General features: G+C 55.2%; 1 long non-coding RNA gene across 3 annotated transcripts; it reads left to right on the top strand.

The window, feature by feature from the left end:
- Positions 1–35150: 35150 nt before the first annotated feature.
- On the top strand, positions 35151–129979 carry LOC114484799 (uncharacterized). 3 transcript variants are annotated; one of them, XR_008616500.1, is made up of 5 exons: positions 35151–35444; positions 51351–51695; positions 68272–68427; positions 117711–117762; positions 129936–129979. It is a non-coding gene; the product is annotated as an uncharacterized lncRNA (long non-coding RNA). The 3 variants fall into 3 exon arrangements; XR_008616501.1 differs by lacking the exon at positions 35151–35444 and adding an exon at positions 37007–37069; XR_003678123.2 differs by lacking the exon at positions 51351–51695 and having other exon boundaries at positions 35172–35444.
- Positions 129980–140289: the final 10310 nt, after the last annotated feature.

Here is a 140289-nt window from a genome sequence, read left to right as displayed (position 1 = left end):
CAGAGAGAGCCCAGGAATCAGGTAGACCTGAGTTCAAATCCTGACTCTTTCACTTATTAGATGTGTAACCTTGGTGAGTCCCTAAACTCTTCAAGCCTCAGCTGCTTCCCCGTGACCCTGCCTGCAGGTACGATGCTCCTTCCCGGCTCCCCGGGCACTAAGGACAGTGCCCACACCCAGCGCTGACCCTGTGCCCAGGCTGCGAGGAGGACCTTGCATGCAGTTTCATCGAATCCTCCCCCGAACCCCATGAGGCCCGTTCCCATTCTATAGGTGGGGGAACTGAGGCATGGGGAGGCCGTATGATTGTCTGGGGTCACACATTAGTAAGTGGCAGAGCGTAGGTTTGAGCTCAGGTGTCTGTGACTCCAGGGTCCATGAGTTCCACCTCCAGCAGCCTGTCACCCCTTGTCTGCCTGCATCTCCCCTCCTGGTCCAGGGAAGAGCCCCACAGTCTTCCTGACACCCCTCCAAGGAGACTGCTTGAAGAGCATCACCCAAGGAAATGAGGCAGTCACACTGGAGTTTAGGAGTGGGCGGGCCACCTTTTCCAGCTTCTCCTTGATCCCCATCTGCATCACCGCCAGGTGCAGCGCCGTTTGCCTCCAGGCCTGCAGGCATACTCACACACTTGTGAGAGCTTCCTTGTCCCGAGGGCCCTCCTGTGTGTGCCAGCGTCCACACCCAGAACGCCCCTTCAGAAGAGTCTTCCCACTTGATCTCTCAGGCTGTCCCTTCCCGGCCTTGGATGGAGGGAGTACCTTCCACCCCTGGGGCAGTTGGTATTTTATATCCATTACAGCCCCAGTCCCATTGCACAGATGCAATCACTGAGGTCAGGGATGGGCAGAGGCTTTTCCGAAAACCTTCTCTGAGCCTTGGTTTCCACTTCTGTAACATCAGGGGTTTGAACTTTCCCCCCTCCCTTCTCAGAGCCTCCTGTCTTCACCCCCATAGGCATCTGGTGCCTCAAAGCCAAGTTCAGAGTGACAAGGAAGTTTTCCCAAAGCACAGGGGCACTAAACTCTCCCCCAGACCCTGCAAAGATGGGCCGAGCATGACCCGGTTGTGGGGCATTTGCTCCTTCCCTGACCTCACCATCCTAGTCTCCACCTGTCTGGTATCACATGGGCGGAGCACTGGAGCAGAAGTCCCAGCCAGGATGGCGTCCCGACTGTACCATGTCTCACCTCTGACCTGGAACAGGAGAGCTTGGCACCCAGCACACAAGGCGTGACTTATTTCCTCAGTGTTCAGTGTTCAAGCCTCAGTGTTCTCATGCTTAAAATGAGGATAATGATGCTACCTTTCAGCAGCTCAGAGGCTACGGGGTAGACAAATAAACTGGCACAGAAGTGTGATAAGTGCCATCGTCAGCTCTGCTCTTAGTGCATCCTTTGTGAGCCCAGACTGCAGGCCTGGCCCTGTTCTGAGCCCTTCACCTGCCCCCTCGTCCAGCCCCAGAAAAATCCTACAGGGCAGGTACTCTTAGCATCCATTTGTTGTTCCCTCTGCCTGGAATGCTTTTCCCCCACATCTGCCTGGCTGATAACCTCTTTGGGGGATTGACCTCTTGTCTCAAGTTGTAACCCCCTTGCCTACTTCCTCTACTTCCCTCCATATCCCACTAAGTATTTAATTCTTTTATCTTGATTGTTGTCTGTCTCTTACACTAGGATGTGAGCTTCAAGGTGCAGGGATTTGCATCTCTTTTGCTCACTGCTGCTTTTCTGGCGCGCTCAGCACATAGCAAGTGCTCAGTAAATATTTAGCAAGTAGACACCCATTTTACAGATGAGGAAACTGAGGCCCAGAGAGGTTCTGTGAGCTGTTCCAATGGCTGGCAGGGCCAGAGTGCAGCCTTCTCAGGGCTCCCCAGCCCTGTGAGAAGCCCACCAGTTCAGTCCTGGCCTGGGGACTGTTTCCCCTCCGCCCTGTTCTAGGTGACAGTGGTGGTGGGCAGAGAGTCCCCTCCACTCCCCACCCTGTCCCTCCCACCCTCCTTCAGGGACCAGAGGCTGGGAGGGGCCATGGGGGGGCGGGGAGGACCCTGATCCTTCCCCTTCCCCCTCCAGGGCTGCCTGCTCCCCCAACCCCAGCCTGGAAATCTGACACCCGAGGCCCATCTGCTGCCCTCCCGTCCTTCTGCCCCTGGAGGCCGCTGGGCCAGCGGCTGTGGAGCAGTGATTGTTCGGGGCTGAATGGCCAGGCCTGGTGCCCATGCCAGGTGCACCATTGTGAAGGCCCTGACACCTGCCTGGCGGGGCGCAGGCCCTGCCTGGATGAGAGGAGCCGTCCCCCACCGCCACCTCCCAGGATGGGGCTGGGGGCCAGGATCCTGCCGCTCCCCCCAAGGTAGAGCACCCACGACACCCGAGTCGCCACCCTGCTTGTGTCTGTCTTCCAGCTCCTCCAGCCCCTCCACCTCTCTACTCCTCTCTTTGCCTCTCAGCCCCGTGGGAGCACATCCTGGGGTGGGGTGGGGGGAGTCAGTGAGGCGACTTCTTACTGTCTGTAACGGGCAAGAGCCACAAGTCCTCTGAGCCTCAGTTTCTCTCATCTGTAGAATGGGGATAGTTAGAACCCACCACATAGGAGCGTGAGGAAGATCATAGACTGTAGTCCATGGGCCATCCTTAACATATTGTGGGTGACAGAGAAAAGCAAGTGTTATTGCTAAGACCTAGCAGTGTGCAGACGGGAACCCAGGGGAGCCAGTCTCAGCCCCCAGCAGGCCCAGCTCAGGGAGCCCCCAGCCCACCCCGCTGCATGCCTCCCCTTGCCTGGCCTCCCGCCTGCTCTATGAAAATTTAATGCCGGGTAATGACAGTCTGGGCTAATGAAAGAGGCTTCTCTTCTGGCAAAAAGAGAAAAACAAACAAAAATCAACAACCTGCAAGGGGGCATTAACTTTTCATGAGATGCTCTCCCCACTGACACCCCACCCCGCTGCCCTGGCTCACCCGGGCAGCGTCAAGCCCCCTCCTTCCTTCCTTCCCTCTGGGCTGGGCAGCCTGGGCTGGGGGTGGGGCAAGCTCGAGGGGGTCTGGCTCTTTGGGGGACATCTTCCCCGGGGCTCCTCCACGAGGCATCTGCCAGCCCTGGGGATGGGAGGGGAGCCCCCGAGGAGCCCGTGGAGGGCTCTGGGATGGGGCCCCAGCCCAGAGAATCTTCTCTGGGCCGTGGGCGGGGTGTGAGGTTGAAGGGGTACAAACCCAGAATGGATAGGAGAGAAGAGGAAGGACTCAGGGCCCCCCTCCCACCTGCCAACAGCCTCCTGTGCAGACACTTCCCCAGCTCGGCTGTCTCTGCTGCCAGCTGGACTGGAAGTGTTAGAGAAAAGGGCATGAAGCATCTCTCGCTCTCTTTCCCTCTCTTTGTGGTATCCTGGAGAGCCATTGGCTGCTGCCTGTGATATCCTGAGAGATGCGACAATTAATTTTCTTTTAATCAAGGTCGGATGAAGTAAACTGGTGCGGTTCTGCAGCCCTTCATTTTCTGTTTTTGCAGTGATGCAAAACAAATATGATCAAATTATGCTCCTCTCACCTTATTGAATTAGGAAGCATGACCGATCAGAGGGAGTGGAGATGTTCTATACCATGTAGCCCCCACCTTGCTCCCTCCCCGCCCTGGCCTTAGTCTCCCTGGTTTCACCTCCCCAAGGGACCCCAGGGCTTTGGAGGATGAACCCAGCATGGTCTGTGCTTAGCAAATGAGTGATTGAATGAACGAATGAATGAATGAGTGAGTGAGTGACAGATAGATATCATTAGATAGAGCCAGGTCAAGCTAAGAGAAGACTCACTTTGGTGAAGACCAGAATCACATCTGCTCAGGGTGTCTACCGAACATCACCTTGTTTGCTTCTTCATAGGATTGTCACCATCTGAAATTATCTTGTTCACGTGTCTGTCAACACATATATTATTTCTCTCCCCGTCTCGGATTTGTGCTCCATAAGCTCGGGACCTCATTTTTCTCATTTACCATGAGTCCTGGCACATAGTAGGTGTTCATTAAATATTGGTTGACTAGGCGAATGATTCTAATACATCCCAACTGAGTGGCTGGACTTCTGGTTCAGCAAGGGTGACAGGTATCGACAATCCTAAGATCACATCATTGGTGCCACACAGAGATCTGAATGCAGGGCCACCAGAACTAATTCTGCATGGTGGGGTTAAGGAGGTGACATTAAATCTGTGTCTGAAAAGATAAGTAGGAGTTGGACCCAAGGACAAACAGAGTGAGGACTTCTGGGCAGGAGAACTTTGTATGTAGAGGCTGGTGGTCAGCAATGGCAGGGCTGACTAGCTTACCTGGCAGTAGAGGCTGCCACAAATGGGACAGTGTGGCTCGTTGGTTAGGGCTGTGCCCTAGGGCACTAGCTAACCCGGGCTCAAGTCCCAGCTCCTTTCTGGGACATTTCAGATTTTCTCTGTTGCCCTCTTTACAGTGAGGATGACAATCGACACCCCATCTCAGAGTCATCCAAGGAATGAATGAAGTGACAACCATGTCAAGTGTCCTCAGGCAGTAGGCACTGGATGAATGTCAATTACCATCTCACCATTGGTTTTGTTTTTTTGTTTGTGTTTGTTTTTATTTTTGAACCATAGCTTTTATTTCTATTATGAAAGGCAAGTTGGAGCTAGATTGGGAAAGGCCTTGACTGCCACAGCAAAGAGGGAGAGAGAGCAGACAGGTATGTGGGCTTCTCAGGCTGCCGGTGGACCCAGCCCGTGATGCTGAGAGCAGGGCAGGCAGGTTGGATCTCTGTGGACAAATCTATTTTTTAGGTACCAGGAAAGCCGGCTGTTTGAGGGATCCTGCTGAGCATGCTTTTCAAAAGCAAAGACTTTCTGTAAAGTAAATGACCCACCTTGGGCATCGGGTTAGTAAGTCAAAAGAGTTACTTTTGTTTACAGCGAGGCTGCCCTGACCTGTGCTGGAACACTCTGACCCGCCTCCCACACTACCTAGGGCCCTGTTCTAGGCAGTGGGGGTGGGAACGGAGGGCAGTGATGATGTGGTTCCCGCCTTGGGCAGCTAGGAGCCTAGCTGGGGGAGGAGACAAGCACACACGTGATAAATGCCATGAAGTAACAAACAAGGGGATACACACATATAGATGCACTCCAAAGAGAAAGAAAAAACAGACTGGAGAAGTTACCCAGCCCCCCAGAGCCAGGCATGCTGATTCCAGGGCCCCGGGGCAGAGGGCCAGATGGCACAGGGAGACACAGGGGGCAGCGGGTCTGCCTGGAGGAGGCCACAGAGCTTTAAATAGGGATGCAGGTGAGGCGTTCCCAGTGGAAGGAGAGGTGATCGGGGAGGCTCAGGGACAAGGCGAGGCCCTAAGGGCACGTGGGCCCTAAGGGCACGTGGGCAAGTGGGAGTGTCCATTTCTCACTCCTGGGGGCAAGGTCTGCCGTGAAAATGTCCCACAGATCTGGTCCTCAGGAGACTCAGGGAAGCCCCCCAAGCACCCAGGCCCACCGAACCCCTCCTCATGAGCATTCCTCAGCTCTGGGGCTTTAGGACTAAAAGGCTTGAGCCTCACAGTAGCACCATCTCCAGCCAGACTCTGGGCAGCCTGCCGTCAGGGGCCAACTTTAGGCTTCCTGGCTCTATCATGTCTGAGCTGTGTAACCCTGGGCAAGTGACCTGACCTCTCTGGGTTTGGATGCGATGAACCTCACAGGACTTGCCGTGTGGGCCCAGCAAATTCCCTGATCTCCTTGGGCCTGCCCTGCCTTGGGGGAGTCACTTAGCTGGCTCTGGGTCCTCATCCTGGGCTGCGTTGTAAAGAGGCCAGGGGGTGCCTGAGCCCTTGGGCTAATGGGTGACTCTGGGCATCGCTCCACGGGATTTCCCAGTGTGTGCCTGCTGTGCCCGTGGGCCTGGGCCACGGCCTGTGGGACCAGTCTCTGGGTGGGGACTTTTCACCAGCTGAATCATGACTCCTGGGGTGCAGCTGATGACCCAGATCATCTCCAGTGCCTCCCCTGTCCCTTCTTCTTCCTGTTCTCCTCCCCTTGTCTAGTCATTGGGTGAACCAGGCTGACACTGGGGCCACTCAGCCCCAAATCTCTCCTATGCTAGACAAGGTCTATGGTCCTCCTAGGCCTACTGTCTCTTCTTCTCTAAGTTCAACGACAATAGTAATAGCTGACCAGTAGCAGTTATGAAGTACTTTGCATATATTAAATCTAATCCCTCCATTTGCCAGGTGAAGTTATTACTATCATCCCCATTTTACAGATGATGAAAAGGAGGCTCAGAGAAGTGAGTGGCTTGCCCAAGGCCACAGAGCTAGAAATGGCCAGGCTGGGATTTTAACTGAGTGTCTCTGGTGCCGGAGCTCACGATCTTTCCATGATGCTTTGTGTGGTTTGTCTTTATTGCATCTCTTCTAACTCTCTAGTGGTCCTCCCTCTTCTCAGAGCCCCAGGAGCCTCCAACTGGTTCCCATGAAACTGACTTGTCCCAATCCCAGTCCACCAGGGCTCTGTTCTCCCAGCGGCTGCTCCAGTCACTTCAGCCAGCCAGTTTCACAGGTCGCCTCTCCAGGAACTTGCTAACTCTATCAGAGGAGCCTTCTAGAGATGCTGCCTAAGTGCAAAGGAACGAGACCAGTGTCAGGGGTGTCTCTAGCAGGCTCCTCAACCTGCTCTAGGGCAGTGGATGGGGCAGGGGACACCTAGGGCCTTGTCCCTGGACAGGGCCTGGGATGCAGGCGGGAGGTGATGAGAGGGAAGGGGAGGAGCCGGGTGGGGGGGGGACACCCAGCTGGTGAGCGGTGATCCTTCTTATCCCGGCATCAGTGCGTCGCTGCTTTTCCAGGCTGAAGTTTCAGATCTCGTTTTCACTTTGGCCTTTGATCACACCCAGAGGGGGTGGTGGGTGGGCCAGGGAGGGGTGGGGGTAGGGGCCTTGAGGAGTGGAGAGGAGAGTGGATTCCAAGGCAACACCCCCTCCCTGGACATGTACCAGTATCTGCTGTCAGAAGTGATGCTCTGAGGATACATGACAAGCGGCCTGAAGCTGGCGCTCCGACAGCAAGGTTCCAACCTGGGCGTTGCTTCTGGCCCGCTCTTGGAGCTGCTCCTTTTTTGTTTCCTAAATGAAAATAGCTTTGCTGTCTTTCCCCACCCCCCTCACTATTAAAGGCACATATGTTTGCTCTATAAGGCTCAGACAATATGGAAGAGAAGTCCCCAAATCGTCCCTCCCCATTGCAGACACTGGGGAGAAACTCAGCTGTTTCTGTGCATGTATCCACACAAAGATCTTTCTCCACTAGGAAAAACAGGATGCTACGCCTCAAACTGTTTTGGAAACTGCCTTGTTTACTTCCAATGTCTTTTGAACATTTCTCCATGTCAGTACATACTGAAAGCTACATTCACTGACTCCAAAAAATTCCTTACTCTATGCTGTATTTAACCAATTCCTATAGATACCAAGGGGGGAAGGGGGGGATGAATTGGGAGAATGGGACTGACATATATACACTACTATGTGTAAAATAGATTACTAATGAGAACCTACTGTATAGCACGGGGAACTCTACTCAGTGCTCTGTGGTGACCTAAATGGGAAGGAAATTAAAAAAAAAAAAAGGAAAAAGGGGAGAGGGGATATATGTATATGTATAGCTGATTCACTTTGCTGTACAGCAGAAACTAACATAACATTGTAAAGCAACTATACTCCAATAAAGATTAATTTAAAAAATCACACACACACACACTCACGCTCATTGTGGAGAGATCAGACAACACATAAAGATTCTAAGAAGCAAATGTAATTCCCGGGCCATTCGACCCCTGTGAGAACATTTTCTGGTCATGGATTTGAAAGGCAGGGCCTTCCGTCCCGCAAGGGTCCTCCACTACAGATCCAGGAGGCTGGACTTGGTCCACAGTAAGGAGAATTTAGGGTAGATTCAGGAGGGACTGTCCCAGCTGAGAGGGTCAGGATGCCTGAGCCAGGTGATGGAGGGGAGCAGAGGGGAACTGGGTGCTCCAGGGCCAGATGCTGGGGGAGTCCCTGGCTGGGGTCCTCGGAGGTGGCATTCTTGGGGTCACTGAAACTTGAGAGGGGAAGAGAACAGCCGCGGAGTGGGGCAGCAGCATTTGGGAGGAGAGACTTACAGAGGGGAGGACCAGGGAGGAGAGAAGAAAGAGGGCAGGGAGGGACCGTTTGCAGCCAGAAGCCTGTGTCTGTGAGCGGGGCCGGTGGAATGAAAGATGGTGGTGGGCTCTGAAAATGTGTGTGTCAGCAGTGGGCAGACCCCACCAACGCTTAGAGCTGCCAGGCAGGGAGGCGCTTTCAGGGCGAGTGGAAAAAGGGCCAAATAGCCGGGCTGAGCGATAAATCTCTGTAGAACCTACTCACGCCCCGAGAGCCCCGTCTCCTCCAGCCACCCCCAGGGGGCCGGGGATCTGGGGGCCCCCTCCGTCCGTCATTCTTCATCATCCCCTTGCCGTCACCGTCTCCCCAGGAACGTCCTTCATCCGGCCCGCAGGATTCATGTCACCCCATGGAGCGCGGGCTCCGTGCCACTGTACACTTTGGAGAATCATTAGCAGAAATCATTAGCTAGAATACAGCCTCCCCCATAAATCTCCCCTGCACCTGGATCGTTTGTCCGTGCCTAATTTCCATCTCCCGAACTTTATGATTTGTCCCTCGTTTGATGAGCGCTTCTCCCATCAATTGTGCCGTAAGTGCTTGCAGAGAAAGACCCCCTGCACTGACCCCATCTCAGACGGACGGGCTTGGGCTCCCTGCCCTGCGTGCTGGGTGGAGCCCCCCCTCCCCAGCCCCCTCCTTGGCTCGTCCCTCAAAGGGCAGCTTAAAGATGCTGTGCCCGCAGCCTCCCTCAGAGATGCGAGGCAGAGCTGGGCCCAGAGTGTGACTGGGACGATGAGAGGAGGAAAGAGGTGGGAAGGGCCTGTGGCTGGCTGGTGTCGAGCGGGAAGAGTCCTGGGATAGGAGTCAAGAGGCTTGTATCTTCATCTCTGCCCTCAACTCGCTGTGTGACCTCAAGCATGTTGCGTTCCCTCTCTGAGCCTCAGTTTCTTCATCTGACACATGAGGATAATGCCTCCCATCTTTCATGGTTATGGGGAGGGTGGAGGTCATTCATTCATTCATTCATTTGCTGATTATTCTCTCACTTGTGCTTTCACACATTCAAAAATCACTCAGAAAGTTCATCCACTGTGGAAGCACTCATTGGACACCTGCTATGTACCAGGCCGCTCTGAGCGTGGACAGAATCGGCAAAAGCCTCACAAGCTGGCAGAGCTGGAGGAATCTTGATGGCTGAGAACCAGAGCCTTTGTGTCCAGGAGATGTGGGTTTTGAATCCTGGCTCTAACGCTGACTAGCTGTGTGACCTTAGGCAAGTCACTGGACCTCTCTGAGTCTCAATTCCCTCATCTGTAAAAAGGGGGTGAAATGAGTGACCGCATGGAGAGCACCTAACACACAGCACATGCTTGACACACGACGTCTGTTGCCATTGTTGTTGTGTCACTATGAGGACACAGAGAGAGACAGTGGCTTTCCTAAGGCACGGAGGGAATTGGGAAATGCGAATGAGAGGATTTAGAGAAAAGTGAAGAGGGGAGGGAAGCACGGGGCCAAGGGCTTTGGCCTGGGGAGGGAGCATTTCCTGCCTTACCTCATTGCCCAATTGACGCATTTAGAAATGTCAAATGAACCCCAGGAAAGGGGCTGAGAGGAGGTTAGACTGGAACTCAAATTTTTGCACCGTACAGAGGAAGTCTGACCTCAGGAAGCCTTGGGGTCCCAAGGAGCTGCCTGCTGCCCAGGCTGCGGCGAAGATGTGGTCTGGGAAATTGAGAAACCCAGCCGGCGGTGCCTTCCCAAGGCAGATCTACAGATCTGGAAGGCTTCCTGGCTGTGACGAGTGTACCTTTCAGTTTGGGGACACAGAGTTCAATCCCATCCGCCCATGGGAGGGTGCTGGGAGTTCCATCAGGACCCATGGCGGGGGTGGGCCCTCTGGAGACAAAGCCGGTGAGGGGAGCACCTAGGACTGGCCCCCACCTGGAGGGCGGGGGAAGGCCCAGTCAGCACAGTGGTCACTGTGCCTGGCGTTTGCAGGGATGTCCTTAACTCCCACTGTGGGTGGCCAGGGAGCCTGATGGTTGGGTTGATAAGTCATGTGGCCTCAGGAGAGTGGCTTAAACTCTCTGAGCCTCAGTTTCCGCCTTAAAAAAAAGGGATAATAATCTCACAGACTTCATAAGGTGGTTAGAAGATTATAAACCTCTTAGTTGGGCACCTGGCGCATAGTAGGCGGTCAACAAGTGATGGTTATTTTCATCGTCCCACGCTGTGACCCTGTCTTTTGCTTTATCACCTTCTTGCAGAATTACAAAGGGCAGGATTTTTATGCCCATTTTAAAGGTAGAGAAACTGAGGCCCAAAGTGGCTCAGAACGTACATGATTTCAAGCAGCTGGTCGGTGGCAACATTGGGCCTAGAACCCAGGCTTGCAGGGCACACGGTGTCCGCCCCAATGTGTGAGTTCCCAGGAGCTGAAAGCAAAGAGCAGGGATTCAGACTCAACAACACACTCCCACAGGGGCGACTCACCTGGGAGAGGAGAGCTGGGACCTGCCCCAGCACACCTCTGCCCCCTGGCCCGGCAGCAGCAGCCCTGCTGACCCGAGGGCCCGGGAAACGGGGGCTCAGAGGAGGAGGGGGAGGACGGGGCCACACCCCACTTCCACCCACCTCGGCAGACCAGACCGTAGGGGCTTGGGCCGGCTGCTTCCTTCAGCCCAAGGGTCCCTGATGCTCTGAGGGCCTGAACCGCAAGGGACACCCAGGGCAGTGCCCTCGGCCCAAGGGCAGGAGAGTGGAGCTGGGGGTGGGAGTGGGGCGTGGGTCCCAGGCGCCACAGGCTGGGAAGCAGCTTGCAGATTTTACAGGTCACATTATCTTTTATGGGAATCCTAAAAAGAATGTCAGGCACTAGAGGGTTTTTTTCCCCCTCCTCTCTCTCTCCCTCTCTCTCTTTGGCTCTGATCACTGCAATCACCACTGCAGGATTTTTATTGCCGGCCTGGCCCCAAGGAGCTGGGCAGCCCACTAGTACCAGCTGAGCTCCGGCTCCGGGACAAAGTTGGTTATCTCTTTTTTTTTTTTTTTTTTTTTTTTTTTTTGCTGTACGCGGGCCTCTCACTGTCGCGGCCTCTCCCGTTGCGGAGCACAGGCTCCGGACGCGCAGGCTCAGCGGCCATGGCTCACGGGCCCAGCCGCTCCGCGGGCATGTGGGATCCTCCCGGACCGGGGCACGAACCCGTGTCCCCTGCATCGACAGGTGGACCCTCAACCACTGCACCACCAGGGAAGCCCCCTAAGTTGGTTATCTCTTCCTGGAGCGGGTGGCTGACTTCCTGGGCATACGGTGGCATGGTTGGTGGTAACAGCACGCTCCCTCCCCCTTCAGACTGGAAAGGGCCCGTGCTTCCCCCGCCTAGCTAGGGCATCAACTAGACTTCCAAGTAGTCTTTCCCCGACTTCCCTCCACTTGTTTCTGCCCACAGGAGAATTCAGCTTTCAGCATCAGCTCTCTGGCTCTGCTTATCCCAGATTCGGGGGTGGGGGGCAGGGGCTTGGGTCCCCATGCAGACCCTTCCTCTCCTCACCCTCTCCCAGATGGCTCAGTTTCTCCTTGGCCCCATCATTAGTTGACCTTGATCCCAGAAAGAGGCCCAGCCCTTGAGGTCCCCAGAAACCAGCTATTGGGCCCAGAAGTCCTGCCGGGGCAGCCTCACCTCCCGCACCTTTAAAATGGGTTGGATCCTTCAGCGCTCACTACCCCAAGGGCATTGTGTTTGGGGCTTTGGTTCCTTGCACTCGAGGGAAAAACACCATTCTGGAAGTGACAGGGAGAGGTCTAGAAGACAAGGGGGTGTGTGTGGTGGGGCATGCATTTAGCAAGGAGAAGGGCATTCATAGGCTCTTTGAGTCCATATGGAATGGTGTTTAGAAGCATTGATTTTGGGATCCCAGTACCACAACCTGCCATCTCTGAGCCACGATTTCCTCATCTATAAAATGGTGGTGATAACAATTGTCCATACCTCATAAGGTGGTTGTGGGGGGAAGTTCCTGGGTTCACAGGGCCTGGCACATAGTAAGTGCTCGATAAATGCTAACGGTCATAATTAGTGAGATTATTAATCAAGTCTGGGTACATCTGAGCTGCTGCTCTCTGTCCCTGGGGACTCCAGGAAAAGGGGACATGGGCTGACTCGGCAGCAAGAGGCACCGAGGTGACACAGCAGGAAGAACTCCAGGTCATGATACCAGCAGCAAGGGGGACGGGGCGTGACGGCTGTTTCCTCCAAAATGGTTAAGAAAGAGAGACTGGCCAAGACAGCAAGTGCCACCCAGGAAAATTAGGCAGCAGGCCTAATGAAAACCAGGCAGCGGGCCAAGTAAGAAATGTGACCTTCCTCCTCTTCCTCCTGCCTCCCCTTTCTCTTCCCTCTGAGCCTGGGGGTAAGGTGGGGCAGGGTCTTTGCCTTCAGCTGGGTCTCAGGCGGAGGCACCACTAGGACAGACGCTGAGGGTGGGGATGGAGACTGGGTCGGGGTGGGGTGGGGTGGGGAGACTGGGAAGCTGGGATGGGACCAGATGAAGCTGGTCAACCATATCTGGCCTTAGAGTCTGACAGGTTTTTTGGGGCTCCTGGGACCCTAGAGAAGCTCTAACACAAGCCCATCATTTGCCCCACAAAGAAACGAAGCCCCAGATTGGGGAGGAGGCTTGCCCAGCAGGCAGGATCAGAGCCTGCCTTGAACCTGGCCTCCCTGGCTCTGGGCTTGGCCAGAGGAACTTAGCCCCAGTCCTTTGGACACCTGGCTTTCTCAGGCTGGGATAGCTCCATCGTGGGACACAAAGTCTCAAACCTTCTCCCCCAAAGTGCTGCTAAGGGGAGCCCCTCACCAGGGTGGCCCGGTGGTGAATCCTGAGGGCCCCCCTCAGTTTACAGCAGTGTGATGTGCTATCCCATAATGGATCTGTGTTGCTTAAATAAAAGATGATTCTCTCCCCACCCCCCTCCCGCCAAATTTAAGAAAGAAATTGACATATTGAGATGACGCGCTAGGTTTATCCTGCGGCTTCACTTCCCCCAACACGGGGCAACGTCTCCCCCAGCTAGAGAAACTCGGGGTTCACTGATCCACTCTGGCCGCCAGCCCCTTGAGGACAGAGGATTTTGTCACTTCTGTTCACTGCTGTGTCTCCAGCACCCACGACAGTGCTCGGCACATAGTAGGTCCTCAATAAATAGGTGTTGCCTGAATGAATACGCGAGGATGTCTGGGGAGGCCTGCCGGAGGCAGTTACGTTCCAGCTGAAATCTGAAGAGGTGGAGAGAAAAGAGACAAGCCCTCGGGTCAGCGTGTGTGAAGGTCTTGAGCGAAGAGCCCAGAGTTTTTGAAGAGCAGAGATGATGCAAATGTGGCTGGAGTGTGCTGAGCGGGACGCAGTGAGGTGGAGGCTGTTCAACCCAGTCCCTCTCCTTTCTAGCTGTGACCTTGCACAAGCTGTGGGTCCTCTCTGAGCCTCAGTTCCCTGACCTGTCAAATGGGATAATAAAAGGAGCTACTTCATCGGGACTTGGGAGGACCCAGGGATCTACACACAGGGCCAGCCCATGGCCAGGCCTGAATCCTCAGTGGCTCTAATAATAAAAATTTAAAATTAAATTAATAATTAATAATAATAATAATTCCAACTACCAGCAAGAAGCTCTGTTTTTCATTTTACACCATGCCTCATGCCCCATCTCAAACCCAGGCCAAGCTACAGCCTGGTGGGGTGCCCCCTTCTCACCCCTGCCCCGCCTGAAGGTCGGGCCTCCCCAAGGTTATCTCTGTTTTTCTCTGGATTCTGTGAAGTCCCACAGGTCACACTCTGGGGCTGAAAAGTGTTGCTTTTTATAGCCTTCGCTGATGGCAAGGAATGCCAGTGGGGCCCGTCCTGGGGAGTCCTGGTTCCTGGGCCGAGCTACCTCCGGGGGGCTGGGGGCCCCGCAGCCATGCCGGCCTGACACCCCAGTGCTCTGAAGCCCTTCTAGGCCAAGCCCCCACCCCTGCCAGGTCACAGGGCCAGGGATGCTGGCCAAGAAGGTGGAAGTGGCCTGAACAGAGAGCCAGGACTCCCCGATTCCAACTCTGGTCTTGGGCAGGCCACTATCTGGCTCTAAAATTCACTTTCCCCATCTGTAAAATGGGACTATCGGGCCTTGTGTGCCTCCCATGGTGGTGAAGGGTGGCGAAGCTCTGGGGAGAAAGGGGCAGAGGGTCAGCAGGTCCCAGGGCCAGGGCCCTGTGAGGGCAGGAGGGAGACGCAAAGGAACCAGGGGAAAGGGAGGCGAAACGGTTACCGTATCAAAGGAGCTGGCGGGAGGATGAAGGAGTGATTCGGTGTGGCAGGCGCTCCACCTCCTTCACCTCATGGAATCCCCCTTGGAGGGGGCACAGCGATCAATATTACACATGGGAAAAGCGAGGCTGGCACGGCTGAAGTTGTTGGCCCAAGGTCACCTGGCTTATAAGTGGCAGAGGTGGATCCGCACTCACACCTGTCCCTCCCTTTGGTCACTTCAGCAGGCCACCCCTGGGGACAGCTGGCAGCAGAGAGGACCAGATGCAGGACCATGTCCCCGTGTGAGAGCCTCCAGCTTGCAGAGTTCCTGCCCCCTTGCTCCACCAGGTAGCTCCTCTCCAGTCTCTGCATCCCCGCCTCTCCCAGGGCTCCCCCCCGAGGAGGGGGCTTGGCTGCGGGGTCCTGACCAGGGCCCCAAGAGCAGCTGAGGGCTTGCTCAGCAAGACCAACGCTGCCCTTTGCTTCTCCCCCACCCCCTCACCCCCACCTCTGCCTCCCCCTCCCTCCTTTTAATCTGGTTCTTATCAAGGATGATAACATTCAGCAATAATAAAACCCGGGTCCACTTTCTAACAGCTGATTGCCCCCACTCCCTGATTCAGCGATAGGAAGCCTGTGTCTTGTGCTGTGGCCCGAGGAGACGTCCATGAAGCAACCACCCTGCCCCTAACCCATGGGACGTCTACAGGGCGCTTTGATCACTCCTGCCCCTGGCCGACTCCCTGGGGATCTTCTGGAGAGAGGATGCGGCCTCCCATCTCTCCAAGAATCTCAAAGCTGCTTCCTTTTCACCAGGACCTGCAGAGTGGGCTCAAGACCAAGATCTGTCCATCCCCCTTTCCAAAGCACAGCATGTAACAGCTACCCTTATTGAGCACCTACTTTGTGCTAGGTTCTGTGGTAGTGTTTTCAGGCATTTTCTCAAGGAATCGTGAATAATAGGTATTATCCTTAACCCTGTTTTACTCAGCTGTGAGCAAACTCAGAGAGGCTCAGAGAGGTCAAGTCGCTTGCCCCAGGTCACACAGCGGGTTAGGGGCTGAGTCCAGATTTGAACTCAAGACTGCTGGACTCCAGGCTCCACACTATCAAGTGCCTTGCCTCCTGCCTCCTGTCTGTGCCCTGCCAGGTGGAGAGCACCTGCCAAGCAGCATCCTGTCCTCACACAACTTGGGGGGCCCTGCCCCAAGGGAAACAGACCCAGGACCCTGCTCCTTTCCTCTCTGCCCTGAGGTCTGAGCTGGCAGGGCTGAGAGTAGGGGTTCCTGCTGTAGTCCAAGCCTGGGCCAGCTGCCAGGGCTGAGCTGGGGTGCCTGCACCCCATGAGGACCTTTGTCCCTTTAATAGGTCCTCCTTGGTACAGGACGTCCCAGGGTGGAGGGTGCAGTCTGAGTGCCAGGCTTGGGCAAGCCCTGCCCAGGGCACTCCCCATGTTCTGGGGCTGGGGGCAGGGCACCCACGTCTTTGACTACAGGCATTGGCTTCCCTGTGCACAAGAACCGGGACTCCCAGTCACCCCCCGCCAGAGCAGGACTTAGGGAGTCCCAGGAATGGTGGTCACCAGATGGGCAGCCTGGATCTTTCCGAAATGAAATTCGTAGACAGGACCCTCACCCCCCAGGTTTGTGTGGATGCCCCATCTGCCCCCACCTTGTTTTCAGCTCCACACCCCGTTCCTCCCACATCTATCCTAGCCCCCAACATGCCTGGAAAGTATCCCCCCTCCTCCCTGCCAACTTTTGAGCCTCCACAGTCTTCAAGGCCCTGCCCCTGACACCTCCCCCAGGAAGTCCTCTCTGACTGCTGCAGCTCACAGTAATCTCCCTTTCCCACCTGGAATTCACAAAGCCCTTATGTAGGACACGCACCAGCCTTCAGTTCTCTTCAGTCCACACTGACTGAGCCCCTACTGTGCACCAAGCCCTGTGCTATACTTGACTGGGTGCAGGGAGCGAAAAAATTGTTAACACACAGTGCTGGCCTCGTGGGTGCGCTCAGGCCTGTGGCGGGGGGATCACATCATACATTCCTGTAGCACTTTGCTAAATAGCATGATCCCCCTACCAGTGCCCCCCAGGTCCCCAGTTCTCTAGTCCGCAGGGGTGCAGGCTCCCCAAGCTCAGCCCTGGCAGCAGCCCAGAGTAGTTGCCCAATAAATACTGGTTGGATAAGGAATGAATTGAATGAATGAATGGATGAATGAGCCAGTACCTGTGGGCTGACCTCATTTCCTCCCCTGGATGCTAAGCTGCTTGAGGGCAGGGACCAGGTGGTCTCACACTCAGGAAAAGCAAGGGTTTCTGGGAGCTCAGAGGAGGGACGTGTGACCAAGACTATGGCAGGCGGTCAGGAAAAGGCCGTCTCATTTGAGACCTGACAACAGAGGGGTAGGGGCAGGGACCAGGCAAGAAGAGCATTCCCGAAAATGCCATGCGACGAGCAAAGGCCAGGGCCAAGACCACATGGCACTTTCGAGGGAAAGCAGAAGGCCAGTGTGTTGAGGCAGGGGGATCCGAAGAGGAGAGAGCAGAGGGTGGCAGGGTCACACCAGGAGGGACCATGTGAGTCATATGAAGGAGTCTGGACCCCCGATGGCCTCAAATCCACTGCTACGTGGACAGCAGGTGGGCAGGACCAGCCTGGGGCCAGTGCCCTTTTAGGAGGCGGTTGCAGAATTCCAGGGGAACCTGAGGGTGCCCAGATTTACCGTTCCTCCTCCCTCAGCTCAGGGAGTCTGGGGCTCCCAGATCTTAGCCTCTGGGGACCCTTGGGGTTCATTCGGTCTTATCTTCAGTTGGGAACACCGAGGCCCAGAGCTGGGGAGAGCCTTGCCTGAGTTTGAGAACAAGCTGGGGTGAGAATCCAGGGCCCGGGTCTCAAGCCAGGGAGGCCCCTCCCCACCATGGAGCAGGGAAGGGTGAGGCACCTAAGAAGGCAGGGGTCCACTGGGAGATACCTGCTCAGGTCACAGGCAGACAGTCTTGAGTGGTCCTGGCAAGACCAGGGCATTTAGAATGGTCCAGAACTAGGGGCTGAGGATGAAAAGAATCCTTCCAAGCGGCAGGGGTTAGGCAGCAGCTGGAGGACCAGGTTCTAGTATGATACAGGATCCTGAGCCTACAGAGCCCCCAGTCCTGGGGGGACCCCTGCCTGAGTCATAAAGTAAGAAGGTTATTACTCTAACTGCAGGTGGTGACAGCAACGGCCACCCTCTGTCAAACAGCTCCTATGTGCCCGGCATTATTTCATTGAGCCCTCACGATAACCCTGTGAGGAAGTTGTGTTATTGCCCCATCTTACAGATGAAGAAACAGAGGCACAGACCAGTGATGTCACTCATGTGACAGCTGTGAGTCAGAGATTGAGGATTTGAATCCAAGAGGCCTGACCCCAGAACCATCTCTTAATGCTGGAGGGCCAGCCCTGGTTATGTCCAGTTGAGAGTCAGGACTGGGTTCAAGACTGCCATTACGTGACCCTGAGCCACTGAACCTGCCTCTCTGAATCTCAGTTTCCTTTCCTCACTTCCCAGGACCTGAGGATGAGGACGAGAGGACCTCAAGTGGTTGCCGTGAGGACACGGGAGGTGTCGCATTTAAAGTGCCTGAAACACAGAGTGGGCTCGGGGAGCAGCAGCCCTGGCCCTGCCTGGCCTCTGTTGGTCGCCTGCACCCCTCCCTAGGCACAGTCAGTCTCTGCCCCGCGCCCAACTGCGTGCCAAGCTGCCAGCCTTGGCAGGTGAGCCAGGCCTGCCTCCTGCCCTCCTCCTCCTGCGCGTTGTGGGGAAAGAGCTGGGCGCCTCCTGTGGGGCTGCCCTGGTGGGGGCTGGCCTCCTCCTGGATGGGGTTGGGGGAAAGGAGGTACCCCCACAAAAGGCAGTCACACTCTCTGAGGGCCCAAGAGTTCTGGAGAAAGGGGCAAAGCCCCCCTGCCCTCATTTCTCCAGCCCACTTCCGCAGCCCTTGATAAAGGTGTTTAATGAGCAAACACATGTTTGAAGAGAAGGCCCATTTCTGGGAAGAATCTGGCTCCCCCGAGATGCCAAATAGAAATTCTCTCTCTCACCTCCTCTGATTGGCCTTGGTTTTGATGTTGGTTCAGGTGACTGCTCTGAACCTCAACTTCCCCATCTGTAAAATGGGGATGAGACTTCCTTCCTGGAGAGTTGGGAGGCTTCAATAAAAGCACCGTAAGGTGATAGCTATTTTAACCTAACCAAATATTCTCCTGTCTCATTCAGCTCCCAGTCCGAAGTCTCCCCTTTTGAGCACCTGTAGAAACTGAAGACTTACCTCCCAACTTCCTGGGGGGTGGAAATGGGGAACAGAAGCCAGGTGTCCCAACGCTTGCTTCTGCCTGTCCTTGAGGTGGTAGTGCCGAGATACCATCTCCCCTCCCAAGGGCCCAGAGGAATTTGGAAGGCAAAGAAAAAACAACAAGTCCCGGGCCAATGTTTTTCATTTTTGTCCTGAACAATGCCTTTCTGGGCTGATTGTTAAGCAAATATTGCAGGAGGCGGGCCCCAGAACTGACGCAGGCTGGGATATTATCAGAGCTACAGCCCCAGGGCCCAGGGCCCTGACACCCACAGATTCTGCCTAGGACTCCACGTGCCACTTTGGGCCCTTCCCGAGCCTAGCCACCTCTGAGGAGGGGGCTTCAGGGTCTGGGGTCTGAGGGAGTCCTGACTAGAGAGAAGGCTTTATTGGAGAGCAGTTCTGTCCAGCACTGCCAGTTCTCCCCTCGCCCTCTCCAACCTCTTTAGGGCACAGGGGGTTTGACTGACTGTCCCAGTTTGCTCTGGACTGTGGGTTTTCTCATGACCAGGGACTTTCAGGGCTAAAACTGAGACAGTCTCGAGTGAACCAGGATGATCGGTCACACTACAGGGTCAACGAATTGAGAGCCAAGTGGGCAGATTCCTTAAACGACACTGATGCTAACGATATCTGCTAGGACTACTCCCACCATTTACTGAGTGATTACTCTGTGCCGGACACCCCACACAAGGTGCTTGACGTGTGTCACCTCCCGTACCTCCACAAACAGACCTGTGGAGAACTGGGAGTCCCATTGTACAGCTGAGCAAACTGAGGCTCAGAAACTGAGTTGCAGGAGGTCATGCAGCCGGGACGTGGCAGAATAGAGAGTCAAACCCAGCCTGATTGCAAAGCCCTAGCTTTCAGTTACCCTCTGCCCCATGAGGTAGATTGACCTTGGCCAGCCACAGATGGTAAGACCAAGGTCAAGAGAGGTGGGGAGAGCCCAACCTCGAGCTGGTGTTCCCTCAGTGAAGGCAGCTTTAGGGAGCCTCTCCCCATCAGTATCGGAAGGCCCGATTGCCCCTTGGCCTAGCCCGGGAAAACACATTCCAGCGGGCTTGTGGGGAAGAAGATGCCCCCATCTTGTCTCGAGGGCCCCGGAAACTGCCCCCAACATAGGAGGTCAGCGCCGCCCCTGGAACTTGACCTTGTCTTGAGAGTCTGTTGCTGCATCGGACAAACCCAGGCTTGCTCACCGTGGGACAGTGTCTTCCAGAGCCCCGGCTGAGTCAGGGCCCCAGAACTCCAGGCCCCGCAGGTTTCTGAGGACTGGAAGTCAGGGGTCAGAGCTGCACTGGACCTCATTCTCACCAGAGGCTGGGCCTGAGACTTCCTGGGCAGCCCCCTCCCCTCTGTCCCCCTGTGCTCGGCTGGTGCCCTGGCCTCCGTGGCAGGGAGGGCGCCGGCGCTCTGGGGGTCTGTTTGAGGTTTCCTCCAGCGGCCGGTGGCAGCGGGTACAGCTCACTAATTAATTAGCGCTTAAGTACTTAGCATCCTCCTGCATCGTGTCAAACGAGGATTTGAGTCTTAATTCCCTGTGTAGGTAACGGTGGGAATGCGTCAGGGAGAGCAGTCAGGACTTAGAGGAAACGCTTCCCCTGGCTTGGATGCTGGCTGGGAGCACTAGTGATACAGAGGAAAAGGACACCCATGGGGGCAGAGCTCCAGGACCCCCATACCTTCATCCACCCCCTTACCTTATCCACCGCGGCATAGAGGGGTAACAAACACAGACCCTGCAGCCACGCTGCTTGGGTTCAACTCCCAGCCCCCCTGCCTGCTACGTGTGCGCCCCTGAGGGAGTGACTTAATCCCCTTGAGCCTTGGTTTGCGTGTATAAAGGTGATGAAGGTGGTGACTACCCATCGGATTGCTGCAGACAGTACACAAGCTAACTGAAATTCTGAAGAACCTGGCTGGCAGGTGGTAGGCCCCCCCCCCCCCATTAATAGGAGCTATTTTCTTTCAGTTATTCACTCTCTTGGTCACGTTTGTGTTTATCCCACAAACATTTATCAAGTGTCTACTATGTACCTTTCGGGCACAGGCCCAGGTGCTGGGGGGCACAGAGCTGTCTTTCCACCTCTCTGACCACCTATGACATGGGGATGATGGGAGACTCTGTCTATGAGGCTTAAATGAGATGCTGAAGGTCAAAGGCTGAGCCCCACCGACCTCTGACTATTAGTGGGAGGAGGTGCAGCAGCGGCCCCAGCAGAACCGGACCGGGGACAGCAGAGCACACAGGATGGCCCCCCCCCTCGGCTCATGGCCCAGCATCGCTCACAGGACCCACCTGGAAATGTGGCTCCACCCCTGGGCTGCCCAGGTCGTACCTGACATTCAGTGCTAGGACTCAGGGACCCCAGGTGAGGGTCCGAATGGGTCCTTGATGGGGGAGCCACAGGGCAGGTAAGAGCAAATCTGACCCTTCTTTTTCTAACACTTTTAGCCTGTTCACACTCCCTCAGCATCACCTGGAAAAGCTGGGCCCCAGAAATGGGCGGTTTCCACTGTTGCTGTCACAGAAGTGGCATTGGCGGGGTCTCCAGCGTAAGGCCCCTCTAATGATGGGCCTGCGTGGGGCATCTCAGCCCCGCAGAGTGCCAGTTGACCATTCAAGGGTGCTGGAGGAGGCCCCAGGCCACACCTGTGTAAGTAAAAGTTATTTCAAGGGGTGGGGAGGAGGGAGCGGGGGGTAAGGCAGAGTAGAGGAATGGTAGAGGAAAGTGCTAGAAATTGAGTCTGAGGTTTTTAGACTGGCCACAGTCTAAAATGTGTTCTGCTCTGTGACCTGAAGAAAGCCACACAACCTCTCTGAGTTTTGATTTTTCTCATGTGAAATGAGGATAACAATCCTGCAGGAGACAGCATCTCCAGCTGAGTGCTCTGTGAATTGCCATCATGTCATGAAACTTCGGGGATTGTGTTATTTAGGTACCAGAATTGGCTAATGGTTCTACAGAGACCTTCCTCCATGGCAGAAACCTTTACAGGCAGAGCCTCAAATTCAGCCGCACCATCATCTATGGTCCTCATACCGAGTTTTGCCTGCAATAAAAATACGTGCCATTTATGCAGGGCCTACTGTGTGCCAGGCTCTGTGCTAAGTGCGGGCACTCCTTAAGCCTCATCAACTCCTCACGATAGACCCACAAGCTGGGCACTCTTACCCCTTCTTACAGAGGAGGGATCTGAGGATCAGCTTGGTTAAGTCACTTGCCTAAGATCTCCCAGCTAGTAAGTGGTAAAGCCAAGATTCAGACCCACGTCAGCTGCACTTGACAGTCAGCAAACATTTGCTGAGTCAACCAGTGAACAAATGCATGCATGTTTACAGGAAAATAGTTGGTTAGGGGAGAATGAGTAGGACCTTCCTTTTTAGTGAAGCTATAAAGGCAGGGGCGGTGAGGAAAGAGTCCCCCATGGCTTTTGTCTGTCTTGAGCTATTACCTGTTATTGCACAGAGCCCCGGAAGTATAAAAGAGATGGGGAAAAAAATCCCAGCCCAGAAGGAAGAGCGCAGTTCTAAGGACAATTTGAGCATTCACTGGTCTCTGTGGAGCGGCAGCTACATGCCAGGGACTTGGATAGGAGCTAGGGAGGCAACCCTGGAGGGACCAGACCTTGTCCTGCCCTCATGGTTCTTATGGCAACTGGCAATGGAGCCAGACTTGAGGGCCGTGTGGAAGATAACACAACTGGGACAGCAGATGGGGGGCTTGGGGCCAAACTAGGTCTCACCGCCTTTCTAAGCCTATTCTCCTCTGCGAAACGAAGAGCTTGAGAACTAGGGTGTTGTCTAATCACCTCGCCTTGCTTACATATTGAGACCCAGAGCCTGAAAGAAATGAGATGGAGACAATAAAAAGCAGGAGGTTGGAAGAATGAAAGTCACACTAGAGTCTACAGTCTGCTCCTGGACCAAAATGATAGCTCACGTCCAGTGAGTACCCACCAGGAGCTGGGAACCGTGCTGAGACCTTCAACTATGTTATCTCACTTGATCCTCGCAACAACACTCAATAATTGAAAAGCTGAGGCTCAGAGAGGTTACCTTCCCCAAGGTCAAACTTGCTAGTAAGTGGCAGAGTTAGGATTCAGACCCCAGGGTGTGTGACTGCAGAGGATAAATGGCCAGTGTGAGCTCTGCTTCCCCAGGTGAGCCTATTCCTTGGGTTGCAAAAGCTCCCTGCATTCTGACTTCATACAGAGTGGTGGCATGGGACAAGTAGGGAGACGGCAGGGGAAAGTTCCCAGCCTGGTAGCTGGCGTTCTATCTGCAAGGCTGCCTTAGCACGGGTGGCCCCATCCTCGAGGCAACTGGAAGGAAGGAGAGCGGCTGAAATAGAAGAGCTTGGGAAACTCACTGCTCCAAGTTAACGACGGCTTGGAAAACCTCTCTGAAGGTTCCTGGCAATGTCCCTGTGGGAGCCAGCTCATGTATTTTAAGAAAAAAAAAAATCATTAAAGAAGTTAGGACTGTGGAGAGGCCATAAATGAAAAATATTGGTGGTTCGACAGTGTATCCCTAACAGCTGCAAGCAGAGTTCCTCTTGACGAGCCAGAACCCTGTCCAAGAAGTAAATCATTCTGTTTTTCCCAGATGGCTCTCCCTGAATCCACCTAGGATGTCCACTCCAAAGTTTTAAGTTGCCCACCTAGCTTGGGACCGACCAAGACTGTGGCCGCACCTAGCCAGGAAAGGACAAAGTATTGGCAGAGTTATGGAGGGAGCTGGGTCCCAGCTGGCAGCCGGAAAGGGTGCCCAAGAGATCCACCCGCAAGTCTTCCCTTACTTTGCTTGGCAGCAGTCATAACCATACACCGAAAGCACCTCACTTACTAGACATTCTGGTGGTAAATCTGTTACTTTGGCACCTACCTGGCACTCAGTGGGTGCTTATTGGTGGCGGGAACAAGTAAATGGTTTGGGCCATAGGCATGGCACCTGCTTGTCCCTTTGTCCGATGGGTGTTTGGTTCGTTTCCCTTTGCCCTGGTTCCCCACAGCAAAGAAGGTGCCATCACCCAGCCAAACTTTTATTCCGCTTCCGTCTTCCTTTGGTGAGCCAAAGAGAGGATCACGAGTGAGGGGGTTTAAAAGTGTTGGGGACCACCCCTGCCTGCCCACCAGCCCAGGCCTGGACCCGGCCCAGACAGAGGGTCTGAGGCTGGAGGGAGGGTTACCAAGGTCCTAGCATAGCCCCCGGCCCCACATCCAGGGTGACTTCCAACAAAGCACCTGACCCCTCGCCACCTCCCCCTTCCCAGCTGGGAGACAGGGAGGGTGACATTGAACGCGGGCTCTGGGGCGTCCTAAGGGTTAACTAATTAATGGTCGGAAAGTGCTTTGAAAAAATAAAGTGCTGGATAATGGGAAGGGCAATTATGTTGGGAGAAACTCCTAATTTGGCTGGAATTGATGTTAATGATAAAGTATCTGAAACATGTAGCAAGCAAGCGTGATTGTATTTTATATGACAGAGAGAGACACTCACACGCAGGGGACATGGAGAGCAGTTAATTTGGTTAAATAAAGTGAAAGATAAAAGGAACGCAGACGCCACGGAACTTGCTGTTTATCTGGACTTGGTGTAACACTTTGGAATTGGATCGGGCCCTTTGGCTCCTACTTATTTGTTTGTGATTGAAATAAATGGGGAAGTGCAGGGTTTATGGCTCAAAAAGAGCCCATGGAAAGCAGGCTCTGATTAGGAGGCCCCGAGCAGGCACAGGCTGCGTTCCCGGAAAGGAGCCAAGGTCTCCAAGAGAGTCAAGGTGGGAGAGGATTGTCCTCACTGCACCCCGTCCTGCAGGCAGAAGTCTCGCCCACGGGAGCCTGGGGGAACTTAGAGGGCAGCTAGCGTAGCTCTCTCACCTTCCAGGGGGAGAAATTGAGACCCGGAAGAGGGAGAAGGGAGTATTCACCGATACAGGAGTCAACATTTATGGAGCACTTCTGTTTGCTGGGCCCCGTGATAAGATGTTATGATGCCATTTGATCCTCAAGGTAACCCTATGAGGTGGTACCATTTTCATCCCCGTCTTACAGAGGAAGAAACGGACGCTCAGAGAAATGAAGCAGAGGGCCCAAGGTCACACAGCCAGGAAGTGGTAGAGCAGCGAGTCGCAGGCAGCCTCACTCTGGGAGTGAAACTCTGCGATTGTGACTTTTGGGCTAATCAAGCGCTCTCCACGTTCATGGCTCTGCTCTCCTTGACTCCATCTGCTGAAGCAGGGAGCCAGGACGAGGAAGTGGGCAGACTTCTACCTCCATCCAGCAAGGACTGAGGGATGGGGCCTTCTGGCCTAGGACCCTCTTGGGAGGGTTTGAGCCATAGTTTGGGGCCTGAGAAGACAGCATGAGGTTGCCAGAGGGAAGAGCAGGAGCCTTGGTTTCTGGAAGGTCTGTGAGGTCCCCACAGGTCCAGATTAGTATTCAGTATTTATGATATTTCCATAATGGTGAAACAAAAGAAAACAAGCAGAGAGAATGCATTTTTAATCACCAATCATTTCTCTTTGTTTGTTGTGAATGAACAGCGAGGTGAAATAGCATTCCATAATCACCCCATTCAAATTTTCCTCCCCACAAAGCACCGAGAAACCTCTAAATAAAATAAATAAACAAGCTAAGCCCTTAAAATAAATTCCAGAGGGCAGAGTGCTACATGTGGGTTATCACAGCTTCGGGAGACAAGAGCTCAGAGGCGGGGAAGGGACGACAAAGGGACAGGGGCCTTGTCAGTTACCTGGAATCAGAGATCCAGGTCTAGGGGACCCACAGCAGGTTAAGGAAAGCAGATCAGGGGCTTCCCTGGTGGCGCAGTGGTTAAGAATCCGCCTGCCAATGCAGGGGACACTGGTTCGAGCCCTGGTCCGGGAAGATCCCACATGCCGCGGAGCAACTCAGCCCGTGTGCCACAACTACTGAGCCTGCGCTCTAGAGCCTGTGAGCCACAAGTACAGAGCCCGCGTACCACAACTACTGAAGCCTGTGCACCTAGAGCCCGTGCTCCGCAACAAGAGAAGCCACCGCAATGAGAAGCCCGCGCACCGCAACGAAGAGTAGCCCCCGCTCACCGCAACTAGAGAAAGCCCGCACGCAGCAACCAAGACCCAACGCAGTCAAAAAAATTAAAAAAAAAAAAAAAAAAAAAAAAAGCAGATCAGTGGTTTGAAGATCCACACAGTGGAGAGGAGCTGGGACAGACTCCCCATCCTTCATCTCTTTGTCCTTATTCTTCCTGAATCTTCTGGGCCTCATCCTCTCGCTGTAAACCACGGGAACTCCTGTCCCCTGCCCCCCCCTGGAACTTTACAACCTTACATTCAAAAGGCTACCTATCCAGGGAATCTTCTCTGTACAGGGTCCACCTGCCCTCTGAGCTAGTCCGACCCTCTCAATTGATAGAGGAAGAAACCATAGCGAAGAGAGAATAGAAGGGACATACCCAAGGCCTGCCAGTAAGCTAGTGACAGAGCTGGACCTGGAACTCCAGGAGCTTGACTCCCTGTCAGGTCACCCTCATCTACCTGCACTTATCTCTAGGTGTCTTTGAGAAGTCTCCTATGTCACGAAAATTCTCTTCGTGGGCTGTTCCCAATATTTTGTTTCGCGCATCTCAGCATCTCCAGACCGTCAGGTTCTAGCAAGGTGCCTGGCACATGGGGCACTCATTCAGATGTTTGCTGGATATATGGATGGATGAGTGGATGGATGGATGGATGGATGAGTGGATGGATGGATGGTAGGATGGATGGATGGATGAGTGGATGGATGGATGGTAAGATGGATGGATGGATGAGTGGATGGATGGATGACTGGATGGATGGATGAGTGGATGGATGGATGACTGGATGGATGAGTGGATGGTTGGATGACTGGATGGATGGATGGATGAGTGCATGGATGGATGACTGGATGGATGGCTGGTTGGATGGATGGATGGAAGTTTGGATGGTTGGGCAAAAATTTGGAGGGATAGATGATTGGATGGATGCATGGATGGATAGATGAACAAATAAGAGGCTAAAGCTGGTTTGGTCCCCTCACTGGCCATTAGCTCTCACTAGATAGATAGTGCTTATCATAGTGTAGTCTAGTTAATATCTGGGGTCCTGGTGCCTTGAAATTATGTCTCCAACAATCCCCTGAAGGACCCGGGAAAAAAATCACCTTCTAACAAGTCAGAGCCCTTTCAGGTAGAAATTTGAGACAAAGCTCTAGGGCCAGGCAGACCCCCATTTTCAAGTGAGTCATGTGGTGGTAAAGAGCATTGGCCTGGGGTCAGGGGACCCAGGCTCTGCTCCCACTCTGCCACTAATCTGCTGCATGGTCATGGGTGAGTAAGTGACTTTCTCTCTCTGGGCCTCAATTTCCCACTCTGAAATGTTCTCTGTTAAATGTTCTGGGCTCTGAGTCCGGCCCCTTCTATGTGAACAACTCAGCCAGAGCCTGGAAGAGCTCTACCTCTGGAGATCCTGTTTTGTAGTCTGGGCAGCCCCTCTCCCTCTGTCCCTAAGCAATTCCATGTTTAGGAGCACTGCTCAGCCCTCTCCGGCCTTTTCCCTGGTGGGGCAGTTGAAATGGGGGTAGTTCAGAGCATCGGGATATTCTCAAAGCCTGGCTGGTTGTTCTGGCCATGGCCAAGGCTTACACTCCCTCTAATCCTATTGAAAAAATAATAAAAAGGTAATAACTTTGTCATTACTGAACATTGGTTTGTCTTTTCTTTTTTTTTTTTAAGCCATGACCATAAATAACCAGTGCATTACCCTTCGGAGTGGACACAGGTCCTGCCTCCCTGTATAGGCTGGGTCTCCCCCGGTACATACCACACGTCCACACACACGTGCACATCACACACATAGATACTGCTCGTTCACTTGACATTTTCTAAGCATTCCGCTAGATGCTGGGGCTAATAATAACAATGGTTATTATGTGCGAATCCAGGCTAAGTGCTTTGCGTAAATGATCTCAATTAATTCTTCACTGTGAGGTAGATACTTATCTTGTTGCCATTTTAGAGACAGGGACACTGAGGCTGAGGGAGGTCAAGAACTTGCCCAAGGTCATACAGCTAGTAAGTACCAGAGCTGGGACTTGAACCCATGTGACCCAATTAGAAATCCAGGCTCCAATATGCCAATTATTTAAACATAGATTTAAAAACCACACACACACACGTAGTCTACTAAGATACATATAAAACAGTGTGATTAGTGCTGTGACAGAGGAAACAAGGGGGCTGTGGGAACCCACATGGAAGCATCTAACCCAGTTTGGGACAGAAGGACTTCAGGGAAGGCTCCCTGGAGGAGGTGATACTTGCTTTGGTCTTAATGGGTGCGTGGGAGGAGGACAAGTAAAGAAGGGGAAGAAAGGCCTTCGGGGAACAGCCTGGATGAAGGCCTGGAGGGGAGACCCAGCAGGGTATGTTTGGAGCTCTTAGCAGCTCCGTGTGGCTGGGGCAGAGGGTGTGTAAAGGTGTGACAGAGGGAGCATTGAGAGGTGAGAGAGCTGGGCAGGGCTGTCGCTCACATCCGGGCCAGGTTGGCACAGCGGGACAGCCCTCCCCCACCCACAGTCAGCTACCTGGCACGCCTGTCCGTGTGACACGAGGGCCCCTCATCAGCAAAACAGCTCTTTCCTGCCTCCCCGGCCTGCCCCGCCCTCTGTGAGACACGGTGCCATGGGCGGCGGCCAGCACCTGCACAGGTGCCAGTCGGGAGCCAGCATGGCCACTTCCGGAGTCTCACGGCGGGTTGCTTCTGCCCGTGGCCTGGCCACGCCAACCTCAGGCGGGACTGCATCCTGGGACAGAGCAGCACAGCCGTGACTAGTCCATTTTGCGTCTGCCCTCAGAGGTCTGTGCTGATGTCAGATCTGGGAGAGGTGGGAGCAATGAGGAAGGGGCTGGGGCTGAGATATGGCCCCACGTGGTACGTGGCAGGAACCACCAGGCCCCGGAGAGTGGCTTGTGCTCTGAGGACAGGTGGTCCCTTTGACTTCTCCATTACTTGGTTTCCCTTGTTCCACAGGGTTCTGGTGCCAGGCCTGCCCCTCCCTGACAGGCATGGGAGGGGGTAGGTATCGCCCATGGATCTTTTTTTTTAAGAGATGATGTCAGCAGTCAGCCCTGCCCCTCACCTGGCTGTACTTCTCTGTATTCAGGTGTCTGCTGACAGCATGGGCATAATCTTCCAGTGTGCAAATAGAGCGCAGCTATACCTGCATAGACCCAAACCCTCCTTTAAAGGGATACGTGTCCCACAAATGTGTGCGCCCGTGCACGCGCGCGCGCGCGCACACACACACACACACACACACACACACACACACACACTCCCATACAGATAAAATCAGACACATACCTCACCACTTGCCATGAAAGACACTCCTATCCAAACGCATCCTTAAATCTCCCAGGCGGGCTCAAAAAGATGTGCCTGGTGGATTTCACTTACATTCATTCTTTTAATTTTTCAAGTCCAACTCAGACCCAAATACAGCACTCTCAGAATGTGGGTGTTTTGAAATTTTCTGCATTATATTTATATTTGTATGTTTCTGTGTTTCCTGAACTGTTAGCATTGAATGCGAATTACCCATCCCCTCCCCCCCAGAAATTTAAAGCTATTTAAGAAATAGAGATGTTCAGAGGATATTAAAGCTGAACGGGATAGAGAGGTCAGAGACTCTGGGATTAGGGAACATTCCCTAAAAGGAAAAAATTAGTCACCTGCAATTCTTTCTCGTTACCAGGTAGGGGTAAACATAAATACCAAAAAAGTGAATTAATTAGAACCAACTGGAAAAAGGACGAGGTTGAACCAGAGAGCAAAACAGCCTGTCCCTTGACTGGAGCTGGGTGAGAGCTCAGACAGGGAAATGAAAGGAGGTGCAAAGTGTGGTTCCTGAACTCGGAAAACAGGTAGTATTTATGGCATAGAAATCCCTAAGGCTCCTCTGTCCAGAGAGGTTTCTGGAAGGTTTGGGCGGAGGGGTAGGAGATGAAGATAGACCCCACCCCTCTGCCCCCAAGAGCTGAGCAGATGCCCTAGAAGCCTGGGCTCAGGTAGACGGTCTAGAAGACCCCCAGAATCTGTAACAGGGCTCTGCTCTCCACTCCAGCTCCCAGGCATCTGTCCTTCCCATCTCTGCCCGAGGTGGTAGGTCTGAACAAGGCCGCTCAGACCTTGAAACAGCCCCTGCTTGTGGCCAGCACGGTTCTAATAAGGATTCATTACTGGAATCACAGACTCTTTCACCCATTAAATTAACAGGGGTTTAAAAAAAAAGAGTGAGAATGCCGAAGACTGGAGAGGTGGGGCGGACTCGCACACAGCTGGTCGGAGGGCAAAGTTCATACACCTTCTGGGGAGGGGGCGCTCTGGCAACAGGAGCCAAAGCTCTGAAGTGCACGCTCGCTCTTTTTTTTTTTTTTTTTTTTTTTTTTTGTTGTACGCGGGCCTCTCACTGCTGTGGCCTCTCCCGTTGCGGAGCACAGGCTCCGGACGCGCAGGCCCAGCGGCCATGGCTCACGGGCCCAGCCGCTCCGCGGCATGTGGGATCCTCCCAGACCGGGGCGCGAACCCGGTTCCCCTGCATTGGCAGGCGGACGCGCAACCACTGCGCCACCAGGGAAGCCCACGCTCGCTCTTTGACTCACAGTTCCACTTTAAGGAATGTGCATGATTATTTAGGGACAAGGATATTCATTAGCGTTCTTTATCATAATGCAATGAATTGGAAGTGAGTTCGATGTTCAAAATGTCCAATCGTGGGGGACTGGTTAAGTAAATTGTGATCAAGCTCTACCATGGGTCCACAAGACATCACGTTGTAGAAGAGTGTTGAATGACGTGAGAAAACCATGCTACGTACACATAGCCAGCCGGCTTAAAAAAACCCCAGAATGTTCAGTGTGCTGACTTTATAAAACAAAACAAAAAACAAACAAAGACCCTAGACTGGCAGGAAATCCAACAAAATATCAACAGTGATTATTCATGGGTGGTGGGATTACAGACGATTAAAATTTTTTCTTCCTGTTTATCTGTATTTTCTGAATTTTTTTTACAATAAACACGTGTTATATATATTGTCAGAAACAAATAATCATGTACTTTGCAAAAAGAATGAGGGAATTTGGGGGTGGAAGGGCTTGTCAAATTTGTCAACTTAGATGGGATTTGGGAAAAAGCCCCTCTCCCATACTCCCTTCCCAGGACTCCCAAGGGAGACATTCCTAAAAAAAAAAAAAAAAATGCACTCAGCTTTTTTTATTTTTAATTACAACTTGCCCAGTAATCACCATAATCACTTATCCTGGGCATTTGTTTAATTATTCAGTCACTAAGTGTCTATTGAGCACCCACTGTGATGCCAGAACCATGAGAGGCCCAGTGAACTCGAAAAACACAGACCTCACCCAAGGAGGACCTCAAACCCAGGAGCAGCTTAGGAAAAAGGGAAACAAGTACATAGTCTGTAATTTTTAAATTTAAAAGTAGAGATTGTTTGCCAACACTGATTGTGTGCTTCATGTGTATAAAGTCTGGTGCTCGGTTCTGTGATTTCTTTGATTCCTTTTGTCTTTTATTAGATTGAAATAAGATTTATGGTTATAAAGCAGATTTGTTCTACTTCCTTCCTCCTCCTCTCCCAATGCACTCACATTCAAGTTTCATCTCAGAGTAAAGGTAAAAATGCTTGTTGCACTCGGGAAGTTGGGAAGTGAGGCTTTGGTCACCTCCCCATCCCTGCAGCTGGTCCTGGGGGTAAAAAGCATCAGCTCTGGAGTCAGACAGCGTAGTTCAGCCTTGGGAAAGTTATTCTCTGTGCCTTGGTTTCCTCATCCGTATAATGGGTATATTCATAACAGTAAACACCTGGTACAGTTGTTGTGACGATCTAATGAGATAATTACGTACAAGTGTTTAGCGTGCTGCCTGGCACATAATAACCACTTGGTAAATAACAGCTATTGACGTACGATTAGGTGTTGCTTGCCATCACTGTAGAGGACCAGAAACCAAAAAACTGTGACCGGGAAGCCGAGCTGTGATTACTTTCAAGGCTGTCCCAATCACACAGACTGAGACAGACTTAAATTTATTTGTTCAACAATCAATCATTGAGAGGCTCCTGGGTGCCAGGCACTGTGCTTGGCTCCCCGGCTCCTGCGACAAAGGCACAGACCCTAAGGCTCACAGTCCAGTGCCGAGGGACTTCCCTGGAGTCTTAGAAATGGGAGAGGCTCTTAATCACACGCAGCCCACCCGCAGGTAAGGGGCTAGAAGGATGGCCTCCATAGGGTCCTTAGTTGACCCCACATCCCCTCCTGCCTGTGCAGCCTCCTCTGCTGAGGCACAAGTCAACAGAGCCATCTACTTCCCCACTGTCAACCCCTGGCCAAAAGCCAGGGAGTGGAAAACTCGGCAAAGCCACCATTTCAACTTGGCAATTCCTGGCGACTCCCAGGTTGTACCAGCTCCTCCTCCCTCCCCCAAACTTTGTCCTAGGCACTTTCTACTCATTCTCCTACAGCTTACGTCCCTCAAGGGCAGGGACCGCAGAGACTTATCTTGATTCACCCCAGAGAGCGAGGGCTTACTAGCTGCCAGGCTGAGGTGCGGAGGACACGAGGGGACACAGAACAAAGTCCCTGTCTCCAAGGAGCTCCCATTCTAGCAGGGGCAGCTGAACAGGAAATACGGAAACAAATGAATAAGCAAAATCTTTGTAGACACTCAAACAGGGTAAAGTGAGAGAGAAAGGCTGGGGAGCTACTTTAGGGAGAAAGCCTCCCTGAGGAGGTGACATGCGAGCAGAGGCCTGAATGATGCAAGGAAGCAGCTGAAAGAAGGGCATTCTGGGCAGTGGGGACAAGTGCAAAGGCCCTGAGGTAGGGACAGGCTTGGTGATTTCCAGGGCAGCAAGAAGCTAGTGTGTCGGGACAATGTGACCGAGGGGAGGGTGGAGGGAGGTGAGGTCCAAGGGCAGCCAGTGGTCAGATCTTGCTGACCATGGGAAACAGTTTGTATTTTATTTTAGGGAAAGCTCAGGAAATGCTAAAATGAAGCAAATGAGGAAAAGACCATCTGATTTCAGTCCCTGCAAAGCGAGTTGGGTGTGGGGAACAAGGCACTAGAGGCTTTTGAGGCCTGGGCTACTTTTTGGGTGTGGTGCTTTCTCCCAGCCTTTTGCTTTGTTTTAGTTTTTTTTTTTTGAGTGGGGGGTGGTGGTTGGGAAAGGAAGAGGAGGCCTCCCTTCTCACCTCACGCCAATGTCCTCCTCCCACTCCCAGGCTTGCCACTGTTTCCAGCTTCCCCCACCCCAGATGCGTTTCCTTCACAGGAGGTAGAAAGGCTCCTTGGCTGGTGGGGAAGGATTGTGAAGCATCTGAGAAAAAATGGAGGGAAGAATAAATGTTTTAATAAAAGTGTGATGGGTGAGATGCAGCTGTTGGGGTGTGTGTGTGGGGGGTAGAGCCTTATAGTGGGAAAGGGGGGAGGGGAGAGACCAGCAAACTCCTCAACCAGCTTCTCAGAGGCAAGGCCTGTTGGTTCTTTTTTTTTTTTTTTAAGATTTAATTTTATTTATTTTTGGCTGCATTGGGTCTTCGTTGCTGCGTGCCGACTTTCTCTAGTTGCAGTGAGCGGGGGCTGCTCTTCCTTGTGGTGCACGGGCTTCTCACTGCTTCTCACTGCAGTGGCTTCTCTTGTTGCAGAGCACGGGCTCTAGAGCGCAGGCCCAGTAGTTGTGGTGCACGGGCTTAGTTGCTCTGCGGCATGTGGGATCTTCCCGGACCAGGGCTCGAACCCATGTCCGCTTCGTTGGCAGGCGGATTCTTAACCACTGCGCCACCAGGGAAGTCCCTGTTCGTTCATGTTTGTCTCCCCAGCCCCGGTGAGGATGTGCTCTTCCCTGGGGCTCGGCAAATGCCTGGGGAATGAATGAATGAGTACAGGACTGTTGCTCGAGAGAAAACGGACAGAAGAGGAGAAGGAAGGGAGAGAGGGCAGGAAGAAATGAGGAGAGGGAACACTGGATGTCCCAAGGAGCGACGACAATTACTGGCATTTATCGATCACTGTCTTGGCCCAGGCACTTTTCCTGCATTAACTCATTTTAGCCTCTCAACACACCCGGGCAGTAGTACAATTATTATCCCCATTTACTGTTGAGGCAACCGATGCACAGAGGGGTCAAATGCCTTACTCAAGGTTACCCAGCTGGTAAGTGGCTGGGGTCTGACCCCAAAGCCCAAGCTGTTAGCCACGTCTTTACACTGTCCCAGGATTGGAATGAGCCCAGAATCAAAAGTTAGAACACCACTTCTCAGGTCATTGCCCCTCACTAGTCCTGAGAGGCTTTGCTGAAACCTAGCACATTAGGCCCCAAAGTCTACCAGCCTGCAACAGTGCTTACCAGCCTGTGGCATTTCCTCCTAGTTTAATGCATTCTGTTGAACACTTCTCAAAGCTGCTGGTCATACTTTCAATTTTTATTCATTTATTCAACGAGTCATTTAGCTATTTGTTTAATTACTATTGTGGTCAATTTCTCCTTATCATCAGAGTGTTCCCTCCTTTCTTTCAAGTCAATTTCCATTCTGTCCTCGTTCAGAAGGGAAAACAGGTACAGTGATTGGTCAGTCCTGGGATGGGCACTGGCCAGGCTGAGAAAGCCAGGACCAGAGCCTTCGCGGCTGACCTCCAGGCTCAGCCTGGCGTGGCCACCTCAAACCTCCAGGGTGGGCAAAGGGAGAAAAGGGAGGTTGATCTCCAATGGAGTATGAAGGTCCCCCTCAAAGAGGCCTTCTTTATCACCCGGGCAGGGGAAATGAGCTCTCCCAAGATACCCTTTATCCTATTGCCTTGTTTTATTTTCTTCATGATCCTTTCACTCTCTGAAATCATATTATTCTTTTGTTTTGATGTTCATTATCTGTACCCCCCCCACCCCCCCCCCGCCCCACGGCCCGGCCCCAGGTTCATTCTTCACGGCTTATCTTGTTCACTTAAGGATTTATTTCTTGCACAATGGACTCAATGAAAAACTCCCTTGCAAAGAATAAGTGCAAAGCGGATATCAAAACAGTGAGGACATCACGTTCCTTTGGGTTCGACAGTTCTAACATTCTAACTTGCAGGAAAGAGCTAGTTCTTCAGAGGAAAAGTGGGAAGCAGACTGGCTCCCGGGGTTCAGAACAGGTGAAGAGTAACCCACTCCCGTCTCTCCTCTCTTGTCCCCCCCGCCTTTGCTCCACTCAGTCCGGGGTGGAGAAAGCTTCTCCAGCTGCAAAAGGGAGCCGCGCGCTCAGATCTGCTCCGCAGGCCGCGTCTCGCCGCGCGCGCCCGCCGAGCTCCGCGGGGCGGTGGGTGGGAAGAAACCGAGAGGGGAAGGTCTGGGGGTGTGAGGGTGGAGCGGAGCCCGGCCCCGCGATCCGGCCCGGGTTTTGCTTGCCACCCACTCGCCCGCTCGGCCGCGGAGAATTCCTTAATCACAGCGGGCGAGAGCAGAGACTGGGAGCGAAAAATCCGGGATCCGGCAACTTTGGGCAGCGCATGCGCGCCCGCGGCGCTCCATCCCAAACACACACACATTTTTCCCCCGGACTTGGAAAGTCACCCAAAGCCGCCCCAAGTGCAGGTAAGAGACTCGGCGCTCCCTCCGCCGCGGCCCCCCCCACGCCCCTCAGCTCCGCGGGCCTCCCGGGGTGCTTCCCCCCCTCGCCCCCTGTCCGGGTGCAGCCCCCCACCCCCGGGGCTGCCGCTTGCAGCCGGGAGCGGGCGAGCGAGCGAGCGAGAGAGCCAGCCAGCCAGCCAGCCAGCCTGCGAGCGGCGGCTGCCACCCAACTCCGGCCGTGCGGGAGGCAGGGGGCACGGAGGGCTGGCACCCGGGAGCGGGGTGGCGCGTCGCCCGCCGCGGCCAGGGAATGCCCAGCGCGAGGCTCCGGGGAAGGGGAGGGCTGCTGCTCCTGGGGGTCACTTACTCCAACTGAGGGGGCGGCGGGGTAAGGGAGAAGAGGGGGAGGTGCCAGGCGCGAGTGCAGGACTTTGCAAATAGGGTGGGGGCGCCCCCCGCGCTGCGGGCTCCGGGGTGGGGGGGCAGGTGCTCGCCAATACCCGGTAATCACTCCTTCCCCCTACGCTCCCCCCCTCAACCTCCCGAGCTGCAAGGGTTCGTGCGCTCTCCAGGGCAGAGAAGGAGGCAGGGGTGAGGGGCGCCTGGGGTGACTTTGCAAGACTTTGCTCAAGGGAAGGGGGTGGGTGGGGAACCCCCTCCAGCCGACTCTTGTGCCCCAGTACCAGGGTGTAGGTGCTACCGGCAGAGGTAGGCAGTGTTCACTTAGGCGCGGGGTGCCAGGGGGTGCCTCCTGGTGGGAAAACGAAGGCAAGAGGTTGCTTGGCTGGGGGGAGCGGCGCCCCCTTTTTCATTTGTGCCTGGGAAGTTTGTCTCAAGTGCGCTGGTCCGGGCGCGGCAAGTGGAGCTCCTCACTGCCCCCCCCACCCCCACCCCAGCCTCTCCGGGTGCAGGGCTGGCAGTGCTGGGCACAGGGAGCCGGGATGCCGGCTCAGGGCCGTGTGACTGTCGGCCGGAGCCCGCCTGGGTCCCGGGAAAAGTTCGGGGGAGTTGCCGCGGTTGTCGTGTGCTCTGGGAGAGAAGTTGCGCCCGGGGACGTGGGATGCCCGGCTGGCGGGCCGGTGGGCGGGTGGAGCCGTGCACTCTCAGAGGGCTCGGCCGAGGTGGGCGAGGGTCTGGTGGGGTCTGTGCCCCCAAGGGTGGGCTGAGGGTGACCCCGGGGCTCAACAGTTGGGGAAAGGGAGCTCTGAATCCAGGGGCGCACGGCTAAAATAAGCACCAGGCGGAGGACAGAGAATGGTAGCTTGTGGGAACACGGAGGGGCACCGAAGGGGAGAGGGCCGGGCTGCCCGGTCACTTGGGGTCGAGTTTCAGGGCAAAGGAGCGCGTGGTGGCTGGTGGAGGAGTGTCGGGGAGCGGGGCTCCAGGGGGCGCACGGGAATGGGGGATCGGCCGGACCGACAGTCCCGGGGCAGGGGGCCGAGTCGTGCGCCCGGGGTGAGCCGGCCGGGCGGAGCGGCGGCCGGTTTATTTTTACTCGGTGGCATTTGCAGAATGTGCAGCTGATGGCCGTCGGCCGCCAGGAAGTTTTGCTTTCTGTTCTTTCTCTCTTTCCGAAGCCAGCGCGGCCGGCAGCGGACGGGCTGGGGAGCCGGGCCTGGGAGGGGAGGGGGCGGCCCTGGGTTGGCAAGGTACGGGCAGGGGCGCACTGGGGCGGCGGGCGGGGGCTGGCCGGGCGAGGGCGGCGGGCGGGCTCTGGGCCGCTGCAGAGCTTTTGGGCGAATGTCTGTCCCCAGCGTTGGGAGCTCCTCGGCGAGGGGAACAGGTGTATGCGCCGTCAATCACGGCGGGAGGGACACTTTGGGGGCGTAGATTAAGATAATAATAATAGATTTTTCTCTAGGGGGTGGGCGCAGATTCTTCCTACAAGTCATCCCCGACCCGGGTCCGGAGTTGGGGGAGGAATGGAGTGCCGAGGGAGGCAGGGGGACGCTTCACTCTTCCACACAAGTTTCTTTCTCCTGACCCGGCTTCAGCTTGGGAAGCGGGCCCTGGGTGCGGCGAGGACCTCCTTCCAGGCGCGCTGGGGAGGGGGCGGGCGCGTGTGCGGTGTGTATGATTTGTCCACCAGCAAAGCAGCAAAAACACCCCGCCAACGTGCCTGGAGCTCCCCCAAACCCGGCTGGATCCAGGGGCAACCCGGGGTTATGCGTCGCTGCCCGGGCGGAGCCTGGGGCCACGACCCTCAGAGCGTGTGATTGTCCCGCCAACACCCCGTACACTCAAAGAGATGCGGGCGGCGAGGGGGAAAAAGCCAGGATAATCGCCGGGCAAAGTTGGTAAATTTAGGGCGCCTCTAAGCTGGTACAGACGCGCGATGAGAGCGCGCGAGGAGACTGGAAAACAGATCGCCGGGTAAATTGGTGCGTCTGCCCGCCTACCCACCCCACGGCGAGCGCGCGCGCACACAGACACACACAGACACACACGCACGCCACACACACAGACACACACGCACGCCACACACACACGTCGCCGTCCTACACACACACACACACACACACACACACACACACACACACACACACGTCGCCGTCCTAAAGGGAGCTGTCCGGGCTGAGCAGGAGCAGCTGCGCCGGGCGTGGTGAGGGGGGTAGTTGGTCCCCGGGGGCTGCGCCCGGGCTGCGCTCCACGTGCCCAGAGGGGGCGCTGGGCCGTTCGGCGCCCGAGCGCAGAGCTCCGGGTTTGCGCCCTGGTGGCGGCGAGGCGGTGTGTCCCGGGCGGGCGTCGCGTCCCGCGCCATCTCCGGCGACTCGCACTGCCTCTGCTGACGCCCAGCTGCTTTCCCACTTCCCAAACTTCGGCATTATGGTTTTCACCTCACTCGAGCTCTGAGACCCTCTCCAGGGCAGGGTGGGGAACTTTTCCCTTCCCGGCAGCGGCCACGGCCTCTGCCCGGAATCCGGCGAATTGGAGAGACTGACTTTCCCCCCCCCTCTCCATCTTGTTAGCCACCTTAGAGGCGGTTAACGAGAGTTTATGGGGAATATTGTTGAACTTCAGTAATCAGGTTTCCAGCGATCTTATGCCTCCTGTTTAATTTATTAGACTAGTTATTTATTCTGTTGATGATAATCTGTTGCTGGTTTCTATGGAGATGTTAAACTGATCTCTTTCAGAAATCAAACTCCATATGCACTAAAACGTTTAAAGGGGCAGTATCTCTCTCCCTTTTCTTTTTCCCTGACTTTTGCTTTGTTTTGTTTTCTAGACTTTGCACCTTGCAGACACTTTGCGTCTTTCTCTGAGTCTCGGTGCATTTTATTTCCTTCTTACGAAGGAGAGAAGCCCGGAGACTCACGCTTTGTGGCAAGTACAGCTTATTATGGCTAGTAGAAAGCCAAGGCTTTGATCCCTAAGTTGCATCATCATTTAAAACAGATCATTTCACCACCACCCCCTTCTCCCCCATAATATAAGAGCAAAATTCTTTCAAGATCAAAGGGTTCAATCTAAAAAAAAAAAAAAACAACAAACTGTTGTGAAAAAAAAGGAAGTCAGTCAAATGTGAACCTCTCCTATATATCTGCTCCCCTTGTGTTTAAAGAATTTTTTGCATAAGAAAAACAAAACTTGTAGCTCAGCTAATTTTTCATACTTATTAATAGTTTATCTTGCCCCCCCCCACACTTTTTTTAATTTAAAAAGAAGTTCAAAGTTAGATTTCTCTGCCTGCGGGGGTTGAGGTATATTTGCTTCTCTTTTAGATCCTGACCATCTGTTTTTGGAAAATTAGCCTCTGGGAAGAGGGGAAAAGGAGTTTTTACTCAAACCTAATGGAGTGCTTTAAATTTTTAAAAAATATTCTCACCCAAATATTTTAAAGTCTCAATTTTTCTACTTTATAGGGGAATATCAGTAACCTCTGGTGTATGAGAGCATATCAACTTTTCCTCCTTTTCCCTCTTCTCCTCTCCTCAGGTATTTTTCTGTAGACTTGTGACTTTGAGGGGGTGGGTACAGTGAATTAAGAAAGTAAGGCAAAAAAAAATTATCTTGGTTTGTGACACTCTGAAAAATTGCAAACCCACTCTGAACTCAGATATTTATCACGCTGACAGATATGATACAAAGCGATTGCATTTCCTAATGATCCTCTGGGACTGAGTTGTAGGTAAAACCATTTAATGCATTTTTAATATTAAAGTAAGGCCTGGGTTCCATTTTCTTGGAGGTGGGGGAGTGGATGTTCCTCTCTGGAGCTGATGCTTTCTGAGTGTGCTGTTTTGCTTTTTCAACTAGAGCCCACCACCTCCCACCCCTTCACATTTCCACTTACTTTGGGGAGGGATGAGCCGCACACAGGGCATTTGGCTTTTAGAAATAAATTTGTATCTGTCCAGAAGATCCAACGCTAAATAAGAGCACACTTAAACAAAAAAAAAGAAAAGAAAAAAGCAAACCTCAGACTCCACCCCTGCTATAGGAAATAAAACAGAGGCAATACTTGACTTTTTTTTCTCCTTCTGCCATCATGGTTCTCTTTTATATTATTTTATTTTGGAAGAGGGTGGAGTGGTTGTTACTTCTCAGCTCAGAGGAGAGAGGACCCATTCCTGTTATTTCCCTGTCTGCTATATTTTAAAAATGTGTTTGATTTGGATTGCAAACAGAACAGGCTTACCGGTAGAAAAGAGCACTGTGGCTTTAAACTCACGAGTTTGCATATTCTCCTTGTATCTTTCCCCTTTGCTAATTATTGTGTTGTTTTCAGAGCAAATATGTCATATCCATGGCGACCGGGCAGGTTTATTGTCTTTCTGAAGCAATAGCTCACATAAGTAATTAATGACTTTCTTTTTTTTCCTCTGGCTTAGGTTAAACAGATCATTCAAGGAAAGTCATATCTCTCTTCTCTCTTCTCTCTCTCTCTCTCTCTCTCTTTTAGCCCAGTGACATAAGAACATGAGTTAGAACAAGAAAATACTTTAACCAAGAAGTCAACAGCTTATTTTCCCCCATTTCTTTTAAAAGCTAAAGTGTCAGCTTTCAGACATATGAGTCTGTCATTCTTGCAGCCGAGAGCAGTGCAGTCCACGCGTGGGTTGGAAATCCATTTGAAGGTTGTACAGCAAGGGAAGTGCTGGCATGGGGGGAGTAACCTGCAGGAATTTGTTTTTGAGGTGGGGGGGAGGCACTCCAAAATGAGTATTTCTCCTGTATTTAGCGGAATTTAATTAAATTGTGTACATGAAGGAATTAATGAGTCGGTAGTAATGTCGTTGTCCCCCCCCCACCCCCCGCCCCCTTTTCCCAGTCTGGTTAATTGGAAAGATAAAGTTTTTCTTTTCAATTCACCTTGAACTTCAGCTTTCTCCAGCCTTTGTTTCAAGTGCTTTTTCCTAGAAAAGTACCTTTTGGAATCCCTTCTGGTTAGTATTTCCAGCATTATAGCGGGGGTTTGTTTTTGTTTTTTCCCCTTAGACCTACAACTCAGAGCTGGTTTCTGCTTCTCAGGAATCAACAGCTATGATGATTGATTATGACTTGGATTTTTAAACTTTTTTCTTTTTTTGGGGGGGGGCAGCTTTTGAGGATGTAAAATGATATAGATGGCCCATCTCTCTTCCGTATCGGGGAGGGTAGAAGCAATGTTTTCCTTTAAAAAAAAAAAAATCACCATTTATGTTCCACCCTTTTCAAATGGACCTTTTGCTAATAAGCCTTATGACGTCACCCGGTAACTTTAGAAATATCCTATGTGTCCAACTGATATTCTCCAGCAGCCCTGCAACAGACATGCATTAATTAGGCACATTTATATGCTGTTGCCCCTCTTTTTGAAATTTCAGGTGTAGCCAAGGGTTTGTGTGTGTCCTTAAGAAAGGGGAATGAAATAAAGAGAAAAGCATTTATATTATATTTATACCTGGACACAATGAAAAAGGATAGTTCCCCCATCTGAAGTAAGTTAAAAAAGGCTGTGAGTCCACTGAATGAATCTTTAGGCTTTTGGCATTAAAAATAAAAATATAAAGCAGAAGAGAGATTTATTTGGTATCTGGTTTCTGAAGAGGAGAAGAGAAGGCCAGGCAAGTCTGATGCTGAGACTCCAGCGGACTTGTAATTGAGCCCGTAACCTCTTGATGTCTATATCAGAAAAACAGACACGAGCAGAGGAGGAGAGGCAAACAAGCCTTGTAGAGGAGGGAGCTCAGGGGGAGATTCACAGAGAGAGAGAGAGAGATTTAATTTATAGACATTTTAAAAACCGTAATTTCATTAGGATCTGTTCTTCCCCTTCTCTGAAGGGCAGCCCGGCAGACCGATAAGGCCGGTCCCTCTGCTGCTGGGATGCGTGGTGTGTGGGTGGGCGTGAACGTGGGCATCCTTTTCAGTTCCGAGGGAGCGTTTGTTTTCCTTCTGCCTACTTTCTGCTGGCTTCCTCATTTTGGAATTTAAAAATCCCAAATCGCCAAAAGTTAGCCGTGGCTTCTGGCTGCCTGGTGGTCTGCCCGGTGGGTGCCACGCCGCTCCATGAGTGGGTCTGTCTGCTGCCTGGCCTTTGGCATCAGTGCGTCTTCCTTCTGTTGCCAGGTGGCCCGTGGTTCCAGCCACGTGAGACCACTGGAGAGGGTGGGCACCCCCATCTCTGCCCCCTTCAACTTCACCAAGTTAAGTTGCTGTGGTTCGGAGACCACAGTGTCGGGGGAGCCGGGGGGAAGCTAAAGCCTGTCGTAAATTCTGCAAAAATTAATCAAGCGTTTAAGAGCTGCACGTTAACAAGGGTGTAGAGGCAGGCCGGGCCTTCTCCTGTTCCCCTGTTCAAAGTCCAGCAGAGCCAGGGTGGCCGGGACGGTGGGAGGGGAAGGGGGAGTTTGGTTTTTGTTTTTGTTTTTTTATCTGAATAATTGAGAACAACTGGAGAGAGGGAAGAAGAGAGAGGGATTTGTTGAATATAAATCCTCAAGTGCCCTTGTTCCATATTGTTGGAATTTTTTTTTTTTCCTTTTGGTCTGGATTTGTCCTGTGTGTCTTTGGTGGAAAAGATACGTAGAGAAAGAGAGCAAAGGAGGGGGATGGGGGGGGAGAGAGAGAGAGAAAGAGAGGGAAGGATGGAGAAGAGAGAGAGAGAGAGGGAGACGTGTGGCTCCTTCGGAACTCATTATCATTCTTAATAAGTCTTAAGGAATAAAGGAGAGCATTGAGTGTAAATGCTGGGTAATCCTAACACTTCTCAAGGTGAGAGGAGTCTTGAGGATACAGAGAAAAGAGAGAGCAGAGGAGGGGGTGGGAGGGGGCCCAAGCAGCCCTGGGGGAGTGGCAGGCCCAGGGTCTGGGGGGCTCTGCATGGGGACACCCAGAGGAGCCCCAGTGAGATGGTGTCAGAGATGACACTGGGATCTCCAGGAGAGGGTGACTTTCTGGGACAAGGAGCAGGGGTGATGGGAACCTCTACCCTGGGCCCGCCCTGCTTTGGGGTGGGGTGGAGGCCAGGGGCCACAGGGCCTTTGCTCCCTCCTGGGCACGGTCTCCCCAGCCAGCTCAGCCCCTGCCCCCTGGCCTCGGGTTCCTGGAGAAGGCCCCGGGGTCTTGTCCTGCTCCTTCTGGCTCCCTTGCATTGTCTGCTCTGGGAAGCTGGTTGGGGGGGAGGGGGACACACAGAGCAGCGGCCAGAGCTCAGCTCCGGACACTAGGTGGCTTAGAGGATCTTCGAGGTTTTCCAAGACGAGCAGCCACCGGCTTCCTCTCTCCTCCCCGCTGGTGGGCTCCGCTGTGCCCGTCCTCTGCCGGGTCCGGGCAGCCCTGGCTGACCGGCAGGGGAGCGAGTGGGCACGGGCCCAGGGGCCATGGCCTGACTCCTGCGGCCGGCGCTCCCAATGAGCAGCTTCCAGGCAAGGCGAGGAGGAGGCCAGGGGCAGCTTCCGTGGGGGAAAGGCAGCCGGTCAGGGCCACTTACAGGAGGGCCAATTGGAGCTCAGCCCTGTGTTCTCTGCCGCTTGGGCATGAGGCACTGCTGAGCCCAGGGTGGCAGGGAGGGCAGTCTCTGCTTCTTCCCCTTTTGAGTTCATGTGCCCCCTTGGAGAATCCTCTTAATAAAAAAATCTCATAAGCATAAATACTGCTCATACTTGGAGGGGTTTCACAGATCTTATAAACCCAACCAAGGACCCTCTAGGGTCCCTTGCTCTGGTGGACTTCTTTCCAATTCTCCAGGACTATAGGGGGGAGGGGGGCAGTGATGAGGCAAAATCAGTTCTCACCGCCCCTCCCACCCCTGCCTGCCTCTGTACCTGCAGAGCGGAGCCATGTCAAACTGTGACACCCACTGGGCCCCCGCAGGTGGATCAGACCTAACGCTCAGGCGCCCATCTGAAGCACCACACCTGAAAGATAGTTGCCCTTCTCTGGGCCAAAGGCCACCTCCCCCTCATCCGGCTGGCATTGTCTCGGGTTCCTGGGGTGTTTGAAGGGTCTTAGCCAAGGTCATGTCAGAACCACTGATTGTTTTCTCTAGGGACAGAGGTGGGCAGGGAGACACAATTCAGGTTTGACTTAGTGTAGTCAGGTTTTTGTGTGTGTGTGTGTTTTTAAACTCTTTCTTTTGGAGAGTAACTTCTGGGGAGCATGCAAAAGGGGGTGCGTGGGAGTTAGAGATGAAGGCTGATGACTGAGCTGGTGAAGCCCGGAGGGCGAGCAGGACGGGTTAATGGCGGGTGGATTCTGCTTTTCTGCTGTTTAAAAGCAGTAATGACCAAATTGCGTGCCCTGCGTGTGCCTTGCTGACGAGATTTACCGAAAGGAAGCTGCGCTGCCTCTCTGCTGCTGGTCTCGGGGTGGGTAAGCCTGTGTGTGTGTGTGTGTGTGTGTGTGTGTGTGTGTGTGTGTGTGTGTGTGTAAGTGTGTGTAAATGAGAAGACGGGGTGGGGGAATTAGCTCTGCCAGGCTGGCACCCTTCCCCAGCACTAATTGCTGGCAGAGTACCCACGGGGGCTGTGCCAGCGTCTCCAGCTCTGCCTGCCCCCCTCGCCCCCGGGGAGCTCAGCTGTGCAGCTCGCTATGTGAGGGCCATTTCCGGGCCCACTAGTCCTGGAGGCTTCTTTGGGAATTTCAGGGAAATCTGATCCTTGGCGGGTGGGGTGACCATGGGCCAAGCCCCAGCATCCCTGGTCTGGCATGAGGGGACAGGGTAAGACTTAGGTGGTCCAGAGCTCCCCTGAGGTCTAGTTGTAAGCATCAGGAGACCCCATTCCAGTTCTGATTCTGCAGTAAATCATCGTGTGGCCTTGGGCAAGTCATTCGACCTCTCTGAGCCTCAGTTTCTTCTCTTATCAAATGGCCTCTGACACTATTGCCCTCACAGGGTTGCCCTGACCGTCGGCTGAGCTTGTAGCTGTGAAAGTCCTTTGAAATAATTAAGCGTGATGAAGAATTTATCATGGTCGCGTTGTCAAGTACAGGGTGCCCCCAATGTCAGATGAGCCCGTTTTATATAATATGGTATTAGTCTCAAAGGGGACGCCTATGAATTCCATTCCAGAAAGCTTTGAGCCTGGATGTTGTGTGGTGCTGGGGTTGCATTTTTGTACCAGGTTGTGCATTGGTTCTTTTTTTGGGGGGGAGGGTGGTAAATAAGTTGTGTAATTCAATCTTTAGAAAATGAACAGTTAAATGTATCAACCTGGATGAATCTCAGAAACACAATATTAAGCCCCCAAACAAGTCACAGAAATCGCTGGGAGCTTGGGGCTGAGTTGGGGGTGGGTGTTGCTTTTCAGGCAATATGGGGGAGCCCATTCAGGATGTGCGGTGTGCTTAGCTGTTTTGAGCCATGGATTCAGTGAGGAGCTGTGTATATTGTAGATTATGCATTCTGGAGCCAGCTAGCTGGGGGGTCAAAGTCGTGCCCTTAACATCGGTTACTTAACTAGCCTGTGCCTCAGTTTTCTCACCTGTAAAATGGGGATAACAGGACCTACCTCGTGGGGTTGGTGTGAGGATTAGGTACGGTACGACGTGTAAAGTGTCTTCCAGACCCAGGTGGGGGTGAGTGTGGTCGTGTCTGCTGCCCTCCACGTAGTGCTGTGGATGGGAGCCTGGGGCAGCCGCTCTCTACGTATCTGGGGGCTGGGACCCTGGTAGGGGTGGTGCACGATGGTGTTGGTTGGAAATTCTGAATTTTGTGTTTTACCTCTCCGGGCTGCCTTGGTATTTTTGGTGATGAATCAGAAGGGGATGAGAAGTAAGACTGTGCCCACTTTCAGAGTCAGAGCCCAAGTGGGGCAGGGACCATTGATCTCTCTTTTCCACTGTGGCCAGATTGGCTGTTCCTGGAGCTTGAGGGGTAAGGTGGGGGCAGACCCTGGGAACTCACTCCGGGTGCCGGTAGCCTCCACCTGTGTTCCTGTGGCCCGGGAACCTAGTGCTGAATGCCGGGGGTCCCCGGGGTCCACGAGTGTGCAGAGGCTCTGCTGTGGTGGCGACATGTGGCTGGCAGAGGGTTAAGAGCTGCTGCTGGAGTCGGGCTGAGCCCGGTGTGAATTTTGTTTCTCTCAACAGGGCAAATGAATTCCTTTAATTCTTTGTCTCCATGTCTGTAAAATGGGAGTTGGAATTCCTACCTTGTGAGAATTAGGTGAGAGGATAATGATTGCTGAGGGTTGATGTCAAGCTTTGTTTCATGAACCGAGCTTAGCCCAGCGAGCAGCACACAGTAGGGACCACGGGATAAGGATCAGACGATTAACAGAGTAGCCTTGGGCCAAGCCTCAGTTGGGTCCCTGGATGACCTGGAGCTAACTGGAGTGCAAGAGGGCCTAGCCAGAGTAGCTGGGCAGGGGTGTCATGTGGATGGAGCCAAGGTTTAAGCCCACCCTTGGGTGATCCTGCTCCGGGGGGCACTCCCCAGGCATGGGTGGAGGTGGGGAGGGAAGGGCCTGGAGCAGAAACAGAGGAGGCCTGGTGGCGGTGACCTAAGGAGGCAAGGGCATGGGGGCTGTGAAGCGGGGAGCACTGGAGGGGCGAGGGGCACTTATGGAAGATGAGGTGTATGAAACTCCATGGGCCTCTCCCATTTCACTGTGCTATGCCCAAACACCCCGGTTCTTGTTTCACTATCTGAGATCTGGGAGCAGGTTAATTTCCATGACGAACTCCAGGCCACGTGCTCCGAGGATTTATCTAATTAAACTGATCTGATGCTTTTTTCTAAGAAAGAAAGAAAGGAGGGGAGGGAGGGAGAAAAGAAAGATGGAAGGAAGCAAGGAAGGGAGGGAGGGAGGAAAGGAGAGAGGGAAAAGAAATGGAGGAACAGAAGGAAGGAATGAGAGGGAGGGAAGAAGGGAAGGAAGGAAGGAAAGATAAGAAAGAAAGAAGGAAAGGAGGGAGGGAGACAGATTGGCTGGAGGCAGACCAGTGGTTTTTGAAAGGCCATGACAGAGTGGAGGGGATGCTTGGTGGCTAAGGTGGGGGTCTTCCTGGTGGGCCAGGTTTCTGTCTTCGGTTACTTTTCATGTATTTCCAACATAGCTCTTGGGCTGGGAAGGAAAGGGCCAGCTAGAGGGATTCTGGATCTGTACTGTTCACTACAGTAGCCACTAGCTCATGTGGCAATTTAGATTAAGTTAAATGAAAAATTCAGTTCTTCGGTAATTCACTGGCGGTCCAGTGGTTAGGATTCCAGGCTCTCACTGCCGAGGTCCCATGTTCCATCCCTGGTCGGGGGAGCTAAAATCCCACAAGCCGTGCGGTGTAGCCAAAAAAAAAAATTCAGTTCTTCCATGAACTAGCCACATGTCAAGTCCTCCATAGCACGCAGCACAGAGAAGGAACATTTCCATCTCATAAAGTTCTATTGGACAGAAGGGTGCTTCCCTCAGAGCCTGGGCTAAACGGATGAGCCCCCAAGGGACAGCGATGGAGGTTGGTGATGGGCGGCTGGGATGTACCCACATGCAAAGGGACCTCCCCGTCTGGAGCCAAGGCCTCTGTCATGCTGGGGCTGCCTTCTGTATAGATTCCACGCATGTTTCCTCTCTCCCAGGGAAGGTGGGGCTAGAGTTCAGCAGAACAGGGTTAAAATCCTTCTCCCACTTACTGTCTTTGTGACCTTGGGCAGGGGTCTTAACTCTCTGACCCTGTGGAATTGGGCTAACGGTGGATAGTACCTGTCTCATTGGGTCCTTGCGATCGTTAACTGAGCTGATGGGTGTCAGCACTTAGTCTGGTGCTGGGCACATAGCGAGCACTTGAGAAATGGGGACCACTCTTGTTATAATCATTATAATTATAGTTGTTGATATTATTCTCATAATGATTATTGAATAGCTTTTGTGGCTGCTAAGTTCTTAGGGACACTGCTTGACCAAATGCTGATTTCTCCATAATCAACACTTTAAATGAGCCCCCTCCCAGACCCCTTTCTTCTGAGATCCCAGTTTGGATCCCTTCTTTCCATCTGTCCCCATCCCTCCTTTTTCTGGCACAAGGAAGAGCTGAAACTGCCCCAGAATTAACTCTTGCAGGCCTTTGTATTATACTTGTGAATTAGACCCCCTACCCCTTCCAACACATGTATAAGCGTGCCCGTGTGTGTGTGTTACACACACATACACACACACACACACACACACACACACTCTTCTCCATGGGCCAAACTACATTAAAAAAAAATAGTTTTGGGGGGAAAATAGGGGAGAGCAGATGTGGCCCTGACAGGGCTAGCTGGGTTGTTTGCGGGTGGAGGTGGGGTTGGCGGCCTCTGGGAGGGACGTGTGTGTTTATTCCTGGACATTGCCCAGTGCCCTGTGTGCTAATGTGGAGCTGAAAAGTCCCCTGCATTGTGCAGGCTCCTTTCCCCGTGAAAAGGCAATTGAGTCAGTGAGTTCCGAATGGATTGGAGCTGACAGTAAATGAAAATCTGGCAGTGGGTAGAAAACAAGCTCCCCCACCCGTACCCCCCACCTAACACACCCTCGCTCTGCCCTCCCTAAACTCCCAGTGCTTGTTTGGTTTTGAGAGGGGGTTTGAAAATAATGATGATTCCTTTTGGTGTGTATCATCGCCCGGGGTTCTGCCGCAGCCTCCTGCCCCCTTCTCCAGGGACGGCCTAGCCCCCTCCCCCAGGTTGCTGTAACCCCACCCCACCCCACCCCAAACTCCCCTTCGCCTCCGTGGCTCCGCCAGCGATCCCGAACGAGTTAAGGGCTGAATCAACTCTAGACCCAGCTGTACATTTCACTCTGGGTTCCTGAATGAAGCGATGTGCTGTGCTCAGCACGATTGGAGACTGTCTGCCTCGGGTGGCCCACCCGGCCCCCACCCTGCTGGGCTCCACCAGCTTCCATGGACCTGCTGCTGGCAGCTGGGAAGCTGGTGGCCCATGCTGCAGGGATCTTGTCTGGTGCCCTCCCCACGGCCAGCCTCCCATCAGAGACGTGTTTTAATTTGAAAAGAAAAGGTGCACCATTTGGAGGTGGCATCATCCCTGGTTTGCAAGGAAGGCTTGCGATTTTGAGGGTTCGTGTGTGCCGTGGGCCCTGCCCCCCCCATATTTTCCGTCTCCACCATGTCCACACCGGTACATCAGCCGACAGATATTTATTTCTACCTGGCTCTTGCCAATGGTCCCGTGTCCCTAGACCCCCACCCCCCTGCCACTTAAACGTTACCAAGAGAGCCAGGGAGGGAAATACTGCCACCTCGCAGATGCTCCTCCAGTCACCCCATATTTGTAAAATGGCATCTCTTTGGCCTGACTGTCCTCTCTCGGTGGAGGTGTGGCATCTCTCCTCTTCCTGGGGGGCCAGAGGCAAGGAGAAGCGCTCATTCTGGCAGAATTCCAGCCTTCTCTTTGGTGTGTATGTATCCCCCCATGGCTGGGCATGCCTCCCAGGAGCCCCCTTCTGGAAAAGGCCTGGTGGAGTGTCGTTATTTAGCAGCTGTGCTGGGAGAGGCCCCCATGCGGAGGCACCAGAGAACAGTGGTCAGATGCACAGGTTCAGATCCCTAGTCCCTCGTTTATTAGTGCTGTGACTTTAGACGCCTCCCTAAAGGCTAGTGCCTATAGTATGGTGTTGCTACAAGGATTAAATGAAATAATGCTGGTGAGGCACTTGACACAAGGCCTGGCACCTGGTAACAAAGGGAAGCTATTATTGCTACTATTACTGTTACTACTCCATCCTCCCCATCTGTCATCAGGAAGGCAGGAAGGGGGAGGGCTCAGGCCTGTCCCTGTGTTCGGGCTCCAGGACACCCTAGGCCAGGCTGGAGCCGCGGCCCAGTGGCTGTGGCCCCTGGAATTTTGCTGAAACATACTTGCCAAACCAGCAAAGCAAACGTGTTGGTCCAGTACGGAGCCCTGGAGGGAGCAGGGAGGAGGCTTGCCATGCCCAGGGCTGGACTCTTGGATCTGCAGGGTGGCAGCCCCTGGGCTGGCCTGGCCTGCCTGGCCCAGGGGGGAACCGGGCCCAGGGCTGGACTCTTGGATCTGCAGGGTGGCAGCCCCTGGGCTGGCCTGGCCTGCCTGGCCCAGGGAGGAACCGGGAGCGTGGCCCCTGCTCTCCCCCAGGTGCAGGTGGCCTTTGTAGCCTGGCACCTGTTCCTGGAGGGCGGCTGCCAGCAAAGGTGCAAACCCGGGGACCACCCTCTGTGTCCTCTGGGTCCTTGCACGAGGCCTGTTTGCTCCCGGAGGGACTCGCCTGGGCCGGTCCTGGGGGAGGGGGTCAGGCTCGTCCTCTCATCCCAGAGCCCCCTTCCTCGCCCTCCAGGTGAGTCACAGGAGAGCCAGGACCAGCATCCTCAGATCTGTGTGCTGGGACCTTGCTGGGGGGTGGGGCAAGGGAAGACACATGAAAGGATGAAGGATGTGGAGGGAGTCGGGCAGGAGGTAAAGCGTCCTGCTTTTGTCTCCAAGTGTCGGCAAGCAAGCTGAGTTGGTTTTACATTTTCATTTTATTAAAAGAGGAAGGAAATAGACATTTACCGAGCACCAACTATGTGTCAGATGCTGTGCTGTGACTTTCCGTGGGATTGAAGGACACAGGCAGCTAGTGGTCCGAGTCCCATTGTCCCAATCAGGAAATAAGACTCAGAGAGGTTAAGTAATTTACCTGAGTTCACCCTGCTGGTTAAACGAGAATCGGAGTTTGAATGCAGGTTGATATGACTCTGACACACATGCTTTTCTCCTTACACTGGGAAAATACAACCATTATTTTAAACAGCTTTTGAAAATACATAAAAGGAAAAAAAATCATCCATAATTGAACTATGGTAACACCACTTCGTTTAGTATTTAGTGTTTTTCCTTCCTGTGTTTTTTTCCTTTGGTGACTGTATATATGTGTGTGTGTGTGTGTGTGTGTAATATACATTTTACATAATTATAATCATAAGAGAATATCATTTGGGTTGAGACCCAGGATGAGATGGGGGGGCCTCCTGAGCTGGGGCCGCTGGAGAGTGATTGATTCTCGGCAAAATGGAAACCTGGTTTTGGCCCGGAGCCATCTTTTCGGTAATGAGGTTCCTGAAGTTGCACTGGAGAAAGCAAACTGGGTGAATGGGGTGGTGAAAAAGACCCCTGTATTCCCTCCTGGGTTGGTTTTGCTCAGTTAAGTGGTAGAATTTTCCTTTTAACTCACTTCCTTCTTGCTTTTGACAAATGGGAATATTTGTACCATTTTCCCGAATGACCTCCTCTCCTTGGGGTAATGAGAAAATGAAAGTCTCTGCTAAGTGCTTTGAGATATTCAGATATAAAAATGGAGAGCCGAGGGTTGTCATGGGCCTTTTGCCGCCAGGGCGCTTTAGAAAGAGGAAGAGCAGTTTGGGGAGGGGGGTGAAGGTCAGCTTGGGGACGAAGGCCGTGGCTAGAAGCAGCATCTCTCTGGGCACGGGGGCCCGGGCGTTCGGGGCCCCGCACAGGATGGGCAGGGTTTCAGTGGAGCTCCCTCCACCTTCCTCCAGGTACACACTCCAAGTCCAGGCCCCCACGGTCAAGGTGATCCGGATCACTCAGGCAAAGCCCCCACCTTGGTTCGAATCATGTGGATAAATGATCCAGTTCAAGGAGAGGTCTGATCCCCGGCCCCCTTCTCCCCATCTCGCCTCATAGCGTCAGCCCAAGAATAACACAGCAGAAGAAATACTGTCACCTATGCAAGTAATGATCCTGCAGATGATTTCAAAACATGGAAAAATGTTTATTACCTGAGTGAAAAAAACAAAACAACACACTGAAGGCCAAGTATTGTGAACGCCATGATAGAAACTATATAAAAATCGCAAATGCGTGTGGACAAAGCTTGCAAGGTAATCCTCCGAAATGAAGATGATAGAGTGAGGGTGTCGGGACGACGGTGATTTGGTTTTTATTTCACAACATTTTCTTTAAATTCCCCCCATGATTAAAAACCAACAAAGCCAACGTGTTGGCCCAGTAGGGGGCCCAGTAGGGAGCCCTGGGGAGGGGGAGGGGGCGGGGACAGCGCCAGGCAAGAGGGCGCCTGCACCCACGGCTGTGCCAGCCACAGAAACCTATGAGATCTCCAGAAGCCGAGGCGTATCGGTGACTCAGACCTTCGTGTTATGCTGTTCAACAATAGCTTTTGTCCTTTGCCCAAAACCCTAGGCCAGTGTATTAAAAAAAAAATTATAAAATTATGAGATAGTTTGTACTTTCCTTACCAGCCTGTGCCAGCTTCGGGTGCTTTATTTATTCAAGGTGGGGAGGCAGGGAAGGCGGGGTGGGGTGGGGGGCAGACAAAAAGTAAAAGAAAAACAAGGTAGAACTCGGACAAGGCCCAAGAAACGTTTGAGCCTCAGCAACAAACTTTCTTTTGTTTCCCCAGTGGGGAGAAAAAAATAAGGAGGAAAAAATGCAGAGGACCAGTTTGAACCGAATAAAACGCCTCACGTTTTGTGCGTGGGGTTGCCTCTTGCAGGGGGTTTTGCCTTTTGTTTGTGGAACATGAAAGCTACTTCGTGACACTCATCTCTGGGCTAGAACTTGATGGGGGTGGGAGTGGAGGGACCCAGGCAGAAAGGGCCGGAGCAAGGACGGCCAGGTTGGGCTCTGGTGAACGTGAACATTTCACTTGGCTCTTCTAGCCGGTACCGCCCAACTGCCAACAGCCTTTGCCCTCACTTCCGGTTGGGTTTAAAGAAGGTTCCGACCTCCTGGTGTCCCAGAAGCAACTCTGTGCTAGTGTTCAGAATTTCATGTGAATCAGGGGTGAGGACAAGTTTGCCTTGTACCAGTTTGGACCAGAATGTTCCTCCCAGTGTCCATTGGAAGACATTTTAAGAAGACGATTTGGGAAGGAAGACCTTGGGAGGAGAGAGTTGGGAATGGGGGTGTGTGTGTGTGAATGATTGTATGTGTGGTTGCATGTGTTGTACATGCGTAAGATAGTGTGTGAGTGATTGTATATGGTTGTGTGTAGGACTGTGTGAGTGATTTGTGTGAATGGTTGTGTGAAATTGTATGAATGTGTGTAACGTGTATGTGAGATTGATTGTGTGTGTGATTGTGTGTGAGAGAGATTGAATGATTGTGTAAGTAATTATATGTGCGGTTGTGTGATTGTGATATGATTGTGGGTGACTGTGATTGTGTATACGTGTGTCCCCTTTAGTCTTAATCACTTTTTCCCCCAGTAGTAATAGCCAGGCCAAGCAAAATTTATGGGGGCTTACATCAATTTTTTCCCATGTTACCTTTTCCCCATTCCCCAAACCAGTTCTCCTAGTGAACCTGTCAGGCAGCCTGGACCCTGGGCTGATTGGCAATCCTTTCTTCAGAGTTAGTTCAAAGGATTTTGTAGGAATAATCCAGGGTCTTTGGCAACAGGGTGACCAGTAAGAGAAGGAGGCTTGTGGGTTAAAGGCAGAGTCACAGCGGTCTGAGGTGGCCTGGCCTGGAACACAGATGCCCCAGCCTGAGACCCTGATGAGGATCCCAGCGCTGTCGGCCTTATTCCAGGGCTCCCATCTGCCCTTGCCGAGGCCGTCTTGGAAGCAGATTTGCTGTCACACCTCTGAGGCTACGTGGGCCTTAATGTGACTTCCTGATCTTTCAGTCACTGTGACCATTCCCGAGAAGGCAGCACAGGGATGATTGTGCTTGTTTTACAGATGAAGAAGCTGAGGCCCAGAGAGGGGAGGTGCCTTGTCTAAGATCACACAGCTAGTCAGTGACAGATTTGGAACCAGGACTGAGTCTTTGTGCCACTTGGAAACAGGGTCATCTCTCCCGATGGCTCAGGGCAAGGCTGACCAGTCCCCGAGGCCAAGGAATCCTGCTTGCGTCCACTTACAGGAAACAAAGGGACCCTCCTGGTGGGTCAGACGCTCTGTGGCTGTGGTTGGGTGACTGGTCTTCTGGTTTCAGGGACTGTCTCTGCTGAGGAACGTGTGCGGGACGGTGAGACAGGATGAGGGGGTTCTAGCCCCACCTCTGTCACCCACAAGCAGCCACTTCCCAAGACCTCAGCTTTGCTGTCTATGGATAGAGTAAGAGCCCGGACCCAGTGGTTCCTTGTCCCTTCCTACTTTTGGACGGCGGAGCTTCCTGCCACAATCCGGAGTCCCCAGCTGCGCCGTGCAGCAAACCGTCTCCCACAACCTGTCCAACCAGAGATGCCAGTTTTCCCAGGGCTCCCGTGAGCTAGCTCCCTGCCCCTTTCTTGTGCCGGGGACAGCCTTTACAGGCTCATCAAGCAATGCCCCTGGCCCATGCCCTGTGCACCTGCTTACTGATAACTGCATGTCTGAATGGGGCTCGTGTCAGAGCCCTTTGGTTTGAGTACTCGGAGGCTGAGACGTGAGAAAATTAAGAGCAGGGGAGAGAAGTGGTACCCTGTGACAAGAGGCAGCTGTGGTGAAAGGGGCAGGCGCCATGCCCGGGGTGAGCACCATCTGGGCAGGAGGCCTGGCTTCCAGCTGTGGTGGCTCCGGTAGGGCAGAGCCTGGGAGGGATGATCTTGAAGCCACTACTATGGAGATTAAGGGGATGAGAATGTAAATCTCAAGTAAAAAGGTAATTGAATGTAATAGCAAACACTGCTCGCTCTATGTTAATTTTAGCTCTTCCCCTGGATACAAGGCGCTGTATTAGTGTTTTATTACCATTTTGTTTGCACTAATAAAATAGTAAAATTTATTTCAAGGAAGTTGAAGGATGGTTTTACAATGCAAATTTGAAGAAATTGGACTTTTCATTTATGCCTCTGCTATTTTACACCCTGACGGGTGTAAATTAGCTACAGGGACCGAGCAGACCCCCACTGATGGTGACTTGGGAGGCGGGGGCCCTGGCAGAGGTTCCAGACTAGCTTAGGGCATAAAGCAGAATGCCCCACAGAGAGGCTGGGGGGACACGGGGGGTATGATTGGGTGGGACGGGGTGGTGGGTGAGGGTGTGTCAGGCATGAATGACAACGGTTGTCAGCAGACACGTCACACACTGACCCCGCAGGGAGACACACGTGGCCTCCGACCTCAGGGCTGTGTCTTTCCTCTCTGCCCTTTAGCCTCCTTCCTGTCTTGACATTGAGCCTCAGTTAACCTGGTGAACCCCCCAGGGGAACTGAGCAACTTCTTTCCTCTGCTACTCAAAAGGAGGGGTAGACCAGGTGTCCAGTCCACACAGCACCCTTTTAAAAGGGGCTGCAGGTTTAGGGGAGCCATGGGAATGTGAAAGAAAGACACTGAGCCTAAAAAGAGCCAGGGAAAAGGACCCAGGCCAGACATCAGTCTGGCAGAGAGTCCCCGGCACAATCCCCTTCTCCATTCTTCTTTCTGACTCGGGCATACTTGAGAAACTGGACGAAGGATGTTTTCAATAAACCAGCATTTCTTCAAGTTGGACCAAAGGGTAGTGTCCATGCACAAAAAAGGCTAGAGGACTGAATTTTTTTAAAAAAACCAAGTTGTCTGAATTTTAGGGAACTGGATAAAATAGCACAGGAAGGTGGAGAAGGGAAGGAAAGGGATGATGAGAGAGTTTCATTTTGAGTTTTGGGTAGAGAATTCAGGTTGGTTCTTGTTTTATCCAAACCGGTTTGTTTATCTCTGAAAAATTATCAGCAGCAATGGCCCAAAGCGCTGCATTGGGGGACGAGCTTCCAAAGGGTAGGGATCCGAACAAGTGTTCTAATGTCTGGCGAGGTCTGTAGCTTGTATTGCCCTGGGTTCTCTGGCTGTCTGCCTGGTGCGGGGGAAACGGTGAGCCAGTGACGCTGGTTTCCAGCCCCAGCCCTAGGTCTTGTGGGGTTTTTCTCTATGTGTTTTCGCTCCCTGTTCGAGAGTGATGCGTGTGTGTGTGTATGTGTGTGTTTGTGTGCGCACGCGCGTGTGTGTTTAATGCAAAGATTCAAACTGTTGATACCGGCAAAGCCAGAGTTGAAAAACTGGAGCAGAAATGGTGGCAGAAGACACTTCAGGCTTCCCTTGACTGCAGGCGGTGTGAGCTCTGGGTGTTAGCATTTTGCTCTTGGACTGCAGGGAACTTGGCACTGGGGCAGGGGAGGGTGGGCACAGGCTCCCAGCCTCTCCTGGTGGCTCCTCGAGGGCCTGCAGGCTCGCATCTGGAGCAGAGGGGTCTGCATTGACTTGGGTGGTGGGAAATGTCTGAGGGTCAGGCCGGCCTCCAGCAGCAGGGCCAGCTTTCCATGTGATTATGTTTGGAGTAGGAAGGTTCTCCATCTGGGGCTCTTGGATCAAGGGGCTGTGGATGGGATTTCTTGGGATCGTGGGGTTTAGAGGATGTGTAGAATTCAAGGGACTCCAAGCCCAGACCCATAACAGGCCAGGAACCTCTTCCTTCCCACTGCTGGGAACACGGGAGGCCCTGTGGTTCTGAGGGGGCAGAGAGGGAGGACCGGTGCTGGTGGAGATGGCCAGGACAGCTTTGAGAGTGTTGCTGAAAGAAACCAGAGATGAAAACATTTAAAACTGGTGCGTCTTTTAGTTTTGGAAATGGTTCCCGATTCTCTGAGAGCAGGGAGAGTGCATCAGGCGGGGGGTGGGGGTTATACCTCGGGTGTATTTCAATTCAAAACTGTAATTACATCAAGGAGCAGATGGAAATGGGAAAAGAGGATTAGTGGTGTGGCCTGCTTGGGCCTGGTGGTAGAGGTGGCAGGCTTGACCTCTGTGCTTGGATCACAGCAAAGGTGGTTTGGCCCGGACGACCCCGGGGAACAGCCTGGGTACCTCTTCTCTCCTGGTCTACTCTTCACTCTCCCTGAGCCATCTCTGGAGAGCCGGGTCCCCTCTGAGTAGCTCAGGGCTGCTCCCCACCCTCCCTGCTTCTTCTCAACGTCTGTTGTCACGTGTCAGCTCCAGCCTGGAGTAGAAGGAAGCTCCATTCTTATGGATGTGACATTCTTTTCGGCATGGGGTATATGTGTGCATGTGTTGGGGAGAGGGTGACCCTAAAGATACCAGCAGATTGCTCTCATAGGTGGCCAGTAAACCCTGGAAGCTAGCCCCCCACTTGCTGCTTTGGCCTGTTTGGTTTGGAGGAGCCTGTGGCCTGGGTTTCTCCTTTAGGTGGGAGAAGAGGCTGCCAGAACTCTTAGGTCTTTGGCCCACAAGCCTCTGACTCTGCCTCTCATCCCGCTGGGCCCCCTGGGGTGTGACGGTGGCATCCCCCAGTATTGTGAACCCCCAGCTCACCTTTCTCTTCCCCCTGCCCCCCTGCCTTGCACCTGTCAGCTGTTTCATTGACTGTCTGGCTTGGCTGCCACCCATCCTATCCTCCCAGGCCAGCTCCTCCCTCCCCCAACCCCTCAGGCCTGCACTGCCCCCCTTCCTGTCTCTGCCCACGTCTGTCTCTACCTGCCCGTCGCCGGCACACCTGAGAATCCGAGGCTGCCTAACGGAGTGTGGGGATGCTTCAGGGTGTTTACCAGACAGCCGGGATAAGGTATTAAATCCTGTTGCTGTCTTCCCAGGGCCAGGTTCCTCAGATGGTTTTCCAAATTCCTAATCTCAGTGCCCACATCCCTGCCCGGCCCCTGTTTGATGGGAGCCTTCCTTTCCGATTGAAGCTGAACCGAACAGGATCTGTCGTGAGGTTGGGTCTGGGTTCCCACCGGGGCATGATGACATGGAGGTCCAGCCCCTTCCTCCCTGGAGGAAGGAGGTTCTTCCTTCCTCTCCTCCCTCCTTTCTTTGGGAGTCTTAGGGAGTAGGAGTCAGGATTCTGCCACCAGGTGTTCTAGAGCCTTCTTGAGTGCCCCCCCTCTCCTACCAGCGTGGTCACGAGGCAGGAGCAGGTAAATGACAGCCCTTCCTGAGCCCAGCGTTACAGTTCTTCCTGCTCGAAATACAAATGGCCAGGGTGGGGTTTTGCCCACGGTTCTGAACACCCTGACTTGCCCCAGAAGAGAGTCTGCAAAGCAAACCTGTTTCTCCACGGTGTCTCTGCGCTGTTTGGGGAGCGCTAAGAAGGAGGCGTGCTCCTGTCCGGTGCTCTGGGTGGACACCTGTCCTCATTAAGCTGGCCTGGCCTCTGGGGTGACAGGAGGGCTCAAATGTGCCCCAGTGAACGGCGACATTGAGGCGCCCCGTGGTATCCACTTGGGATGATGGACAGAAGCAGCTTCCGGGGGTCTTCCCTTCTCTGGGACATCTGAGGCTTGTCTACCCTTCCTGGGATGGAGCCGGGAACTCTGTCCGCATCCTCAGCCTTCTCTCCCAGAAACTAGACCGAAAGAGGCAAATTAGCCTCCTTCACTGCCCCCTATCCCCCAAGCTGGGAACTTTCTATGAGGGGTAGAGCTCCCTTCAGGGGGTGCTTGGGACTGATGGATGTGTCCTTGCTCTGAGCTGCCACGTGACCTGGACAGACCTTTCTAGTTTCGGCTTCTTTTGCTCTGGCTCTGTGTTCCCTCTTCCTTTTCCCTCCCGGTGCCCTCTCTCCTCCTTCCTCCAGGCAACCAGAGGTCTCTTGGGTTTCACAACACCGGGAGCTTCCCTCTCTCTCCAGGTCTCTTCACCTCATTCCGGCTCAGGCTCCAGGTGGCCGGCCACTCCACCCTCTTCCTGTTGCCTTGGCACTCAGCACTGCACTGGGCTTTCTTCTCTCTCCCTTCCTGAGCTTAGGGCACTGACAACAGCAGAGGGATCTCTGGGACCCAGCAGAGAGGGGTTTGGCAGCAGCGAAGCACGGCTGGGGCCAGAGCAAGGGGCACAGCGGCAGACTTCACGCTGGGTCCTCAGCCAGGACCCTCACTGTCAAGGCTTCTTCCGTGGTCATACGCGCCGGCGCTCCTGTAAGAGTCCTGGGTGCCAGGGTTCCCGATGTTATTTCAGGGTATTCTTTTTCTAATATGCGTTGGGCAAGGACTAAGAAGTGGAGTAGAAAAAAAGGAGGGCAAAGAAAATCTGGAAGATGACCTTTGCCACGAGGATGAGAAGGAGGAGGAAGGGTGGGGGAAGAGGTGAAATTAATTCATTAGAAAAACGTGTTTACTGGCTTTGCTTAGGCGCCTCCATTTTAAAAGTCTACGTTTACAATAAGTCGCTAATTAAAACACAAAATTAAGCACCAGCTATGTTTTTTTTTTTTTCCCCTTACACTTTAACTGCATGATTTTTTGTGATGTAATTTCTGGAAACACCCAGTGTACCTCACAGGGCTGATTGTTTGATAAACTAGAAGCACCTGAAACCAACCCCCAAGAATAAATATATAAATCCAGGGGGAACTTAAGGTAGATTGGAAATGACAGAGAACTGCAGACAGCATGGAACCAAAAATCCATAATAAGAATAATAATAAAAACCTTCTAAGTAAGGACATTTATCCTGCCTACCCCGAAACCAGAACAATCTGTGCATCTCAGGGAAAATAAAAAGCTGAAATGGAAACCAGATCAAGTGGGGTAATCGCTCCCTGTCCCCCACCCTCCAGGTTAGTGCTATGGAAGAAAAGCAAAAACAACTCAGAATCCTCCCTGATTCCATTTCTGGCTGGGCTCAGTACTTGCTGGGCTTTTTTCTTTCATCACGGACTTTTCAAGGGGAATTTCTTTTTAAAAAAAAAATAAATTTATTTATTTATTTTTGGCTGCGTTGGGTGTTCGTTGCTGCACACGGGCTTTCTCTGGTTGCGGCGAGCGGGGCTACTCTTCGTTGCGTTGCGCGGGCTTCTCATTGTGGTGGCTTCTCTTGTTGAGGAGCACGGGCTCTAGGTGCGCAGGCTTCAGTCGTTGTGGTGCGCGGGCTCAGTAGTTGTGGCTCACAGGCTTAGTTGCTCCGCAGCATGTGGGATCTTCCTGGACCAGGGCTCGAACCCGTGTTCCCTGCATTGGCAGGCAGATTCTTAACCACTGCACCACCAGGGAAGTCCCAAGGGGAATTTCTTCATCCCCCTTGTTCTGAACCAAGATGCAGTCCCAAGAGTGGGTGAGTGGGGGCTATGACTGTCCCCGCTTGGGAAAAACAAGCCTCTCCATGCCCACAGAGGGCAGAGAGCATGTCCCAGGCTTGGTTGGTTCCTGGCTGTTCTAGAAGGTAGTGGGAAAGGGTGGTCCATGGTAAGAATGGTGTGTGTTGCCTTTTGCAGACAGCCCCATGGCCTGCTGCCTTCTTTAAGATGCAGACCTGGGTGATGATTGCAAAACTGCTGAGAAACCTGTCAGGAACTGACTCCAGGGTGGGGCTGGGAGGAAACTGGATCCCACTGGCAGCCTGGCTGCTGGAGGATCCTAGGCCCAGCATTGTCTGTGGGCCCGGGCATCTGGGCAATAGGAGGGTCAGGGACAGAGGGGACCTGCGACCACACTGCCTTCTCCTTTCTCTGATCAAAAGCTGGAGACCCAGCTGGCCAGAGGCCCCAGTAATCTCTTCATAAACTTCCCTCCTGGGGAAAAAGGATTTGCCTCTTTTTAAGGTCTTTTTTAAAAAGACATGTTTTTCCTGATTGTAAGTCATGCTCATGGCTCCTTGGAAAATACAAAAAAACTGTGAAGAAAATAATTTTTAAACATGTAGTGTAGTTAAAAGTACAGGTTAGGTGAACAGAGTGATCTGGGTTTGAGCCCCAGCTTTGCCTCCCAGCGCTGTGACACTGCGTAAGTTACTTAACATTGCTCAACCTCAGTTTCCTCATCTATAAAGTGGGGATAACGATCGTATGTATCTTGGAGGGTGGTGAGGATTCAGTGTGATGATCCGTATGAAATATTGAGCACTGAGCCTGACACACAGCATACTTGAACATTAACTATTTCTGTTATTGTAGTTAATAATGATTGTTCTACTGCCTTGGATAATAGGCTTTTAAATTTTTTATTAAGAATTTTTTTTTACATCGATGAAATTCTCTCTCTAAACCTGTGCTGTCCAATACAGTAGCCTCTAGGCACATGGGGCCATTTAAACGTAAACTAAAATTAAATAAAATTTAAAATTCATCTCCGTAGTCACACCTGCCACATTTCGAGTGCTCCATAGCCACACACGGCCAGTGGCTACCGTACTGGATAGCGTCGAAAGTTCTATTGGACAGCATTCTAAACGATAGAGTCATATGAGTTCTGTCTCCCCAGTTTCCTGCTTTCTGTACATGTCTGTTAATGGCTGCATAGTGCGTCCACGATATGGCTGAGTCCCACTTCTTATTGGTTTCAGTCTTTGTTCCTGGGAGGTTGGAGCATCCTCTGGGTTCTGATTGGGCCCTCTGGGGTCGCCCTTCCCGGCACTGGTGATGTGCCGCTCTCTGATTGGTGCCAGGCAGCAAGGCATTCTGGGAGGAGCAGGGCCTCACCTGCTGATTGGCTCCCAGTGGTGGTGCCAGGGCAAGGGGCGGGGCTCTGTTTCCCCCCAGTGGGCCCTGTCAGAGCACGAGGGGGCTGCCCCCCCCTCAGCCCCCCGTGTGTCCCCTCAGGCTGGCTCATCCACACCCTTCACCTCACAGGGCAGAGACCAGGGAGAGGAGGGAAGTCCTCGAGGTAGTAATAATGAGCAATCATGATCCGCCTCCACTGACCCGAGGGTCCCAGGTGTTCCTAGGAGCACCCCCGGGGAACCCCCCAGGAGCGGGTGGGCTTTCTTGGTGGGGAGCAAATGCCATGGTCGGGGCTGGCCTGGCTCCCTGAGGCCTGCACAGACCTCCAGGTCCTGGTGAGTGTCTTCAGGCTTCTGGAAGGGCCCTGACTGAAGAGGGTTGTGAGATTCCAGGGTGGGAGTGCCAGGGTCCCAGGTGGGGGGGCAGCTCCAGAAAGACCCTGGAATGGCGGGTGACCATCCTGTGACTGGGGTTCGTGGAGTGAGCGTCGGGGTGCCAGGGTGACGCCGGGATGGTGGCCCAAGCCTCTCCTCCAGCTGGGTGGTCCGCACCCTCCTGGGTGGCCAAGGGCAGAGCTCTGGGTGAGGGGCTGTGGGCAGGGCCGGCTGGATAAGTAATCCCCGGGGCAGTGGGCAAGACAGATAGGGAGAGCCGAAACCGGACCTGCTGATGTGGCCCTTTCTGCTTGCAGCGGATCATAAAATATGGCTCAGATTTTCATTACGGGCTCTATCGATTATCTTCTGGGACGGATGAATTATAGAGAACATTAAATTTTTTTAAAAAAGCAAGGGAGAGAGGAAATATCTGAATGAGTTTGGGTTGTGGATGGCAGAAAGGGCTGAGCCACCAAGCCTGTGTGGCCTCTGTCTCCGAGCAGGGTGAGAACCAGACAGCTCAGGGTGGGCAGCCTCTGACAGCAGCTCTCAGCCTCCCAGGCCTCTTGGGCCTCCGTGGTCCCGGCCTTGCAACAGGGGAGGCCTAGGCTCTCCTCGCCTGTGCCCTGTCCCCTCCAGGAATCTGCCTACGTTCTTAGAAGGCAGACGCTTGGGTTGTTCACAGGATTCCGACCCGGAAATAGGACCTTTCCCAGGCTTTGGGCCTTCAGTGATGGGAGGTGGGCCCCAAACTCTGCTGCTACCCCTGAAGGGCCTCCTGATTCTAGAGAGCATCTTTTGTCTCCTGGGGTCAGGACTGGGACAGGACCTCCTGAGGAATGTGGATACCTGAGCCTGTTGGCCATCTCAGCTTTCCCCTACTTCATGTTCCTTCCATCGGCAGTCACTGGCTTGGAGGATTTTCGTTTTCCTTTGTAAGCTTGGGAAAAACGCATCTGGGTTGCACTGCTGTGCATCTAAGTCCGGTCTGGAGAGAGAACCTCCTGGAAGCTCATCATCCCTCCGTTGCTTCCTCCCCACCCGCTTCCCTCTCCCTCTCCTTGCCAAGCAGCATGTTGCACAGGTGTCAGACAGGCCTGGGTTCAGATCACTTCCCGGTGTGTGACCTTGGGTGGGTCACATCCCTCTCTGAGTCTTAGTTCCTCAGCTGTCCAATTGGGATAATAAACTGTCTCATTAGATTCTTGTGATGATTACATGCATTAATGTATTAAGGTCCTTGGTACATAGTACTTAATAAATGTGAACTATTATTATTTTCCTCCTCTACAGGGGCAGAGGCTGGAAACCTTTCCCCCGTTCTCTTCATTTAGCCCTTTTGATTGATTTTATTTATTAAGTACTTACAGTACGTACTATGTGCCAGTTACTTTTCTCAGCATGCTACACATAATACATTATTTTATCCTCATAACCGTATGTAGGAGGTACTATTATTATCTCCATTTTATTGATGGGGAGACTGAGGCACAGAGAAGTTAAAGTGGTCTGCCCAGGGTCACACAGCTTGTAAATGGCAGCTCATACCTGGCAGCCTGGCTCCCAAGCTTGTACACTAAACCACTAAACCACTGCTGTCCCAGCGATCTGGTGGGGTGGCATGTGTGTGCACACGAGTGTGTGTGTGCACACTTGAGTTCCAACAGCCCTGCCCTGGTGGTGGTCTCTGGCTGACCCTACTTCCTGACCCTCTGTACTAGATGTGGCTCCCTCAGCTCCTCAGTGACCCCAGCATTTTGGGGGGCCCTGTTCTGGGTGGAGCTTATGACCCCACGCCCACACTGCCCCCCTCCCCCTGGCTTTACCTAGGCTACTGTGAAAAGGTGGTGGTTTCCATGGATATCCGTCTCCCTCTGGTGACACACCCTTTTTTGTATAACTCTGTTCCCTAGAGTTGATTGTTTTTGGCACACAGCTCTGTAAACTCATCCAGCAATTAAAAAGGGGGAGGGGTGGGGCAAAAAGGAGACAGACAGTAACTGTGGGGTGAGTGACACACAGGAGGGGCCTCTGGCGTGTGGGTTCCCTCTCTGGCCCCTGTCGGCAGCAGGACAGCACCATAAGTGCAGAAAGCCACATAACCAGCTGGCCCGGAGTTCCGCTGGTGGAGTTCTGAGAATTCACAACTCCACGTTTCTTTCCATTTGAGCTGTGTTCTTGCCCCATTTATTCCTCCCTCAGGAATCTAAAGGGGCCCATTCTCGGAGCCACCGTAGCCATCTCCAGAGGCCACTTGAAGGCATGAGATGCCAGCTTGGACCAATTTGAATATTTGCTGCCCTTGCTTTGGTTGTGTATGTGTTTGCCCTGTTTGTGTACCATCAAATACCTGCTGCGTTGGGCGTACCCATCGTAGGCTGTGTGAGATCACAGATGAAAAATGCAGTGAAAAACACTTTCATGCCACGACACATCATGTAGGATTTTTGTATTAAGATGTGGATTTTTTTATTGGTTTTTTTTTTTTTTTTTTTTTCCCTTTTTCATACAGCCCTGAAGTTGGGCAATGTGCATGTCTGCGCTTTTGTTTTCACTCCAGGTGGTTTATGAAATCTGCTCATTAGGGCTCTGTCCTCTCCCCGCCCAGCCTGATCTTCCACCCCTTTATCCTCTCGGATGTAGATCTTTTCCTGCCACCCCCCCCAGTGTCTTCTCGCCTTTGGGGAGATGATGGGTGCCACCCCCCTCCCCCCCCCGCCATTGCACATTCATCCAGTGAAAAGCAGGGGATCTTGTGGCCCTGCTTCTCAGTCCTGCATCTCTGAGGCAGGTGTTCATTGCAGTAGGAGGTACCGCTTTGGGGGAGGTAGCCGAAATCTCTGTGTACCCACCCACCCACCAGGTAAAGCCTCTTAGCTTACCCTTTATCTGGAGAGAAGACATAGAAGTTGTCCCGTGCCCACAGGGCCTCCTGACTTAGAGTGGCCCTCTCCCGACTGGCTGCCTTGTCCTTATCCCATCAGGTGACAGCGTTGGGTGGTTCAGCCCCTTCTTTCGCCAGGAGGTCACGCCCACAGCTGGGACCCTGTTTACCAGGTGGATCCAGGGGTTCCTCCTGCTCACCAGGTGCGTCACCGTAGGCCTCACCTCCCTCCAACCTGCCGCCCAGCCGGAAGGAAGCGCCTAAGCCTGGCCTTTGCCTTCCCTCTGCTTGTGATCTCTGAGTGCTTTTGGGTGGCTCTGGGGGATTTGATGGAGACCTGTTTGGAGGTCAGGAGAACTGAGATTCAGGAGGGAAAACAGCATGAGGTGTGGGTGGGTGCTGAGGTCATGGGTGGGGACGAAGAGGAACTTTCAAGTGAGGGGGGCCTTGGAGTCCGTCAGCCCGAGTCCAGGCCTGGGTCCAGCACTTGCGAGTTGTGTGACCTTTGGCAAGTCCCTTCGTATCTCTGTGCCTGCGCTCCCTAATCTAGCCACAGGGATCATAATCCTTCCTACTTCTTGTTGTAAAGATTCAATGAGACCATACAGCACTCAGCATGCTGCTTGGAGAACAGAAGGCGTCCGGAAAAAGAATATCATTACTTCTCACATAGACCTGTTGGCAGAGGGTGTGCCCTCCACTCCCAGCATGTTCTCTGGCACGTAGTAGGTGCTCAGTCAATTCTTACTGGAATCAGCTGGAGAAGGGTCAAGTAACCAAGCGGTCTCCTTGAACCTGAAAGTTATTAATTCATGGTGTTGATGGAGGAGTTGGGAGAGCCCAGGACACAGGTTGGGGCTTAGGGAAACTAAACAGAAAGGAGCATGAAAATAGGTGACGAAGTTTCCTGTCAGAGGAGAGAGATGAAGCTGAGCCAGGCCCATCTGATTCTGACATGAAATCAGGGACTAGTTCAGTTTCACGAACACTTACGCTGCACACCGTGGGCCAGCTGTTGTGCTAAATGCCGGGGACGCAACGATAATTAAGACCTGGTCTCTGCCCTTGAGGAGTTAAAAATCAATGGTGGAGACAGACTTGTGAACAAATGACTTTAGTCCAGTATGGATTTAAATGCCACAGGGAAGGCTGCATGAGAAGCAGAGTAGAGGGGCATATGGGCCTGCTTGGGGTAGATTCGGGAAGGTTACCTTGAAGAGACTTGGAAGAAGAGGGTGCTGCTAGTCGAGAGGGTTTCTGGAGCACTCTTAACGCCTTGCACGTCTCTTGTTGATCCCCCATGTCGGCTAGGTAGGAGGGAAGAAGGTGTTCTTTCCACTGGACGGGCGAGGAGATGGGCCCTGGGGAGAGCACATGGCTTGTCCCAGGGCCTACAGTGACTTAAGAGACAGAACTGGGACTCAGACCCCTATCTTCTGATTCTTGGCCCAGTGTTACTTCCGTGCCTACACCTGGCTTCTCACCCCTTCACCCCGGAGCTGCTGGCCAGAGAGCTCCGTCCTTTGGGCTGTGCACCTACTGACCAGGACTCTTGCTGCTGCCGTGGCCCTGGGGCCTGTGGTGTGGGAGGGCCCTGTCCACGACAGGCCCTGTGGCCTGCGCCCTGGTGTGGTAACTGGGTCAGGCTGCTTGGTTGGGGACAGTCCTGGAGCAAGGCCGCACCCTGGCAGGGCTGGAGGATAGCAGGAGTTAGGAGGACGGAGGAGAAGGAGGAGGAGGAGGCCTGGCCACACCCTTTATGCAGTCGTCCTTGATGCCAAAGCTGAGAAGGTCCCTCTGCCTTGGGCAGGCCCCTCGTCAGCTGGCGGAGGCCGGACAAGGGCCCCACCGGGGTCTGGAAGACCCTCTTCCCCTGTAACTGGAAGCCCCCTTCTGAACCAGGACGTAAGGCCCTGGTATCATTCACGTTCACCGTTTATGTGTGGTCAGACTCTGGTCTTTCTAGCTCTTTGCCTTTTGTCTGGGGAAACGTGTGTGCCTGGAAGGGGAGGAGTGTCAGCCGGCTGTATAAGCAGCTGGCTGTCAGGTAGGGTAGCGGTCATTCTGATGGGATATGGGAGTGGAGCACCCCGCCCCCAGCAGAAGTGTGTTCTGGGGGTGGGGATCTGTAGGTGATCACCCCTTCCTCCAGCTCAGAGATGTTTGGTCGGTGGGTGGGCTGCCCTGGGCTTTGGGGATTCTGGACCAACAGTCAGGGGAGTGTCAGAGCCCAGAGGAATGAGTCTCCCAGTGGCCCTGAAGTTCCCATTAAAGTGTTTTTTCCTCTTTTTTAAAGAAAAAAATATTCCCAAACTGGAAAACAAAGGAAATCCACTTCCCCCAAATCACACGAAACTCACATTAGGGGCCTGGCGGGAATCCATGGAAACCAGGAAACCCGCTGTTAACCCTGTATGGTGCTAAAGGGTGGGGTGGGACCTGGGCTGCTCCAAGCCCGGGACCACTGTTGCAGGCCCTCCCAGGGAGCTGGTCTCGGTGGCACTGCCCAGAGCGGAGGTAGGGTGGAGCTGATGCTGGAAGCTCTAGCCTTCGAAGCACCGACTACCCCTTCCACTCATGGCCCGACCTTGGGAGGCAAGAGGGGAGGGGTTCATGCACTCCAGGGAGGCCCCAGGGGATCCAGGGGCTGGGCCAAGTGGGAGAACCTGCCAGGCAGCTGCCCACACAGTGCCACACTGTGGAATCAGGGCCGAGCCCACTCACAGGCTTTGGGAATGCACAGGGGCCAGGCACTGTGGGTACTGCAGTGCCCCGGCAGAGGGGCAAGGAAAGGACTGGCGTTTCAGCCGCCACCTTCCCTCCTGCCAGCCTTGTACGCAGGGTGGGTGTGAGAGCAGACGGACAGCGCCCTCGGGGTTCCTGCACCCCACTCACACATCCGTGAGGCTGGGACTCCAGGCCCGGGAGGTTGTGTGCCGAGGTTGGTGGCGGTGTGTCTGTGTTTGCACGCACGTGGGCTAATTTTTCTAAAAAGGCTGAAAATATTTACGGGTTTGAAGTTGAAACGCAAACAGGAAAAGCCCTTTAAAAAGTGAGTGTAGTGGATATTCAAAACAGGAATCACCATGGAAACACCACAATATTTGCTTAAATTGACACAAAGGTTGCCGGTAGCAGGGCACCAACTTTCTTTGGCCACATTTTTTTGGCTCAACACCTATCACAATGGAATCTCACCCTCTTTTCTTTTTTATGAGATGTAAGGGCACGGTACCAGAGTGGGGAGGGGGAAAGAAAGAGAAGTCGCCAAAATCACCATCCTGGTAGCTGCAGGGACACCTGTCGATTCCATTTTTAGAGACTCCCATGAGGCCATCAGGGGGTCATGGGAGCAGCTGGGAGCTGGTGGAGGGACAGTCTGGAGGGAGCAGGAGGTTGGGGAGGCCAAGGGTTCGTTGGTTTGTGTGGGTCTGATCTGCTTTCCAGTGTCAGCTTGATTCATTGTCAGGCTGACCTTTCACCTCAGGTGCCAAATCTAGGGTGTGATCGCTCTGTTGTTACCTGGGGTGGCGCCTGATTGGCCTATTTTTGTTTCTACCTGTTTGATTCTTTTATTAGGCGCGATGACTGCATAGCAGTTGGCTAATAATTGTGCAAAGGGTGCATTCGTTGTAGGGTCAGGCATGGCACTTACCACGGCAACGCCATCTGCAGATTGGTAGGCAAGGTCCAAGAATCTCTTACCTCGCTGGCCTGTTGCCGGGCAAGGTGTCCGAACCTTACCCTCCGTTGTCCTTCTCTCTGAGTAGCTTTGTGGGTCTCAGTTGTAGCCTAATAATCTGTTTTCCTTTCTCCTTTTGGTAGGTAAAACAGACCTCTCGGAGTGAAGGCAAAGACCCTCTCCAGCCCACCTGCCTTTCCCGCTGTTACGGCGTCAACCCGTCCTGTAGAAGGGGGTCCTGCAACTCTTGTGGTGTGTGTTGGAATGGACTTCGGACCCCGGCTTCTTGGGATGCAAAGGTAGCTGCTCCCCACTCCCAAGAGGCCACTGGGAGACGTGGGTGGGAACTGTGATTGACCAGGTCAGGGCTTCCTTCTTAGGGGAGGGACTGCATAGGCCTTTCTCAGCGGCGGTAGCTTAGCTACCCCAAGTGAAAGTGAGAATTTGCAAGTTCGAGAAAAGAGCCGGGGCCTAGGAACAGGATATCTGCATTTCGGCCCTGGCTCTGCTGTCGACTCACTGCTTTTTCCCCTCTGGACCTCTGTTTCCCCACCTGTAAAATAAAGAGGTGGGAATAACTGACCCTGAAGAATCCTCCCAGCATTACCATTGTATGACATTGAATGGTGCCAGCAGCGTGCAGGCGCTCCGGGTGAGGCCTGTGCCCTGGCAGACGCTGCTCCTGGAGCTACGTGTCAGGTCGTTTCTGAACATCACCTCTGGGAACGGTAAGTCTAGCCTGTCTGTGTGTCCAGCGGCTCCTGCTCTGCCGTGAGCTCATCCATGACTTGTTGGGGCTCTCCCGGTGGCCCGCCAGCCCAGGCAGGACCCTCCTTAGAGAAGAGGCCACAGGTATCTTTTGACCCCGGCTCAAAAGTAGCCCTTGCTTAAGGCAAGTACTTACGCCTGGGGGGCGGGGGGGTAGTCTATAGGGCTGGTACTGTCAGATATTTACCTGCAGGTGTCAAACTTGGCCGTTCTTGGGGTGGAGGGTTGACACACAGCAGGTGACTTACCACGTATTGATCATTAGTCAATATTCTCTTAAGATCCGGAGGGAACCAGCCCAGAGGGGTTGGGCGTTGGTAAAGTTGACGGACAGCGTCTTAGGGTGGGGGCTGAGGCTGAGGGTCTAGAGCGTGGTTGGGAGGGCAGGGCTGGGGGCTGCTTCTCTTGTGTGTGCCAGGCTGGAGTCCGCAGCCCTGGCTCACCCACCTGTGCTCTCCCTCCCATGGGCGCCAAGGGAAGACGTGTCCTGCCCCTCCCTCCAGTGGCCAAGTGCTGCAACTCTGGACTTTGAACTTGCAGGGAGGAAGCACTTGCAGAGGTGGGTGCCTTGGTGCCCACTGGGGTTTGAGTGGTCCCCAGAGCTGCAGGCCTGGTCATTTGGGGCCATGCCACCTCGGAACGAGCAGAAGCCCTGGATAAGGCCCAGAGATTTGTAAATCAGATGTAAATGTGGCCTTTGGTTGTTGTGGTGGAGCAACCTTGTGTCTGAGACTCTTCTTCCTGGTGTCCAGAAAGCGATCACCCTCCAAGAATTGGTCCATCCACATTTAAGACATACAGATGTTGTCCCCCGATGGCGATGGGGCCATGTAGACTGTTGGTTGTGCAGCCCTCTGGCCGGGTCAGCACCGGCACCTGTACTTCTCTGCTCCTCCCTGGGCTCTTCTTGCTCGACTCTACTTCCTTGATGATCACGGGTCTTGGGATGGCAAGCCCACGCGCCTTCGAGCCTCTGGATGGTCTCCCTGGCTCCCTGTACCCTGTGCGCGAGCAGGTTGCCAGAGCGCCTGTGGAGCCCCTTTCCAGGGGGCAGTGTTTGCCGGTTCTGTCCTCAGTGGCAGGCTTTTTGTTTTCTTCATTCCCTCGGCAAAACATGCCCATTAGTTTTTCCCTTTCTGAAGTTTCCACTCACTGTTGACTCCCAGGGGCCGTGCCAGCTGGGATTTGCACCCAGCATGGGGCATGGGCTCCACGAGTCCTCTGGGACTCCCGCATCCTGGCACCGGCCGCCTCGGGCTCGATAATGAAGCTTGGGAACTCAGAGGGCTCCAAGTGGGAATGTCATGGCCGAGCCCCTTCTCACTCACCCGGCCCTTTGGTCACAGGCTAGGGTCCTGTGTGGCAGGGGTGACCTGTAGTCTCAGAGGTGGCCTGCCTCACCGCACCAGAGTGTGGGCTTGGGGCAAGTCTGTGCTCAGGCCTGGTCTGCAGGCCTGATCCTGTCTGACTCAGATTCTCCCCACTTCTGGCTACGCCACAGAAGATCTGGTTATGTTTATTCAACACTTACGGAGGGCCTGGTGTCTTCCGATCACTAGGGACAGACTGATAAGACGACCAGCTCTCATGGAGTTCTGGTTGGGTAAGTGGACAACAAACAGACCCACAGAAAGCAACAAAGAAATCATTAGTGCGGAATGGAAATGGATGAGCTGGTGGGACGTGACTGGGCAGGCAGAGGAGGCTCCTTCGAGGAGGCGACAGTTAGCTGAGATGGAAGGATAGGAAGTGGACAGCCATCCGAAGAGCGGTGACTATTTCAGCAGGGGAGAACTAGTCTGGAGGAGCTGAGGCCGAGAGCTCAGGGAGCTCAGGGGACAGAGAGAGGCCCCAGCGCTGGGAGGTGGATGGGGTGGGGCTGGGGTATGTAGGACGTGATGTGCCAGGGGAAGTTGGGACTTTATTCTTTGGGTGACAGGCAGCTGCTGGAGGGTTTCAAGCAGGGAGGTGAAGTGATCTGATTTTGTTTTAAAAAGATGGCTGGGGCTGCCGTGGGGAGAACGGATTGGCGGCGACACGGGCAGAAACGAGGAGGCAGCCGCCTGAGTGAGAGTCTGCGTTCAGCCACCGGGTTAAATTCTGGGATGGGGCTTTTGGTGATTTTAGGAACTAAGTGGAAACTTTCTCTTCGCCCTGGGAATGTCCCACAGACAGGTTTTTTTTTGTTGTTGTTGTTCCTTTCCTCCATTTGACATCTGTAAAAGTGGCTGAGACGGAAGGGGGAAATGGGGAGAAGGGGGCAGGGTCCATGTGTGTTTAAAGGGTGAGTAAAGTGGTCTTGCTGATGGATTGAATGGCGGAAGAAGAGACAAGACCCCAGGGTGACTCTGGCATTCCAGGCCCCCGATGCCTGGCTCTGCATCTCCTCTCTCTCACCTGACAGTGCCAAGGGGAGAAGCACCACCCTGGGCGCTGTGCTGGTTGCTAAGAAAGCTTGCTGGAGTGCATTAGGCACCCCTGGGTCGGCACCATGTGGAGGGAAGGCCCAAGGCCTGCTTGTATCTAGCACCGATTTCAGCAGGGACTTTCCAGCTCACTGTCCTTTTGGCCCTAAGATGCTGCACTGAAGCCTGTTTGGTGCCTTTGCTCCACGGGTTCTGTGCTGGGTCTAGAAGCTCGTATAGCTCCTCTCACTGTGGCTTTAAATGTGATCTCTGTGCCTGGATGCACAGAACCTCAGTTGATCAGCTTTGAGAGCTGAAAAATGGGTTTGTCTAAGACCCCCTCACTTCCAGACGGCCAGCACAGTCTCCAGCCCCAGCTCATGGGCAGGGATCCTGGCCGTCTTTCCACATGGAAAGTCTTTCCACAGTTCACAGTGTGAGTTGCCGTAGGTACCTCATCAGACTTGACCTAGGCCACCGTCCCTTTTTCCAGGGATCCTGAGCTGAGGCTCCACTTTCCTGGGTCCTGGTATCATCTGCTTGGGCCAGGACAAGGCAGGCAGTCCCAGCAGTGATGCTGTAACAGCCAAGCCATCCCCGACCCCCCTGAGCGGGCGCTGCGTAGCCCAGACAGCAGCCAGAGCCTGGCTGGAGTGAGTGTGAAGCTGTCATGGCCGGCTGCGGAGGCCCCAGTGAGGACTTGCCCATGCTGACAACATATTCGCAGCAGTATGGGCCAGCTCAGCCCTCCAGGAAAGCTCTGGAGGCCTGACCTCCAGGGGGAGTGACAGGAGGGAGCAGAAGGGCGGGCTGGCGATGACGTCGTGCGGGGGGTGATGGGGATGTCCCAGGCGCGCAGCTGGTGCCTCTGGCTCCAAGGGGGTGTCAGCCAGTCTTCCTGGGTGTGTCTGCCGGCATCAAAACACCGGGCTGAGCCCTGGGGGAGGGTGCGTCCGGGTGGGCAGGCGTGTGTGTCCGCGCATGCGCGGGAGGCTCTTCTGCTTTCTGCCTCCATGGCCTGCACTCGATCCATGGCCTTCACTCCTAACTGGACTGGACAGTTCTAACTCCGTCCTCCAGGGCTTTGATCTGGTGTGGGGCTGGCCGCTCCAGAGCCTGCAGCTGGGGTGGAGGCGTGGAGGGGGGGGATCTGGAGAGGGAGGTGCTGGCGGAGGGGAGCGGGGGCCCCTGTCCTCCACCCCCCCCCCACCAGGTGACACCCTGGATCAGTGGACTCCAAGGTCTCAGCCACTTTGTGCTGGGCAGAGACGTGATGGGGAGATGGTGTGGGAAGAGTTACTGATCCTTCTGGCTTCCAATCTGTGTGAGGATTCTGCCTGGTGTTGCCGACATCCCTGCCTTGGGCCTCCTTCCCCAGTTCCCCCTTGAGCCTCCCGCCTTCCTAGCAGCGTTGCAAGCCTCTGGGTTCCGCCAGGCGCAGACCCAAGGGGTGAGGGATTGGGCAAGGCTGGCAGCGCCTGCCCGCCTGGAGCTACCCGGGCTGATGCGCTCACTCCAAAGGGGACAGCGGCCCATGGCTTTGGGAGGGTTAACATCTCGTGGACGAGGGGAGAAGCACTCTGCCCTGCCTCCGTCCTGTGACCTTGGTGCCTCCACAGGGAGAACACGCTGGCGCTGGAGAAGCGACGGCAGGCTTTGCACACGAGGGGAGTCCCAGTGGCTGGGAGCGCGTCGTCTTCTCTCGCAGATCTTCAGGCTCCCCCGCTCTGTCTTCTCCCAGTTTCCCTGGCCTCTCTGATTCTAGAATCCACCCAGGTATAGTCGTGGTCCGGGAGAAAGTCCTTCAGCCCAGAGGACACCACGCTGAGGCATGAGGCCGCCCCCCCTGGGCCTCCCCACACCGCCAGCTGCTGGTTCTCTGTTAAATCAGCCTTGGGGATGGTCCCCACCTTCCGCTCACCACGCAGTTGAGTTGGGTTTCTTGGCCCTTCAGGAGCAGGAGCCTTTTCTGACCCTGAGCCTTCTTCTGGTAGCCTGGGCTTGGGACCCCTGTGGCCCTGGGTGATTGAGCGGAGGGAAGGTGTAATTAATCACTAGTTTCTTCTCCAGAAATGCTAATCGGGAAAAGCAATTAAAAGTAACTTTTTTCCCTTAGTAATCTGTGTTGAGAGCTGGTAATGAAGTTTAGGGCCGTTGTGACTCAATATTTCAGCTTCACCGACTCAAGTCAAAACAATCCAAGCCCAGGAGTTTGCCGGCAGCGGAGCTGGGCCCGGGCAGCAGCTGGGAGCCCTGGTGTTCCCCCCTCGTCACCGTCGTCCCACCCCGTGCTGTTTCCCGGGCAGAGAGAGTAGCAGTCCCAGCTGGTAGGGCAGGGTTGGGGTGGCGAGGAGATGGGTCCCCTAGGACATCCTTGGGAGGCCCAGAACGTGGAAATGCATCTAGGGGATGCTAGGACCAGGATACAAGTAACACCTGATGTGCTGCAGAGCCAGGGAAGGGCGGGCTCGAATAGGGTTGTGGGGGAAAGATGGGTGTCTGGGGAGCCCACTGAGGTCGGCCAGGGCTCAGCCACATGGGACCCAGAGCCAGAGGAGGTGGTGGTCCAGATCCTGACCTCTAACCTCCGGTCATTCATTTTTCGTTTTCGTCTATTTGTCGAGCATTACTGATGCTTGATGACACTACAAACCGGGTTGGAACTGCAGCAGTGAACCAACAAGGCAAGAATTCCTGTCCTTGTGGCATTAGCATTTTCGTGGAGGCAGGCAAATGATAAATGAGATAAAGAAATAAAGTAGATGTTGGATGGGACGTGTGTCGGGGAGAGAATTGAAGCACGTTTGGGGACTAGAATAGAATAGGGAGTGTGTGTGGCGGTGGGTGGCTTGTCAGCTTAGGTGTGGCGTCTGGGGAGGGCGTCCCTGGGGTGGTGACTTTTGGGTAAGGACAGAAGGAAGTGAGGGAGCGAGCCACCCTAATTAATATCTGGGAGAAGAGGATTCCTGTTGGGGAACGGCAAGTGTGAGCTCCCAGAGGCGAGAGCACCCCCGGCACGCTGGAGGACAGCAGGGAGGCTGGTGTGGCTGGAGTTGGGGAGATGTCGTGTGAGGTCAAGGGGGTCGGGTGGCGGGGCCCCCAGGTCCTGCAGGCCTTGGAGCCATTGGGAGAACTCAGGCTTCTGCCCTGAGTGGAATAAGAAGCTTTTTGAAGAATTCTGAGTGATGTGATCTGCTTAGGCACGAGCTCTTTATTAAAGAGCAAGAACCACTGGGGCTAGCTCCTGCTCTCACGGGCCGCCTGCGCCCCTGTCCAGGTGCGTCTGCACGAACCCCCGAGCCCCCTCCGAGGTGCTCTCCTGAGCGGGCGTGAGGAGCGCAGGGGGGCTGTCAGCAGTCGCCCTGCCCCAGCCCTGCCGGCCGGCACAGCCCCGCCTCGGGGAGCAGTTCAGAAACGGGGTCTTGTCGCTTTAAGCCGCCCCCGGCCCGGCTTCCCCGGCCTGCTTTATCTGAAGTCCAAGCGCATGTTGTTCCAGGACCGGTCTGCTTTAGCTAATTAATAATCTGACAGGAGCCACCCAGGGGATTAGCCGCTGAGCCGAGCTCCACCAAGCCCCAGCAAATGAGTCCTGTACTCCTTGGGGACATGGAGGTGACTTTGGGGGGTGTGGGGAGAGGGGACCCCCACAGGTGAGCCATGGTGTTGGGCGGTGCAGTAGTGACCAGTGAGGGGAGAGGGCAGGTGGAGGACAGTTCTGAACAGGGACCCTTGAAAGGAGGCTGCTGTCCCGAGACGGCGGGGATCTCTGCTCTCCCTTGCTGCCCCTTCCAGAAACCGTCCCCACCGTCCAGGAGCTGCCTGCTGAGGAGTGGGAGAACACTGCCAGATTTAGCAAATAAAAATACAGGATGCCCGGTGAAATTTGAGTTTCAGACACACGGCAAATCATTTTCAGTGTAAGTATGTTCCATTTTCAGCGTAAGTATGTTCCATGTTCCACGTTCCATGTTTTGGACATACTTACACTAAAAAAAGTATCCGCCGTTTATCTGAAATTCAGAGTTTGCCAGTGGTCCTGCGTTTTCTCAGGCAGCCCTGAGCACCTGGGGCCAGAGGCTGTGGGACTCCCTCCCTGGAACAGCCTGGAGCTCCCTCTGGAAGAGGCAGCGCCCTTGTGGGGTTGCTTGGGGGCTTGGCAAGCAGGGTGGGGCTGAGGCACAGCGACCCCCTCACCGCGGTCCTGGGAGAGGAGGATGGAGCGAAGGTCAGCCGCCTGCCAAAGTCTCCAGCCTCTGTTTGGGCCCAGGTGGCCCTTGGCTGAGTGGAGTCCAAGTTCCCTCCAAAGGCACTGTGGTCCCCAGGCTGGGGAGCAAGTCCCAGGGCCACTTCCGCCAGGTGAGGCTGTCATCTGGGAACAGTCCGTGGCGTCTCCTGAGGTCGAGGCCTGAAGTTCCTGGGGTCATCTGGGTTAGGTGGTCATCCGCTCAGGGCATCTGCTCTGAGCCCAGGGAGAGGCCGGGGGGACGGCTCCCTGTGTGGGAGGCGGCCAGGCGAGGTCAGGCACGAGGTCAGGGACAATAGCCTGCCCTGCAGGGCCACCTCCATGTTGTGAGGCCTCGGGGCACGGACCAGAAATACCCGTCTGCCCACCTCTCTGAGCTACCCTGGAGGCGGCCAAGCAGCCCCTTGCCAGCTTCTTAGGGAGGGTGTGCCACCCACTCGGACTAGGCTGCCTGGGGTGTCATTCCAGGGGTGGGGAGGGGGTCTTTATTGGAAAACGTGATGGCATCCTTACTGCTCCCTCTCATGACCTTTGTCACCCGGGCTCCAGTCCCAGGGGTCAGAGAAGTCAGGGCGGCGAGAGGGGGCCTGCTGCCAGCTGGTGGTAGTCCAGCCTCCTGCAGCCAAGGGGCCTGATGCCAGGTGGGCACTGCCCCTGCGGTGCGAGCTCTGGCTCCCGCCGTGTTCTCTGGGAGTTAACGGCATCCTGTGCGGGGAGGCCTCTCCTCCCCCAGCCCCGGGCTGCCCTCCGCCGAGCCTTTCCCGGCACAGCCAGCTGGGGAGTCTTGTGGTGGGAGCAGAAGGGGGCTAGGGCTGCCGAGCCGGGGGAGCCTCTTCCGCTTCCCGAGCTCTCGGCCTCTTCCCCAGCGTGCCCCGCGGTTTGGCCCTGTTTTGCAAGCCGTCTGCTGCCCATGGCTGCCTCTGACCGACATCGTTAGCATGGGTATTTATATTTCATTAACGACATTAAGCCCAAATGGCATTAAAAGCAAAGCTGGTGATAAATAGCTTATTAATAAACAGGGAGTGCTCCGTGCTGCCTGGCCTCTCCCAGCCCTGCATTAACCCTTGCTGCCCCAGATAAAGACGCTTCACCCCAAAGATCATCCCCGCGAAGATGGGCCCGGAAGAGCCGGTCACCTGTCTGCATTCTCCTGACAGCTCTGGGGTCAGTGCCTCTTGGATCCTGGGCGGGCCAGTCCTGGGTCACTCGGGCTCACGAAACCCGGCCAAACCCCTCGCAGCTTCTGATCAAATCATCATTACCCTCTCCTCACTAGTTTTGATACTGGGCATAAAAAATTCAGGAAATGTGGCTTTCTGGGCTCTAAGCTCAGATCTTCCCCATTACTTTGTAGCGCTGTCTGAAAGGAAGCTTATAGACTATTTCGAATCAAAAAGAGTGATGCTTATGACAATAACAGCAACAGTCATTATCTCAGCGAACGTGTCCTGGGCGTAACCGCGCGCAGGCCTTCTGCACGCGCACCAGCTCCCGGCCACCCCAAGGATCGTCCGGCTCAGGCTCATTTTTTACGTGGGAAAACCGACGCCCTGAAAAGTGAAGCAGGGTCACCAGCTAGAGCCCACATCACCCAGCTGCTGGCACCGGGGCACGGGCTGCCGAGCGACGCTGGGCTCCAGTCATTGTGCGGTCTACCCCGAAGCAGGACCTGTTGCAGAGGGCCGTCCCGCCTCCTGGGCCTCGGACCTTCCAGGGCTTCTCAGCTGCGGCTCCAGCCTTGCTTGACTCCGACTCCTTGCCCTTGGGACCCCACTGCTCTGTTACTCTACACCCCTGCCTGGGCCCAGTGTGCCTGCACAGGCTGGCCGTCTAGAGGGCACAGCCATGCACCTTGCAGGCCACCACCCCTCCTAGGACCCAGAGAGGCCAACAGAAAGCCAGTGGGATGTCCGTGGTGCCGTAGAGGCCCCAGTGGGCTTCTGCTTCTGGTTGGAACAGCTTCTATGTGGTGGCCTCCTGTGGGGGGGAGGGGGTACCGGCCAGGCCTTATTTGTTTGGGGTTTTAAGTTGGAGTCTCTTGGATGTAGAGCCATCTCTGAACACTTCCAAGAAATAGGGGCAGACTCAGCCCTGGGTCCCACCCGCACCGATCCCACCCCAGCTCCCTAACTGAACTGAGTGAAGGCAGGAGGAGAAACTGGAACCTGTCTGAACTTGGGCCCCACCTAGAACTCTCAGTCCTGCAAACCTGAACCAGGGTTCTCGTTGTCCTCCCTGCCCATCTGGGGCTCTCTGGGCCCAGGCCTGGCAGAAGGGGAGAAGGGGCTCTCTCGGGGTTTTGCAGCATAGAGGGGAAAGATGGAGGGGAGCCTGAGGGGAAGATGCCGTGTGGCCCCAAGGGGAGGATGGCGGTAGAGGGCGCGTGGCTGGGACCATCTGGTTGTGTCTGGTGTGCACCTGGGGAGGATGGAGAGCTAATTAATTAGCAGGACTCCTGCAGCCTCTGCCGGGGGCCTGGACTGCTGCTCCCAACACATTCCCAAGCTGGGAAGGAAGTTGGTGAGCAGAAGCCCCGGGGCTCCTCATCCAAGAGGAGTCCCACGTATCCCAATGGTTGGAAGTCTGACCACCCCCCGCAGAGCAAAGCACGCAGGAGGGGAGCGGGCAGGGAGGCCCCTCCTGACAGGCATGACAACTGGGACTGCTGCGGAAGGTCGGACTCACTCCTGCTTCTCCTGCTGGGAAGACCTTCCAGCTTGCTGTGGCCGTGCAGGCCTCGGACATCACAGCAGGGCATGGCAGGTGGCTGGGAATGGGGTCATGCTTGTCACCTACATTACACTTGGCGTACATTAAACCAGCGCCCAGAGAACCCAGTACAGAGCAACAGGGGAAAAGAGGTCAGCCAGGCCCGCCCCTGCCTAGATCTAGGGGTCAGACGGGAGAACTAGTCGGGGGAAATGTGTGATGGAGAGAGACAGACTTTGACACCAGGCCGACCTGAGTTCCAGTCAGGCCCACCGTTCTGTAGATGTGTGGCCGTCACTCCACCACGCTTAGCCTCAGCGTCCTCCCCTGTAAAATGGGCACGGTAGTACCTTCTTTGCAGGAATGTCGTCTCTAGAGTGCCTGCGACAGGGCCTGGGACCCTGAGTTGCTGACTGAGGGGTAGCTGCCCCCCTATTGCTGTTAGACCTACTCCTAATCTGTTGTGTTAAAGTTCTATTTGAGAAAGGCGAGAGGAAATGGCTAAAGAATACAATGTATAAAGCAGCAGGGCACAGCCTGCCACTCTGGCTGGGAGGCCAGTCCACGCAGTGGGGATTCTGGGGCCTGTCCTCCTGCGCTCAGCTTAGAAGGGGCAGGAACAGAGGAGAGCCTGTGAAAGGGGAGCACAGTGTACCCCACTGTCAGCGAGTGCCCGTTCTAAAGGGCAGCCACATGTGGGTGTGACCCTGGTTCCGGGCAGCTGTGGGGAGCAGGACAGGGGTCTTCAGCGTGGTTGCCCCTGCTGCCTCTAATGCCAGCTGTGGTGAGGCAGGGTCTGCCTCTCCCCCACTTGATCGTGCCCACTTGTAGCGCACTGGGCTTTGGTTGTGAGCCCACTTCACCACCATCCTGGCACCGTGAGAAGGCAAGGACCGGGACGCCGGCGTCTGCTCCCTCCTCCACCTGGGCTGGGATGTGTTCTCCTCCTGGGCTCCTTCGCAGACTCGGGGTGGAATGCCTCCCTTCTGCCACTGGGACCTGGCCTTTGTTATAACATCAGTGGAGGCCATTGCTTCCGCCGCATCTGGCACATGCTGGTCTTGGCACTTAGCAAGTTCCCCCCACCTGTGGGATTTGATCGGCCCACTGGGTTCTGTTTGTATGAGAGGCAAGAGCATGGACACACACCCTCTGCAGGCCGCCACCTTCCCAAGCATGGCTATCCTTTTCTTCCCAGCCCCGCCCTTGGTCCAAGGTCGCCTGTGTTCTTCGAAGGCCAGAGGCCGGCCGGCCGGGGACTTGGGAGGGGGTCATGGAGTGGCTGGTGCCTCCTTGCTTTCCTTGCCTTGGTGGAGTGGCGCAGCGGCTGGGGGTTTCTGTCACATGCCACCTGTCACCCAGGGGATTTCTGAGAGCGCGCCTCTGGTTAGGAGGGTCCCTGCGGGGAGAAGCCTGCTTTGCCCACAGGATCTCAGAGCCACCCAACTCCGCGCGGGCCCAGGAGAGGGGCTGGGGTGGGGGGGGGGTCGCAGCCTGAAGACAGCCCCAGGGAGTGGGTGAAGTGCTGCAGAGTGGGAAGGTTGGTCAGTGGCCAAGGGGCTGGGCCTTGTGGTTTGATGGGCAGGTCTTTGAGTGGGTCACAGTCCACTCCAGACCCAAAGCTTTCTCCTTTCCTCGCTCCCTGGACTGCAGGGCTGGTAGAAACAGCTCACCTTCCCCTTGGCCCACGGCGCTCTGACCCCAGGCCAGCCTCGGTGGGCTGGAGCATAGGGAGGCCCTGGGAGAAGGACCCAGGACCAGGGCTGGCCCTTGCTCGGGGTGTACGGTGCCCTCTTGGCCCTGTGCCAGCCCCCATAGTGGGCGGCGCCTGCCTGTTCAGGGCGCACTCTGATGTCCGTCACAGGCAATGGTCGCCTTCATCTGAAGGCGCTGGACTTGAGGGGAGAGGGGAGACCACATGCATATTCCTTCCTCGGGGAGCTTTCACCTACTTTCATTTTCTTTTCGCCACTATTTTTTCTTGGGGTCTAATTAAAGACTTGGAGCCACTTACAGCCTACGGTTGGCTTTTTATTTGGGTCCTTGGCAATTACCTCCTGCCCTAAAATAAGTTTCGATGGAGCGGGGGTAGGAGTTTTCTTTCTAGCCAAGTTCTCAGCTTTAATTTTGCCGTGTGTATGTGTGTATGCGCATGTGTGTGCGGCGAAGTGTAAAGAGGCCTTTCCTTCGTCCCCTTTTCCAAATCCTACCTCCTACTCCTCCTTCTCACTGTCCCCATCTCAAGTGTCCTGCGGCCAAGCCCGAGCCTGGACAGCAGGAACAGTATGTCCTCAGCAGCGCCCTGCCTGGAGGCAGCTCTGAGACAACAGGCAGGTCAGCTGCTGACTCTGTCCCAGTTTCTTCACCTGTGAACGGGGACAGCCGGGCTGGCCCCGCCAGAGGCTCCCCTGCTGTGCTGCTCTGGAAGGAGACCTCTTGCCACAGTGGAGTAGGTCACCCCTGGGGTGTGGGAAGCAGCCACCAACGCCAACAGGCCGTGCTTTCCCCTGCCGGTCAGCACGCCGTGTATTTGAATAGGAGCGTGTAATCGTGTTCCCGAGGCTCTCTCCCCGCTTTACCCTCCTCGTCCTCGCGGCCACCCTGAGAGCAGCGTGAACACCCCCACTTTATAGACGAGGCTCCCTGCAACCAGAGATGATTAGTGGCTTTTCTGATGTCACTTGGCTTATAGGGGATAGAGCCTTGGGATTCAAACCCAGGTCCTCTGATCTTCCAAAACCCACACCCGGAACCAGCTGCATAATTTGCGGGACCCAGTGCAAAATAAAAATGCGGGGCCCCTCTTTCTAAAATTTAGAATTTTACGATGGCAGCTGTAGGACATTGAACCAAGCACGTGCCCTTCTGAGCGTGGGGCCCTGCCCGCACGCCCTTGAATCCCCTTCACCTGTTTGCCTCTGTTCCCACCTGCGTGGTGAGGGGCAGGCAAGTTACGTAGGGGCCACCTGTGTTCTGTGTCCGGGCCTCTGCGGCTTTTCCCTGCAGATGCAGCGCTCAGGTCCTCCCCGGTCTTGGCCTGTTGAGGAAGCACTGTACCTTAGCATGACACAGGCTTTCTGGGGTTCCCTGAGCCTCTTGGGGTCCTCCAGGACTATTTAAGGCCGCCTGAGACTTTAGGTCAGTCAGAGGTGGGGAAATCAAAAAAAGGACAAAGGGGCGGATTTGGCAAGAACTCTCCTTGGGTGGAGGGTGCAGATTTGGGGGGATCAATCCTTCCAGTCCTGCTCAGGAATTCTACAAGGTCTCTGTCAAGCTTAAACGTCAGGTGACCTGCCAAAGTATCCAGGTCATGCAGGGCTCTAATTGCTGTGTTTGGGGTAGGTCAGGCAGCCATCATTGGGCTAACCTGGAAACTTCCTAGATGGCTGTTGGGGACTTGGAGTAGCCTCGGAATCTTGTGGGGTTCACAGAAGTTTCCCGACAATGGGTGGCTTGATGGAGCAAATGGCCGGGCGTGTGTCCATGGGTACACTGGCATATGTCTGCGTGCTGGTGAGGACACAGCTCTCTGTGTGCTGGGCAGCTATTTAAATAAGAGCTGTCAGGCTCTTGCCAGCTTCCCTGGAAGGAGCAGCCTTTGCCTGCCCATCTCGGGACCACGGACCTTGTCAGTGCATGCCTGCCCTTCGTCTCTCCTGCTGAGAAGGAGAAGAAGCCCGGGTACCAAAGTCCTGGAGCTAGCACCCCACCCCCGGCTCTCCCTGCTGTTCTGCTTCCTTCTAGATTCTAGACCTTGGGTGAACTTCAGGATGAAATGTGTCCTAAAAGCCACAGCAGCTGTTTTTATAAGGGGGAGATCTACTTTATCTAAAATGGGGGGGACGGGTGGGGGTGGGAATCCCATAGGCGGAAGTTCTGAGGCGCTTTGATCATAGGAGGGAGAGAGTGCCCGAGTTTCCAAGGACTGATTAGATGGCATGCCAAGTGTATTAAATTTTGCAGACATTTTAACAGCAATATGCTAGATAGTTGGGTGTCCCCTGAGGCAGCTGGATTTTTTATATCCTTCACAGAAGGTCGGAACCCTCTTCTGCCTGCCTCCCCCCTCCACCCCATGCTCCGTGCTTCTGTCTCTCTCTCTCACCCTCCCTTTCTTCGACAATTTTCCTTGCTTCTTGCTCTCTGCTCATAGAGAAACTAAATGACACCTCTGGTCCCTGCCCAACAGAGGGCATTCCGTCCCTCCTGCCCTCCTGTCAGGAGATCGGGGGTCTCCAGGGCAGGGGGTGGGTACGAATGGGGGGCCTGATTTCGATTTTTTTTTTCTTCCCTTTCCCCTTCCTTCTCCCATTTTGGAGACGGTCATAAGACCTTCTCCCTCCCTGCTTATTTTTATAGGAAAAAAAGGCAGGAAAAGAACCCATCTGGCATATGAATAATTGAAACGGCTCAACTCTGTTCCTGTTGCTGCTGTTTATTCTCAGCTTCCCCCGGCCCCCAGCCCATCCCCCTGAGTGCGGGTCTCTGAGCAGAGGATGTGTGGGCATTCTTAGAAGGTTCTCGGCAGAGGCCCCGGGCCCTCCTCAATCTCAAGCCCTTTCTCCCTGTGAATCTGTAGGTCTGGGTGGGGGGCATTTGGACGTGGGGTTGGTTTTCCTTCTCGTGCGGACAGCCAGCCCCTGGCTAGAGTCTCTCCAAATACCACTCTAACTAGAATGGTTCCTTCGGCCCTTGGGCCTCAAGGGACAGCTTCCCCTGACCCTGATTTCCCCGAGGGTCCTCCTGGATTGTGTGGTTCCAAGCTCCTTTCCCCCGGGCCCCACCCCTGTGCCCTCGGCTTCAGCAGCCTGGGCGCCCCTGTTTGGGGAACTCAGGCCTCTGCTGGGCTCACTGCACCGCCGTCTTAGCACTGCCTCCAGGGGGCTGCTGCCAGTCCGCACGCCGCGGCGCGAGCCCTAGCACCTTGCTCAGAGGTCTCGAGTCCTCGCCCACCCACTCCTCTTCCTCTCCCTCCCCTCATCCTGCCCAGCCAAGGGCTTTCGCATTCTTCACTGGAACACAGCCTTTGGGTCAGGAGCCGTGAAAGCCAGAGATTTTTAAACTTCTTTCCACCGAGTTGGAAAGTGGGGAGAGTTGGGAGAAAGCACAGTGGTCGTAGGTTGGGGCAGGGGCAGGGGCAGGGGTGGGCAGGTAACGGACTCAGCCTGGCTAGAATCGGCTGCCCATTTCCCTTGCGGGGAGGCTGGACCAGCTGCACACCGAGCCGCCATGTCCGGGCCGAGAATCCACTGTCTCTTTAAAACCATTCAGAGGAAAAACAAAAGAACTTTAGTGCATTAATTCTAGATGAAGATGGGTCTCCAGATGACAGGCTGATCCACGCTATTCCCCATAAGACAACTTCCCCTCTCTCCTCCTCCCCCTCCCGCCTTCCTGCCCCCTCTGCCCAGCGCTTTGCCGTCATCCATGGCTTGTGGACGCCGACCCGGGGAATATGTGCTTTACGTTCGAAAAGTCAGTACTTCTGTGTGTCTGTTGGGGACCTCATGTTTGTGTCACGTGTGAGGTATTGACGTGCAGCCGTGGGTCCTGTGGTTGTAAAGTGCTGTGAGCGAGTACGTGTGCATTTCCGAATGGCCCTGGGGGGTGAGGGGAACGTGTGGGTCACTGCAAAGTGGTATGGGGGGCGGGGGGGTGTCCCTTTCCCCGGAGCTTTCTGGGTCAGGCACATTAAAGCTCATAAAATGCCTCCGCAGAAAGAGGGTGTGAGCAGCACCGAAAACATTCTAGCTTTTCTGGGTTTGTAAAAACAGAAAAAACAACTACCCGCTAAGCAAAAAATAATTCAGATGAAATTCACATCAGATTTGTTAATATATAACTATATATATGTGTGTGTATGTGTGTGTATATGTCATTTATAAAGACTCCTACGCATGTTGTAAAAGCTGTAAAATGTCTGGCATTCCAGGGCCTGGTACGAATAATTAGATATTTATATCCAATAAAACTGGTTTGATGGGGAAATCGTTTGCCTCCGTGCGGATTCTCAGTCGAGGACGAGTTTCGGTGGTTGGGTTTGTTTTTCGCCCCCGACAGTAAAACCAGGCATTTGGCACCAACAAATGTATTTCCCGTAAATATCTGAATCTCTCTTTTTCCACCGTGGGCTCTGCTAGATGAGCCCCGTCCTGCCAGCCCAGCACTGTTCTCCTCTCCTGCCTCTGCATTTTCGCTGGAGAAACGTGTGTGCAAAGCCCCCTCCCGTCACCCTGAGCCCGAGCTCCAGGCCTCAGATGGGAGTCGGAGCTTGTGCCCCTTGTGTCTGTCCCAAGTCCCCACCCTCCACCCCCTGCCAGCCTTGGGGCCCACGCCAGTGGGTCTTCTCTCTTCTTCTCTTTGCTCTTTTTCCTCTGAACAGTTCCGTGGAGTGGGGCTTCTGCTCTCGTTCCTTAAGGCCCAACCTACGTACTTTTTTGATTTCTTTAATTACCGTCTACCCCCAATATTCAATGTGTCTCCCCGCTTGCCTGAGCTCTGCTTGACCTCCTGGCCATTGCCTGCAGGGCCTCTACCGCAGTGTGGGGCGGCCCTGGGGAGCCAGTCTGCCTCCCTGCCCGGCTCGGGGAGACCCCCACCCCACCCTTGTTTCTCTTCCATCTGTTTCACCGTTGGGAGCAGGTGGAGCCAGAAGGAGCCGTGGATGGCTGTGCCCGCCCTCTCCCATTCTACGGATGGGGAGCTGAAGCCCCGGGTGGGGCAGCTGGGGTTCCTCATGCGTGGTGGGGGCAAACTGGGGTGGGAGGCGCAGCCCCGTGACTTTCAGCTCGTTCTGGGAGTGTGGATGACACACAGACCACACTCTGCCCCTCGGCAACCGTTTCTGTGAGACTTGGAGCCAGTGGTCTCACCTCTCTGAGCCTTGCTTCTCTGTATTTGTGACTTGGAGTTGGTCATTCTCGTCTGTACAGTCACTGAGAAGAGTAAATGAACCAACACATGACAAGCCCCTAGGCCCTTCCCCGTAAGTTGGTGGTGGTCGGTGTTCACCCTGACTGTAAAAGGGCAGCGCGCTGTGAGCCGGGGCTGAGCCTTGCCCGCGAAGGCGACGCCCACGTGGCAGGGTTGCCTTTGCCCTGACCCTTTCTCCCCGTGAGAGGCCCGTCACCCTGTTGGGAGGAACCCAGCCGGGATCAGAGCACCTTGCAGCTTCCCGGAGGTCAGGCCCTGACTAGCTTCAGCCAGGAAGGAAAGGCCGGGAACAGTGGAGGAGTTGGCAAAATGCATGTGCTGGAGTACTGAGGTCTAATCAGGAACCGTAACCCCAAAGAGAGGGCCCTGGGGAAGGGGAGGGGTGGACTGCAGCGCAGTTCAAGGGCTGGTGCCATTGTTCTGACAAAGGCCCTTCAGATCCAAGATTTGAAGTCTCCTGAAGGGTCTGTGGGAGGACAGAGTGGCCAAGAATGCTGGGAGAAGGGGGAATGGGCCCAGTGGGGGTGGGGGGCGCCCTCTGGAAAAGGTCTGTTAGCCCAAGTGGGAGCAGTGAGCTTAATTACAGAGCAGCGAATGCAGTGAAAATAGACAGCCCTCAATGCGCGGCTGGGGCTGCTGAGCTGGGCCACCCTGGCCACGCCAGCCACGCGCCCCACCACCCCCACCCCCACCCCCCCGCTCTGGTGCCCGCCTGCCCTCCTGCACCCTCACCAAGGGCACTGTCCTCCCAGGCGGTTCAGGCCACCAGGAGGATGTTCCCGCCAGTGGCACACACAGAGTGGCCCCGCGTGCTTCATCTGCACCCGCTCCAGAGAGCAGGAGTGACCGACCACAAGCACACCCAACCAGATCGCACGCGTGCATCTCCCGCAGCTGTAGGTTTAACACACACTTTACGCAGAGGGGATCGGCGCCTGGCCTGAAAATAAAAGCGCCCTTCAAAAGACTTGGGTGTCCTGTTTTTTTGTTTTTTTTTTCTTCTGTCTTTCTTTCCTCTCCCCCCAAAATTAAAAAAGAAAAGAAAAAGAAAAACTCAACGAGAAGCAGAGCCTGAGCTTCCTGTGACTGGCTCTCAGAGAAGCCAGTCAAATCTCCCCTTGTTGAGAACATTTTGACAGCATAAAATAGCTGCCGGAATGTGACTTTAGTGAAAAGTAAAAAAAAAAAAAAAAAAAAAAAAAATCCTTCCTTCATGCATATGGAGTTTTTTGGAAAAAAAAATGGTATTTTAATGCTTTCTATTAAATTGGGACTAAAAGTGGTGTCTTAATTTGCATGCATTAGCATATTTGCATATAGATCACTGAAATGGTGGAAGAGAGAAGAGCCTTTAAATGAAAATTCTTTTAAAGGCACAGGCCTGCCTCCCTCTTCATCTCCCTCTGGGATTTATGCCTGATCTTTTCTTCTCACCTCCCACCCCACCCTCTGTGTCCTCGCTGTGAATGGACATGGATGGGAGAGTCAAGGCCCTAGTCTCTGGAGCTGGTTCAGGGCGGAGTTGAGGGGCTGAAGACAGCCCTGGCCCTTGATCATCCCATGGCCCTGCAGCTCCCAGGGCAGGCAGGACCCCACGCAGGCCTGGCTGGGCTCCCTTGTGTCATGGCAGTGGCTCTGGAGGAGGGGCCTGTGTTCACAGCCAGCAGGCAGGTGGCCTCGTGCCCTTGGTCCTCTGCCAGCCATTGTCCTTTCTCCTCTCCTACCCCTCCCCAGGCCATGTTGATGCTGTACCAGCCTGCCAAGGGGCACTGTCCTGCTAGCCACTGGTCTGAGCCCTTGGCCACCTGGCACCAAAGGAAGGGGGTCTGTGGGTACTCCTTCTGGCATCTTCCCCTGTGTCAGCTCTTGGGACTGAGACCTTCCCCACCCCCTTCCCACCTTCCTCAGCCGGAAGGCCGATTCACTTATCTCTGGTTCAAATGTCACCTCCTCAGAGGTTGCTGAAGTAGCCCCACCTCTCTCCTCTGTAACTCTCTATTACGTCTCTTGTTTTATTGTCCTCTAGAACTCTTTAGTTGTTTAGTTATTTGTCTGTCCCCCACCCCCCCACCCCACCCCCGCACCAAGGCTAAACCTCCTGAAGGCAGGGCATTTGGGTGGCTTTGCCTCTTTCACAGCTGTACCCCTGGGACAATGTCTGGCATGTGGTGGGGTTTAGGAACTATTTGTTAAATGAGTGAGGGGGGCGGGGGCAGGACCCCGTCAGGGCTGAGACCGCCCCTGGAGTCACTGCCTGGCTGGACACAGTGCCCCCGGGTACCGCACCCCAGCCTGCTTGAGATGTCCTCAGCCTGGCAGCAGGAGCAGAGGTCGGAACTGGTCAGCTCCTTCCAGTCTGATCTGAGGCCCTAAAAGAGAGTGTGGCAGCTCACTCTTGTTCCTTTGGATGGTAGGTTGGAGCCACGCCTGGCGCTGGAGGACAGGAGGCCAGGGTGGCTTGTATGTAACTTCCAGCCCAGGGGAACAGGGGTCCCCTTGTGGCAGCCTCAGGAACCCCAGCGCTACAGCCAATGGAGCTCCCTCTCTGGCACCGTTCCCCCAGGTGTAAGGCGTTGGAGGCCCCCAGAAATTTCCGGGTGAGCAAAGGAGAGCCCCAGTGTTCTGTAACGACGTCGCCTTTGCCGGCTGGCACTGGTCTGGGGGGCAGAGTCCTAGGGAAACCCCACCTCTCTCTGCGTCGCGCAGGGGCCAGCCAGGGAAGTGAGGTCTGGCCGCTGGGCTCTGCACATCTCCACTTCACCGCTCTGGTCGGCTGGGCTCTCTGAAAGGCCCCTCCAGGCTGACGGCAGCCTCGGGCTCCATGCCCAGCCCAAGCAGGGAGGGCCTAGGAGGGTGAGGGGGACGCCCAGGCTTGGAGCGGGGCTGTGCCTCCACCGCTAATGAAAATCGGAAACCAATTGAGCAGGACAAGGTGCCCAGCCAGCAGGTTGTGGGAACAAGGGGCCTAATGGATGTGGCTCGGGGGGGAGCGGGGGGGGGGGGCGGTGTGGAGCGGATGCCTCATTGATCGCCCAGTGGCTATATTTATCCACCTTGGGTCTGTGGCCCCAGCAGCTGGATGGTGCAGGGATAAATAAATGGCCACTAAAATATTCATGAGCTGCACATGCACATCCGTGGTCAGGGGGACCACCAAGGGCCTTCTCTTCCTTCCTTCGCCCCATCTCTCTGCAGAAGCCTTTCAGGAAATTCCTCCCACCTGGGCCAGGTGAAGTGTGGCACAGCCCTGCTAGGCACTGAGCCGGCCCAGGGACCCTGAGGGAGCGCCTCCTACCCTGGGCTGGCTGCCAGTGCGGACTGACCTCTGCCTTTCCTTTGTCCCCACCTTTGCTCCCATGCTCCCATGTCCCTGTCCCTTAGTGATGTATTGGGCGTGTTGGATCTTGCTGTTTGCTTGACACTCTGTGTCTCCACTAGGCCGTGTTGTCCTCAGGGACAAGTTTGTGGTTCAGTGGTCCCTATTTCCCACATGGCCTGGCAAGGTGCCTGACACAGCCTTGAGAAGGCATTGCACAGGATGGGTAACAATTCAGAGGTGGCTTTGAATCTCAGCTCTGCCCTGTCTTCAAAAGTGACTTAACCTCCCTGGGACTCAGTTCCGTCATCTGCAAAATGGGACTAATAACGGAGCTGCTGGTGCTTCCTAAGTGTGGGCCTGGGACTGCCTGCATCAGATTCCCTGGTGGAGCAGGTTAAGAACTTGGATCCTGGGTCCCTCCAGATCCCGAATCAGAATCTCCGAAGCAGGGGCCTGAGGACTCTACAGGTTTAGTGACCTTCTCCGGTGATTCGCCGCTCACTAAAGTTTGTAACTCCTGTTATATTGCCTCATGATACCTGTGTCCGGGTAGCAAATGGGGTTTCTCCTCTGTGTTCTCCAGAACCCGAGAAACGGGGCCAGGAGCGTGAGGAGAGAGGCGTGCTTCTGAAGCATTTATTGACTGGGCATTCCGGCGAGGCTGCCTGGCCTGACCAAGCTGAAGTCGGTCCAGCAGTGCTCCATGGCAGGGCCTAGAAGTACTGCCAGCGCTGCCCATCAGCGACGGGTGGGTGGGACCAGGGCAAGGGCATTTGGGGCACGTTCCACTTTCCAGCTGTGGCCTCTTCAGTATTCCCATGACTTGGGCAGGCTAGTGCCAGGCAGAACCCCAGAGGGCCCAGACATAGTGCTCTGTAGGGTCACTTTGGCCTTTGGCTCTCTGCAGTTCTTCCCCATTCAAGGAAGGCAGGTTCACGGTGTCTTGCCCCTGGCTAGGAAGGAGTGAGGTCAGTAGTGTAGTTGCCTGATCAGAGCTGGCTAGCCGGAAAAGCTCATCCTTCAGCCAGATGTGCCTGCCGCCACCTGAGGCCGTAAGCTGCTGCCCCTGGATACCCTGGGCACCTACGATGCACCCTGCCCACCTGGTGCAGCCCTGACCACCTGGTGCAGCCCTGACCATGTGCTGTTTGCCTGTCATGTGGCAGGGGGCCTGTCCCCTGGTAGGCAGATGCCTGTGACTCAGAAACCGTTTGACCCCATTTAACTGAAGAGAGCAGGGTTAAGCCGGCCATCTGTGGTGGGTTCTCTGAGGGCTCAGGGCTCAGAAGCCGGGAGTCATCTGGGATGGGTGAAGGTAGAACTTCTGTCCCTGGCACTAAGCTAAGAGGCACCAGCCGCCGTCCCTCCTTCTTGCGTGCCCACCCCCTCCCCCCATCCGAAGTTTGATCCAAACAGGAGCAAACTTTGGGGACAGCCCTGGCGCTGCGTGGAGCCAGCTGAGCCTGAGAGTGTCAGCGGGAACAGAGGGAGGCAGCCCCGGCAGCCCTGGTGCCTGACTCCGCTGGTCCCCCGTCCCCTCCAAGAGCTCCCCATCCGCGCCCGAGCTTGCAGGCGCCTCTCTCGTCAGCTCAGAATGCAGCTTGGGGCCCGTGGCGGCTCAACCTTTCTCTCTCCCAGAGCCCCGGTCTAATCAACCCCTATAATTTATGCAGAAAATATGATTTATATTTAATTTCACCACACTTGCATTGTTAATTTGAGATGTAATTAACCTGTCGCCATGACAACTAATTTTGTGATGCCGTAAATTACTGCCGTCTTTTCATCAAAATTCAGTTACTTTGGCTCCTGTGTGCAATGTACTGATGCAATTAGGTTGCTAAGGGCAACTCAAAAGTGTTCAATTTCTTTTGTGCAACTGCAATGGGGTAGAAGCTCCCTTGCGTCCTCCCAGGGTCCCGTTGGCCGTGGGGCGGGGAGTTGGGGGTATGTGGCCCGCCCTGGAGGAGTGCCCTTGGAAAGCCAGACTGGGTGGGCGCCTGCTGCCCCCTACTTCTCCCCCTCCCATCCTCTTCTCTCCCGTAATTATTTTTAAACAGTGACCCCTGGACACATGCTCCCCTTGCCCCCCACAGGACCCCAGGGCAGGCAAAGGGCCTCCCCTCCAAGACCCGGACCCTCTCTCTTACACTCTCCTGTCCCAGGCATTCTGGTGCTCCAGTTAGAAAAAGAGAGAAAACCACCTCGTCTTTCTTTTCTCCTGGTGTCTAACTTGTTTATATAGGTCTTCCCTCTCTCTCTCTCTCTCTCTCTCTCTTTTTTCTTTATTTAAAACAAAAACCCTCTGTGTTGCTTTTGTCACGTTAATTCCCATTTTGCCAACACCAGGGGCCCAGGCAGACGAGTTACCAAGGAACACAAAATTTTAATTAGTGTATTTTAATCATTCAGGCTTTCCTAGCTAATCCACATGCCCTAGAGAATTCCCGAGATGCAGCTCTGCCCTGCTTTACCATTTATTGTTGAGTCTATTATAATTACTGTTAGCAGGTGGGGACTGGGAGATGTTTATTATGAGTTTTTCATCTTTAGTATAATTACCGAAAAAAAACAAAATAAAAAGATGTCGTTGTATTTTGTTTCCTAGAATTTTTTTTTTCCAGGGGAGGGCATGGCCGTGGGATTTCTTCCCCTGCTTCTTCCCAGACAGGTGACTTGGAGTTTCTGTGCTGGAAGATACTCCTCAAGATCAGCACTGAGTCGTGCTCAGCACCCCACAGGCTCAGGAGAGGTGGTCAGCGCCGCCTCTGCCTGTCATCTGGTGGACTAGGCTCTGGGGGTGTCCCTCCCCCTCTTCCCTATATACGTGGAGAGGGTCAGGGCTGAGGCTGATAGGGCCAGGGGCTGGCAGCTCCACCTGGTTTGGGCTGGTCTGGGGGTCTGGCCAGGGTGGACCTGTCAGGAGTGAGAATATAACGTTGCATGGTTATAAATACGACACTTATTGAGTGTTTAGTACGTGCCAGGCCCCATGTCATGCTCTTTACCTGCATTATTTGACTTAATCCCTCAGCAACCCTATGAGGCAGATACTAGTAACATCTCTGATTTACAGAGGAGGGGGCCAACGTTCAGGATCACAGAGCTAAGAAGTAGGATTCAAACGCAAGTCTGTCCCCGGAGCCCAGGCTCCGACTGCCTATACTGTACTGTCTCTTCTACTAGGTCCTCCAGATGCCACCTCCTCGCAGCAGCCTTCCCAGATTGCCCGAGACTGAGTTAGCATTCTCTCTGTGTGTTCCCACAGCTTCACAGTCCTAGCACCTGTCCCACTGTCCCCAGTTACTTCTCTAATAAGAGCAGAGACCAGTGAGGGTGGAGGACTTCTGCCATCATCCCTGATGGACTCCTAGCATGTAATTTGGTGCCTGTACAAAGCCGGCTCTCGGTGCAGTCTGTGGGGTAGGAAGGCGTGCAGGTGTGTCTGGTAGGGCGCTGCACCCTGAACCTCCACTTGGGGTGTCAGGTGGTAGGGACTCGATGTAGACATTCGGCTGGTTGGACGTCCAGAGATGCCCTCTTAGATGCTGTCCTCAGCAGAAACCACAGGGCTTGGGGGTCCCTGAGCTTCAAATCCCAGGAGGAAGGGATGACCTGGGACCCCAGGTCAAGTTTGAGTGCTGTTCCGGGGACTCTGGGCATGAGATGAAAACACATAGCTTCTGCTTTCGCCTCCCCAGCCCTGGGGTCCCAGGCATCCCTGGAAAGCCTGGCCTGCCCTTTCTTTTCTTTCTCCTCTTCAAGATAGTTTTCAAATGTCTTCCCCTCTCAGTGATGATTTTGAAGTTTTCCTGGAAAATTCCACATCTCTGCACTAGAGCCAAGCTTGGGACTGAGGACCACTGGTTTTCCCAGGGAGAACAGAGCAAAGTGAGTTGGAGCCGGCCTTCGCTCATTTCCAGCCTGGTTGCCCACGGGGACCAGTGGGGGAAGATAATTAACATGTCCCTGGGAAGGGGCCCAGAGCATCCTGTGAATTGCACACTCGTGGCAAGAATCCCTGGTCGGCTCTAAATTCTTGGGCATCCCCTCCACCAGCTCCTCTTTACGTTCTGACGGGGCAGCGGGGCTCAGGCCCCCATTACCTCGCCTGCCTCCCTGGGTTGCCACCCCACGGGGCTAGGCCCTCTCAAGCCAAGGGCGAAACTGGCCTCCTCCTCTCACTCTCCCTCTGCTCCTCCAGGGCCTCTGGGTGGTTCCTTCAATATTTACCAGTACCGTTTCACCCTGCCTCAGCCTTTGCCTTCTCCAGTCACCATCCTGCCCGCTGTTATATCGCTCGCCATAGGATGTGATGTGTAATTCTCCTCAAATGTCCTGGCAGTACTGAGCAGGCAGCCCTCACCCGGTCCAAGGCCAACTGTGAAGGCGGAGACTTATCCCTGCCGAGCCCCGCTCCGTAGAGCCCGACAATGGCGTATTCTCTGCCCTCTTTCTCTCTTTTCCCACTTCCCCGAGCCAGTGGTTCTCAAATTGTTGGTCCAGCACCCTTTACACTCTTAAAAAGTACTGAGGGGCTTCCCTGGTGGCGCAGTGGTTGAGAGTCCGCCTGCCGATGCAGGGGACGCGGGTTCGTGCCCCGGTCCGGGAGGATCCCACATGCTCCGGGAAGATCCCACATGCCGCGGAGCGGCTGGGCCTGTGAGCCATGCCCGCTGAGCCTGCGCGTCCGGAGCCTGTGCTCCGCAACGGGAGAGGCCACAACGGTGAGAGGCCCGCGTACCGCAAAAAAAAAAAAAAAAAAAAAAAAAAGTACTGAGGATCCCAAAGAGCTTTGGCTTATGTGGGTTATTGCGATTGATACTTTCCATATTAGAAATTAAAACCCAGAAATTTTTAAAAACGTATTTATCAATATTAATTCATTTAAAGATAATGAAATAACAAGGACTTGCAGCATAGGGAACTATATTCAGTATCTTGTAATAACCTCTAATGGAAAAGAATCTGAAAGAGAATATGTGTGTGTGTGTGTGTATATAGATAGATAGATAGATATAGCTGAATCACTTTGCCGTACACCTGAAACTAACACAACGTTGTAAATTAACTATACTTGAATTTTTTTAAATAAATGTATTAATTTTACTTATTTATTTATTTTTTATCTTTGGCTGCTTTGGGCCTTCGTTGCTGCGCGCGGGCTTTCTCTGGTTGCGGCGAGCGGGGGCTGCTCTTTATTGCGGTGCTCAGGCTTCTCATTGCAGTGGCTTCTCTTATTGCGGAGCACGGGCTCTAGGGGCACGGGCTTCAGTAGTTGTGGCACGCGGGCTCAGTAGTTGTGGCTCGCAAGCTCTAGAGCGCAGGCTCAGCAGTTGTGGCGCACGGGCTTAGTTGCTCCGCGGCATGTGGGATCTTCCCAGGCCAGGGCTCAAACCCATGTTCCCTGCATAGGCAGGCAGATTCTTAACGACTGCGCCACCAGGAAAGCCCTATACTTGACTTTTTTAAATGGTAAAAAAAAAGATAACAGTGATAAATCCATTACATGTTAACATTAAGAACATATTTTCATGAGAATATCTGCATTTTCCAAAACAAAATTTTAGTGAGAAGAGTGGCATCGCTTTATATATTTGCAAGTTTCTTTAATGTCTGACGTAACGGAGGACAGCTGGACTCTCAGATGTGCTTCTGCATTCAGTCCTTGCTGATGTGTTGTCTACATTAGCCTATGAAGAAAATCCAGTTTCCCACAGATGTGTGGTTGGAAAAGAGAGGACTATGTTAATAGTCTTTGCAGATAATTGTGGATATTCTCCTTTGATACTACGCTAAAACTCACCAAGTGATAGTTTCTCAAAGGTTAGCTGCAATGTGGGATCTGAAAGCACATCAGTGAACTTTGTGTACTCTTACTTGAAAACCCATTGGTCTGTCTTGCACTTTGAATGAATCATTTCCCCATGCGTGATATTTTGTAACCTCTTGCATGGGTCATTTGGAAAATACTGGTTCACTGAGGAAGGCAGATCTTCCAAATGTTGACACATTTCATTACACGACATTTAAAAAAAAAATGTTCATTACTGTCATCACCTGTCTCATCAGAAAAGTTGTTCAGTTTTAAGACGCTGTCAGAGTCACAGTGGCAAATATTTTTCCAAAAGTCTGACTCTCACTCGAAAGCTCAGCTTAGCACCGGCAACGAATATTGTCAGTTTTTTACCCCTGCGAAGTGACAGTCTTACTTTGTTCACTTTTGAGAAGATGTCTGCCGAATACTCAAATCTGAAAAACCATAGTTTTTCTGTCAGTTGCTCCTTCGAGTAAAGATGGGCTCTGTGAAGAGAGCAGCTAGTTCAGCCTCAGCCCAGTCACCCAAGTGCTTTCCTGGAGACAAGCGTTAGACTGTGGGATGCAGCACGAGTGCTTTATGTGTACTTCCCTTTTCATCCCTCAGAATATTAAAAAGACACGTACTCAGGGGTCAAGATTTCATAAAAATTAACAATTTTTACAGCTTCATCAAGAACATTCTTAAGTGAATATGGCTTTTTTTTTTTTTAACCGGAAGTGTATGGCACTGAAGAAGATTGCCAGCGCTGCGCCGTGATCTGTGCTAGAGCGCCAGCCGTTTAACCCACCGTTGCTTTTCCACCATCAATGCCAATGTCACCACAGCAAAAAAGGCAAATTGCATCTTAGTAGTATCACGAAAGGGTCTCGGGAACCCCAGAGGCCCGCAGACCACACTTCGAGAACCGCTACACTCTCTCCCTCTCTCTCTCTCCGGTCAGGGCCGGAGAAGAGCCTTTGCTCTGGCACTTGGTTTCTGTCCTCAGAAAGGCTAAGTTCTTGGCCTCGTTCAGCACCTCCTCCTGGCTCCTCTGGCCTCTGTCTGGGTGCGGGGCCCATCAGGAGCTGCCGTGGGGTGAGACAGCAGTGGGGTCCTTCCTCATGGGCGGCCTGGGAGAGGGGCAGGAACCACCCGGCAGCCCGTTTCTGTGGGCACCAGCCTCCTCCTGGCCCGTGACGTGAGCCTCTCCTGCAGAGCCTCGTCCTCCCCCAGAAAACCCTCCCGCAGCCTCTGGCTCCATCGGGGCTCGGCCTGTCCTGAGCTTGGGCTCTGGCTGCCCCCGCCCCGCAGGGTCCAGTTTCCTGTCGGCCACCTGCCTTCACGCTGAGGGCCTTGGAGAGGCAGGAGCCAGAGGCGGGCCTGCCGCCTCCCTCTGCTAACCCACTGCGCTCCCCCAGCTGCCTCCCGGCCCCCCAGCATGGCAGCCTGTCCAAGACACTGGGTTTTGTCCCCTCGATCCGGGCACCCTGAGAGTGAGAGAAAATAGCTGTCCGGTGAGCGGTGGGGGAAGGCCTCTTGTTTTCACCTCTCAGCGGCTGGTTTCCCAACTTTCCCATCCCAGCTCCCGAGGAACAAAGGGCCTCCGGCCCCCGTGTGCTGGGCCGGGCCCAGCGAGGGGACTCACCAGCTACTCTTTATTGAGTCTTCAAGCGCCGGCCAGGCACTCCATTAAAAAGCCATTCCCCTTTGTGCTGCCCGGCCCCCAGCTGTCCCCCCTCTCATGTGACGGTCGGTCACAGTTGTAAAACAACAACACACAGAGTTGGCAACTAACGAGGCTTTTTTTCAAGCCAGGGTCTCCATGGCAACCCCCGTCAATCACCCCTCAGGAGCGCTTTAACCTGACCAAGAGGGGGAAATAAAAAATAAAAAAAAGCCAAGAAAGAAAGACTGGGAAAGAGAGCGAGAGGCCAGTAGACAACTGGGGAGGGAAACAATTCAGAAAGTTTCTGGGGTTTGCTTCATCAGTTGGAACACAAATGAAAATTTAATCAGTCGGATGGGATTGTCCCAGTGACCGGAGGGGAAGGATGTTCATTTTAATTTTTACATATAGTTTGCTCGTTGCAACTCATTTTGCGAAGGCTTCTGGCGTTTTCCTGTGGTCCGTAAAATGATGGAACGTGGTTGTCTGTGGGCAGAGTGGGAGGGAGGGAAGTCCTATGGGCTGTTAGAGTGAATAGATGGTACCGTGGGCCCAAACCCAGAGAGGCCCGGTTCATGGCCTCAAGCCAGCGGGGAGAGCCATTCAGAGCCTGGCTGGAGTCCAGCAGAGTGTCTGAGTCCTTCCATGTGCAGCCCGGTGCCAGTGGGGATGGCCCGCAGTATGTGGTGGGCATGGTGCCAAGGGGACATTTGAGGGCCCCCATGCACCATGCCATGCGGGGCAGGAGTGGACGTACCCCCGTGACGTGTCAGGGGGAGCCCAGCGTGACAGGCGATGGCGGGACCCCTTGTCCTTCATACGATGCCGTGCCAGCAGATGCCCACTCCGTGGGCACGTGGCATCCCGCCAGGGGTGAGTTCAACCTTCCACATGTTGGCATGGTGCCGGGGGCATGGAAAGCCTGAGCGTGCCCCCCACCCCCTGGCACTCATACATGGTGTCTGGCCGCTAGCCAGAGGCTCCACAGGTTCTGAGGTCTGCACGGTCTGGGCACGGGCACGGTCTGGGCATGGCAGCGGGCAGCCTGGCAGCTGCTGCCGGGCCCTCCTGAGAGCTCGGATCAGGAAGGAGGTGAAGGCCAGCTTCTCGGCCCAGCCCTCTTTGCTCAGAGCTGCGGGCACCTGAAATTGAGAGCTCAGGCTCCTTTTCTCCATGGAAGTGTCGGGGGGGGACAGAGTTCCCATCATGGTTCCCAGCACCTTGGGGGAGGTTTGTCTCACTCGTGGAGTCCAGGACTCCGACTTGAGGCCGGAGGGGCGTAAGGAAGGGGACCCTAGAGCAGAACCTTTCAGAGAGCAGGCTCTGAGATTGCGTCATCCCGGGCACTGTTGGGCCATGCTGCATCCCCAGGCCCTGGGGATAAAGGGGCTGAGATTCTTGAGTCTGTGAGTTTCTGGGAGGCTGGATTTTCTTCTGGACTTCCAAGGCCTTGCATGAACCTGACACCCAGAATAGCAGACGGCAGATAGTTGTGAATGGATAGATGGATGGATGACCCAGCCAGAGTAGGCATTTCCCCGGGCCACTTCGTGTCCTGAGGGCTGTAGACCAGGCTTGAAAGACATGGGGTCGTGGTCTTGCAGCCACTTCTCTGCCTTACACCCCGGTTGCCCAGCTTTGCCCGGCCCAGAGCTGCTGCTGGCCCCTCCCTCCCTCTGCCAGGGCTCTTCCCGCTCCGCCCTCCCCAGCGGGCCTCCGGCTTGACATTGGCTCCCACAGGCACCCCCGCTGCCCTCACTCAGCCCTCAGTCCTTCTCACTCGCGTGCTCGGAGGCTCTGTTCACTTCCAAAGCGAGTCAAGTCAAAACCTTTCCGGTGACGCTCCAGTCCTCCTCCCGGCCATCCACTCTCTCCTTTGTCCCTGCTTGGATGGCGGAGAAGCTGGCCTGAGGCCCCATCCGGTGCCATTTAACGTGACATCTCAGTGGGTTGGCAGGGGCTGACTAACCCCCAGAACCCTTTTCCCCCAAGATGAGGAGAAGGCCAAGGACAGCCCCTGGTTTCAGGGCAGCCCTGTCCAGCCTCTCTCTGGCCTCCCTTCAGAGCCCTGGATCCCTGCTGGAGTGAGGACCCTCCAGGGACTGGAACGGCCTTGGCCGGGGCCCCATCTCTGCATCTCCTTTCCTGGGTGCCCTGGAAGCTCCTGCAGGAAAGGAATGCTAACACTCTGCTGCTGTAGTAAGCTGGCACGGTACCCAGGCAGGGGCCACTTAGTGCCAGAGCCTAGTAAAGACGCTGGCGAGGGCTTCGCTCCCCACGCCCGGAGTTTCCTCTGTCCGGATTGGCGTGCGGCCTTCAGCCGAGCCCAAGGCAGCACAGGGAAGAGGTGGCATCCTCGGCAGGCCCCGGCCTGGCCAACCCCGGGGGACCACACCACCTCCCTCTAGCTCCAGCCAGAAGGACCACGATGGTAGTAAATATTTTGTAGCATTTTGTGAAAGAAACAAGGTGTGAGGCGAGCCAGGGACCTGACTTCACCTCTCTGAGCCTCATTTCCTCCTAAGTAAAATGAGGATAAGAATAGTATATCTTCTTTACATGGTTTCTGTTACCTTTTAATGCCTGGGACAGGGTAAGCCCTCAAAAAATGTTAACAATTAATATGATTAGTATTAGTAGTTGTGGTGATAGTAGCTACCCCATAGGTGGGGTTTTTGGGGTTTTTTTTTTTTTTTTCTTTTAAGTTTACACATTTATTTATTTATTTATTTGGTCGCTCCGGGTCTTAGTTGTGGCAGGCGGGCTCCTTAGTTGTAGCACACAAACTCTTAGTTGCGGCATGCATGTGGGATCTAGTTCCCTGACCAGGCATCAAACCCGGGCCCCCTGCGTTGGGAGCTCGGAGTCTTATCCGCTGCGCCACCAGGGAAGTCCCCCATGGGTGGTTTTGAGGTGTCAGTGAGATAATGCATGTACAGCACTCCATACATTGCCTGACATACGGTGAGTGCTCAGCAAATGTTAGCTGTCGTCGTTATTATTACTATTATCATTATTATTTCCTGGCGCGCTGAGGTGGAGCCTCACGCATGCCCTGAGCCCTGCTGTTGCTACTGAGGGACCTGGGGATGCTGCCCTCTGCTGAGTCCTGCCTGTCCTTCTAGAATGTTCAGCAGGCCCCCTTGCCGCCACACTTACTCTCCAGCACCTGCCCTGCTGTCTTACAGGCCCCCCTGCCATCCCCTCCCCGCCCCATTGTCACTGTCACTCACCGGCCCAGGATTCCCCAGGCACCACCCTTTTGGGGTTTCCTGGCAGAATGGGGTCCCCGGAGCACTGCTTTTGCCTCCTACCCCAGCCTGGCCTCCCCCGGGCCTGGAATCTGACTGGCTATTGTAACATAGTAGCTGAATGAACTCCAGTTTCAAAGGTTAATATCAAAATCTGGAGTGGATTACCTAAAAATTACTTACAACACCATTAAAATTCTGAACTCTTTTTGTTGTGGCTATAAATTAATTTAAAATGTCAGGTTTTTTGAGAAATCCAATAAGAAATTGAGCCAACAGAGCAATCTGCAAACTGTCTGGCAAAGAGGAAAGTGTGTCTCTTCAATCGACAAGGAAAAATATGGAGCTTAACTGGAACCATATGGCTTAGTACTTGAGAGAAATCTGCTGAAGAGGAAGGGCGGGAGGGGGGAGAAGGGAGGTGGCAGCTCAGCTGACAGCCACACACATGCAGCGAGAGGCCAGAGGGGAGCAGGGCCAGCGCTGCGGTGTTGGCGCGGCCGAGGGGCCTGGCAGGCGCCTGGCACACGGCCTACTTGGCTGCCCCCGTCCGCGGTCACCAGGCTGCCCCGGGCGGCGACTTGGTCCGTCGACCGTCTTAACAGTTTCTCGCTGTGTCCATCCAGGGCTCCCTGGCCAGTTGGGAATCCTACTCCTTCCCCTGGGGGAGCCCAAGCCCCCTCCTTCCGGGGGGGCACAGGCATCAGTGTCCCTGCCTGGGACAGCTACCTGCGTGTCTCAGGGGGCCGCCTCCCCTCAGCCCTCGGTGGGCTTCCCCCTGCCAACATGTGGTCCCCATTACTCCTGAATTCCCCCAGATTTACAACACATTAAGTAATTTGTAGGTTATTTCAACTTCAATCTGCTAAAGTTGAGAAAATCAAAATTAAATTCAAACCACAAGGGAACTTCAAAGAAAGAGGAAGAGGAGGACGAAAAGAACACTCGAGTGCGTTCTCTTCCTCAGGTCCCGTGTGTCCCCTAATGTCGTCCTTGGGGGCCTGCCTTCCTCTGTGCCTCCCCTCTCCCTACCAGAGGCCCCCACCTCTGGATTAGGGCAGTGTCCCAGGTTGCCCCTCTGAGTGAGGACGCAGAAGGCCAGGAGCAGCTGGAGGAGAAGCACCTCTAACTTGGAGCACTCTGTCCGCTCCCTCGGGCTGCCTGAGCCCCCGCCCCTGCTGGTTGGGATAATCCAGGGCACCAAGGCCTGTCTGTTCCCTTTTCTGGCCCATTTTGGGGGGAATCTACACCAGTGCTGTTCCAGCTCCCTGTGTGCCTGGGACAGCTGACAGCTGGTAGGTACCACCTGGCCCCCTTGGTTTAATAGCTCAGGTTACCTTATTTTGCTTTCTACCCTTTAAAACAGCCTTGTAAATAAGCAAACACTCAGTGCCAAGCACCTTCGGCACCTCGCCAGGCTGGTAAATATTTTAGTAGTGACTTGGTAACGGTTGTGCTCACTTTGATTTCCTCAGAAAGGTTCTTGGTGCTGGGGAGGGGCTGTGGCTCTGGGATGTGATTGGCTGGTTATTTATAGTCTGGCGCGGACCACGTGGCCTTTGCTCTAACCCTGCGGATTGTATGCTGGGGTATTTTTAAAGCCGGTGTGGCGTTAACGCTACACCCCTTTCCACAAAGATGGGGGAACTCTTCCAGCTCTCTGAAAGTACCCCATGGAGAAAGAGCCCCGAGGTCCTGGATTTGGGAAACAGATTCTAGATTTGTCCCCACCCAGAACTGGAATGAACAGAGAGACTTGGGCAGGTGCAAGGTTGGGTGTGAATTGGGGGCTGACCCATGCTCGTGTGGCTTGGACTTAAGGAGAACCCCAGGGTCCAGGGGAAGGAGGGCTTCGGGGTTGGGGTGCATGATGCTGAGGCAGCGCCACCTGAGATGGCCAGAGTAAAGCTGACTGTGAGAGCAGCCAGGTTGTGGCAGCGAATTAGGTGGAAATGCATCAGTGGGATGTGTTCTCTAGGCATCTGGTCCTGGAGGAGCCGTACCATGGGGAGGGAGGGCCAGGGAAGACTGAAGGAGGTAGGGAGCCTCCAATATGATGCCCTGGGGTCCGAGCCTTCCCTCTAAGCTGTGAAGGGGCCCCTGCAAAGCGCAGGGCCTCTCTGCCCAGTGCTAGGAAGCTGGTCTCACCCCACCCGACCTTGCTCACCACGCCTCCCATAGCCCGGGCCGCCCTGTGCTGCCCCAGGCTGGCACCAGGGGGAGGAGGAGGTAGTGGAGCGCGGGCGGGCATCTGGCTTTGATAGACCACTCAGAGCCACAGCCACTTACTCCTCTGCTTTATGGGAGGTTTAGTGAACAGATGGGTTGGTTTTAAAGGGGCTCAAAATCATGGCACACTGGGGCCATCTCAATGTTCCCTGAACCCCAGCGCCCCGTAGGTTGTGCTTACGAGTGCCCGCAGGTGGGCACGAGCTAAGTAGGAGCAAGGCTCGCCTGCTCTCATCGGCTCACGGTGGCGAGGAAGGCTGGGGAAAGTGGGTGCTTCCAGGTTGCGTAAGACAGGCTCAGTGCTCCATGAGGACCCTTCTTCTGGCCCCACCCTGGGGGTGGGGCCTTCACACCTGGAGCTTACAGCCGGAGCACCGTTCAGCTGGCCAGCCGACCTGCTGCCGCTCCCCAGCCGCCCACCCTTCCCCCTTTGGCTCCTGGCGCCATGAGGCTCGCCTCCCGTCTGCACCCCCCCACACCCCATCGGTGCTCAGCCGCTGTGGGCGCGAGTCAGGTGAGCGGCAGGCGGAGTGGCAGACCCTGCTCACCTCCTTCCCGGCGGGACTGGGGCCAGGGCTGCACTCTTCCCGGAAGGCTTCCAAGCTCCCCCGCGTGGCATCCTGTTGAGCCTGTTCCTGGGGTGCCGGGGCAGGCCCTCTGGGGGGGGAGAGTGTCTGCCCTGTGCTGCCCTGGCGCCAGCTCTCCCTGGAGGCCGTGGTGGAGTTGCCAGAGGGAGACAGCTGGGCCAGGGCAGGAGACTGGGGACATCTGAGATGGGAGTCAGTGGGACGAGGCCACCTTCCTGCCACCACCATGGCCCTGCTGGTGGCAGCCTCTGGCCCCGGGGCTGGCGTGCACTGGTGTTCACTAGATCGCTGTCGCTTGTCTGGCCTGCAGTGACTCTTCCTGAGAGATGCAGAGCCCTCACTGTGCCCTCGGCTGGGCCCAGCACCCACAGAGGAGCTCAGGGACCCCCGTGGCTCCTTGGCCTTGCCACACTGGTTCCCCAGCCCCCAGTTTTCAGTGTCTGGAATCTCTGGGGAGTTCCACAGGGGAGACAGGGAGCTAGAGAGGCCTTCTTTGAGCGCCCAGAATGTTTGTGCTCAAGGGGTAAGGGATCAGCCTTCTAAGCTACTAGGGCCCTAAGTCTGTGCCTTCCAGTCTCCTCTTGTCCACTGGCCCCTGTGTGGAAAAGAAAGCTGCTTTCGCAAATCTTCTTCTGCCCCTCGGCCTTGAGTCTGGAGCCGTGAGGCACCCAGAACCCTCTTGTCCTATGCCCGGTATCTTGAGCAAAACATATCTTTTCCAGTTCCCCCTTGGCTTTGGGGAACAAAGATATCCATCAACACTCACTCCCCTCCCCTCTCTCCCTAAAGGGGACCCCGTGGCCCTACTGAGGGTTCTGAGCTGCTCAGGGAGATATGAGGCTATGACAGCTGACCCACCCACTTCAGTGCAGTCATGGGGCCTGGGGGTGACAGGCAGGTATCTACCCAGCTGCCGTGGGTCCCTGGTCGTCTTCAAACATGTCCATAGAGTCCCTGTGTCGTCTTAAGGAGAGGATGCCATGCCGTGCCTCAGTTTCCCCAGGTGGCTTCTCTCAACAAGTGCTGCAAGGACCTCAAGGTGAAACAGCAGGAGAAGTGAAGGAAGGGGCAGTGGAGGGCAGTAACCAACAGCACCCATAGAGGCTTTCTCTCCTTCTTGGAGCACTGGCGGGCCTCCACCTCCTAGCAGGTAGGAGCAGGCGGCGAAAAAGCAGTTGGCCTGGAACGGGGCAGGAAGGCGTGTGAGCTGAGGCCTCCCCCCGACCTATCAGATCCAGTGGAGACCAGGCCTCTTCCCTTCCGGTCTGGACATCGGCGCCTAAGTGGTGAAGTGCGTTGCAGGAAGGGAGATGAACTGGCAAGTTCTGTAGATGGTCGGGACCACCGCTGTGGGACCAAAACCAGTCAGAGCCTCCACCCTCATTGGCCCCAGACACAGTTCTGGTGGGAGGGGCCACGCCTCCAGGTAGCTGGTCACCCTGTTTCTCCTTGATGCCTTGTGGGTGAGTCCTGGTTTCAGGCTCCCTGAGAGCTGGGGATGGAGGAGATCCTAGGAAAATGATGATATGTGACAATCAGTCACAGCAATTAGTGTTTTGGTTAACAGGCCTTTTTTGTTTTCTCTCACCCAGACAGAATGTCACAAATAAATCCTCTCCTGCATTTGCATATTAATTGGATCGGAGACGTCAAGCATCTTTCATTAAAGAAAATGATCTGCATATTTGGAGACATAAAATAGTTATTTTGATGGGTTTTTTTTTTCCTAAGATCAGGGGGTGGGGGAGGTAGGTGATGGGAGCAGTAGAGATTGAGGTAGAGTGAAGGCAAAGCCAGCCAGCCCTTCCATCTGGAGTTAACCCTGTGCAGCCTGGAGTTGATGGGCCAAGCTTGGGCAGAAGATCATTTAGATGTAAACAAATCCAGGAGCCAGGGGCCCCCAGGCATCGAGTGGTCGCCCAGGGCCCAGGAGCCCAGCTTGGCCCTTGTACTAAAGGGTTCCCCACTGGCGTTGTGGGGGACGAGACGGGCTGCATGCCCCACTGCTGTCCTGCTGGGAGTGGTCCAGTGCCCACCTGTGTCCTGGAGCTCTGGCTGGCTTTGCCCAGCTCTCCGTCCCTCCTCTCTCAGCCTGACCCCTGGGTCAGCCCACTCTTCCCCCCTCCAGCTCCTCCTTTCCCCTCGGCTTACCCATCTGTGCCTACTTTCTGCACACTCTCTGACCTTGGACTCCCCTGCGCCCTTCTCAGTCTTTGCCAGCCGTCATCCCTTTCCCCACATGGAAGGTTTTCTGGGGGCAGCAGACACAAAGCCTGGAGTCATTATCACACACACTCGAAATAACCCAGAAAGCTGCTGGGCCCATATTAGGGCATGAGTCTCCATGGAAAGCTGAGTGAATGTATACTTTTGATAGGCAAATGTGACTGTCACAGGTCATCCTGGTTTCCCCTCCTGCCTTGAACTCTAGGCCCTCGTCGGCTGCTTTAGCCAGTGTGCCGGGCAAGGCCTCTTCTAGACATTTCTGAGCTTCCTCAGTCTCTCTGCCATCACCAGCTCCAAAGGCACAATCCTAGGTGCCGTATCCCAGTTAGAGGGGTGTTTAGGTGATGATGGTGATGATGGTGACGATGATGGTGACAACTGCCACCACTTTTTGCACATAGAAAACGTGTAGACACTTGGCTAAGAGCTTTGCACTCATTGTGTCCCCAGATCCTCACCCCAGTCTTCCGAGATCGCCACTATCTTTGCACACATTTGATGGATAAGGAAACGTGACCTCAGGGAGGCCAGATGACGCGCCTATCCACGTCCATCAGGGTTCAGAACTTGCAGTCAGAGCCAAGCTCTTCACACCAGACTGAGGGGTCTCCGGGCCGTGGGGACCAGCGGGAGTCCGGCTCCTGGTTTGGTGGCAGCCTGCTGTAATTCCTGGCCATGAAGTCAGAGGACTTGTGCTGAGACTCTGTCTCTGCACTGCTGCCTCCTCTCACCCCGCCAAGAAGCCCTGCCCGTGTTCCCAAGATTTGCCTTGCCCTGAGGGGCGGGGAGCTGACTCCAGTGTGTTCTGTGGGCTGTTGGACCCTGGAGGTGCCCCTTCCAGACCTGCCAGAATCCCCCATGCTCTTTGTGTGCAGTTTGGCTTAGAATTTTGGTTCTAATGCTGGTCCTTGCCTTGCAGTGCCACAGGTTCCCGGATGCATAGGGATTGGGCTGTACCCGAGGGCATGGCCCAACTCCCTGGCCTAGCTGTGCATCTGCTCACCTGTGCCCCCCCCCGCCCGCCGCCCCATGCCCTGCAGGTGGGCCACCTCATGCCCTGGGGTGGGCCTGGGCATTCTGTGGAAACTTGTTGGTTTGGTGCTACTGCCCCGCAGGGCCATCACCTTGAACTTCAGGGTCCTTTCTCTTCTGCCACCTTCTTCCAGTAGCCACGGCACTTGGGCAGGAACACTATTCTTGGATCCGAGGGGAAAGCAGAGGGCTGTGGTCGAAAGGAGTTTTCATTCAAGATGAATCAGTTTGGATTCCAGCCTGGCTGTGTTTCCCGCTGTGCACCTTGGGCGGGTCACCTCCCTTCTGTGAACCTCAGTTTCTTCCCTTGCAAAAAGGGGGCAGTCATCCCTGTGGGCAGGGTCCGAGGAGTGATCTGGCTCATCTACCTTGAGTTCCCAGTTGCCGGCCTGGGATAGAATAGGCCCCCGCAAATGCCAGCTGAGGGGCGTGTGACTCCCCGGTGGGTCAGGACTCTGGAAGGGTCTCCCGGGCTGGGGGATGGAGGTGACTGTTTCCCAAAGCATCTGGCAGCTTGGCCCCAGCGTTTTCCTTCCTGTTCTCTGGACCTCGGCGACTTTGGCTGCATGCGCTTCTGGCAGGGCGGGTGGGAGGCCTAGCGGTCCTCAAATCTGGGGTCCTTGGAGAAGGTGTCCCGGGTGCCCTCCTCGGGAAGCACACGGACAGGCCGGGCATTTATAGAGCGTGGGAGGGTCCTTGGGCAGCTGTATCTGTTTAATGCCAAGAAGCCAAGTTGCTTTAATATGATTGTAGCTGCTGCTTTGATAAATCGAAATAATTAAAAATAATAAATTTGATTCCTCAACCACCAGGCTGTGTGTGGGCCCAGGGGCTGGACTGACGAGCTAGGGCCGGGGAGCGGGGAGGGGGCACTGGGAAACAGGAAGGCCTGTCTTTGTATGGGGAGGTGGGCATGAGCTCTGCAATCACTTAAGGAAAGAGTCTTTCAGCAGAGCTGTTGGCCAGCCTGCGCTGGAGCCTCAGCTGGGCCTGCCGCTGGCTCTGCGGCCTCAGGCCAACCTCGATTTCCTCATCTGTCAAATGGGGTGATAGTTCCGCCCACCTTGCAGGGCTGTGTGAGGAGTCAGGGCTTTGCTGAACCCGTGGTCAAGCATGATGGGAACACTGGTCGGCCCCGGGTTGTGTGGGCGCCAGTGGCCCCTCTGGGCCCCGTCCTTGTACCCCGTGTGGATGGACGCTGCAGTGGCTGAAGCCACCAGATGTGCTCACAGCGGTGAGCAGCCCTGCAGGCCCAGCAGTTCCCTGGGGGCTCCTGCTGCAGCTGCCGGCTGGTGTCCTAGCACAGGACTGTGCTGTTTGTGAGGACACGTCCCCTCTTGCAGGGCGCGGCTGCTGACTGCTTCCTCTGGTTCCGAGTTGGGGCGGGAAGCGCGTGCCACCTCCCTGTGGACCTGAGCCCCTGGTCAGGGTGCCGGCGGCTCTGACGTTGGGTGGGTGGGAGCTGGAGAGGGCAGCCCGCCCCTTGGTTTCCCCCACTCCCCACATCCTCCAGAGCCGTATTTGGTGTCTGATCCACAAGAGCCTGAGCAGCTGGAAATCTGAACTGAGTGGAGGGGGCAGGGGCTGGTGGGAAGCGAGGGACAGGGTGTCTGTCTCTTTAAATGCACTTTGTGTCAGTGTGATAAGGAATTTGATGGCTTTATCAGAAATACCAAAGCTTTATTTAGCAGGGTGAGGCTCACACCACTCAGCTCCACACAATCTGCTGATAAATTGCAAAAAAGAAAAAAACCCAACATCTCACCAACACCCAGCACAGCAAGGAAGGAAAGACGAGGCAGAAGGAAGGGCAGGAAAGCAAAGTTGGGAGTTTCGGGGGATCGTGGGGCTGTCAGGAGTGGGGCGGGTGCACTGAAACTGCAGGGGCTTCCTTGAAAGGACTGATGGGCGGGCCTTCTTCTACTCTCCGCCGGTGACCTCTGTAGATTTTTCTGTTATTAAGTAAAAAAAACAATAATTATTTTCAATCTTCTAGAGAAAGGGCTGATGACAGAGACGTGTCGTTTATCTCCTGCTCCTGTCCCTCCACCAGCCCAGCTCACCCAAGGCTCTAGGTGAATCCTTCAGGCTTCCCTGCTGGCTGTGCCGGTGAAGGCAGGGCCAGCCTTGGGATGGGGCGGGGGGTGGGGGACGTTAGGCAGGATGCAGGAGGGACCATCAGGGAGCGAGGAGCTGCCCCTCACTGCAGCTCTGAGGAAGGTGATCCGCACTCCGTACGACATGGCCGTGGCCGAGGAAGCCGGGGAGGGGAGGGCGTGAGACAGCCTGTGTAGGACGGAACTCCATGCCCAGGGTGAGGTCTCCACCCAGGTCACAGGGCTTCGAAGCCGAGGAGCTGTGGCGTGGCCCTGCCTACCTGCCACATTCCAGGACTTTCCTGCCAGTTGGGCGGCTCTGGAGGAGCGCCCCTACCCTGGCCACTCTAGGTTTCTTGTGCCTCTGGAGGGTCAACAAAAGAGGAGAACGACATTCCCATTTCTGTTGTCCGCCTTGAGCCTTCTCTTTGTACCCCGTGTGTGCGTTCCTGCCCCTGGTTTGTCTGGAGGAGCCCCATCCCCTGCTCTGGCCCCTGGTCAGCGCACAGGCTCAAGTGCAGCAGCCCCTGCCGTTCCCCTTGACTGTCCACACCGCTCCCCGTGCCCTCTGCTCCCCGGGGGTCTTTTGATGTGAATCAAACAAATTTAAGCTCACGGTCCCCCATCCAGGCCCCTCTGAACGTGCTGTAAGGTTTTGCCTCTTCCGACCAGCTTGTGCCTGTGATTTCCTCTGGAAACCGGGTCAGGCGTCAGCGCTCTGGGTCCACCTGAGAGCCGTGTAGAAGGGAAGCTGGGCGTTGGGCGTGGTGAGTAGTGGAGAAGGAGGCCCCTCTGCTTCCCCGGCGTCCTGGGGGCCTGTCCTCTGGCTGGCTGCACAGGAGTGCTTCTCCTGGCCCAGCTGCCCAGCTCCTCACCCCCTCCTGATGGCTCCACAGCCCGGCAGAGCCAGGGGCTTGGCGTTCCCACCGCAGGCCCTGCCCATCCCATGTTCAGGGCTGCTGGTGCTGTGCCTCCGCCCAGTGTTCCTCTTGGGGCCCCCCCAGGCTCTGCTGAGGAAGGGAGGACTCTGCCCAGAGGGGTGTCCCCAAGCATGGCCAAAGGGCCAAGGTTTTCCAGAGCCCACGAGCTGACCCCTCAAACAGGATGGAAGCTGGGCAAGGCCAGAGAATGCTTCAGGGGCAGTTAGGGGGCCCAAAGTCAGGCTGACCGAAGGCAAGGGTAAGCAGAGTTTGAGAATAACTTTGCACCTTCTCCCGAGCCAGGGAGGTCTGAGCCTGTGCGCTCCCTAGAGGTGGCGAACCAGAGGGAGCCCCAGCCAAGGTGAGGCCAGCAGGCCTGGCGCGCTAGCGGCAGGTCAGTCTCACAGATTCCTCGGCTTTAGATAGTGGAGCAACAGGATTAGCCCAGCTGCTCAGAGAGGGGAAATTCTGGGCGGAGAAACAGGGGAGCTTGGAGGAGAGGGTGGAGGCTGAGCTGGCCAGGGAAGGGCAGAGGGTGGAGGAAGCTGCAGAAAGGCAGCAACTGGGAGACAGACAGGAGGAGTAAATGGAAGTGACAGGGTCAGGCCAGACCTTTGTCCTGCAGCCTGATTAGAGAGTCTGCCCTGGATTTCTGAAACTTTGGGATGTTGTCGGACAAACCAGAGCTTAATTCTGTCAGAGCGCTGGGGAGATTAGAATTGACATCCTGGGAGCGCATTCCTGGCTGGGCAGAAATCCAGCCCCCGCTGGGAAAAACCTGTGAAAGCATGGCCAGCTCAGTGGTGGTGGCAGGGGGTGCCCGTCGGCCCTAGTGGCCACTCCAAGCTCGTGGGTCAGAGCCAGGAGCCTTTGGAAGGCTGGGCTGTGTCACTGGAAGGCTCTGGCCTAGTGGAAAGAATGGAGGCCCAGCAGAGCCACCTCTGAGTCTGAATCCTGGTTCTGGGCCTTTTCCCAGCTATGTTGCCTTGGGAAGAAAGCTTCACTTTGTTGAGCCTCAGTTTTCTTGTCTGTAGAATGGGCCCACTAAGTCTGCCTTCTGGGTCCACTAAACCTTCCTTTCCTTTGAAGTGGGAGGCATAACCCTGGGGAGCCGAGAGAGATGGGTCAGACTTTTTTTTATTTCTTTCTTTGTTTTTCTTGGCCTCGCTGCGCGGCTTGCGGGATCTTAGTTTCCTGACCAGGGATTGAACCCAGGCCCGTGGCAGTGAAAGCGCCAAGTCCTAACCACTGGAGCACCAGGGAATTCCCGGGTCAGACTTTTCTTCACGCCCGGCCGCAGCAGAGCCAGGGCCTGCTGTAGCACGACGAAGATTTCCCTCGCTGAGCTCCCTTTGCTCAGCGGTCGGGCAAACCCAGGGAGTGTCATCCCGACAGACTGCTCCAGCTCAGCACGTGAAGCTTCCTGCCCCTTCACCAAGGGGGTCCCTTCCGGCAACCAGCCCACGTCAGCCGTGAGGAGCCCGCAGGAATCCTTGGAGATGGCCGCATCCCTCTCGAAGAGCTCCCAGGAATCCCCTGCTGACACTAAGTGAGCCCCGGGAAGCGACACAGGCCTGCTCCCCATACCAAGAGACCGGCTTGGGGGACTGGAGCGAGGGCCTGGCACCGTAGCCCCAGAGCAGGCTGTTTCTGGAAGAACAGAGTACCCCTCCCCACTTCCCTCTTGATTCTAATGGCTTTCAAATATTGGTAAATATTTTGGCTAATGCAGGCTCTCATGGCAGAGAGCAAAGCTGTCTGCAGTTCAGGACCTACAAATTATTTATTAAAGATCTGAGATGCGGTGCAATTATGTGGAAAGAACCCAAAAAATTAAATAAATAAGTAACAAAATAAATAAATAACAGCCATACTGGCCTCTTGAAGGCTTGGGGAGCTGCATACATGATTGCCGTCTTGATGAAATCCCCCCGGATGTAATGAGCTGATTTTCTGCTGTTAATATTGCATCTGCTGATGAAGGATTCGTTAGGATAATGGAACGAAGCTAAAATATAAATGACTCCCTGTCAAGAAGCAGCTTTTGTTTGTTGATCTCCTGACAGTGCCCGGGCCAAGGCAGGGGTTTCTGTGCGCACGCGCATTCGGGAGCAGCTAGGAGGGCAGGCTGAGGGCTGGGAGGGCTGTCCCAAGGGCCTGGCTCCCTGGTTATCCTCAGCTTTTGCTGCAAGGTGGAACTCCCTGTCCTTGGGGAGCCTGAGAGCCCTGTGGGGGGGAAAGTCATTGACTCAGACCCTCTTTCCCCACGTGGGGGGCAGCGTGTTGCACTAAGATGCTGGGCAGCAGCACAAGTTGTCTGGGGAGCCTGGCGGAGAGAGGGATGGAGTGGGCCGTGCGCGCTGGGATTCACACGCGAGAGGAGCCCGGCCACGTGCGTGCAGGGGAACGGCAGCGCTGGGGAGACGGCATCGTGGGCTCTTGAGTGACGTGTGCCCCCATCTCTGGAGGCACCCTAGCCTTCCCATGTTGTCTTTTTCTTCAGTGCATCGGGCGGGAGCGCACGCCGTTCTTGAGGACAGGAAGGAGAGGGGACCCGTCTGAAATGAGGATGATTCACCTTCCGCCCCTTTGCTTGGCTTGTCTGGTAATCATGCTGAGCTGCCACTTGGGAATAGCCTTCTCCTCGCCTGCTGCTGCGGCCTCTTCTCCTTCTTCTCTTCCTCCTCCTCCTCCTCCTCCTCCTTCTTCAGCTGTATCACTTCACTTTATTGTGGTGAAATGCACATAACATAAAATTTACCGTTGTAACCATTTTAAACTGTACAATTCAGTGGCATTAAGTACATCCACAGTGTTGTGCAACCATCACCAATATATGGATCCAGAAGTTTTTCATCACCCCGAACAGAAACTCTATACCCATTAGAAGTCACTCCCTATTTCCCCCGTCCCCTGACAACCGCTAATCTGTGTTCTGTCTCTGTGGGTTTGCCTATTCTGAGTGTTTCGTATAAAGGGAATCGTATAATATGTGGTCTTTTGCATCTGCCTTCTTTCACTTAGCATAATGTTTTCAAGGTTCATCCATGTTGTAACCTGTATGAGAACTCCATTCCTTTTCACGGCAGAATAATATTCCGTTTTGTGGCGACCCCGTGTTGTTTATCCGTTCATCTGCGTTGTGTTCACCTTTTGGCTATTGTGTTTGTTTGGGGGTTTTTTTTTTGCAGTACGCGGGCCTCTCACCGTTGTGGCCTCTCCCGTTGCGGAGCACGGGCTCCGGACGCACAGGCTCAGCGGCCATGGCTCACGGGCCTAGCCGCTCCGCGGTATGTGGGCTCTTCCCCGACCGGGGCACTAACTCGCGCCCCCTGCGTCAGCAGGCGGACTCTCAACCACTGCGCCACCAGGGGAGCCCAGAGCTGATGCCTCAGTCTTTTTTTTTTTTTTTTTACTATTTATTTATTTGGTTGCGGCAGGTCTTAGTTGCGGTTCACGGGCTCCTTAGTTGTAGCACATGGGCTCCTCAGTTGTGGCAGGCGGGCTCCTTGGTTGTGGCATGCAAACTCTTAGTTGCGACATGCATGTGGCATCTAGTTGCCTAACCAGAGATTGAACCCGGGGCCCCTGCGTTGGGAGCACGGAGTCTTAGCCACTGCGCCACCAGGGAAGTCCCCCTTTTGGCTATTGTGAATGGAGTTGCTGCGAACATTCGTGTACAAGTTTTTGTTTGAGTCCCTGTTTTCCAGTCTTTCGGGTATATACCTAGGAGTGGAATGGCTGGACCTCTCCCCAGTTTATTAAAGGCAGGGCCCCTGAAAGCTAGTAACAGGTAATATTTTTTGAGCACTTACTGTGTGACAGACCACGGTGCTGTGTGTTATTTCAGCGGGTCTTCACAGCAACTGCAGAACGGAAGCTCCGTGAGGACTGTCTCTGGTTACCAGTGTTCTCCAGGTCTAGGACAGTACCCAGCATATAGTAGGTGTTCAAGAAAAATTACCGAATGAAATGCATGTGAGGTGGGGCTCATACTGCCCCCCCTCTTCAGTTGAAGAAGCTGAGGCCAAGAGAGGTTAAGCAGCCTGCCCCGGCAGACACCGTGGAGGGTAAGTGGCAGAGGCAGGGTTCAGACCTGGGTCTCACCTCCTCTGCTGTTTCTCGTGTAAGCTGTGTATTTTATCTTCCTCGGGCCTAGCACAGTGTCATGCGCACAGGACGTGCTCAGTGTACGTCCTGACGATCACTGTGGAGCAGGGACGGGGAGAGATCTAAGCCAATGACCTGGAGGAGGGCTGGGCAGGATCCGGAGCAGGTGTTGTCTTTCCGTACATCTGTCTGGTGGAACGCGCTGTCTGTCCAAGGAGGCACTGCCTCACCCACATTGAGCCCTGAGCTGCAGAGACCGCATTGGACGCACCGCTCCCAGCACCCCAGAGAAACCTTCTTGCTGACATCTTCGCCAGATCTCTTCCTCACCTCGACCTCCGAGGCCCTTAGACGGGGAAGAGCAAATCCAGCCGCTCACCTGGACCCCTCTTCCTGGGGACAGGGTGGGTCCCACCGGGAAGATCTGAGCCACCTCTGCCTGGAGTGGTCAGGCAGGGCCTCTGGGAGATGGAGGAGTTTCTTCCCCCTGCGGGGGCTCAGGAAGGGTGCGGAGGCTGGCCCTTCTCCTGCAGCCCTGAGGGAGAAAGGCACGGCCTCCCATCGCAGTCCTAGCCCATGGCGGGGCCTGTCTCAGTTTCTGAGACGGGAAAAGAGAGAGGGCAAGGCAGGCGTGAGGACCGCACAGGACAGCATCCAGTAAAGGAACTAAGGGCCTGGGTAGGGAAGGTGTGAGACCGAGAGAGCAAGCTAGAGGTGTTGGAGCAGCAGAGGCTTCAGCCCCTGCAGGACGGGCGGGTCAGCTGGGTACCTCTCTGAGCCAGGACTTTCTCGAGAACAAGGTGGGAAAACCCCTTTCCTGCCCCCAAACTACTAGATCCTTCCTCTTGAGCCTGTACAGGGGTTTAAGGTGTCTGGCCAAATTTCAGCCCAGACTGTTTGCAGACCACTGCCCGCCTCCTCAGAGCCAATCCGGAGGCCTGGCGCTGACACCCAGCTGTCCCCGGCCTGCCTGCGGCTGTTGGGCTCCTTCCCCTACACGGACGGACAACCTGCCCTGGCCGCCTCGGCCCCTCATTGTCCTGCTAACCACTGTGTAGAAGTTTGGGGCTTCCTTTGACCTTTCCGTTGTGCCTGGTTATGCGGCGGCCACCGGGCTGACACGCCGGCCCTGGCGTCGTTGCCGGGGCAACAGCGCGGGCCCCTGCCCGTGGCCCTGAGCCCGCAGCACTTTCATTCTCTTTCTTTCTTTCCTCCTCGTTCCTCTCTCTCCCCCTCTCTCTCTCTCCCTCTCTCCCTTTCTCTCTCTCTCTCTCTCTCCCTCTCTCTCTCTTTCTCTGTCTTTCTCCTTCTCGCTCTCTTTTTTTTTTCTTCACTCTTTTAACATGGTTTTCCTAAAAAGTTTTTTAATCAATCAAATTTGAGGCAGAAAATAGGTTTTGTCACGCCTGGTCCCGGGGTGGTTTGGCTCTCACTCAGGCTCCTGACAGCTCCTCAATGCAGGAAGGAGGCCAAACAGAATATTTCTCGGGGAAAGTGCCCGTTTCCATGGCACTGCCCCTTGTTGTCTGTGCTGCCCCCCTCCTCAAGCTGCCCGCTGACACGGCCTCAGCCCTGTGAAAGGGCCCGGCCTGGAGACGGACGGGGTGTGTGCGGGTGCCGGAGGGGGCAGGAGACAGCATGGGGGGGCGGGGTAGATGGGCCGCGACAGCTGCCCCGAGCCTCCCCTCTGTGGCCTGCGAGGGCTGGGGAGCAGGTAGGGGCGGCAGGGCTGTGGAGCCTGGCTCGGTGCTGCGTAATCAGCTGAGCCTCATAAATATGGAGCCAGGGAGCCCAGGCTGAGACGCTCGGAAGCCACGTCCCGGATGGTCGGTGGCTCCAGCCAGAGGGGACTGCAGGCGGATGAGGCCTCTTCGGGTCCTGGTACGCTGGTCGCAGCAGCTTCTTCACCCTTGCCTCTCCCCCTTCCCTCCTCTGCAGCCTTTCCCTCCACCACCCTCCCCCGGCCCGCGGCAGCCCCCTCCCTACCATCTTTGGTGCCCTTCCTGCCCTCCCTCACCTCCAGCACCTCCTGTGCCTCTGGTCCCCTCCAGCTCCCAGGCCCACGGTCCCCAACCCCGAGCTCCCTGCAGGCCCTCCGCGCCTTCCCTCTCTACCCCACTTTCCCTCTCCTCCTTCCCACCTCGCCCTTTCACCCTCTCCCCTCTCTTCTACTCTTCTTGCTCTCTTTTGTAATTAATGATTAGTTTTAATTGGTTTGCTTAGGCAGCCTGACAGCAAATGAACAGAAGCCAGCCCAGGGCTGCCAGGCTCGGGTGAGAGACCACTGCACTTCCGAACGGAACCGGCCGGGGGAAGGCCTCAGGCCCCGGCTCTCAGAGGGTGGGTCAGGCCACACCTGGGCTGGCGCAGTGGCCAATGGGAAGAAGGCAGGAGGATCTTCACGCGCACAATCCGGGCTCTGGTCTGTCAACTTTCTCTGTGTGCTTTGTTCTTATTCTCGTCCTCAGATCCCCCTCCATGTTCTCATTTATGTAAGACATTGTCCACATCTTCCGAGTTTAGGGTAAGGTAAAAGGAGAGCAGGGGCCCTGTCTTTAGACTGGGACAGGGCTTAATTCCGATCCCTCGCTGTGGACCTGTGGGGTTAGCAGCTTGACACGTCTGGGCCAAGAGCTTGCCTTGTCACCTGGACGAGAGGGAGCGGGTGACAAGGCTTGTTGTCACTGTTAGCTCAGCTGCCTGCCTGCAGCCAGCTGCCGCAGCCTGGAAGCCAAGCAGACCTGGTTCTGTTTCTGATTTACCGTGTACCTCTGCATAGAACTCAACCTCTTGGTCCTCAGTTTTCTGGTCAGAGTGCTTAGGTTGAAGAACATTGGATGAGTGCAGGATGGGTGGATGGATGGACAGCTGGCAGAGAGTGGCTACGTTGGCCAGGATCCCTGAGCACGTTACTTCTGTTTCTTAGCCTGGAAGGGTTGCACTTAACTTCAGCCTTCCTAAGTGTTGGGGCTCCTGGTCTCCTCTGTGTTTCCCCCCCACCACCCCCCGGCCTCGCAGAACCCTTCCTTAACTGCAGCAGCTTTCTGATTCTCTGCCAGGCCCTGGGTGTGCCCAGTCACTCACTCACACAGGCCAGAACCAAACAGCGGGAGCAGTGAGAGGCAGAGAGTGACAGGGGAAGATGCCTGGGCAGGATGGAGAGAGAAAGTTGAACTTCTCAGGTCCCCACGGGGGTTCCAAAATCCACCCAGTGTCCCAGATCCCACCCAGAGACAGCCTCCCGGCTCCCGTGCGCCAGGCCGCCTGCCCCAGGGCCAGGTGAGGGGCAGGACCCCAGTTCACGTCCTGGTCCCCGCACGGTAGGCATCTCTGCCCCTCCCCATCCCTCCTCCACCCCCAGCCAACTCCTGGAAAGTTTCCTCCCCGATTGTTCTGTGTGATCAGATCTGCAAGTTGCTCTCTAAGCTTCTTGTCACATTTTGACTTAATGAAGTGCAACTGCTGAGGGATTTGGGTTCAGCGCTCCGGTCTCCCGTGCTCCCTTGTTGTCAGAAAACAGGGGTGGTTGGGGACGGCAACACCGCGCTGTGAGTCGTTATCATTCCGGTCAGTCTGTTTAACACAAAATTAAACAAAGAACTAATTAGTGCCTCATGAATTAATAAATGCACAGTTGCTGGGGAGGATGGGAGGGGAGAAGAAGGTGGTGGAAGGGAGATACTGGAGTTGTGGAGTTGGGGGGCTTTGGAGGTTCAAGGGAGGCTGGCCGGGGTGCCTTGAGAGATCTCAGGCGGGCGGGTGTGGGATGGACCGGACAGCGACGACGCCCCGCTGGGCCCCTGGGCGAGCTGGCTGGGCTGTGAGCTCTGACAGCCAAGCCTGCCCAGCGCCTCTCAGCGGAGGCCCAGGGTCTCTCTCCCTTGCCCCGCGGCCCAGCCCTGCTTGGCCTCCACTTCCTCCAGCCCTCCTCTCCGACTGCTTGTTTTTTCCACTCTCCCCACCTCGGCCCCCTCTTCCATCTCAGCAGGGCTCCCCTTTCCTCTCTGCTGCCCCCTCTCTCTGTCTGCCCAGCTCTCTGCAGAATCTTAGCTTCCTACCATCTGGGTCAGATGGGCATCAGAGGCCCATGGGGTGACCCCCCCCCCAACTGCTCGATGCCCACCAGAGCCCGGTGTCCAGCAGGGTGGGCTCTGCCTCAGTGGCACCCTCCGCCCAGGCAGCCCAGCAAAGGCGGCGAAAGCTGGCAGAGGACCCAGCCCTCCTTAGGAGGATGCGTCAAGTACAATTAGCGTTATCTGTCTAAATATGTCCTGGGAACGGGAGGGCGGGTGGCCGGACTGGGTGGCATTCCCGGAGCCCTGTACAAGGTCACCTCACCTCTCGCAATCCCCCCAATCTGATTTGGGGATTACACAGCCTAAGGAAATTGGTGTTATTCCTCTTGCATCATTGATAAGCCACAAAGGAGAGAGTAGGGAGAAAAAAAAAACCTAATAAGCAGAAAACCCTTCCCGGGTATGGGTGGAGCTCTGAAGGCCCACGGGGTGAGAGCGGGGCGGGCTCGGGCAAGGCCAGGTGGGCCCAGGTCAGCAGGCAGAGGGCTCCTTGGGTTTTCTGTCCACACGAGGCGTCTGTCCCATTTGAACCTGGCTCCCCAGACTCACGGGCTGGACAGGAGGGCCTGGGCCTGGCAAGCTGGGCTGAGTCACGTGTTGGCTAAAGACCCCCTACCTTGCTGGGCCATTTTCCCTCTCCCTATGTGGGCCCCCGGCATGGCTTGTGACTCATCTGTAGGACCCCAGGGTGGAAGGTGCTGTCTGCAGCCTATTCCTGGGAGTTGAGGCGTCCTGGTGCCCTGGCCCCTGGTCCACCCTTGCCCCTCAGTCACCCATCTGCTGTAGATTTTCAGGGGCCAAGGGGAAAGAGTGAGGGATGGGTGCTGCTGTATCCTGTCATCGTCCCCAGGCCCTGCTGCTCAGCCACTGCAGCTCCAGGGGAGGACCCCGACCCGCACCCCCGCATCTCTGCCTCCACGGAGGTGTGTGCAGTATGCTCTGACTTTTCTCTCTTTGGTTAGGGGTGTCCTGAGGACCATACTTCCACTGTGATCAGCCCCTGCTGCTTTCTGAATTTTTTCAAATTTCGGTCGGCACGTCCTTCCGGATGGGCCAAAATCAGTGCCCACTCCGCGCGTCTGAATTTTTGGCCACCCTGGAGCATCAGCCCCTTGGCCTGGGGGTGGCAGGGAGCCCTTGGGCACACACTGGGGAGTTGTACGTGTCCTGCCTTGAAAGGCTAAGAGGCTCTTCTCTGTCCCTCCCCAGGATGAAGTGACGCCCCCACTGCGAGAGAGGAGCCTCTAGGACCCGCTACAAGGTAAGGCCTGAGCCCTTCCCTGATCCGTGGGTCCTTCCCCGCAGTGGTGACCACGCGCCTGGTACACGTGTCACCTGGGCTGGGCCCAGTCGTGCCGAGCCCCCAGGGCGGGTCTGGAAGATGGAGACAGGGAATCGGAACCACACTGCGCATTTGAACCTGGCAGGAAAAGGTGACCCCGGTAGAAGGGTCTCGGATTCGTTCTTAGGCTGCAAATGGCCTGGGGACCCGTGGATCGCTGACTCCGGGCATGGAATGTGTTCAAGGCAGCGTGAGGTAAAGGGGCATCTGTGGTGCCGGGGCTCAGCCGCCCGGCAGTACCGCGCCCGGCTCTCTGCAGTGCTGTCTGCCCGCCGTGGCTGCTGCCAGCTCTCCTGGAAGCTCTGCTTGTGGCTCGTGCTTGGGGAACCGCGTGGACCTGAAAGCCCTAGGAGTCCTCTCTCCTGGGAAGCGGCCGGCCCCGTGGCCTCCTCCTTCTTCCGTGGGAGGCTGGCAGGGAGGAGGCCCCGGGCCCTGAGCCCAGATCAGGCTGCTGCCCTTCCCTTCCCCAGGCACTGGGCTCCCCTGGCCTGGCCGGGCCTTCACAGGCTGTCTCAGTTCTCGGGTGGCTCGAGGAACCTCGGGGCCACCGGGCCTCGGCCCCAGGCAGCGCCGTGTCAGAGGTGACCGGTGGAACGCCAGTGTTATGTAAATAGCGGGGCCTGCCCGGCGGGCGAGCTGGCTGGCTGCAGCCATCCATCATCCGTGCTCGGCGGGGCGGGGGACAGACACGGCACCGTGCGCCTGGCTCCAAACCTGTTTGTTTTCCCTTTGTCTCACGCATTTCGGGGGCCCGGCTGTGACCGGCTCTGGGTTTTGTCCTGCTGGCCCCCTCCCCCGGGAGGACGGGGGAAGGGAGGAGATCCGCGAGGCTCCCACCGCGGCATCCCTTTCGGACTTCAAAGGCTCCCCCAGCATTGTCTGTGCCGGCGGGCAGTGGCCCTGAAAACGTGATCAGAGGCGGCCGGTGTAGGGCAGGCCCGGCCCGCGCCCTGCGCTCTCACTGGGGCCTGTGGATTCCTCCCTTTGCCGCCAGCACCACCCTGGTTACAGCTCTGCTCCCCGGGCCTCTCTCCTCGCCTTTCTCTCCCCTGGCATCCCTTCTGGCCAGCCCGACTCTGCTGCTGCCCCACTCCCGTCCTCTCTTAGCCAGAGCCCAGCACCTCTCTCCTGGCATCAAGACTCCTAGCATGTTGAGAGCTTCAACTCTCCGCCCCTTCATATCATCCCTGAGACTCTGAAGCACAGTGGAGGGCTTAGGATGCTGGGAGCTGGGATGGACCGGTTCCTGGACATCTGTTTCCCATCCAGCCCTTGTTCTCTTTCCCTTCTTTTTCTCCACCCTCTGCTGGTAATGAGAACCTGATTTCCTCCTGAGCCCTCTGCCCAGCCCTTCCTTCCACTTCTTGGCAAGGTTCAGATTGGCTACTTCTGTCCTGAAAGTCAGCCCCAGGTGCTTCCATTCTCTGGAGCAAGGCTTGGCAAAGTATGACCAGAGGGCCAAATTTGGCCCACTGCCTGTTTTTGTAAATAAAGTTTTATTGGAACACAGCCACACCCACTCACCTGCATATCAATTACGGCTGCTTTCACTCTATGATGGCGGACCTGAGTAGCTACAACAGAGCATGTTTGGCCTGAAAAGCCTAGACTATTTATCTGGCCCTTTATAGGAAAAGTTTATTTGTCTCTCCCTCTGGGGTTTCTGGCTCCTGCCCTCGGCTCTTTTTTTTTTTTTTTTCCAGTGGTAAAATATGCACACCATGAAATTTACCATTGTAACCATTTTTAAGTGTGCAGTTCCCTAGCATTAAGTACGTTCACAGTGCTGTGCAACCATCATCCTGCTCTGTGCTCGTGTCTTGCTCTGAGGGGCCCGGGCAGTTGTCAGGGAGCCCTGTCCCTGAGGTTGCGGGGCTGCTTGCAGTCCTGGTCCCTTTGGGGCTGCCCTTTCTCTCTCTGCTCTTTGTAGGACCTCATCTCCTGCTCAGTCCCACCTACCTAGAAGTCCCGGCTTGTCCTCTCCTTGACAGCCACTGTTTCCTCAGATCTCTTGCTCCCAGCATCCAGCAGCCTTGTGTCTCCATCCTGTAGCCTTTAGCAAGTTCTCAGAGCCACAGTTTCCTCTTCTGCAATGTGAGCAGAATATCTACTTTGCTGGGTTATTGAGACAAGCGAGTGAGTTAATGGGGCCGAAGGTGTCTAGCCCGGGGCCTGACAGGTAGGCAGCGCCTGCGTTCCCTCCTTCCTTCATTCCTTTTCACCTGCCAGAGCCTCGGTCTCCACCATGCATGTAGGAGCCAGCAGTCATCCCTAGGCAGGCTCCATGCAGCCCCCCACCCCTGGCCCGGGACCACTGAGTCCCTCACCTTGGAGAAGCTGAGGCTCCTCGCTTGAGCGAGGGCTGTGGAAGAAAAATGCCGCACGGGTGGTGGACTGGGGGTCACTGGAGTTCTCAGGTCGGTCCCGGGTCCTCCATGTCTGCTGCAGGGCCCCGGGAAGTCGCATAACCTCTCGAGCACCAGTTTCTCTCTCTGTAAAATGGAGCCCTGACCACCACGCTCTCTGCTTTGCAGCCTTGTTGCAAGTACGAACTAGGATGCATAGGGGAAAGCTGTGGGGTCTGCTGAGAGCAAAGCAAGCCAAGGGAAGAGTCCGGATCTGAACTTGGGCCCATTCTGGGGCAGTTGGGACCCAGTCTGCAGTTCTGTGGAGAAGGCCCTGGACGTTGCGTGGTGGGCACACGCTCAGTGCAGGGGCAGGGACCAAGGCTGCACACTGCTAGCGCTGTGAGCTAATCCGGGAGCCAGGCTCCAAGCCCTAGAGGAGAGGCTGGCAGGGAGGGGGAAGGGGGGAGCGGGAAGGAAACTGAAGCTGTGCAGCAGTCAGAGGTCTGAGACGAGCTGGGAGCCAGGTCCCCGCACAGCTCACCCGTTGCCCTTTCCCGCTGCTCTGTCGCCGGCTCTCTTACTGTCCTCTTTTCACGGGCTCCTGGCCTTTTGTAGATCTGTTTTCCCCTCCAAGCCTTCTCTCTGCATCCCGTTCGTTTCTCTTCCTCCTCACCTTCCCACCGCCAACTCCATGGCGCTCTTTCTTTCTCCCTCTCTCTCCTTTTCATCTACTCCGAAGGCTTTACTTTACTTCCTTGTCACCCTAATTGATTGCATTAACCTTTCAGCGTATTGGATTTCCTCGGCATCGTGCAGAGAGCCCTGCGCAATATGCTTATAATCTGAGCCATAATGGACATTTTGCAGTCAACAAGCCCCTTCTCCCATCTCTGCCATCGCTCCCGTTGACATCTCTCTTGCCCAGGCCACCACGGCCACTTCCCCTGCCAGCAGGGGTGGGGCAGTGGAATAGGGCTGGGAGGAAGCAGGCAGAGCTTGGACCCACCAGTGGATTTCCCTGCCTCTCCCCTCCTGGCTCTGCCCCTGGCCCTGCCTCTGCTTTTGCAAGTCCCCCAGGTCCTTGCCTTGTGAGTCTCTCTGCTCCTGGGACTCTCCGCCCAATGAGTGGCTGATGGAGCCAGCTTGGATTCAGCGAATAAGAGAGTCCCCTGTTTCCACCCAGTGGTCCTCAGAGGAAACCTCGCTTGCCCGGGAGGCTCTGGAGAAAGGTGGTGGTGACCACTTCAGGAGGTGGGGAGTAGCTGAGAGGAAGCGTCTGAGACCTCTGGGCTTGCCTGGCCCCTGAGCTAACCAGAGGCCTCTTTGGATCTTCTGGAAGCTGGGCCCACTCCTGGAAAGGTGTGGGAGTGCAGAGGAGACAGAAAGAAGGGGATCTGCCGAAGGCAAGGGAAGAGAGACAAAGACCCTGCTGGGGCTGGCCTGGGTGCTCCGGGCGGCAGCGGCTCCTCCCACTGGGCGAGGAAGCAGACTCGTGGCCACATTCGGGCCCTGTCTCCTACACTGGTCCCAGGATTGTGTGATTGGGATCCTTGGTGGGCGATGTCTCAGTCTCTGTTTCTCATCTGATGCTTGTCAGTAGCTTTGAGCAGACCCCCCTGGCTTTATCAAAGGAAGAGAGACGTGATCCTGGCAACAGGTCTGTAAGCCAGAGAGAAACCTCTACAGGGCAGGAGGGCTTGGCCTTACAGGAGACTGGCACGGGAGAGGCGAGAGGAAATGAGAGCTGGCTTCTCAGGTTGGTAAGAATGGGCTCCCTCTGGTGAGTTCCCAGATGGGCACCTGCTCGTCCAGCATCAGGCAGAGGAGCCAGCCCATGCCCGCTGCCTAGTCCTGGGATCTCAGTGAGTCCTGGCCCCGGAGGTCCTGGCCAGGGCTGCCAGCCCTCAGACCCGCAGCCCAGTCAGCTGAGTCTTCATTCATAACGGGATGGACATCAGGTTGAATACATTAGTGTCAGGCCAGAGGAGCAGGATGGAAGCTCCCCTTAGCCCTGGTGGTACTTCTTCTCCCCCGAACTGCCCTCTCTCTGCTCCCTGCCCACATCATCTTCTCCTTCTGACCAACCCCCCTCCTCCCATCACTCCATCACTCCGAAGGGCAGGCTTTGGCAAGAGGGGGCCAGACCTAGGTTCTTCCCATCCTCTCCCAGTGATTTTGGGGGTGGGCAGAGAGCGCAGCAGGGAGAAACCAAGCAGCGAATTAAAGTTTGGTGATTGTCAGTGTCAGGAGAAGCTAAATAACCCTGTAACTAGTATGAAGGTGAATTCACGGTCTGCCGCACATGGAAAATATGCGTGCTCTGTGAGACGGGGAGAGTGAGCAGAGAGTCTGCCTGCCACGGTGGGCAGCCTCCTCTCCAGGGACGCGGGCGGGGAGGCAGGAGGAGGGCCATGCACTCTCCCATCCCTGCCAGGGAGCAGTCGCCCAGGAGCCCCAACCAAGTACTGGGGGCGGGCAGCTCAGCTGCTTGACAACCTGCTGGCCCGGCCCCAAGGCCCCAGGTAGACATTTGGAAGCCCCAGCAGTATGAGTTCGTGGATAAGAGCCCAGGCCCCAGGATGCCAGCCCATCCTCCGCGATCCACATGAGTGACTACTCGTGAATCCTTACTGAGTGCTACTCTGTGCCAGGCTATGTGCTCTGTATGCCCTTATGACAGCTCGATGCAGTAAGTGCTGTTATCATTCCCCCTTTTTATCCCCACTTTTTTATAACCACTTTATTGAGACATAATTCACATACCAAGTGTACAGTTCTGTGGTTTTTAGTATATTCCCAAGGTTGTGCCACCATCACCACTATCTAATTTTAGACTATCTCCATCACCCCAGAAGGAAAGCCCGTACTCATTAGCAGTCACTCTCCATTCTCCCCTACCCTCAGCCCTCGGCAGTCACTAATTATCATTGACTTTGATGCTGAGAAAATGGAGGCTCGGAGAGGCTCAGTGACTTGACTGAGGTTGCACAGCTGGTGAGAGATAGAGCTAGGGTTTGAACCCAGGTAGTGGGACTCCAGTGCCCGTGCTCCGTGAGGGACTGCCCGATGTCCTGGCTGCCTACCCCCCACCACGTGCCCTACCAGATGTTTCTAACAGCATGGACTCAGGCCTGTATGAGCACCATCCAGACACGTAGGCCCAGGTGGCAACACGCATCTCTCTCCCCAGGTATACTTGGGATTCCACGTAGAAAAAGCCACACGCCTCAGAAGGACAGCCAGCCTCCCCTCTTCCCCAGCCAAGCTCCTGGAAGGGAGGGCTGCCACACGAATTCGCAGCAGCAGGGGAGCCCAAGTGGCCAATGAGACCTAGGTGGTTTGGAGCTTTAAGATGAAAAATCCCCATTATTTCCTGTAGCTGATAATTGTAACTGAAATAAAATGCCAACATAACATTCCAGAAAAGGTCCCTGCCCAGGTTGGGGCCACAGGCTGGGCCACGTCCCTGGGGGCAACGCAGCGAGCTCAGTTCCCCGCATCCCACTTTCTCTGTTTTTTCTTCTCTCTCTCTCTCCTGTCTTTTTCTCACTCCCTCTGCTTCTGTCCTGTTTCTTCTCGCCTTTTTTTCCTCCTGCCTGCCTCTTTCTTCTTCACATGCCCACTTTCCCACCCCAAAACGTTAAAAAAACAAAACAACCCAAAACAACTTTTTGTGACCACACTCTTGCACTTGCAAGATTTGGGAATTAATGTGAAACTGTTACTGCCTCTGATAAGAGATAAATACAAGGATGAGAGACAAAGGGAAAGGTAGAGAATTGAGTCTGTTGGATTTGGTTTGGGGTTTTTTCCTCCTTCTTCTCTCTCCCTCCAAAGCGGAGGATCCGGCCGGGCCAGTTTGGATATTTATTAAGAAAAAGCCAAAGATAATTAACTTTTTTGTTTTTGTTTTGTTTGCGGGTGCCTCCCCTGCTGGCACTCCTGACTGCCTGGCAAATTAAACCTGCTCCCTGCTCCCTGGGTGCTGGGCTGCTGGCAGCTCGGCTCCTGGCAGCTCGGCTCCGGGCTGCCCTGAAACTGCTGGGCCCAGCAGCTGCCCACCCAGCCACCCACCTTGGGTTTCAGATCTAGGGTCCCTTTATGCTACCACCGGTGCCACCTCCCCAGGCTCTTCTGACTCCTAGAGCAGGCTTTAGAGTGGGGTAAGTGGCCTGCGGGTGCGGGGGTGTAGGGGGGGTGAGAGAGGAGGGGCTACCGTTGTGGTTATGGCCAGCACTTCCCTAAAAGGAGATGGGGGCGAAAGAGAGAGTTCTCCCGCGGGGCAAGGGTATTCCTTCTGGCCGGTTCAGCCGGTCAGCTTCCCAGAAGAGGGTAAGAACGAGGAATGAGCTGGAAGTACAGGGAGAGGCCAAATTTGGGCCATGTCCATCCCCAGCTCTTCTCTCAGGAGGCTGGTACACAGCCAGGACCCATGGCTCCTGGGAATGCTCTGGAGAAGGCTTGGGGCCACGGAACCCTCCCGTGATGTCTGGCCACCCTCAACATCGGGTTCCATCCTACTCCCACCTCTGACCCAGCCCAGGCCATCTGGGGGCCCGGCTGGGTGGTCAGAGAGCCAGCAAGTGAGTAAGAAGCCGGCTGCCTCTGGTCTGCTGCCCTGAGGCCAAGCTGTGACCTGGGCCCGAGCCATGTCCACGGGCCAAGAAGGTAGCAGTTATAGACCTCACTCTCCGTGGGGGACAAAGTTGAGGGCATCTCAGGAGCCAGGACAGCCAGTGAGGACGCGAGTCCTCTCTAGGGGCCAGCCCAGCTCCAGCTGCTTGGGGTTGGAGGTGTGCTTTGCCCCTCTGTTAAATTAATATGCCTCAGCGCCGCCGCCGCCACCCCCCCCGCCCCCGCCGCCGACAGGGCCCTCTCCTCTGCCCCGCTGGCTTCGTCCTCAACCTGGCAAGTAGGCAGTGGTGTGCTGTCCCTCCAGGTGGGGAACCTGCTTTGGAGCTGGGCACAGAGAGTAGGGCATTTTCCGAGGATTTTGCTGGCCCCCCCTTTTTTTCTCTGAAATATAAGGATGTGCAGTTTTTTTGGTTTCAATTTAGCATTGGAGAATTTTATAATTTAGTAATTAAAATCTCTGATAGGCTTTAGAAATTGCAGCTAATTGAATTTAATGGGAAGATGATTTTCAATTTTATTTGATTACCGGGACCCCTGGCATCGGTATTTATGGGAAAAAAATGGGAAATGTGCTGTGTGGGCTAAGATGGCATAATTGAATTAGGGATAATCGGATTTCTCCGTCATGAATTTCACTATAATTTTCCTATAATTTTCCATTAGATATCTAGTTTACAAATATTCACAAAGAAATGAAGCTCTTTCGGAATGGAGATTGCTGGCTAACAGGATTACGGGGCTGAGCGTGCGGCCGTGCCAGCCCCTAGACCGCCATAATGCGATCCCTGTATCTGCCTTACACTTAGCTCGAGCCTGGCCTCAGCCCCTCGCTCCGCCACCCACTTTGCTGTGCCTCTCCGCTCTTTGTTTCCTCTTCATCCGCGTTTACCCCCTGCCCCGATACCCACCCGTCCCAGGCCCATGACCTCTCGTGCCCTACTGGCAGGCCATCCCATCCCCGTGCCGTGGCATCTGGGCTCTGCCCTCCGTCCCCACCATCCTTCCCATCCACACTTCGCTCACTCAAGGCTCCCCCCGACCCCTCCCGCCGCCCGCCTGGGGAGCGCACTCACACGCAGGCACACAGACTCCCCCGCAGGTGCGAACATGCTTGCGCACATGCACCCGCAGTCGTCTGGGTCTGGCCAAGGCTCCTGTGTCCTGGCCCAGTCGCCTCAGAGGGAACCAGTTTATTGGGATCCTGGGGTGGGGTGCAGGAACAAAAGGAGCTTTGTTCAAGTTTATGTGAAAGTTACAAATTCAAAATGAGAGCAGATAAAGCATGAGATACCTGTTGTGTAAATAGGCTGGTGAGTGAGAAGTCCCCGGGCTCGGGAGGGAGAGAGACTGAGTGGGCAAACTGGGGACGCGAGGGCGCCGGGAGCCAGTGAGGGAAGGTTGTCCTGGGACAGCCGACAGGTTCCCCTGGACCCGTGTGAGGGGCCCGGTGGGTGGCACTGCTGGGCAGGGCTCCACGTTTTCCCTTGGAGGTGGGGTGTGAGAGGAGGAGCTGGTGGCTCTGGGCCCAGGGCCTCGAGACCAGGAGGAATTGTGGCACTGGGCTTTCCATTCCCCGGGCCCGAGGCACAGAAACTGTGGCCTGGCCTCAGGGTCGAAGAGGTGTTACCACATCAGGGTTCTCAAGGCAAAGTGGGCCATAGACTCAGAGGTGCCAGGGTTCTGGGCCTTGGTATGAGTACACACACGGAGAGGAAGAGAAATCGGGGGACCCCTCCATGACACGGCCTCAGCCTTCTCAAATCTCAAATCATAACATGCTAAGATGGCCTCATTTTCTGTGCCTCTCAGGAAGGCCCCTCGCTCTTGGGCAGAGCCTCTTAAGCCTGCAGTGGCTGATTGTGGCCATCGTCTTGGCAGAGCTGAGGCTCTCCGGGCAGCTCACGCCTCCCTCTACCACTGGCTGTGCTTGGCGAGCCCCTCTCGCCCGCCCTGCCTGTTCCGCCTTCCGTCGGGCTCTCTCAGTTCTATCCCTTCAGCCATTCCTCTCCAGCCTTTGTCCACCAGAGGCCCCCAAGTTATTGTGCAGCCAATCCTGTTGGTCCTGCGTGAGTGACTGGAAGGCATGCCCTCCCGTGCCCCGACCACCGTCAGCAGAAGCCGAGAAGGACATTCATAGGGAGCCCATAGGCTGTGGGGGTCACATATGCAGGGAGCTCCCCATACGTGCACATTTCAGATGCACCCATGAATCACCCTTCTACCCCTACGTCTTCAGGCTTCCTTCTACATCCCAGTTGCTCAGATGGGGAAGCAGACACTTCAGGACTGGGATTTGGGTTTGACTGACTGCTGTTACAACCCAAAGCTGTAAGCCTTGCTTTGGGGAGTCATGGGTGGGAGAACCCAGCGGCATGTGTGTACCCCAGAGCAGTCCTGGACACCGCAGTGCCCTCTCTGAGATCGCACCTGGGGAGAATCTCATGGTCCTTGCTGCCTGGTTGCCCTGTGCCAGCAGTTGTACCAGCCTCTGGGGAGCACAGGGCTTGGTTTGTTTAAGGAGCTCTGCTCCCTTGTTCAGGGTTTTAGGACTGGGGGACACTCAGAGCTCCTGGGCCTCTCCAGCTACTCGTCCTCCATAGGCATGGAGCAGGTCTGAAGTGTAGAGGGCCGTGTGACAACCAGGAATGGGGGCTGCCAAGAAGGCAACAGGGAGAGCAGTCGAATGGGGGAGGGATGCTAATCCCCCTGTGAGGCCATTTGGAACTAAAGTGCAATCTAAAAAGTAAATAAGTAAATAAAGGGAGAAGAAAAATAAGGGGAAAGTGGGAAAAAGAGTAGATTGTTAACTCCCTGACTTGCCCCAAGGCCTCCCTGGGCCCTTCCCTTTGCAAAATAGAAATACTGCAAAAATAGTCCAGCGCCATTTTGCTGAATGCTGCCCGAAGACCAGAGAAAAGCAAGCCTGGGTTCTGGTCTCCTCCCCTCATTGAAGGCAGTGTGGCTTCCCCTGAAACAGGAGAGGGGAGGAAGGCAGCAGGGTGGCTGCAGAAGGGACAGAGGGAGAGCTGGGGACAGTGAGATCCAGGTACTTCACAAGCAAAACTGCCCACCTTCCTGCTCGCCTGCCTCCTTCCTTGCCCCCCACCCAGTGGGTAACTTAGGTGACTAAAATTTAAGGAATCTCAACATAATCTGGCTGCAGCAGGGACATCTGGGGACCGAAAGATATACCCAAGTGCTTTCTCTGAGGGGAAAGGAGGGCAAGGAGAGAAGTTGCCCTGGTCCAGCGATGAACTGGCAGACAGGAAATGCGGCGATGTTAGAGGGGCAGGTGGCAGGACGCTGGCTCCTTGGTTGAGGGTTGTCTGTGCCCTGTCTGCCAGGGCCCCGCATGGGAGGTGGCAGAGGCAAGAGGGCCGGTTGGCAGCCCAAGTGACAGCGCGGATCCGTGGTGGGGGCCCTCGGAGGACAGGCGGCCAAGGCAGGGTGAGGGAGGAAGGAGGTGCCGTCCCCCACTGCGGGGCTGGGGGCGGGAAGGCCTGGAGAGCAGTGATGTCGCGCGGAGCCGGGGTCCACCCGGAATCGGGGTGGGGGCGGGGGAGCCAGGTCTCATTTAAAGGCGAAGACAAACCAAAGTGGCGGAGCGGAGCCCTGGGGGTCCCCGCACTCGTGAAGCCTGCGGCGGGTACGGTGTGCGGAACAGCGCGTGGCCGATGCGAGTGTTCCCCGGGACACCCAGGCCCAAGGCCCCAGAGTCTTTCCTCCTCAGAGCTAAAAAACACCACCACCAACAGCAGCAGGAAGAGATTCAGGGATGGGGAGGAAACAAAACGCCTGGTACTCCAGAGCACCCAGAGCCCGGGGGGCGCACCAGGGCGCGCGGCTCGGTGGGCGCGACCCCGCGGCGCTCACACCTGCGCCCGCCGGTGCGGAAAAGTTTGCTCGGCTGCGCGCGCCGCGAGCCCTCGGCCGGCCGGCGCCTGGGAGTGAGTCCGCGCGGCCGCCATCGAGTCGCGCTCGCGGGGCCGGAGCGCCGAGGAGAGCGTGCGAGCGCGCGCGCGCCCGCCCGCCGGCGTCCGGCCAGAGTTGGCGCGGGGGCGCGAGCGCGGGCCGCCGGGTCCTCTCGGACCGCCGCGTCCCCCTCCCGCCTCCCCCTCCCTCCCGTCCCCAGGCGCCGAGTCCCCGCCTCCCTCCTCCGAAGTCTAAGGTTTGGGGGCAATCGCTGAGCCAATAAGGCGGGCCGCCCGGGCCGGTGCGCTGATCGCGCGCACGAGCGTGAGGGAGCGGGCGCGGGGCGAGGGCGCGCGTGTGAGGAGCGCGCGCGGGAACGGACGGAGGCGCGCCTGAAGGAGCCGGCGCGGGGCGGGCGAGCGCGAGCCCATTCACTCCAGCCTGCCGCGGGCGGGCGCGAGCGCGGGCGGGCCGATCTCTGCTCTTTCACCTGCCGGGGCGGTGCGGGCCGGGCCGGGAGGAGGCGGTGCCGCGGCCGCCCTGCCAATCACCTCGGCGCCTGGCAGCGCCCCCGGCCGCTCCCGCCCGCCCGCTCCCTCCTGCCAAACTGTTACCCTGAGTGTTACCGTCAGGAGCAATGACATCAGGGCTTTAAAACAACTTGTTATTCGGGGAGTAATCAGTCGCAATTAGGCATTAATTAAGTATTATGAAAGTTGATTATTTAAGTGAATTCGGCTTTCGACTCTCCGACTATGGTGAGTGCCGGAGTGGGGCGGGGGAGGGCAGGGGGCGCCGCCGCGGGGCTTCGACCCTGGCGCGGGGGCGGGGGCGGCGGGAGCGGGGCCGGGCGCGGGTGGGGGCGCCCCTCGGCCTCGGGGGCCGGCCGGGCCCCCCGACCCGGGCCGCGTCTATAAATAGTTTCTCTTTTAGTTTAATAAACTCGAGAGCAGAGAGGAGCTGCTTTGAGTGTGCAGTGCCGGAGCGCCAGAGAGAGAGGGGCGGGAGGGAGAAACTTTCGCTCTCCCTCCGGGTCTCCCTTCTCATTTCTCCCCCAGGCCCGGGGACTTGACCGCCCCTCGATGGGGGGAGGGTGCGGAGAGCGGAGGGGGAAAGCTGGGGTGGGTAGTGGGGGGCACTGCAAGAGACTAAACAGATTTCTTTTCTTTCCTCTTCTTTTTTTGGCGTTCCTCGAAGAGTTTGGGACCAAAGAGAGGAGAATGGATCTTGGTACAGGTACCGGCCGGTGGGAGCCAGGGGTGGCTCTTTCACTTTTCTTTCGGTTCTTTTACGGAAGTTATTATTTTTAGCCCAATGAGGTAGCAGCTGAGCGGGGCGGGGCGGGGGGGTGGTGGGCTGGTCTGGAGAGGGTCCGGTGCGGGCTGCGCTTCTTGCCTGGGTTTCTGGATTGTGAGGCTTCCGATGATATTATTGTTATTATTTGTTACTTGCTTAGGTGCTGTGACTAATTTGATGCTTGTCATTGTGAAAGAACCTAGGGGAGAGGGAGCTGGGGGGCACCCAGAGAGAGGATTTAGGGGGTTTTCGTGGGGTTTTTGTTTTTTGTTCTCCGTGTTTTTTGAACGGCTGCGTGTTTTTTCTGTTTTTTTTTTCCTTCTCCAGCAAAGATCTCTGTGTGTCTGGCTGTGGGGTGTGTGTTTTTATTTTTTTAGTGGGGGATGGTTTAGTTTTTGAAAGCAGCGTCCTGTTGGGAAAGGCGGTTAGTCTGGTTTCGGGGCGACTCTCTCAAGGTAAAGGAATTTAATTTATGTGGGACAAGGCTGTGGCGGATGATCAAGCTGCTTATTATGGCTAATGAGTATTTTTCACCTGAGAATCCGTGGGATGAGGCGGCTGTTATCAGTTCAAAGTGAGGGGCCCAGGACTCTCTCCCATCCCCCTTAGCCCCTGCCCTGGGAGAGGGTAGACCAGACAAACTACTGAATTTGGACGTATGGGTTTTGGGGGGCCTAGCATGGCGCCTAGGTTAGGGTTCCACATAGCATAGTGCTGGCCTGGAGCAGAGTTTATGCTGAGATTTTGGTGTGTTATTGGTTTTAATCTAATTGTATTCAACATTTCTCTTCTCTTCCTATCTGAGGTTCTAATCTGAGTCCAGAGTGAGGTTTACTGTACGTTCTTCAGGCTTTCCCTTAGCCCTCTGTACTGAAATGGAATTTTGACCAGGACCCTCATCCTAGGCTGACAAAAGCGCTGTCTTCTTGCTAAATGTCTTTAAAAGAAGTCAGTGATAAACAGGTTCATAATTCATTGAGATTGATCTCTGAACCCTTCTGTTTCATTTATAGAAGGTGGTATCGGTGGCTGTTAGAGTGGTTGTTTATAACGGCCCAAGTTCATGGCATTGCCCCTTGGGATCCATGGGCTGACATTTGACCTCCTGAAGTCAAAAGGGAGTGGGCAGAGAGGGCAGGAGGCAGTACTAGGGGGCCCAGGATGCGTGACAGGACATGGCAGCGGCTTTGGGAAGAAGGGAAGTGTGTTTGTTGGGGAAGGAATGTTAATACTGTGTCCAGCCAGGTGTGATCTTGGAGAATTCGATGTGGAGGTCCTGGGGACCTCTGTGCCCAGGAAGGGTGCAACAACCCCTGCTGGGCAAAGTGGTTAAGGTGTCTAAGGCCACTGCTGCCACCCTGCCCCTCCCTGCCCTTCACTCCCACAGAGAAGCAGGCCCCCCCCACCTCTAATCAGGTGTCTCATCGCCTCCCTCTCAGGCCCCACCCCCTTTCTTCAGAAATGCCCCCCACCCACCCCCCGTCCCAACTAAGAAGCAGACCTTATAGATGGGCCGGTGGTGGTAACGCACCACCCCCTACCTGGGGCAGGTGAGCCTCTGCTTGTGGGCAGGCACAGGGGACCTAGGCATTACTCGGCTGGAAGTCGGGCCCTCAGCTTCCAACTTCTAACCCAGATGCCAACTGGAGCTGGAGTCCATCCTCCTGCCCTATACCCACCTGCTGTTGGGGCACGACTCCAAAGCCCTTCCGTAGGGTGTCCCCAACTGGAGAGAGGGGCTCCTGGGCCTGCAGGTGGCAGAACCTCTTGTAGCATCTTTCCCAGCACTTACTTCTCCCAGCCCTCTAGGGACAGGCTCTGGGAACTTTTCCTAGAAGTTAGAAGGGCCCCTGTGGTCAGCTGGTCCCTCCCGTAGCTGGAGCAGGGCCCTCCCAGCAGGACCCAGGCCTGGACTCTGGCCGCTCAGTGAGGGGAGGTCACTGAGGTGACCTCAGTGGGGGTGTCAAAGTTCTGACTGTTTCCTGGAGAAGTCATCTGGTGATACCATCTCAGCCTTTTCTTCGAACTTGAAAGTTTCCCTTAATCTCAGAACTTCAGAAAAAAAGCACTTTTTCCCCTCTTCACAAAAAAAGGGAAGCAGGTGGGAGCTCTGAGATCCCCTCTGAGCCTGTCTCTGGGCTCACTGCACGCTCACCTCATCTTTCCTCAACCTCTGGGATGTACTTCTGCACACAGCCAGGGCCAGGGGCCTCGTTTCTGGCCTGGACTCATTGCTGATGTGACGAGGGGCTCTCTTCTTTTGGGGGACCACGGGCAGCTTCTGCCGAGGGCCTCTCTAGCACAGTACAAGGCTGGAGACACAGGCCCCAAAGGGTTGCTGGCACCAGGGACCCAGTAAGCGTTGGGTCGTGGGTTAACGTCACTCCGGGTCTAGGTTCTGAAGCACTGCAGCCATAAGTAGTTCAGTGGTGGGAGAACCAGGGCTTCTCAGGAGGGGACAGCAGGACCTCAAGACCCTCAGGGGCCATGTGGACCCCTTTTCTTCCACCATAGTTCAGCCAAGGGCTGGATCAATCTGGACGTCTTTAGCAATAAAAAATGCCGATGTCGTCCTAATTCACCAGGCCCCGAGATGACAGCAAATTTACATTTTTTAATTAAACTAGCAGCCAGTTTTTATGAGAGGGGGTTGGGTTATGCAAATCAAATGGTTGTGTACGGAAGATTAGGAGAGTTTGGGAATAAATTCCACAAATGCTAATAAAAAAAAAAGGAAAGAGAAAGAAAGGGAGGGAGGGAGGAGAGAGAGGAAGAGAGGAGGACATAGTTCCATTAGGCCCTTTTAGAGTGATTTCCCTGGGGGAGGGAGTCAGGAGGGGCAGGGGAGGAGGGGGGAAGCTTTCAGACACAGGTAAATCCATGCTGCAGTTGGGAAGCTCCCTAGGATTAAGCCCCGCTAGGCTGATTCCTAGGCCCTGAAAAAAACTGGAGGCCAGGGCGAAAAATGGCTTTGAAACAGCAGTAGAGCTCTGAGAAGGAACTTGCCCTTGATTCTTGAGGATCTGGTTGTAATTGCCCCCCCACCCCCACCCCCCGCTCTCCCTAGGGAGGTCTTGAGGAGAGGGGAAGGGGCTGTCCAGGGCTAGAGCTGTCCATCAGAGGATCCAAGGTAGGCTCTGCCAGGTAAAGGGCCAAACAGGCAAGAGAGCAAGTTCAAAGGGCTGACCAGGGACCACAGGGGGAGCCATGAGGGGCACCACTGCCCACTTGGCACTGTGGCTGTAGCTGTGTTGTCGAGGTGAGTCGGGGGGAGGGACCAGTGCTGCTCACTGAGCCAGGCCTGCTTCTTTTTCCCTGGGATAAGCTCTGCTGGGACTCCAGGCCTGGACCAGCCCAGGCCATCTGGGGGCCCGGCTGGGTGGTCAGAGAGCCAGCAAGTGAGTAAGAAGCCGGCTGCCTCTGGTCTGCTGCCCTGAGGCCAAGCTGTGACCTGGGCCCGAGCCATGTCCACGGGCCAAGAAGGTAGCAGTTATAGACCTCACTCTCCGTGGGGGACAAAGTTGAGGGCATCTCAGGAGCCAGGACAGCCAGTGAGGACGCGAGTCCTCTCTAGGGGCCAGCCCAGCTCCAGCTGCTTGGGGTTGGAGGTGTGCTTTGCCCCTCTGTTAAATTAATATGCCTCAGCGCCGCCGCCGCCACCCCCCCCGCCCCCGCCGCCGACAGGGCCCTCTCCTCTGCCCCGCTGGCTTCGTCCTCAACCTGGCAAGTAGGCAGTGGTGTGCTGTCCCTCCAGGTGGGGAACCTGCTTTGGAGCTGGGCACAGAGAGTAGGGCATTTTCCGAGGATTTTGCTGGCCCCCCCTTTTTTTCTCTGAAATATAAGGATGTGCAGTTTTTTTGGTTTCAATTTAGCATTGGAGAATTTTATAATTTAGTAATTAAAATCTCTGATAGGCTTTAGAAATTGCAGCTAATTGAATTTAATGGGAAGATGATTTTCAATTTTATTTGATTACCGGGACCCCTGGCATCGGTATTTATGGGAAAAAAATGGGAAATGTGCTGTGTGGGCTAAGATGGCATAATTGAATTAGGGATAATCGGATTTCTCCGTCATGAATTTCACTATAATTTTCCTATAATTTTCCATTAGATATCTAGTTTACAAATATTCACAAAGAAATGAAGCTCTTTCGGAATGGAGATTGCTGGCTAACAGGATTACGGGGCTGAGCGTGCGGCCGTGCCAGCCCCTAGACCGCCATAATGCGATCCCTGTATCTGCCTTACACTTAGCTCGAGCCTGGCCTCAGCCCCTCGCTCCGCCACCCACTTTGCTGTGCCTCTCCGCTCTTTGTTTCCTCTTCATCCGCGTTTACCCCCTGCCCCGATACCCACCCGTCCCAGGCCCATGACCTCTCGTGCCCTACTGGCAGGCCATCCCATCCCCGTGCCGTGGCATCTGGGCTCTGCCCTCCGTCCCCACCATCCTTCCCATCCACACTTCGCTCACTCAAGGCTCCCCCCGACCCCTCCCGCCGCCCGCCTGGGGAGCGCACTCACACGCAGGCACACAGACTCCCCCGCAGGTGCGAACATGCTTGCGCACATGCACCCGCAGTCGTCTGGGTCTGGCCAAGGCTCCTGTGTCCTGGCCCAGTCGCCTCAGAGGGAACCAGTTTATTGGGATCCTGGGGTGGGGTGCAGGAACAAAAGGAGCTTTGTTCAAGTTTATGTGAAAGTTACAAATTCAAAATGAGAGCAGATAAAGCATGAGATACCTGTTGTGTAAATAGGCTGGTGAGTGAGAAGTCCCCGGGCTCGGGAGGGAGAGAGACTGAGTGGGCAAACTGGGGACGCGAGGGCGCCGGGAGCCAGTGAGGGAAGGTTGTCCTGGGACAGCCGACAGGTTCCCCTGGACCCGTGTGAGGGGCCCGGTGGGTGGCACTGCTGGGCAGGGCTCCACGTTTTCCCTTGGAGGTGGGGTGTGAGAGGAGGAGCTGGTGGCTCTGGGCCCAGGGCCTCGAGACCAGGAGGAATTGTGGCACTGGGCTTTCCATTCCCCGGGCCCGAGGCACAGAAACTGTGGCCTGGCCTCAGGGTCGAAGAGGTGTTACCACATCAGGGTTCTCAAGGCAAAGTGGGCCATAGACTCAGAGGTGCCAGGGTTCTGGGCCTTGGTATGAGTACACACACGGAGAGGAAGAGAAATCGGGGGACCCCTCCATGACACGGCCTCAGCCTTCTCAAATCTCAAATCATAACATGCTAAGATGGCCTCATTTTCTGTGCCTCTCAGGAAGGCCCCTCGCTCTTGGGCAGAGCCTCTTAAGCCTGCAGTGGCTGATTGTGGCCATCGTCTTGGCAGAGCTGAGGCTCTCCGGGCAGCTCACGCCTCCCTCTACCACTGGCTGTGCTTGGCGAGCCCCTCTCGCCCGCCCTGCCTGTTCCGCCTTCCGTCGGGCTCTCTCAGTTCTATCCCTTCAGCCATTCCTCTCCAGCCTTTGTCCACCAGAGGCCCCCAAGTTATTGTGCAGCCAATCCTGTTGGTCCTGCGTGAGTGACTGGAAGGCATGCCCTCCCGTGCCCCGACCACCGTCAGCAGAAGCCGAGAAGGACATTCATAGGGAGCCCATAGGCTGTGGGGGTCACATATGCAGGGAGCTCCCCATACGTGCACATTTCAGATGCACCCATGAATCACCCTTCTACCCCTACGTCTTCAGGCTTCCTTCTACATCCCAGTTGCTCAGATGGGGAAGCAGACACTTCAGGACTGGGATTTGGGTTTGACTGACTGCTGTTACAACCCAAAGCTGTAAGCCTTGCTTTGGGGAGTCATGGGTGGGAGAACCCAGCGGCATGTGTGTACCCCAGAGCAGTCCTGGACACCGCAGTGCCCTCTCTGAGATCGCACCTGGGGAGAATCTCATGGTCCTTGCTGCCTGGTTGCCCTGTGCCAGCAGTTGTACCAGCCTCTGGGGAGCACAGGGCTTGGTTTGTTTAAGGAGCTCTGCTCCCTTGTTCAGGGTTTTAGGACTGGGGGACACTCAGAGCTCCTGGGCCTCTCCAGCTACTCGTCCTCCATAGGCATGGAGCAGGTCTGAAGTGTAGAGGGCCGTGTGACAACCAGGAATGGGGGCTGCCAAGAAGGCAACAGGGAGAGCAGTCGAATGGGGGAGGGATGCTAATCCCCCTGTGAGGCCATTTGGAACTAAAGTGCAATCTAAAAAGTAAATAAGTAAATAAAGGGAGAAGAAAAATAAGGGGAAAGTGGGAAAAAGAGTAGATTGTTAACTCCCTGACTTGCCCCAAGGCCTCCCTGGGCCCTTCCCTTTGCAAAATAGAAATACTGCAAAAATAGTCCAGCGCCATTTTGCTGAATGCTGCCCGAAGACCAGAGAAAAGCAAGCCTGGGTTCTGGTCTCCTCCCCTCATTGAAGGCAGTGTGGCTTCCCCTGAAACAGGAGAGGGGAGGAAGGCAGCAGGGTGGCTGCAGAAGGGACAGAGGGAGAGCTGGGGACAGTGAGATCCAGGTACTTCACAAGCAAAACTGCCCACCTTCCTGCTCGCCTGCCTCCTTCCTTGCCCCCCACCCAGTGGGTAACTTAGGTGACTAAAATTTAAGGAATCTCAACATAATCTGGCTGCAGCAGGGACATCTGGGGACCGAAAGATATACCCAAGTGCTTTCTCTGAGGGGAAAGGAGGGCAAGGAGAGAAGTTGCCCTGGTCCAGCGATGAACTGGCAGACAGGAAATGCGGCGATGTTAGAGGGGCAGGTGGCAGGACGCTGGCTCCTTGGTTGAGGGTTGTCTGTGCCCTGTCTGCCAGGGCCCCGCATGGGAGGTGGCAGAGGCAAGAGGGCCGGTTGGCAGCCCAAGTGACAGCGCGGATCCGTGGTGGGGGCCCTCGGAGGACAGGCGGCCAAGGCAGGGTGAGGGAGGAAGGAGGTGCCGTCCCCCACTGCGGGGCTGGGGGCGGGAAGGCCTGGAGAGCAGTGATGTCGCGCGGAGCCGGGGTCCACCCGGAATCGGGGTGGGGGCGGGGGAGCCAGGTCTCATTTAAAGGCGAAGACAAACCAAAGTGGCGGAGCGGAGCCCTGGGGGTCCCCGCACTCGTGAAGCCTGCGGCGGGTACGGTGTGCGGAACAGCGCGTGGCCGATGCGAGTGTTCCCCGGGACACCCAGGCCCAAGGCCCCAGAGTCTTTCCTCCTCAGAGCTAAAAAACACCACCACCAACAGCAGCAGGAAGAGATTCAGGGATGGGGAGGAAACAAAACGCCTGGTACTCCAGAGCACCCAGAGCCCGGGGGGCGCACCAGGGCGCGCGGCTCGGTGGGCGCGACCCCGCGGCGCTCACACCTGCGCCCGCCGGTGCGGAAAAGTTTGCTCGGCTGCGCGCGCCGCGAGCCCTCGGCCGGCCGGCGCCTGGGAGTGAGTCCGCGCGGCCGCCATCGAGTCGCGCTCGCGGGGCCGGAGCGCCGAGGAGAGCGTGCGAGCGCGCGCGCGCCCGCCCGCCGGCGTCCGGCCAGAGTTGGCGCGGGGGCGCGAGCGCGGGCCGCCGGGTCCTCTCGGACCGCCGCGTCCCCCTCCCGCCTCCCCCTCCCTCCCGTCCCCAGGCGCCGGGTCCCCGCCTCCCTCCTCCGAAGTCTAAGGTTTGGGGGCAATCGCTGAGCCAATAAGGCGGGCCGCCCGGGCCGGTGCGCTGATCGCGCGCACGAGCGTGAGGGAGCGGGCGCGGGGCGAGGGCGCGCGTGTGAGGAGCGCGCGCGGGAACGGACGGAGGCGCGCCTGAAGGAGCCGGCGCGGGGCGGGCGAGCGCGAGCCCATTCACTCCAGCCTGCCGCGGGCGGGCGCGAGCGCGGGCGGGCCGATCTCTGCTCTTTCACCTGCCGGGGCGGTGCGGGCCGGGCCGGGAGGAGGCGGTGCCGCGGCCGCCCTGCCAATCACCTCGGCGCCTGGCAGCGCCCCCGGCCGCTCCCGCCCGCCCGCTCCCTCCTGCCAAACTGTTACCCTGAGTGTTACCGTCAGGAGCAATGACATCAGGGCTTTAAAACAACTTGTTATTCGGGGAGTAATCAGTCGCAATTAGGCATTAATTAAGTATTATGAAAGTTGATTATTTAAGTGAATTCGGCTTTCGACTCTCCGACTATGGTGAGTGCCGGAGTGGGGCGGGGGAGGGCAGGGGGCGCCGCCGCGGGGCTTCGACCCTGGCGCGGGGGCGGGGGCGGCGGGAGCGGGGCCGGGCGCGGGTGGGGGCGCCCCTCGGCCTCGGGGGCCGGCCGGGCCCCCCGACCCGGGCCGCGTCTATAAATAGTTTCTCTTTTAGTTTAATAAACTCGAGAGCAGAGAGGAGCTGCTTTGAGTGTGCAGTGCCGGAGCGCCAGAGAGAGAGGGGCGGGAGGGAGAAACTTTCGCTCTCCCTCCGGGTCTCCCTTCTCATTTCTCCCCCAGGCCCGGGGACTTGACCGCCCCTCGATGGGGGGAGGGTGCGGAGAGCGGAGGGGGAAAGCTGGGGTGGGTAGTGGGGGGCACTGCAAGAGACTAAACAGATTTCTTTTCTTTCCTCTTCTTTTTTTGGCGTTCCTCGAAGAGTTTGGGACCAAAGAGAGGAGAATGGATCTTGGTACAGGTACCGGCCGGTGGGAGCCAGGGGTGGCTCTTTCACTTTTCTTTCGGTTCTTTTACGGAAGTTATTATTTTTAGCCCAATGAGGTAGCAGCTGAGCGGGGCGGGGCGGGGGGGTGGTGGGCTGGTCTGGAGAGGGTCCGGTGCGGGCTGCGCTTCTTGCCTGGGTTTCTGGATTGTGAGGCTTCCGATGATATTATTGTTATTATTTGTTACTTGCTTAGGTGCTGTGACTAATTTGATGCTTGTCATTGTGAAAGAACCTAGGGGAGAGGGAGCTGGGGGGCACCCAGAGAGAGGATTTAGGGGGTTTTCGTGGGGTTTTTGTTTTTTGTTCTCCGTGTTTTTTGAACGGCTGCGTGTTTTTTCTGTTTTTTTTTTCCTTCTCCAGCAAAGATCTCTGTGTGTCTGGCTGTGGGGTGTGTGTTTTTATTTTTTTAGTGGGGGATGGTTTAGTTTTTGAAAGCAGCGTCCTGTTGGGAAAGGCGGTTAGTCTGGTTTCGGGGCGACTCTCTCAAGGTAAAGGAATTTAATTTATGTGGGACAAGGCTGTGGCGGATGATCAAGCTGCTTATTATGGCTAATGAGTATTTTTCACCTGAGAATCCGTGGGATGAGGCGGCTGTTATCAGTTCAAAGTGAGGGGCCCAGGACTCTCTCCCATCCCCCTTAGCCCCTGCCCTGGGAGAGGGTAGACCAGACAAACTACTGAATTTGGACGTATGGGTTTTGGGGGGCCTAGCATGGCGCCTAGGTTAGGGTTCCACATAGCATAGTGCTGGCCTGGAGCAGAGTTTATGCTGAGATTTTGGTGTGTTATTGGTTTTAATCTAATTGTATTCAACATTTCTCTTCTCTTCCTATCTGAGGTTCTAATCTGAGTCCAGAGTGAGGTTTACTGTACGTTCTTCAGGCTTTCCCTTAGCCCTCTGTACTGAAATGGAATTTTGACCAGGACCCTCATCCTAGGCTGACAAAAGCGCTGTCTTCTTGCTAAATGTCTTTAAAAGAAGTCAGTGATAAACAGGTTCATAATTCATTGAGATTGATCTCTGAACCCTTCTGTTTCATTTATAGAAGGTGGTATCGGTGGCTGTTAGAGTGGTTGTTTATAACGGCCCAAGTTCATGGCATTGCCCCTTGGGATCCATGGGCTGACATTTGACCTCCTGAAGTCAAAAGGGAGTGGGCAGAGAGGGCAGGAGGCAGTATTAGGGGGCCCAGGATGCGTGACAGGACATGGCAGCGGCTTTGGGAAGAAGGGAAGTGTGTTTGTTGGGGAAGGAATGTTAATACTGTGTCCAGCCAGGTGTGATCTTGGAGAATTCGATGTGGAGGTCCTGGGGACCTCTGTGCCCAGGAAGGGTGCAACAACCCCTGCTGGGCAAAGTGGTTAAGGTGTCTAAGGCCACTGCTGCCACCCTGCCCCTCCCTGCCCTTCACTCCCACAGAGAAGCAGGCCCCCCCCACCTCTAATCAGGTGTCTCATCGCCTCCCTCTCAGGCCCCACCCCCTTTCTTCAGAAATGCCCCCCACCCACCCCCCGTCCCAACTAAGAAGCAGACCTTATAGATGGGCCGGTGGTGGTAACGCACCACCCCCTACCTGGGGCAGGTGAGCCTCTGCTTGTGGGCAGGCACAGGGGACCTAGGCATTACTCG

Source organism: Physeter macrocephalus, unplaced genomic scaffold (assembly GCF_002837175.3).
Source record: "Physeter macrocephalus isolate SW-GA unplaced genomic scaffold, ASM283717v5 random_36, whole genome shotgun sequence".
Lineage (NCBI taxonomy): Eukaryota > Metazoa > Chordata > Mammalia > Artiodactyla > Physeteridae > Physeter > Physeter macrocephalus.
Note: the sequence above shows the minus strand (reverse complement) of the source record. Positions and strands in the feature narration are given on the sequence as shown.